This window comes from Podarcis bocagei (genome assembly GCF_964188305.1).
Source record: "Podarcis bocagei genome assembly, chromosome: 5".
NCBI lineage: Eukaryota > Metazoa > Chordata > Lepidosauria > Squamata > Lacertidae > Podarcis > Podarcis bocagei.
In genome coordinates this window covers 69,279,772-69,404,199 of record NC_138129.1, presented here as the reverse complement: position 1 = coordinate 69,404,199, position 124,428 = coordinate 69,279,772, and the positions used below count along the sequence as shown (strand labels likewise).

Here is a 124,428-nt window from a genome sequence, read left to right as displayed (position 1 = left end):
GTGTGCTAGCAGTAGTCTGTTCCACTCAACAGTCTAGCAACAGCATATTGCACCAGCTGGAGCTTCCAGGCCAGACACAAGAGTAGCCCCACACATTGCAGTCATCAGGTGTCAAGGTTACCGATACCTGAATCACCACAGCTAGCCTATTCCTGTCAGAGTTGGCCAGAGTTGGTAAAATGCACTCCCAGCTGCTGAGGCTACCTGAACGTCAACTGATAAAGATGGATCCAGGAGCAACCCCACCTGTTCTTTCAGTGGGATAATATATTTGCCAGGGCAGGGAGACGGTCAGCTTCCCAGACACTGGAATTACACCCCCACGGTGCCTCTGTCTTCTTGGGATTTAAGCTCAGTTTATCAGCCCTCATCCATTCCACAACTGAATCCAGACAAGGTTTCAGACTATGCTTAGCCTCACCTGACTCAGAGGTTATGAAGAAATGGAGCTGGTTATCATCAGCATACTGAACACCCTTCGCCCCCAAACTCCTCTACATGACTCTCAATGGCTTCATGTAGAACATTCACAATGGGATTGTTCCCTGAGGCACACCGCAGCACAAGGAACAGGGAGCCAAGAGACAATCCCCTAATGTTATTCTCTAGACACTGTAAAACTGTATCCCAGTGTAAAACTGTAGAGCCAGTGTGGTGTAGTGGTTAAGAGCGGTAGTCACGTAATCTGGGGAACCGGGTTCGCGTCTCCACTCCTCCACATGCAGCTGCTGGGTGACCTTGGGCCAGTCACACTTCTTTGAAGTCTCTCAGCCCCACTCACCTCACAGAGTGTTTGTTGTGGGGGAGGAAGGGAAAGGAGAATGTTAGCCGCTTTGAGACTCCTTCGGGTAGTGATAAAGCGGGATATCAAATCCAAACTCTTCTTCTTCTTCTTCCCCAGTACCCAGCCTACAACATCGGTTCAGGAGGATACCATGGTCATTGGCACCAACAGACTGAGAAGGTGGTACCCTGTCCCACTCTTGTTACAGGTTATCCATCTTGGTGACCAAGGCTGATTCAGTCCCAAAACTGTACCTGAACCAAGAGTGAAACAAATCCAGATATCCTCCAAGGACTCCTGTGTCTATTCTGTCAGAGTTCAGCTCTGCCTAGTCTTAGAACCTGAGGTCTCCTTGGATAAGGATATGTCTCCCATTCACCCAAGATGTTTCAGTGATGCTTTCAAAGTGTCCAGCTAGTGGCACATGAGACTACTTGGGAGGAGGGTGAAGTGCATGGAAGCACCCATGAAGATCAGGATCTGACTGAGAATCAGAAAGAGGTAGAACCTCAAGTTCCTGCGTAAGGTTCAAGGCTGAGATGCTTCACTGTTGAAGCAGCTTTTTCCCCAAGCTCCAGTCTTCCTGAACTAGGCAAATGGACTGTCAGGACTGAGACAGCTCCAAGTGAAAGGTTGCAGCCTGCTGAAGAACAGAGAGAGGCAGATCACACACAGGCTGAGCTGAGTTCACATCAGACAGGGGTAACTTCACCGCCCCGTGGAATGCAGGTTGCCAAGGGAACAATCTCGAATGAGCAGGATCTCAGACAGGACTCTCATGGGGAGGAAAAAGACATGGGAGAGAAGATTGACAGTCTGTCTTCTCAGGAAGAAGTTGGAGGGTATCCAATGAGCCCACACAGTCGTCGCTGGGGGAGGATGTATGACAGGAAAAAGAATCAGAAACAAAAGGGTCATAGGTTCCGTTTATGTTGGTGGAAGAGGAAGGACTCTTTAGAAGGGTCATCATGATGGATAAGACTGGTGGCATGTTAGAACCATCCAGAGAACTCTGTGTTTTGCAATAAATCTTCCTTTTTAATTAACCATGCTTGCTGTGTTATCAAGTCAGAAACTGGGACTCCTGACATGGACATAGAGTGCTCTTTTCCACATAAACAAACACAGCTCCATTACTGGGTAGTTCATAGATTAGCATTATATGTACAAGCCTTTGCAAAATATGGTCCCCTCACCACCAGCAGCAGGAAATAAATAAATAAATACATACATACATACATACATACATACATACATACATATCCACCCATCTGGCTGGGTTTCCCCAGCCACTCTGGGCGGTTCCCAACTTTTAAAAGACAACTGAAGGCAGCCCTGTTTAGGGAAGTTTTTAATGTCTGATGCTGTATTGTTTTTAATATTCAGTTGGAAGCCGCACAGAGTAGCTGGGGAAACCCAGCCAGATGGGTGGGGTATAAATAAATTATTCTTATTCTTATTCTTATTCTTATTCTTATTCTTATTCTTATTCTTATTCTTATTATTTCAGACATTAAAAACTTCCCTAAACAGGGCTGCCTTCAGATGTCTTCTAAAAGTCAGATAGTTGTTTATTTCCTTGGCATCTGATGGAAGGGCATCCCACAGGGTGGGCGCCACTACTGATCAAAAGCAGTCCCTTCTGTTTTTAGCTACCCACAGTTCGTTGTGTCCAAACTTGGATAAACTGTAGTTAGTTTTAGCTTTTACAAACAGACCGACCTCAAAATGCAATGTAGGACTCTGTTTTGCTCATTCCTGCATTGCAGGGATTTTGGCCAGATGACCTTTGGAGTCCCTTTCAATTCTACAGTTCTACGATTCATATAAACCATACAAACCATAACCAAAACTAACCACAGTTCCCAGTTCAGACGACATGTCAAACTTTGGTTAGCTGTATCTCCTAATGGCCATAATGGAGGAGGAGAGAGGGTAAGCTAGCCTGCACACATAACATTAAATAATGGTTCAGCATTATGCCTGAACCAGACACTGTGCCACTAACTGGTCTTTTTCATTTATAAGACATTCAGTCTTATTTATTACCTGCCAATAGCACATTTTTTCTATTCCAGACAGAACATTTTGCCTTATTTGCTTCTGTTGAGAACATTAAACTTAGAAATGTGCCGTGGGCACTTTACAGAAATCTCTGCTATATATAATTTAAAATATTTGTATGTTATATTTCTATGCCAGCCCAACATTACATTAAGTGGGTGATGAAAGCTTAACGCCATTAGATTTCCTTTTAACACCCACTTGCATTTACAAAAATCATATTTTCCATACCATAAAGTCGCAGTAAGCAGTTCTTTCCTTTTTTTATAATTTTGGTAAACAAGGAAAATCTGTGCTTGCAGCTTTTAGAGGAACTCTGGTCTAATGTATTCATTAAAGGAAAGCTTTTGTCTACCTACAGTACTAATTTAAATTAACATTTCCATGAAAAGTTAGCCCAGCAGGCAGAGGAATCGTAAAGATGGACAAAGGTGGGCTGAAAACCCCAGGGAAGGTCTTTGTGGATGGGGACAAATAATTGCAAGGAAATAGATGTATCCTGAACAAAGAGTGTGAATTTGGGAGCAAGGATTGGGGACTGGGTTTTTTGATCCTAAAATGCAAAAACATAAAACAAACATTAATCCAAGGGGAAAATGTGAGGCTAATTTCTCCAGCTTAAAAAGGACTGAAGAACTGCTCTGCTGCCCTGTTTTGTGAGATGCACTTGTAGTACTGATATATTCAAACTTTTTCTTTCTTTCTTTCTCTTTCTTTCTTTCTTTCTTTCTTTCTTTCTTTCTTTCTTTCTTTCTTTCTAAAAAAACTTCTATCAAATAGTGGGTAATAAATACACAGCAGGGCAAACAGGACAATCCTTTCTATTTAGGGGACCAGGTTGTTTATGTATTTTCAAGATGCCGTACCTAAAAATCAGTCTTTCTCCCAGGTTTACAACAATGCCTTGACCATTATCTCACTCTTCTTCTTCTTCTTCTTCTTCTTCTTCTTCTTCTTCTTCTTCTTCTTCTTCTTCTTCTTCTTCTTCTTCTTCTATATTCTACTTGTAAACTTTTGTGCATTTAAAATTGACTCCAGAATTTATTTTCTTTAAATCAGATGTTCAAATAATTTTGTGTGTGTGTGCATAAGCATGAGCATTGGTGTATGTTAAGCGTGATCATATACTTGTACATATATGACCCAGCAGGGTAATTGTGTTGCGATGGAAAATTACAAATATTTATGGCCCTATCAGACATCATGGATATTTACCTTCCATTTCCTTGTTTTTCCCATTACTTCTCATTGCACATTTTCTATCCCTCAAACTGTGGGGGGATACAGTCTTAGAATGGATTACAATGTGGTGAGAATATAGAGCGAACAGGAATGGTATCGAGCTTCTTGTTCCTTCTCTGACATATATGATGAGAAGTCTGAGGTAAAATACCATTTTAATCACTGTAGCTTCCCCTGATCATTTCCATTCTTCTCAGAACACCCAAGTCACACCAGGACATGTTGAACTTATAGTATACAATTGCCCTTCAGGCATGCTCTGTATGTAGTTCAAAAAACCCCCCAAAAAACACCTAGCTATAGCAAATCCTTTAAAAATGAACTGCTTTTTTCCAACTTAATAGGAAACTGTTAACTATAATATTCACCTAGCCTACTGGAGTATATTCAGAGCAAGCCTTTGAAAGCAGCTTTGAATCTTCTCGTCTCCCCAAAATCTCTCCCACCATCCTCCTGAAGTGGAATTTTCATTCTGATTTACATCCGCTCTAAAATTGCCTCGAGCAGAATCCTACCAGATTGGAAGGAAGACTCAATTTATATGTCCCGTAGTCATTTAAATAGGAAGTGCGACATGCACCCCACCCTTGACATCACAGTACAAATGCCGCTGAAATGCAGCAGTGAAAACAGCATCCTTGTCTCGTCTCCTTCTTGTGGCTTTGACTGCCATGAGTTTGACTCTTTGCTTCCCCTCCTGCCACCTCGAATGGGAAACGCTATCCAGCGAGATGGTTCATTCAAAGGCCAGGCTGGTCCGCTAGGAATGAATGCTACCTGGAGATCTCAGCAGCCGCCAACCGGCTCCGAAAGAGAGGTGAAGCGAGCATGCTGGGAAGAAAGGGAAGTGATGCAGCAGCTGTTTGGTTTTACCTTGGGTAGCACAGAGAGTGGCAGCCATTCATTCATAGTCAAGCAAAGTTCTGTTCCAAAAGCAGCTTCAAAAACTCTGGCAGTGAAGGATGGGGGGGGGGTGCTTTTGTGAAAGGTGGAGGGACCGGCTTTTATTTCTTCTGTTCCATTCAGGACAGAGGTTAGTCAAGTTTCATATTATTTCCATTTTTAAAGAGCCTCTTTCATTTTTGTGTGTGCGTGCATTGGCTATTCTGCGGACGACAATTCACGTTCATTAGTGCCCCCCTACTGAGATGGCTGAGCAACTATCAAAAGACAGAAGAGATACCCACCGATGCTCCTGGCTGTGAAATCCAAACATAATGAAATCTAGTAATGTGCCTTGAACTGGGTGAAGAAAAGAATAAACTCAGATGAAAATCCATCTTCCCCAAAAACTTAAAAACCATATTAATGTTAGAAGTGTCAATACACAGGTGCTCCTTTCCCCAAATATACCACACACAGGCATCGGTTCTATTGAGACACATAGCAGGTGTTCAGACTAAAAAGTCACTGGAAATTATTCTTGATCTGTTTGAAAAAGTTATGCCTAAACTGGGTGTGGGGGGGACTTCAAATGTATATTCCACAGTCTTCAGTACATACAGTACATACATATAAATTGCTGGTTTTGTAGTGTTACTGTAAGGTACATATTGTGCATATTGTATTTTTGGTTTTATCTTGATTTCATAGCAAGGGGAAGCTGAATAACAAATGTAGGCCCCGCCACACAATCTCTTTCCCTTTCACGAGCTATTTTGGATGTGATGGTTAGCAGGATCAGTACTGCAGCACTCCAGCTGGGCCATATTGATAATAGTTGTTTCTGTGAAAATATATCAATGGGACTCTTGCCCTAGGCTAGAAAGCCTACTCACATTAGTCTTAGGAGCAGGCGTAGACTGGATGAAGGATGATCTTGTATAGAAATGCTTTGCGGGGGACCCCACAAACCACTTCGCCACTGCCCCAAGCTCCCATGGTTGGTTGCTTCCTCCCTTCCCACTTTCCAGAAGACAATATAGGAGGGGAATAAGCACAGGAGAAGAAAATGCCCCTTTTCCCTTTCTGATATATGAAAGAAAGGGGGTGATATTCTTTTTCCCCTCACCTTGATCACCACCTTAGCAAGATAGCAAGGGAAGATTCTTTTCTTTCCCATAGCAGAAAGGGAAAGGGAACAATTCTTTCCTCTTCACTCTCCATCACCACAAAAGATTCTAGGAAGAAGCTGGAGAAAGAACAAAAAACTTTTCCCCCTGATGCCTGAAATAAAAAAGGACACCCCTTCTCTTTTCTTCTGCCCCACAACTGCCTGACACGAAAATAACTGGTGGCGGGGAAAAGAATGAGTCTCTTTTTCTTCCATGTATCAAAGAAGGGGGGGACTTGTACTTACCCCTCCCCACAGTTAATAATTGGGAATGTGGGGAAAAGGCATGGGAATGCTTGCTACCACAGAAAGTGGCAAAGAAATCAGGATTATAGCAGTGCCACCCTACAAAAAAGCCGTGAAGGAAAGGTAGCATCAATGGCTGGAATTGCCATCTTTGGTATTCAGTTGGTTCGTTCATACAATGCAGTGAGCTAAACCATGGCTAAGCAAGACTGCATGAATGTGCAGCCTCCTAGAATGGAGATCACAGCCAATCCATTTCTCCCTGGTACAATTTACTGCCATGTCATGCTGAGCTAAGCCAAAACTCTAAACTGGGACTCTCTCGAGTTTGCTGCACTTTGCTTTGCTAACCAGGCCAATGCTTACCCAGACAAAGAAGTTATTTACTCAGGTATTTTCTTCTCTCTCTTTACCTTCAGTATTCTGTGGCTCCTGCAAGTTCACTGTGTGGTTTGGATATTATTATTTTTTATTGCTTTTACTTTTAATTTACAAACTTACATACACCTGCAAATCTAGGAACTCACCTGAGCATGTAGAGCTTTAGTGTTGGATCGCCCTGTTGTGCTTCCAAATTTGCCATAAGAAGGAAAGAGGGAATAATGTATGAAACACAGGACTTTCCTTCACAAGTACAAAAATAAACACATTTGTAGGCATACCTGTAGATTCTTTATATAACCCCCCTTGTGGGTTTTTATTAAATCCTGAACTAGAATTTCAGCCTAATAAAATAGTGTATGAGTATATGCACAGCTCATGCACAGTCCTGTTGGAGAGTTTGCATCCCATTTCTAAAAGACGGAAGAAAAAAATATCATTTAAAACCAAGGATGTGCCTGTTAACTCCTGTTAAGGGGCTGTCTAAAGCAGAAGAGCTGCTTTAGCCCAGAGGGCATTTGGTACCATATTGGCCTGAATATAAGCCTCACTTTTTTTCCAAATTCCGATTGTGAAAAGTTAAAGTGCGGCTTAAATTTACAACCTTACAAAACTTGGCTTTTACGATATCGCTGCTGAAACAGACATACGGTAAAATGGAACGGGTGTGAGTGCCTGCGGCATTTTAAGGGAGCAGCTTATATTTGGGTAGTGTCTTTTTTCTTTTCTTCCCCTTGAATTTTAAAGGTGTGGCTTATATTCAGGTGCAGTTTATATTTGGGCTAATACGGTAGATCTAGAATGCAAATGTGAAAACTAAGAAATTGACTAGGATGTCTCAGAATCTCTGACTTACAGAGCAAGCAAGCATTTTTCCATTATTTTCCCAAACACCCTTACATAAAATAGAAGACTGGGGCTACAACAGAAGTTAGGCACTACAACTCAAAAGTATTTCTCCACACTTTTAAAAAATGCTAAATTATGACCCCTTTCTGCCATCTAGTGGTTTTGTTAGGTCATTATAGTGGTTCAATGTTCTGTTTTGCTGGTTGATTTCCAGGTTTGAAAGCATTTGAGGGAATGTAACACATATTCCCACCCATCTCTTTTCAATTCAGAAGCATGGCATTATAAATGCTGAAGATTTGCAAGCACCAATTTCCCATTATGTCTGTAAGTAAGCAGGCACTCTCTAGGCCCATCTTGTTTTGGTTACAGGATAACTAGAAATATATATCACTACCATTCCTAGCAGGGTTAAGGGCACAATTTTCTTGAAACCTATCCGAGGCTTTTGTGATTCCCACATTAAAAGCAAGCAGGTTTAGAATTTTCTATACATTTCAAAAACTGTTTTTTGTTCAAGGATCCTATTTCCCAAAGAGGTAAGAAGTTCCAGGCAGGATTTCTGGCAAACTCCCTTGTGAAGAAATAGTACTAGAGGCTATTGTGACTATCTCTTTCAAGGACAAATCAGATGTTTCTATCCATTACTGCAATCATTACTCATTTTATCCACAGCAAATGTAGGGTTTATGGAGCAGAACCTGTAAGAAAAATTACTTTGTCTGAACCCCCCTTTTTACTGTGAGCAAGTCTATCTATAGCTGTTAGACTTGTGGCTATATAAAGCACCCACGTTTAGAGACAGTGCAATTGCTGCTGAACAACAATTCCTGGGGAGTAGCAGTGGGGAGAAGCTTTTGCTTTCATGTCCTGTTTGTACATTTAAAACAGGACTGAAGCCCTAACAATTGGACATTCATGGTAGAGAGACATTTGTGGACAAAGAATATCCCTGGATGGTTAAGTCTATAGGGTTGCGGCACTCATCTTGTTTTCAGGCCAAGGGAGCCGGCGTTTGTCCAGAGACAGCTTTCTGGGTCATGTGGCCAGCATGACTATACCACTTCTAATGGAATGGGAACACCATGACAGAAGCCAGAGTGCACAGAAACCCTGTTTACCTTTCTTTCACAGCGGTACCTATTTATCTCCTTGCACTGGTGTGCTTTCACAATTCTAGGTTGGCAGGAGCTGGAGCAGAGCAATGGGAGCTCACTTCGTTGCGCAGATTCGAACCACCGATCTTCCGATCGGCAAGCCCAAGAGGTTCAGTGGTTTAGACCACAGCGCCACCCACATACCAAGTCACAAAGTCATAGCTGGAATGGTGTTCTCGCTAGGAATAAAGAATAAAAACACTTCCTGCAGTAAGGCACAAGGCACAGGCTAAACTCTCAGGAGCTGAGGACTACACATAGCAAAGGGCTGTAGGAAATCACCTCTTTTCCACAAGGCCGTCTCATTATTTCAGCATCAAGCCACTAAATTCAGTATGATTCAGAAGAGCACCTTATCTTTCTTAAATTGTCTATATTGTTCTCCACTAGAGGGCAAACTTGATCAGCATTTAAAAACAAGACCCTGAAGCAAGACAAATACTAATAACAGACTTCGCCTCTAATTGTAATGAACATTTTATAACAGGAAAAAAATCACACACAAAAAATAACGTTTGCAGAAATATTTTTTGTTCAGATTTCAAGTCTATGTTTTCCTCCTAAGTAAGTTAGGATCAAATTGTCTTACATTTGACTAACACCAGGTATTTTGGCAGGGTAAATTATTGTTCAGGAAATACCCCCTCACCCCAGTTATAGAGGAAATGCATGCCTTCTGATGCATTGGCAACAATTCCTACAGTGGCCCCCTCGGCCAATCTGAGAACTTGAGCTGGCTGATATGGGGAAATATATCTAAGTCCCAAGTTGCGCAGGTCTTTATAACTTTACATGTTTACTATGGTGGCATCTCTGGAACATGCACCCAAACACGTTCCTTTAAGTAGCAGATGTAAATGCACATGAAGGCAGCAATTCAGTCCTATATATCAAGGCTCAGCGTAACAATCCTTCGTGGAACGACTGACTGAAGGTTCGTCATCAAAGTCATCAAAGTAGTCTTCAGCTAAACGAAGCATCTGCCTCACTGCCATGAGTATCAGAATATCAACATCATTCCTCAGTTCCAGCTCCGAGGAATAATTTTTAACAGGAACTATATGAGACAGAGGGATGCCAAGTTTTGCTTCCATTAGCCGCATCTGTAAAGGAAATAAAATGTGATTTGTTACCAAGGGAACACTATTTTTATGCCCCTTTGGTTCCACCAGCTGACACAAGGCCACTGCTGGCCATATTAATTAATTACATTTTTATGCCCCGTATCTGTACACTGACCCCAAACAAACAAAAAATTCAGGGCCACTTACAAGAAAGAAGGTCCAGTCGATTTCCAGGTCCAACTGAAAAGTGTTGGTTTTTTGTTTGTTTGTTTAATGATATTTATTGAGAATTTAAAATTACAGAGAGAGAAAAAGAAAAAGGAAAAAAAAGAAAAAAAGGAATCAAACAATACAAGTCAATAAAAAGAAAAAAGAGAACAAAACACACAATACATCAAAACCAAAAACAAAAGCAAACAAAAAATTAAAAACAAATCCAATATTCCCAAATCTTTATCTTTCGTTAACTTGTTTCATAGACCTCACACCTCCCTTTTTTGTATTCTAGTTATTAATTATCACAGCAAATCCTTTCCATCTTTCACTATATTCTGTCATTAAATTGTCTTAATTTATTTTAGCCTTATCTTACCATAAAAAGCCCTAAAACTTAAAACTTATTTGTACATAACTCCTTATAGCATTTCTACTAAAGCCAAATAGTTTCATTCCAACATTTTTTCTAACACTCATTAATTTTACAATAATTCTCTAAATGAATTTTTAAACTTTCTTCCAATCTTCCTCCACCGTCTCTTCTTCCTGGTCTCGGGTTCTGTCAGTCCTTTCTATCCATTCCATATAGTCCATCAACCTGGTGACCTTCTGTCCGAGGCTCTTAACTCTCTTCCATGTCCCTTCTGCAGATCTTCTTCATATTTATACCTGCACTTTGTCTTCTGCTGATCTTATTCTTAATTTCCTTCCTTTATCACTGAGGAGTAGGTCTCGGGGAGACTCCAACCTAACAATGTCTTTATCCCTTCTCGACAGGTCAGCCCATTCTCCATAGTCAGCACTAAGATCCAAAAGGTAATTGGAGGCATGTTTCAAAGCCTCTTCAAAGTTAAAGGCCCCCACAACTCCAGACTCCCCCTGGCCCAAAACCAGATCCCTGAAGCCAAAACATCCCTGCATAGGGGGATCTATCCAACTTCCCATCTTCAAACCAGACGAGACTCCATCTCTCCAAATCTGACTTTCTCCAGATTCAGTCATCAAAAACAACAGCTTATGTTCCTGCTAGGCCGTAGCTCTCTCCACTTTTATTTCTTGATGTTCAACAGCAACCTCCTCCTTTGTCTTCTGCACAACTTGCCCTGTCAAAGCAGATTCCTGGGTCGGTTCCTGAGTGGTTTCTATATAGGTATTCACTGTTTGTCCAAAATCATTAACTGCAACAGTCATCAAATCCATCTTCTCATGTAGCTGTTCCAGTAAAGCGCTTGTTTTGCAAAAAGCGATCACTAAGGTTTCTTCTGCGCACATTCTTGTTCAAGGTCAATGTCTGGTTCTCACGATCTTTAATCTCTACAGCTGTAGAATTCCCCAGATCGACTCCAGCAACAGTTTCACAAGCTCCCTCTAGGGGAAACAATTTCTATTTGTAGCCTTCCTTTTGAAAGCAGATCCAGCAACTTAAAAGTATTGGTTTAATGCCCTATGACCTTTAATGCCCTAGACCAGGGTGAGCCTCTCTTTGACCCTCAGGATTTTCCTCAGGCCACACACCCTCCAAATAACAAACCTCAACAGCCCTGCTTTGCACATCTAGAGTGCAAAGATGTTATGACAGTTTTTCATAAAACAATGCAATAAAAAACAAACTAATCTAAACAGAAAGAGAAAGAAAAATGCAGTGTCATCCCTCAAAGGTAGCTCTTAAACCTAGTCTCACACAGAAAGGGATGGACCTTCCCAGCCTCTCAGCCTGGGACCTCTTCCCTTCCCTGCCTCTTACACAGGGAAGGAATCTACACACATATTAAAAAATGCTGTGAAAATGCTTTTTAAAAAAATGTTTTGAAAAATACAGCTCACTGTCGCCAGCTAGTGTCACATTGGTATATTGCACTTCACAACCCTTTTAAAATGTTTTATTTGCATCTGTGTAGCTGAGTCCAGGGACATTTATCAGCCACCCATTACCTTCAAGTGTATATTCTCATTAGCCCAGAGTAGAGGATATAAAAAACCCAATAAGTATGAGCAGAAGTAGAACAAAACAAGGAAAGAAAAAGTAACAGAAAGATAAAAATATTAAAGAAAAGCCTGACTAGCTTTAAAGATAGCTTTTAATTTAACAGTTTACCTGCTTCTGAACAGCCATGCTTTTGTATACGTATGATATATCTTCCTCAACAATAGGACAAATCTGATCCACTTTAGTCATTATAACAAGCTGTGGAACACCTGTAAGATTAGGTTATAAAAAAGGAGTACAATATATGTTTGTTTTTTTCATTTTGAATTGGGAATAGCCACCACAATTATTATTGTTTTTTTAGCAAAGAGCGAAGAACTATTTGAAGCCATTTTTTAGAATATGAAATAAGACAGCAACTACATTGTTCTTTTGGGGAAGACATTTACAGGTAGGGTGTCTTGTGCTTAAAGAGAAAATTGGTAGAGCTCATCTTTCCTGTGAATAATTCCTCTACATATTTGAAAGCTAATAGTTAAATCTCTAGGAATCAGTCCTTGTCTGGTAAAGCAAGTACAGTCATACCTCAGGTTACAGACGCTTCAGGTTGCGTTTTTACGGGTTACAGACACACCGAAACCCGGAAGTACTGGAACGGGTTATTTCTGGGTTTCGGCAGTTGCACATGCACAGAACCGCTAAATCGCACTTTGTGCATGTGCAGAAGCGCCGAATCGCAACCTGCGCATGCACAGACGCGGCGCTGCGGGTTGCAAACATGCCTCCCTCATGGATCAAGTTCGCAACCAGACTGTCCACTGTACAATGATCTAAGCCCTGGCTTATGAAGTCTCCTTCCAAGGGCCAATGGGCCACTGACAGACATCAAATAGGCAGAAGCGACAATCTGAAAATTCATCCAGTCAGGTATGCACAACTGCCTCCAACATATTCAGATAGCGGGACAATATGGTCTGCTTCTCATTGCTCCATAAAAAAGCTCTAATCATTTATCTTTGAGAAGGTGTGAGCTTTGAAGAGAAGTGTTAAATACTTCTCAGGAAACCATGATAAGAAGTTAATCAACTCACAATCAATGGTCAGTGTTTCCTACATAGCTGAGGGACCATTTCAGCAATCAGCCTGCACGGGCAATGAAACATTGGTATTGAGGTTGATCAAAACATAAATGTAAAATACTGACCAAAACTGTTCGCTTTTCGACGGATGTCTTTCAGTTTTTCTTCCAGCTTCTCAGGAAGGATCTCAACCTTGGACCCATCAATAATGAATGCAACACAATGAATCCGGTCTTTTGGAGAGGGGCACTTGATATAGTTTGGCATATTGGGGCTTATAACACAGGATGGATTGAACTGAAAAGGAAAGGGGTAATAGAAGAAAAAATATAGGATAGCTGCAATGGAATCAGATTCCTATAGGGTTGTGTGAGAGACATAGGGATGGATGAACCTACATACAAAAAGATGACAGTCCCCATGTAGCATGTAGTGCTCATGGAGCAGCCATCTTTGATATGTAAAGTGACAATTTGTGCATACCGAAAATGACATGTAGTCAGTTGCCGCCCCATTTTGAAAAGCATTTTTACCCAGTGTGGTGAGGGTGTAGTACCTGAATTAGTACTCTGGTATTCTCAATCTAGTACTGAGAATACCATTACAACAATCAATTTCCCAAAACTCAACCTTGTTCAGGCTGCTCAGCATGATAAGCTGATCTGTGAGATATTTCCCAAATGGTTTCAATATTTTTCTTACTCAGAAGAAGATGAGTTTTGATGGCATGGGCTGAAACTACCGTGGCTCCAAGGTGAGCCAAATCACATGATCAGCTTTCCCCAAAGACCAGTCTTCTAGCAACTGTGTTTCCAAGCCATGTCATGGATTTGTGGATGTAAATCAGTCCTTAGCCTAGCAAACCACTTGGGAAAATAAAGCTGTGCTTGCTGTGGTAATAATGGCAGACCACAGGAACTGTGATGTTTGCATTATAGAAGTAAATTAGAAATGAAAAGCAGAGGTTACTAAATGATAATCTCTCCATCTAAAATGAACAATAGAGGATGCATCTTACCGAGTAACGATCAGGAATATGGCCCTCCAATATGCTGCGCACGTCCTCAATGTCCAGACCAGCGTTGGGTTGAGCTTCAAGTCCCATGGTATCACAGAAAATGATTGGGAGTGGGGTTCTATCGCTTCCGCTTTTAAGTTGATAAGTCCTATACTGTTTTTTAAAAAATACAAATAACACCATATTGAAATCTATTCCTATCTGCTTTCCTTTCTGTTTTACATATGTAAATGACAAATTGCACCTACTAGTATATATACTAATTTACTGTAATTTTTGTGGCTCTGTATAAAACTACAAACTCCATTACACAAAAACAGGTTACGAAAGACAAGTTAAGTATGGGTTTCCGGTCACGTCACGAGTCAATGGCCGTAGCTCCTCGCTGCCCTCCATGGGCAGTGAGGAGGTTCAGGCAGAGGAAAGCCAGGATTTATGTGGCAAAAATACTAGCAATGTTCCCAGTGGAACATTGTTCCCAGTGGAAACGAAACCGTTCTTGACCTTAAGTGTGCTTTCGCTAATGGGGCTTCCCGCTGCTTCTGCACAATTTCCGTTCTCAGGTAAAGTTTGTAACCTGAGGTACTACTTCCGGGTTAGTGGACTTTGTAACTCAAAGTGTTTGTAATCCAAGGTGTTTGTAACCTGAGGTACCACTGTATCCTTTTTGGAGCTCTTCACTGCCAGCTTAGGATATCACCTCTGAATAATGTATCACCTACAAATTTTACCGTCACAGCAGTTGCCTCTAATGGCACATGGTTTGTTTCAAAATGCAGCCACAATTGCATAAATGCAGTTATTTCCACTCAATAAGCCTTATCTACAGGCTGCAGATTTAAAAGGCTTGTGAGGCATGAATTCTCTTTTCAAAATGGACATTCGTTATAGCTAGGATAAACAATATATTTTGAAACAATACATGCATTTGAAATATTGTTTGAAAAATACTGAATGCATTTTAACTTTTGCTTTAGCAGTGCAGAGCTACAGTGGTGCCTCGCAAGACGAAATTAATTCGTTCCGCAAGTTTTTTCTTCTTGCGAGTTTTTCGTCTTGCGATGCACGGTTTCCCATAGGAATACATTGAAAATCAATTAATGTGTTCCTATGGAAACCGCCTTCAGACCAGGTCCGGGGACAGTCTGTCCCCCGACCTCTTCTGAAGGCTGGGGGGGGGGACAAGGGCTTTTCTTCCCACCCCCAGCATTTTAAAAAACCCCGGGACAGCGGAGGACTTCTCCGCTGTCCGGGGCGATCTTAAAATGCTGGCGAGCCGTCCGCGCTGCCTTTCTCCGCTCTCCCGGGAAGGCAGGCAGGGGGGAGCAAAGACCTTCGCCCCCAGCCCGCCTTCAGAAGAGGTCCTGGACCTCTTCTGAAGGCAGGCGGGGGGCGAAAGTCTTTGCCCCCCCCCCGGCCTGCCTTCCAAAGCCGTCCGGGACAGCGGAGAAACGCGCTGCCTTTCTCCGCTCTCCCGGGAAGGCAGGCAGGGGGGAGCAAAGACTTTCGCCCCCCCGTCCGCCTTCAGAAGAGGTCCAGGACCTCTTCTGAAGGCGGGCGGGGGGCGAAAGTCTTTGCTCCCCCCCCCGCCTTCAAAAGCCGTCCGCGATAGCGGGAAGCGCTTTCCTGCTATCCCGGACTGCTTTTAAAATGCTGGCGGTGGGGAGCAAAGCCTTTCGGCCCCCGCCGGCCTTCCTGGACCTCTTCTGAAGGCCGGAGGGGGGGGAAAGGCTTTGCTCCCCACCACCAGCATTTAAAAGAGGTCCCCGGAGATTTCCCTATGGGCTTTCTTCTTGCGAAGCAAGCCCATAGGGAAATTCGTCTTGCGAAGCGCCTCCAAAACAGAAAACCCTTTCGTCTTGCGGGTTTTCCGTCTTGCGAGGCATTCGTCTTGCGAGGTACCACTGTACCTGCTTTGTCAGACTTGTGGAATCTGATCCTGCTGCAGCTTGACTTGACACGTAGCCTCGGAAAGTTGAATTCACAGAGTTGAAGAAACTGGACTTCCCTGCTCCAACTGGCCCAACGAGCAGAACCCGACACTGGGGCACAGCACCCAAGCAAGGTTTGTAAGTTCTTATTTCTTTCATCAGCGCTTCCCTTTTCCTGCCAAGGTAGCAAAATACATCCGTCTATTAACCATATTAGCTTAATCATATGTACATATATCCTGGTTATACAGTGTTAAAGTTGATAAGCAAAGCAACACTCTATTATGTTGAAGCCTTAGGGTTTTAATTGTGAATCAAATGAAGATAATGTGTACAAACCTTCTGAAATTTAGCACAGAGTACCTACATTTTTAGTGACCTAAACTGGACACATTTCAGACACAGCTGTTGAGAAATTGCTTAAATACCACCTCCGAAAGCATTTCTCTTTGGAGACTAATTTCTGCTGTTTACCACCATTTTTAGCCTACTGCCCAATACAATATCTTTCTTCCCTGCCTGATTCTCCTAAAATAAGAAAATGCAGACATCTTTCTACATTCCTTCATGAAGTGATCAGCTTTTAAACTAATCTCCACTGGTGGGGAGCTGCAGCTTGTGGGCCTCACTGGGCCTGGCAGCCTTCTCCATTTGACCTGCCAGGCCAGGTTAGCAGGAGCTAGGACAAAGCAACAGGAGATCACCCCATCGCACGGATTTGAACTGCTGACCTTACGATCAGCAAGATCATGAGGCTTAGTATAACGGTGTGCCTGAGATGATGGCTAGCCAAGGGAAGGAAATATAAGAAAGTGACACCTGTTAGAAGCAGGGGTTGGGAAACTCAGGCACAGAGGCCAAATGTGGTCCTCCATCTTACCTCTCAGAACTCTCCACAAGCCACACCCCTCACTTGGCCATCACTGGTTAAGTGCTTTAGCCCAGCTGTAATGTGCTCTTGAACTGCGGTAACTTTGAAACCACTTGAAAATTATATGGATTAAATTGTATATAAATGCCTTAAATAAATAAATAAATAAAACAATGCCACTGGCATGCCTAAATGGTGTGTGGGGTGGGGGGGAAATGGGGTGGGAGTGTTTCTCAAGTCAGTAACCTACTTAGCTGTCCATGTCATCTCCCGCCATGGTTTTTCCAAAACGCTACTCAGCCCTAAGGAGAAAATAAAATTTGATATCAGCAAGAGGACAAATCAACGGGTTTCAAAAAGTGAAATGACTTTTAAATGATTGTTTCAGCTCACCTTCAACTCGATATACTTCACATTCCAAAAGGACTTGGTCATTTCCATGTAGGTCTTCTGCACTGAGTGTGTAACTGTTAGTGTTAGCATTTGTGGTAACACTATTCTTGCTTTCTGACAGGAATACAAGTGTCTTAGCTCCAAATGTAGGACCATATGCACTATTGTCAAGGACAGCCTCAACAGCATTCTTGACTGGGAATTTTAGTATGCTGGGCTCCTGCTCTTTCCCTTTCAATCTAAACAGGAAAGCATTGTTATCAAACAGATATCTCCCAGCTGAAGCATAATTTTGTTCAGTAAAGCCTCCAAAGATATAGCCACTTGCATTGTATCCCACAACTACAGTTGGTCCCTGATTGTCGCATTTGTTATGAAATGCATTGACATTGTAGGTATGCAAACTTGCTTTATAGAGAAGGCTTAGATGTTGGCATCCCAAAATATCCAGCAGCGCCTTTCTCTCAGTTTTGGTCAATCGAGATTGGGCCATCTTTAATCTGAAAGAAATGAGATATAGTAGGAATATAAATATTTCTGGAATTAAGAACAGCCAAACCTAGGTAGCAGAAGGTCCCAAGTTCAATTTATAGCATCTCAAGACAGGTGTAGGCGATATCCCTGTCTGAAATTCAGAAACCCACTTCCAGCCAATGTAGGCCAGGACTGTGACGATTTGCTACAAGGTAGGCGAAAAACCAAGTGGCTGGTACCAATTTGCCAGTTGGATAAAAATTGGTCCATAGCAAGGTCAAGCACGAAGCAATGAACTAAAGGGAAAGGTGGGTGGGTGATCCGTTGAAACCCGGCAGCGCAATGAGGGGAGGGAGCTGCCGCAGCTGAATTTGAGCTGCTAAACCCCACCCCTGAGCCTCCCTTTGATTGGTAGGATGCCTGGGAAGCGCAGCGCGGCAGCAGTGACGGCAAGCAGGGGCTGGAACGCCCCTTGCAAAGCGCAGGAACAGCTCCCGATCACAGCTCCACCCCTCCGGGAGGAGGAGAGACTCTTTCAAACACATATGCCACATTTCTCTTCAAACCTCCACAGGGTAAATGTTAAGACTTCAGTCCTACAGCCCCACCCAAGACATGCTAGGAGCTGGGGAACAAGCTTTGACAATAAGAGCCTCATTTGATTCAACCTGCATAGATGTGTGCTGCTGGTCTGTGAACTGCAGCTGCGATACTTAGGGGGCTAGGCCCCATTGAACATGCCTGAGTAAGCATGGGGAGGAGGCTTGCTCTGCGCATGCCTTCAGCTTGCTGTATTAAATAAGCATCAGGTTTCATGGTGATCTGCAAATATAAAGCAGCTTTTCCCCATCTAACGGTTGAAAAACAGAAAGCACCACTAGATGGTGAAGAATAATATTTTTCTTTTCACATGGACAATACCAGCAGAGGCTTTCTGACTCCACCCAAGAGATTAACACGGCGCTTGTAGATAAAGTTAGAAAATTTCGGTGCCCTCCCAAAAGCTTCCCTTTCACTGAAGGATCGGATTCAGAAAATCTCTCACAAGCATACAAAGCAATTGTTAAGCTGAGCTGCTGAATCACCAAAAACCGTATGGAGCATCCAAGCAATCGTTAAAAAATCCCCATTCTATTTTAATAGCTGCATGTGGCAGGAAAATATCATCATGACATGATCTTACCAGTTTAGGGTAATTTTTTTTTCCTGTTTCCAGAGCTCTGTTTTACTTCAGATTGGAAGCCTGGGAGCGTCTGCAAACAAGCCTCTTCCCTCTGAGAAGCAGCTCGTGTCTGCAAGGGAGAAACGAAAGTGAAAGTGCAGAGGTGCTCAGGAAGCAGAAGCACGTGTTCTCAGGTTTCCTGGAGTCCGTGACTATGTAGGGGGAAATGCTCTTAGGGAGGAAGGTAGAACTAAAATAGAAATTTCTTGCAAGATACCTAACAGTAAGACAGAATCCTACATAAAGCTGAAATGACTGTGAGCATATGGGGAGGGGTGCAGGGGGTCTCAGTTTGTGCAAGAGCAAATGGCTCACATCCCTGAATCCAGGCTGCGGAGATCCTGCAAATGGGTGGGGATGAATGGCTGCTCTTGGCTGATAGAGGGCCTGGCTAATGCAGGGAAGAGTCTGCTTTCCTTTACCTTGTGCAAGAGAGCATGTCCTCCCTCAAAGAGGGACCTGGAGACTGGCCCTCTGGTTGTGGGTAGGTACATTGGTCAGCCATAACACCCAACTGGTAGGTCCCTCATTCCTGGGTTTAATCTGGCCAATAGGGTGCTGTCTAAACGGATTGGGGGACCTATAAATTCCTATGCACGTGACCCAGAGCTTCCTCTTTCGGCTCGTGCATCAGAGCACCCGCCCACCTCTCCCTATATTTAGGGTATTTTGCGATTGACCTTGCTATGCCATCATGTGTCGTCTGTCGTTGGGACAGAGGTATGGCAGGAATTTTCCCCACTTGACTGATTGGCTGTTGCCACTTGGGTTTCGCCTGCCACGTAGCAAATCGTCACAACTTGTAAGGTTGCAGATAGGCACTGGTTCAGGTGATAGGGATGGGGGATCAGTCTTGCCATCCGTATGTGAAGGGTATTCTATTAAAGGAATCCAGGTTTGGTCAACCTCCGAGAGGGAGTTGTGCCCGTGCCTGTGTCCAGGGGAACATCTGGGGAGTGGACATAGTCCGTTCCCAGGCTTTCCGCCTACCTCAGGTGTTCACCCTTGGCTGACCTATGTTAGAGCTCAGCAAGGGTTCAGGGAGCTGTTCGAACCAGAGCCTATGCAACCACTCACTTTCTGTAATCAATAATGTTGTGGCCTAAATTCTGCCAAAAACCCAAACTAAAATTTGAGTCAAATATGTTTTTATTTAGGGGGGAGGTCTCTGGGTCTGAACACGCAACAAATGGATGCATACCATATATCCTCAAACCTTACTTACTGCTGAACATGGCCTAGAGGTTGCAATGCTTGTAGTACCAGTACCGGAAAATGAGGCTGGTGTGTGTGAATGCGGGTGGAAAGAGTGTCATTTGTCTCTGAACCCTAATAATGTCTCTTGCTTGCCTGGATTTAGGATGGGGGTGAAACGTAGAAACTAGTCTTCTGTGCAATAGTAACAAGCTCCCTGCAGGTGTTTGATTTCTGGCCTGACTGCAACCAGGCCAGTCTTGCATTACAGATAGGTAGCCGTGTTGGTCTGCCATAGTCATAGATACCTGAAGAAGTGTGCATGCACACGAAAGCTCATACCAAGAACTAACTTAGTTGGTCTTTAAGGTGCTACTGGAAGGAATTTTTTTATTTAGTCTTGCATTAGTGTTCCTTTTGGGAATGAAGGAGTCATTCATCCCAATGAGCAAATAGATGTGTACCATATATCCTCAAACCTTACTTACAACAGGCCAGAGTGACTTCTCTTCATTACCAGGGCTTTTTTTTTTTAAAACCAGAACTCAGTTCTGACACCTCTCAGATGGGCTCCATTGCCATTTTAAGAGAACAAGGGAGTTGTTCATGGTGAGTTCCAGCACCTCTTTTTCTATAAAAATAGCACTGCTCATTAACGAAGTCAAAAAATAAAAAAGTTAAAGTTAAGGACTCCTGGATGGTTACGTCTATGGGGGTCTTGCTTTCAGAGACAGAGCACACAGAAACCTCGTTTACCTTCCTTTTGCAGCAGTACCTATTTCTCTACTTGCACTGGTGTGCTTTCGCAATGCTAGGTTGGCAGGAGCTGGGACAGAGCGATGGGAGCTCACTTCGTTGCGCAGATTCGAACTGCCAATATTCCGATCGGCAAGCCCAAGAGATTCAGTGGTTTAGACCACAGCGCCACCCACATCCCGAGTCACAAAGTCACACCTGGAATGCTGTTCTTGCTAGGAATAAAGAATAAAAACACTTCCTGCAGTAAGGCACAGGGCACAGGCTAAACTCTCAGGAGCTGAAGACTACACATAGCAAAGGGCTGTAGGAAATCCCCTCTTTTCCACAAGGCCATCTCATTATTTCAGCATCAAGCCACTAAATTCAATATGATTCAGAAAAGGGCCTTATCTTTCTTAAATTGTCTGTATTGTTCTCCACTAGAGGGCAAACCTGGTCAACATTTAAAAACAAAACCCTGAATCCAGACAAACACTAATAACAGACTTCACGTCTAATTGAAATGAACATTTTATAACAGAAGAAATCACACATATAAAAATAATGCTTTCAGAAATATTTTTGATCAGATTTCAGGTCTGTTTTCCTCCTAAAGTATGATCAAATTACAGTGGTACCTTGGTTCTCAAAGCACTTGGCTCCCAAAGAAATTGGCTCCCGAAAGCCGCAGACCTGGAAGTGTTCTGGTTTGCAAATGTTTTTCAGAAGCTGAACGTCTGACAGTTTCTGCTTGAGTGCAGGAAGCTCCTGCAGCCTATCTGAAGCCATGCCTTGGTTTTCGTGCAGTTTTGGGAGTCGAACAAATTCCCAGAACACATCAAATTTGAGAACCAAGGTACCACTGTATGTTACATTTGACTAACACCAGGTATTTCAGCAAGGTAAATTATTGTTCAGGAAATACCGCCTCACCCATTATAGAGGAAATGCATTCCTTCTGATGCACTGGCAACAATTCCTACTGTGGCACCCTCGGGCAATCTGATATGGCTGATCTGAGCTGGCTGATATGGGGAAATATATCTAGGTCCCAAACTGCGCAGGTCTTTATAACTTCACACGTTTTCCCTCAGTGTGACTTGGTTTTGCTACTGTGAACATGCCAACAGATGCTAATGGTAAACATCCAAAAGGATGAAATACCATTTCCTCATTGAACAGCTTAAAAAGACAGAGGAGCTCCCAACAAGCAACCATGATAGAAAACATTACTAGATGCTATTAGTGAAAAAAGCATTAAATATATGCTTTGACCATGGGTTATGCCAGCTACACATTCCTGTGCCCAGCCAAGACTACAGTGGCATCTCTGGAACATGGACCCCAAACGAGTTCCTTTAAGTAGCAGATGTGAATGCACTGTTGATATTTTCACCCCCTCCCATTGCAAGAATCTCCTGATCTGATGTTTTGAGAAAGGAGGGGGAGGAAACTGCTCTTCTACTCTTCCGCTTCTGACTGCCTGACTCTGTGTGTGGAGAGAGTCTTATCTATATAGTGACTAGATGGCTGAGTGGGAGATGTAACACTCATGCAAGCCAGTTCGTTAGTTTGTAGTAGCTATTAGAAATAAAAGAAGTTATGCTTCACAGCTCGCTTCCGCGTTATTTATACTTTGCTGAGTCTGGGGCTCACAATGCACAGTTGTGAGTCCAGTCGCCTGAGACCTGCTTTCCAGGATTGGGAGGTCTCTGAAAGTGCTCCAGTTGCCTAGCCCAGTCGGGGCAGAACCAGTTATTGATCCCAGTCGCTGACATCGGTTGAAAGGCGTACTGACATGCACATGAAGGCAGCAATTCAGTCCTAAACATCCCTACAGTTCTGAGACACAAAGGTTATTGAACTTGAACTGCTGCATTGCTGAGATTATTAAAGGTAAAGAGACCCCTGACCATTAGGTCCAGTCTTGGCCGACTCTGGAGTTGTGGCGCTCATCTCGCTTTATTGGCCAAGGGAGCCGGCGTACGGCTTCCGGGTCATGTGGCCAGCATGACTAAGCCGTTTCTGGCAAACCAGAGCAGCACACGGAAATGCCGTTTACCTTCCCGCTGGAGCGGTACCTATTTATCTACTTGCACTTTGACGTGCTTTCGAACTGCTAGGTTGGCAGGAGCAGGGACTGAGCAACGGGAGCTCACCCTGTCGGGGGGATTCGAACCGCCAACCTTCTGATTGGAAAGTTTAACCCACAGCACCACCCGCGTCCCGCTGAGATTATTAGCCAAGCAATTATTAGCATGCCCCCAATATGAGCAACAGTTTCAGAAAAATCTATCCACAGCAGCACTATGTGCTCTTACGGGGATAGTTCTTTTCCTGCGATTTACAGCAACAGGTTAACTGTCTACCCTTCCTTTCCCTTCTTCCTTTCCCCCTTTTCCACGATCCTCCTAGTTGAGTAAGGACTTCAGGGACCAGGGGTGGCATATTTTGCAGCTGGTAACTTCAGAATTCATTCATACACTGAGTTTCACATGCATTTATTTATTTGTTTTAAGGAAGCAGTGACATTAAAAAGATACAAAACACCTAAAATATTTCTCATCAACATGGAAGTCCATTTTATACCTCGTAATTTATTGATCTGGCATATCATGTGAGAATCATCAACCCCTGTATATAAGCCCCCCTCCCTAGTATCACGTCTATAACTTGAGGTTGCACCACTTTCTCAACTTTTCCAAGGCCTCTGGTTAATGGCTTAGTTACCCTCTTGCGCTTGCTCATAGCAAAACTGGTTTTCCTGGCAGCTGGTATTTTTTATTTCTCTTTCCCTTCAGATCACATCTCTAGTGCATACACCGATCTGGTTTGTAGCCTGGAGTCGCAGTGTAATGGACTTCGTGCAAGCTACCTACATAGTATTATTGTCTTAATTATTGTCTTATAATAGAAACAGAATTTTAGGTTTGGAAAGGATGTTGGAGGCCAAAAGAACATAAAAGCCTTGCAGCTCTACAGTTAGCCTGTCCATTAGCCACATACATACAGCAGGAGCAGCAGCGAGATACTGAGATTAGTATGTAAGCATGTTTCAAAACTGGAATGGCATCTCCCTAAATGGAGAATAAACTTGGTCACTTTTATTAAAAAGCTAAAGCATAAACTAGAATTCTAATGGGTTCAGTAAATATATCACGGCTCAGCATAACAATCCTTAATGGAACGATTGACCGGAGGTTCGTCATCACAGTCGTCAAGGTAGTCTTCAGCTAAACGAAGCATCTGCCTCACTGCCATGAGTATCAGGATATCAACATCATTCCTCAGTTCCAGCTCCGAGGAATAATTTTTAACAGGAACTATATGAGACAGAGGGATGCCAAGTTTTGCTTCCATTAGCCGCATCTGTAAAGGAAATAAAATGTGATTTGTTACCAAGGGAACACTATTTTTATGCCCCTTTGGTTCCACCAGCTGACACAAGGCCACTGCTAGCCATATTAATTAATTACATTTTTATGCCCCGTATCTGTACACTGACCCCAAACAAAAAAAAATTCAGGGCCACTTACAAGAAAGAAGGTCCAGTCGATTTCCAGGTCCAACTTAAAAGTGTTGGTTTAATGCCCTATGACCTTTAATGCCCTAGACCAGGGTGAGCCTCTCTTTGACCCTCAGGATTTTCCTCAGGCCACACACTCTCCAAATAACAAACCTCAACAGCCCTGCTTTGCACATCTAGAGTGCAAAGATGTTATGACAGTTTTTCATAATACAATGCAATAAAAAACAAACTAATCTAAACAGAAAGACAAATGCAGTGTCATCCCTCAAAGGTAGCTCTTAAACCTTGTCTCACACAGAAAGGGATGGACCTTCCCAGCCTCTCAGCCTGGGACCTCTTCCCTTCCCTGCCTCTCACACAGGGAAGGAGTCTGCACACATATTTAAAAATGTTGTGAGAATGCTTTTTAAAAAATGTTTTGAAAAATACAGCTCACTGTCGCCAGCTAGTGTCACTTTGGTATATTGCATTTTGCAAACCTTTTAAAATGTTTTATTGGCATCTGTGTAGCTGAGTCCAGGGACATTTATCAGCCAGCCATTACCTTCAAGTGTATATTCTCATTAGCCCAGAGTAGAGAATATAAAAAACCCAAGAAGTATGAGCAGAAGCAAAACAAAACAAGGAAAGAAAAAGTAACAGAAAGATTAAAATATTAAAGAAAAGCCTGACTAGCTTTAAAGATAGCTTTTAATTTAACAGTTTACCTGCTTCTGAACAGCCATGCTTTTGTATACGTATGATATATCTTCTTCAACAATAGGACAAATCTGATCCACTTTAGTCATTATAACAAGCTGTGGAACACCTGTAAGATTAGGTTATAAAAAAGGAGTACAATATATGTTTGTTTTTTTCATTTTGAATTGGGAATAGCCACCACAATTATTATTGTTGGTTTTTTTAGCAATGAGCAAAGAACTATTTGAAGCCATTTTTAAAAATATGAAATAAGATAGCAACTACATTGAGGTTGATCAAAACATAAATGTAAAATAAATTAAAAAGACTGACCAAAACTGTTCGCTTTTCGACGGATGTCTTTCAGTTTTTCTTCCAGCTTCTCAGGGAGGATCTCAACCTTGGACCCATCAATAATGAAAGCAACACAATGAATCCGGTCTTTTGGAGAGGGGCACTTGATATAGTTTGGCATATTGGGGCTCATAACACAGGATGGATTGAACTGAAAAGGAAAAGGGTAATACTAGAAGAAAAAATATAGGATAGCTACAACGGAATCAGATTCCTATAGGGTTGTGTGAGAGACATAGAGATGGATGAACCTGACAGCCCCCACGTAGTACTCATGGAGCAGCCATCTTTGATATGTAAAGTGACCATTTGTGCATACAAGTACACGGAAAATGACATGTAGTCAGTTGCCGCCCCATTTTGAAAAGCATTTTTACCCAGTGTGGTGAGGGTGTAGTACCTGAATTAGTACTCTGGTGTTCTCAGTCTAGTACTGAGGAGACCATTACAACAAGCAATTTCCCAAATTCTCCTCCAAGGGCTTTTCCACATTTCCTTTCTTCCACTGATTCCCCGTACCGCTCTCCCCCGTGGGGGAGGGGGACTGCTCTTTGGTGGTCAGAGAGCGCAAATGGCTATTTGGGTTTTCCCAAAGAGAGAGGTCTAACATGCACATCCAATCAATTGAGGGAAAACTAAAAACACAACCATGTTCAGGCTGCTCAGCATGATAAGCTGATCTGTGAGATATTTCCCAAATGGTTTCAATATTTTTCTTACTCAGAAGAAGATGAGTTTTGAGGGCATGGGCTGAAACTACCATGGCTCCAAGGTGAGCCAAATCACATGATCAGCTTTCCCCAAGGACCAGTCTTCTAGCAACTGTGTTTCCAAGCCATGTCATGGATTTGTGGATGTAAATCAGTCCTTAGCCTGGCAAACCACTTGGGAAAATAAAACTGCGCTTGCTGGGGTTATAATGGTGGACCACAGGAACTGTGATGTTTGCATTATAGAAGTAAATTAGAAATGAAAAGCAGAGGTTCCTAAATGATAATCTCTCCATCTAAAATGAACAATAGAGGATGCATCTTACCGAGTACCGATCAGGAATATGGCCCTCCAATATGCTGCGCACATCCTCAATGTCCAGACCAGCATTGGGTTGAGCTTCAAGTCCCATGGTATCACAGAAGATGATCGGGAGTGGGGTTCTACCGCTTCCGCTTTTAAGATGGTAAGTCCTATACTATTTTTAAAAAAATGCAAATAACACCATATTGAAATCTATTCCTATCTGCTTTCCTTTCTATTTTACATATGTAAATGACAAATTTCACCTACTAGTATATATGCCATCTACTGTATTTCACCTAATAGTATATATAATATCTACTGTAATTTTTGTGGCTCTGTATAAAACCACAAAAGTTCCATTATACAAGAAACAGGTTAGAAAGGCAAGTTAAGTATGGTCACATCACGAGTCAATGGCGGTAGCTCCTCGCTGCCTTCCGTGGGCAGCGAAGAGGTTCAGGCAGAGGAAAGCCAGGATTTATGTGGCAAAAATCCTAGCAATGTTCCCCAGTGGGATCTGGAGAACTCACTGCATCCTGCTGTGCCAAGCAAGCCCGTATCTGGATGTGTGTCCCTGCCATGGACGAGCCTCCGTCTCCGGCGTTATTTGGTTCCTCTATAATTTGGATAATTGTCATTAATCAAGAGGCGCTTCTGTGCCGACATATGCTTATGGGCTACAATCAGTCAGCTGCCAAAAGGACTGGGCTTGGCTCTTTGAAGGTATCTGAATGTTTCCTTTGCAGCTTGAAAACCCTTACAACAGCCGGGAAAGGAAGACAAGGTGTTTTGTGCTTTCTATGGTTTTCAAATGGTCTCCTGGCAAGGGCTGATGGGAGTTGTAGTCTAGTAACCCTAGTTGAAGTACATATTGAATCTCATGTATCATTTTGTTGCCATTAGTTATTGGCCAACGTGTTTGGAAATACAGCGGTACCTCGGTTTACGAACTTAATACGTTCTGGAGGCCCGTCCTTAACTTTTGCTTTATCAGTGCAGAGCTACCTGCTTTGTCAGACTTGTGGAATCTGATCCTGCTGCAGCTTGACTTGACACGTAGCCTCGGAAAGTTGAATTCACAGAGTTGAAGAAACTGGACTTCCCTGCTCCAACTGGCCCAACGAGCAGAACCCGACACTGGGGCACAGCACTCAAGCAAGGTTTGTAAGTTCTTATTTCTTTCATCAGTGCTTCCCTTTTCCTGCCAAGGTAGCAAAATACATCCGTCTATTAACCATATTAGCGTAATCATATATACATATATCCCGGATTATACAGTGTTAAAGTTGATAAGCAAAGCAATACTCTATTATGTTGAAGCCTGAGGGTTTAATTGTAAATCAAATGAAGATAATGTGTACAAACCTTCTGAAATTTAGCACAGAGTACCTACATGTTTAGTGACCTAAACTGGCCACATTTCAGACACAGCTGTTGAGAAATTGCTTAAATACCACCTCCAAAATAATTTCTCTTTGGAGACTCATTTCTGCTGTTTACCACCATTTTTAGCCTACTGCCCCATACAATATCTTCCTTCCCTGCCTGATTCTCCTAAAATAAGAAAATGCAGACATCTTTCTACATCCCTTCACGAAGTGATCAGCTTTTAAACTTATCTCCACTGGTGGGGAGCTGCAGCTTCTGGGCCTCACTGGGCCTGGCAGCCTTCTCCATTTGACCTGCCAGGCCATTAGGTCCATGTTACACCAACCTTCCCATCATCTGACATTATCTGAGGCCAAGGTAAAGCTGTAGCCTCAAATAGCATGGTGCATGCTTCTGTTTATTCCCCAGTGCTCCGTGATAGCCCACAGATGACTTTAGTTTAGCACGGTAGACTCCAGTGCACTGCCAAATCATTTCATACTGGGTCGTGCTTTTGCAATATCAATAGATTCTATTTTGATGTTAATGGAGTCACTTTGAAATCAATCATTAATTTTATTTCTAGCAGAGACTTTTGAAAGGGGCCTGTCGGACCCCAGCAGCATAGTGATAACGTTAAAATAAACGATGTGCAAGGGTTAAGGATGCTATTCTACATCCACAATGAATGAAACGGGATTTCTTTGTACACTGACTTTAAGGCTGCCCTGTAACTCTTCTTTTAGACTGCAACTCTGCTTTTAGACTGAAGGGGGTGTTTCAAAACCACAACTTTAGGTCACCCTGAGATGGTAAGGTAAAGGACCCCTGGATGGTTAAGTCCAGTTGAGTTCAACTATGGGGAGCAGCACTCATCTCCGCTTTCAGGCCAAGGGAGCCAGCATCTGTCCGTAGAGAGTTTTTTTCCAGGTCAGGTGGCCAGTTTCTGGTACACAGGACACCATGACGAGTGCCAGAGTGCACAAAAATGCCATTTACCTTCCCACTGCAATGGTATCTATTTATCTGCTCGTGCTGTTGTGCTTTCAAACTGCTAGGTGGCAGGAGCTGGGACAAAGCAACAGGAGATCACCCCATCGCACAGATTCCAACTACTGACCTTATGATCAGCAAGCCCAAGAGGCTCAGTGGTTTAGACCCTGTACCTGAGAGGATGACCAGCCAAGGGAAGAAAAGATAAGAAAGTGACACCTGTTAGAAGCAGGGGTTGGGAAACTCAGGTGCCAAGGCCAAATGTGGTCCTCCAGGCCTCCATCTTACCCCTCAGAACTCTCCACAAGCCACACCCCTCACTTGGCCCTCACTGGACAAGTGCTTTAGCCCAGCTGTAATGTGCCCTTGAACTGGGGTAACTTTGAAACCACTTGGAAACGATAGGGATTAAGTTGTTACACTGGTACCTCGGATTACAGACACTTCAGGTTACAGACGCTTCAGGTTACAGACTCTGCTAACCCAGAAATAGTATCTCGGGTTAAGAACTTTACGTCAGGATGAAAACAGAAATTAGGTGGCGGCGGCAGCAGGAGGCCCCATTAGCTAAAGTGGTACCTCAGGTTAAGAACAGTTTCAGGTTAAGAACGGACCTCCGGAACAAATTAAGTTCTTAACCCGAGGTACCACTGTAAATGAAACAATGCCACTGGCTTGCCTAAATGGTGTGTGGGGTGGGGGGGAAATGGGGTGGGAGTGTTTCTCGAGTCAGTAACCTACTCAGCTGTCCATGTCATCTCCCGCCATGGTTTTTCCAAAATGCTACTCAGCCCTAAGGAGAAAATAAAATTTGATATCAGCAAGAGGGCAAATCAACAGGTTTCAAAAAGTGAAATGACTTTTAAATGATTGTTTCAGCTCACCTTCAACTCGATATACTTCACATTCCAAAAGGACTTGGTCATTTCCATGGAGGTCTTCTGCACTGAGTGTGTAACTGTTAGTGTTAGCATCTGTGGTAACACTATTCTTGCTTTCTGACAGGAATACAAGTGTGTTAGCTCCAAAAGTAGGACCATATGCACTATTGTCAAGGACAGCCTCAACAGCATTCTTGACTGGGAATTTTAGTATGCTGGGCTCCTGCCCTTTCCCTTTCAATCTAAACAGGAAAGCATTGTTATCAAATAGGTATTTCCCAGCTGAAGCATAACTCTGTTCAGTAAAGCCTCCAAAGATATAGCCACTTGCATTGTATCCCACAACTACAGTTGGGCCCTGACTGTCGCATTTGTAATGAAATGCATTGGCATTGTAGGTATGCAAACTTGCTTTATAGAGAAGGCTTAGATGTTGGCATCCCAAAATATCCAGCAGCGCCTTTCTCTCAGTTTTGGTCAATCGAGATGAGGCCATCTTTAATCTGAAAGAAATGAGATATAGTAGGAATATAAATATTTCTGGAATTGGGAACAGCCAAGCTAGGTGGCCGAAGGTCCCAAGTGCAATTTCAGGCATCTCAAGACATGCTTAGGAGATATCCTTGTCTGAAATTCAGAAACCCACTTCCAGCCAATGTAGGCCAGGACTGGGGAACCTCTTGTCCAGACATGTTCCTCTAAGCCTCCCATGTTGCTCATGAGACCATTTTCATAAAGCAATCCCTACCTGCCCCGTATGACATCAGATGTGGAGCAGAAAAGGCAGCATTTCAGAGGAACAATTGGGAGCATACAGTTTTGATGGAGCAAGTCATGCTTCCACATACCCATCAACGGATGGGCAGCATGCTGGAATCAAGACTTTCAAACACATATGCCACATTTCTCTTTCAAACCTCCACAGCGTAAATGTTAAGAAGACTTCAATCCTACAGCCCCACCCAAGACATGCTAGGAGCTGGAGAACAAGCTTTGACAATAAGAGCCTCATTTGATTCAACCTGCACAGATTTGTGCTGCTGGTCTGTGAACTGCAGCTGTGGTACTTAGGGGGCTAGGCCCCATTGAACACACCTGAGTAAGCATGGGGAGGCGGCTTGTTCTGTGCGTGCCTTCAGCTTGCTGTATTAAATAAGCATCAGGTTTCATGGTGATCTGCAAATATAAAGCAGCTTTCCCCCATCTAACGGTTGAAAAAACAGGAAGCACCACTAGATGGCGAAGAATAATATTTTTCTTTTCACATGGGACAATGCCAGCCGAGGCTTTCTGACTCCACCCAAGAGATTAACACGGCGCTTGTAGATAAAGTTAGCAAATTTCGGTGCCCTCCCGAAAGCTTCCCTTTCACTGAAGGATCAGATTCAGAAAATCTCTCACAAACATACACGCAAAGCAATGAGCTGCTGAATCACAAAAAGCAGTATGGAGCAGCCAAGTCCCCATTCTATTTTAATAGCTGCATGTGGCAGGAAAATATCATCATGACATGATCTTACCAGCTTAGGGGAAATTTTTTTCCTGTGTCCAGAGCTCTGTTTTACCTCAGATTAGAAGCCCGGGAGCAAACAAGCCTCCTCCCTCCGAGAAGCAGCTCGCGTCGGCAATTGGAAAACGAAAGTGGAAGTTCAGTGGTGCTCAAGGTCAGTAACACGTGTTCTCGGGTTTCCTGGAGTCCGTGACAAGGGGGAAATCCTCTTGGGGAGGAAGATAGAACTAGAAAAGAAATTTCATGCAAGATATCTGACAGTAAGACAGAATCCTACACAAAGAGTAAGACAGAATCCTACACAAATGACTGTGAGCATATGCAGTGGGTCTCAGCTTGACCCTGAATGGCTTCGTGTCCCTGAATGCAGGCTGCGGTGATCCTGCAAGGAGAAAGAGCAACTAGGTGTTTGGGCAGCAATGCAAATGGGTGGGGATGAATGGCTGCTCTTGACTGATAGAGGGTCTGGCTAATGCAGGGAAGAGTCTGCTTTCCCTTAGTCTGGGGGAAAGAAGAGTGTTGGAGCAAAGCAGTCCTACAGATGCCACATTCACATGAGAGGCAGAGAGAGGGAAAGGATCACATCAGTTGTATCCAAAACTCCCCCTTTCTTACATGTGTGGGGCACTCCATCCTGGCAGCCCAGTCAGCGGTGGGCCTGTGTGTAGGGACAGGCAAATCTGTCAATTTCAGTTCCATGCAAATGCAGGTTAGAGTTGTTTTCAAATAAATAAATAGATGGAATTTGACTGCATTTTTGATGTTGAAAAAACTATCGATAAAATTAGGGTATGGTGTGTTATGCTTCCTCCTCCACCCTGGAACAGTCAGAACTAAATCCAGTTTAAATTCACCAATTTGTAACTATGAATTAGAGCACTTCTTTTACAGCAGAAGTGGGGGGGGGGTTCATCTTATTAGAGCGTCCCCATGTTAATCTGTAAAACGTTGGGTGGTCTGTTCCTTATGATTTTGGCCCTGCCGTCGCCCTTGCCCGCTGCTGATGTCAGCCCCTGAGATAATGCAGCCTTCAACAGAAAAAAGGTTGCCCACACCAGCTTCCACAGCTGCATGACAGACAGAAAACCAACAGGTGGAGCCCTCCACATTTCTGCAGCTTTACAGTTGGTGGTGACAGTCCAACCATACCAGGGTTAATGTTTTCCATTGGTCATTATTGGGATTCATGCAACTGAAATCAGCACAAGAATAGTATAGTCTAATTCTCTTTTCCTATAGTACTTGGGTGATAAGCGTAGTCAAATATTAGAACCAGACATCAGGGATGATGTGCAACCCTTTTAAAATGAACCACCACCTGGAGGACTTCCGGGTTGGCGCCATCGCCGAATGGCGGACTCCCTCCGAGCTCCGGAGGGAGCCTGCTCGGCAGGGATTGGGTCCTACCGCGCCAGCGACGCGGGGACCCTCAAAAACCACAGGCACGGAGCCCGTGGACATGGTTGACTCGGCGGGCACCGTTAGCGCCCCCCCGACCCGCGAAGGAGCCTTTTTAAAGGCTGCGGAGCGGGGGATGGGGGTGGCGTGGTGCTATGAGTCCTCTGCTTTCCCTGCCGAGCGAAGCCGCATGCCATTCGACGGAGAGCGCTGACTTCTTCTATTGAAAATTTGGACTATAAACAACAACCCGTGAGTAATTTGGAAACTGGACTTAAAAGGAGAATTTATTTTTTTTTCGGATTCGGCACAAGCGGGGGAGATCCAAAAAGGAAGTCAGTCTCCCCCCTATTGTAGACATTTTAAAACAAGGATTTGGCAACTAAGGTCGAGAAAGGAGCTTGCTTCTGTTTATTGATAAAAATTATTAATTCCACGATGGGAAATTATAAGAACTGTGCTGGAGGAGAAGAGTGGATGGTGAGAGTGAAAGTGCAACCCCCCCCGGGAACCGGGGCAATCCGCGAGAGAGCCTGGCAAAGAGAGACAGAGACTTTGACGGCTGTCAAAGTAGCTGTCAAAGTTGGAGAATATAAAGAGGACTTTGCTATGAGGACTTTGCTGGTTAGTTTTGTTACAATTTGGATATAAATTGTCGAAAATAAGGAATAACAATTTGACTTTTGGATTTGAGGAAACAAAGTTACTATAATCCCCCTAGAGGGGTTTTGGGACATTACAAGAACGGTCGTAAGTGGAAAAATACTCTTGGAATCGCACAGGACTTGTTATCTTCTGGGAAAGCTGCAAAAACGAAACAGTATTTTGTCTACAGAGGCGTTTATATTAAAGGAGACAATAGAATCATCTATTGAAGAATGGAAGGGACTGGACGCAAGTTTTTGTTCCTGAACTAACAACAACCCCTGTAGAGGTATCAAATTTTTGAATTAGAATGTTTTTGCAGCGGAACAGGAAAAGAAACCTGAGAAAGTGAGAAAAAAGAACAAAGGACTGATGACGACTTGGAAAGAACAAAGGAGGAGCCATATTATTGTGAAAGACCAAGGAAAACTAAAGGCCTGTCAGGGGCCTCTTTAAGACTGGGCTTCTGAAGTTAAACATTATTAAAAAAAAAACAAAAAAAACGGCAAGGTGGAACTGGGGGGGGGGGGACCGGCTATGGACATGAGATCTCCAGGCTGACAGTAGATGGACTGATGGACATGGGGAATCGAAACTGGGGAAGGGTGGGGGGAGATCTGGAATCCAAAGGGTGTACAACTATTTTTTGAATCTTTTTATATTTTTTACCTTGCTTGGACGTGTTTATCAAAAAAAGGGAATTCGTGGAAGGAAATTGGGGTGGACCTTGGGGGAAAAACTTTCTTTTAATAATGAGGGATGGTGGAATGTAAAGGGAAAGTGGTTATATAACTAAATTGAATAGTGGGTTAAACAAAATAAGTTTTAAATTGGGAGTAAGAACTTGTGGAACCAAATTAATGAAAGGGGAATACAATAGGGAGGGGGAGGGGGGAGTCCTGGAAAGATGTTAATGAAAGTAAGGCTTTAATTGTAAAGGTTTATTTTTTCTTTTTCTTTTGTTTTTTTCTTTTTTGAGTTTTGGAAACTTCAATAAATATGATTTTTTTAAAAAAATGAACCACCACCTGATAAATAGCTGATAAATAGATAAAACAGGAAGTCCAAGTACAAAGCAACGATTGTGTGAAATTCAACAGCATGTGTGCGTTTTAGCTATAGTTCTGTATATATAGCTAAGTTTACAATAAAAGTTTAGAATATTTGAAGGCCAATGCATGCTACACCAATAAAGAGTGTTATGTTGCATTTTGATGTTTTCTTGCTCTCTTACATTTTTTCTTGGGTACAGAACATCATGCATTTCTCAAATCTTCAGCTTTCATTTACTTGTTCAGATGTCTTTGTTTGGAGCTAAGCACTGAGCCATCTCTGCTTCCTCTCCTTATGAAGTTCTCAAGCTTATTCATTATTTTTGAGATTATATATATATACACACACACACACACACACACACACACACACACACACTATAGGTGAGTCAAGGTAAAAGTCATACAAAGCTTCTCCCCACAAAATATAATAAGCAGAGACAGCATGTTCTTGTTCCGTGAACATATATCATCAGAACATTCAGGAATCATAGCCTCTAGTCCATGGATCAGTTAATCATACATCTTTTTCTGGGAGTTATTACTCCTATTACAAAGGAGGCATGCCGAAAGAACAAAAGAGCTATTCTTTGCAGGCTTGTGCAAAACAGTTACACCATTGTTCAGGTGTACTTCAAGCATTGCGAGTTTGCTAGTTATTTTCTCGGCTCTGTGGCAGTAATCAAAACTGAACTTGCATTACCCATTGGAAAGAAATGGTAGGTGCACCAATTTATTCCTCTGTACCTTTTCTCCCTCCTCACATAATCTCTGCTCGATAAATAGTTGTTCTTATGGCAACTGAGTGTGCTCCAGATCACGTATTTCATCATGCATATAACGGGGTATCTACACCACTCGGAAGTAACTAGGAGGAGAGGGAACGCCTGTGAATTTCTTTCAACTCATCGAGAGGCTTTACAACAAAGGGTTTCCTGAATTGTGGTGCCACCGCTAGGAAAGGGACTGGCTCACATGAAAGAGAATGAGAGGACACAGCTCCTCCCTCCACAGCTGATCCAAGTTCTGGTGTTGTTGGCCAGCAGGGTTGCTGGTGGCGGCGGTGGGGAGAGAAGGTGGGGGTCAAGAGCAAAAACCAACATGAGATCACACTGCAAAATCTCATGAGACCCACCTTTTCAAGTCCACTTTGGAGCAGACACAGTATTGTGGCAACAGCCCTTGCTTGCAATCATTCAAAGCCATAATAACAGATTCAGTTGTACTTTGCCCTCTGCAATGCAAGAGGAAGATACCTGGAATAAGTTTCCCGTAACTTCTGAAGAGGTGCCTGGTTATCTGCTTGCTGGGTTGCTAGTGCTTTTGAGGTCCTTAGCAAGTGTCCAATTTCATTTTTTCATTTTGCTATCTCTAAAATGGGAATAAGCTGTGGCTCTTCCTTAAGAGAAAATTTGCTTCAGAATCTGTTCTGTGCTTTGGATAACAGGTTGCTTCAGTGCTGACATCTCACTTTGGTTTATTTTCCAAAATTATGGAGGTCTCCACATTGACTATAACTGGGAAATCAACAAATGAATATGATTTTTAAAAATGATAATGATGGCAAACTCAGATGAAATCTGCAGGAAGCCCCTCTTGAGGTGAGTGAGCTACTTTCAAGTCCTGAATTCAGCTGCCAAGTAACAGCTACAACATGCAGAAGCTGTGCCTTAGAATACAGACCAGCACAAGCTCACTCCAGGTGTGACGACAGAGCTCATGGAGTTGGGGTTGGCAGCAAAAATAAGTCTGCAGTGATTTCGGAGATGGAATGGAGGAACTATGCAGTCGAACCTATAAACAAAGGGACTAAGCTTGTGAACCTACCCATTTTCAATGGCATCCTTAACTCTGATATTGGACCTTGCTTCTCCAGTCACTATACACAATATTTTTATTTGACTGTATGCAACCTTTAATAACATTTTTTTAAAAAAAGTATTGCATTCATTAGGTATGTGTGGGTGAAAATCCCAACACACACACACCACTGCTGCCCCCAAAACGAATTTTAACCAGGTCTTCTGCAGGGAAATTGATAATGATTTCCAGCATGAGTTGTAAAAGCGGCAATTTAAAAAATGTATTCCATTATACATGGATTTGCAATGCCTTAATCCATTGATCTAATTTTCCTGATCATGGCATAGGTGTAGAAGTGTACATACTGAGAATGAAATACTAGAATAAAAAGCAGTCATGCTGTTCAAGTCTATGGGTGTTTAAAAGGTAAAGGTAAAGGGACTCCTAACCATTAGGTCTAGTCGTGGCCGACTCAGGGGTTGTGGCGCTCATCTTGCTTTATTGGCTGAGGGAGCTGGCGTACAGCTTCTGGGTCATGTGGCCTGCATGACTAAGCCACTTCTGGCAAACCAGAGCAGTGCACAGCAACGCCGTTTACCTTCCCACCAGAGCGGTACCTATTTATCTACTTGCACTTTGACGTGCTTTCAAACTGCTAGGTTGGCAGGAGCAGGGACCGAGCAATGGGAGCTCACCTCGTCACGGGGATTCGAACCACCGACCTTCTGATCAGCAAGTCCTAGGCTCTGTGGTTTAACCCACAGCACCACCCGTGTCCCTCCTATGGGTGTTTACTTAGAAGTAAATGCACTAACTTACTCCCTAGGAAAAATGCATAGCATTGCAACCTGCTCAGGTTGATAAAATATAAGCCACTCAACACCTCTCACTGAACTCATGGATCCATACAGAAATACCAAATCCTTAATCTGCAAATCAGGGTGTCTGGCTTTTGGTAATACTTCCATTTGCCACGAGGTGGCCCTCTTAGTATAGTTTTGTACTTCAACACATACTTCCAACATGAATTCCAAGGTAGATTGTATCGTACAGTATACAATGAAATCGATCTGCAATTCTATCCCCAACACATTTCATCTCCCATCTTCTTCTTTTTTTAAAAAAATATTTTTATTGCATTTTTTCCAGATAGATTTGAACAGTACAGAAGAACAAAGAAAACAAGAAAAGAAAAGAAAAAGATAACAGGTTATTAACAAAGCTTGTTTCAATCCATCATCGGACTTCCCCACATCTCCCGAACAATGCATTCTCAAATAATGTATTTATCAGCAAATTATAACCTTGTTTCATATGTTTCTTTTGTACTTTTAGTTGCATATTGAGTTTAAATTACTTATTGTCCAAATTATTCAATAAACACATATGTTATCCTTTTTTACAATTTAAACATTGGTTCTTTCATTATTATTAACTAATTTCATATATATACCGCTCTCATTGCTGGGGCTATCCTTCCAAATCGTACGAAGTCCTATAGTTCATATAACTTATATAATTTTTGCAAATAGTCTTTGAATTTCTTCCAGTCCTCCTCCATTGCTTCTTCTCCCAGATCTCAGATCCTGGCAGTCATCTCGGCCAACTCCATATAGTCAATCAATTGCGTTTGCCACTCTTCCAGTGTGGGTAAATCTTGAGTCTTCCAATATTTAGCAATAAGAATTCTTGCTGCTGTAGTTGCATACATAAAAAACGTTCTGTCCTTCTTTAACACCTTTTGGCCCATAATGCCCAAGAGGAAGGCCTCCGGTTTCTTAGGAAAGGTGTACTTAAACACCTTTTTTAACTCGTTATAAATCATTTCCCAGAAGGCCTTCACTCTTGGACAGGTCCACCAAAGGTGAAAGAATGTTCCTTCAGCCTCCTTACACTTCCAACATTTGTTATCAGACAAATGGTATATCTTAGCAAGCTTGACTGGGGTCATGTACCACCTATATATCATTTTCATAATGTTTTCTTTCAAGGCATTACATGCCGTGAATTTCATATCGGTGGTCCATAACCTTTCCCAGTCTTCAAACATGATGTTGTACCCAATGTCTTGAGCCCACTTTATCATGGCTGATTTAACTGTCTCATCCTGTGTATTCCATTTAAGCAGCAAGTTATACATTCTCGATAATACCTTAGTCTTAGGTTCTAACAACTCTGTCTCAAGTTTCGATTTTTCCACCTGGAATCCTATTTTTTTATCCAACTTAACAACCTCATTAATTTGGGCATAATGGAACCAATCTTGCACCTTGTCCTTTAATTTTTCAAAGCTCTGCAACCTCCAATTATCTCCAATATTTTCTATTATTTCCCAATATTTCGGCCAGCCGGCCTCCATATTGGGTTTTTTACGTGCCTTGGCCTCTATTGGTGATAGCCACCTCGGAGTCTTACTTTCAAGTAAGTCTTTGTATTTCATCCAGACCGTGAAAATTGCTTTCCTGACAATATGGCTTTTAAACATTCCATGTGTTTTTGCCTTGCCGTACCACAAATACGCATGCCATCCTAACGAGTTATTAAACCCTTCCAGGTCTAGGACATCTGTATTCTCTAGTAAAAACCAATCTTTTCAACCAGCAGAAGGCTGCTGCTTCGTAGTATAACCTTAAGTCTGGCAGGGCAAACCCCCCTCTTTCTTTTGCATCAGTTAGTATTTTAAACTTTATTCGGGGCTTTTTGCCCTGCCAGACAAACTTTGAAATATCCCTCTGCCACTTTCTAAAACATTCCACTCTGTCCACGACCTGCAAGGTTTGAAATAAAAACAACATTTTTGGCAAAACGTTCATCTTTACAACAGCAATTCGGCCCAGCAAGGAAAGCTTCAATCTTGACCAGGTTTCTAAGTCTTTCTTAACTTCTGACCAACATTTTTCATAATTGTCTTTGAACAAATTCAAATTTTTAGGCGTCAAGTTTACCCCCAGGTACTTCACTTTCTTAACCACATTTAACTCTGTTTCCTTCTGGAACCCATCTATTTCCGAAAGCGTCATGTTTTTCCCCAAAACTTTAGTTTTTTGTTTATTCAACCTAAATCCTGCCACCCGACCAAATTCATGAATCAGTTCTAAAACTCTTTTTGTACTGGATTCTGGCTCCTGTAGTGTTAGAACTAAGTCATCTGCAAATGCTTTCAGTTTATATTGTATCACTCCGACCGTGATCCCTTGTATTTGCCGGTCCCTCCTAATCATGTACAGCAGCACCTCCAGGACTGATATAAATAATAGGGGGGATAGGGGGCACCCCTGGCGTGTTCCTTTTTGAATATGGAATTCCTCTGTCACCACATTTTTCACTATCAACTTAGCTTTTTGTTCTGAATAAATTGCTTCTATACTATTTTCAAACCCCCGTCCCACTCCCATCCCTTCCAAGTTTCCCTTCATAAATTTCCAAGAAATGTTGTCAAAGGCCTTCTCTGCGTCAATAAAGATTAAAACTGCTTTGGTGCTTTGGTGTTGATATTTGTTTGCAAAAGTTCCAGAATATCTATAATATTCCTAGTATTGTCAAACAAATGCCTACCAGGGAGAAAGCCTGCTTGGTCCTTAATGAATTACTTCATTTAAGACCTTTTTAAATCTACTTGCCAAAATGTCTGCAAATATTTTGTAATCCACATTCAGGAGTGAGATGGGACGGTAGTTCCCAAGTTGAGTCTTTTCAGTTTCCACTTTAGGTATTAATGTGATGAAGGCTTCTTTCCACGTTTCCAGTGCCCTTCCTCCCCCCATAATCTGATTACAAACCTCCAATAGTGGTTGAATCAAGTAGTCTTTCAATGTCTTATAGTATTTGGAGGTAAGCCCATCTGGGCCTGGAGACTTGCCCAGCTGCATATTCTGAATGGCATCCTCAATTTCCTGTTGTGTTATTTTACAGTTCAGGATTGATCTCTTCTCCTGAGATAGTTCTGGTAGGCCGTGGAGTTTCAAAAATCGTTCCATCTCAGACACTTCCTCAGGCCCTTGTGTATACAACTTTTTGAAGTATTTCTGGAAACACTTTCTAATTTCTCCTGGTTTCTGGATGTTTTTCCCTTCCACCTCTAGATTGGTAACATAGTTAACATCTCCCATCTTCTTGCCACCCTTCCCTCTGTATTTTCTCCTTCACCAGGTTCTGGAACATGCTCATGTCAGATGCCTTGTGTAGATAATACCAATTAAATAACTAAGCAAAATTTCATTTCACAGGTGTATAAACGACATCTGTGTTCGTGTTTTCTAGAGATGTCATTATTCACCTGGATTTATTTATTTTTATTTATTTTAAGCATTGGACTCTAGCTTGTTGAAATGCCAAAAGATGTTGAATTACGGTACTTTCAGAAATGCTGAAATATTCCAAAAAAAATGAAATGCTGAGAAAAACATGGTTGATACATTTATGGTTGCCTTAAGATATACAGTGGTACCTCGGGTTAAGTACTTAATTCATTCTGGAGGTCCGTTCTTAACCTGAAACTGTTCTTAACCTGAAGCACCACTTTAGCTAATAGGGCCTGCTGCTGCCGCGCTGCCGAAGCACGATTTCTGTTCTCATCCTGAAGCAAAGTTCTTAACCCGAGGTACTATTTTTGGATTAGCGGAGTCTGTAACCTGAAGCATATGTAACCCGAGGTACCACTGTATTCGGAATATCATTGTATAAAGTGAAACCATCAGGTTGCAGGCAAGTATGCCATTTTATCTCATAATATTCAGATGATCAAATATTGTAATAAAGAAGAATAAAGCTGGACTGCTGGGAGGACAAAAAGCAATAACATTTGGGATTAAAGGCCTTTGAGCTGCACAAAACTGTTCATCTGATGGTGATGCTCTTAAGCAAGGATTTTAGTTCTGTATTCTAATAAAAGGTAAAAGGTGACCAGGTTGACAAAATTCCCAAATCCATACCTAGGGCAAAAAAAGAAAAATTAACCATCCGAAATGTCACAGAATACAAAAGCTTTCAAGTTCTCAAACACTGACAGATCATTTTGCAATATTTTGCTAGACCTACTAAAGGTATTGTCCTAAAATGGATTTTGGATTATTTTCCCTTTCTAATATTTTGTTTGTGATATAGAGAGGAAAGGAGCACATAGGTCTGTTGGCTGCAATACTGTGCCAAGAAATTTACTTCTATTTAAATGGCAATAATCAGTTCTAAATGTGTGCCTATGCAAATATGTTAGCATATGCAAAATTTATGCAATTGCTATCCTCTTTTGCCCTTTTTTTGATGATGCATTTCATCATTGTTGACTTTGCTTAATTGGACAGCTTAAACCAGTCCACCTGAACCTCAAACAAGCTTTGGAGGCAGAAAGTGTGAGATGATGAAGAAGGGAAAAGGGGACACACACCAACTTGCAGCTTCTCACTGCTTTCCCATAGACTTCCAAAACCATTAGATGAAAATCTCTAATAAGTCATCATGTCCAGTACACTTCTTCTTTTGCTCCTTCTTTGACATTTATTTTATTGTTAATATGTTGGGATGTGTACATTGCATAGCATAACTGTCTTCTTACTTGCACTCTTTCTTTCTTTGTCTTGTTTGCCCTGCTGTGGGAGGATGTATATGAATATGTATATCTATATGAAGCTGCTGGGAGAGATCATCAGAGGGTTTGGACTGGGTGTTCATCAGTATGCAGATGACACCCAGCTCTACCTCTCTTTTAAATCAGAACCAGTGAAGGCAGTGAAGGTCCTGTGTGAGTGTCTGGAGGCGGTTGGAGATGGATGGCAGCCAACAGATTGAGGTTGAATCCTGACAAGACAGAAGTACTGTTTTTGGGGGACAGGGGGCGGGCGGGTGTGGGGGACTCCCTGTTCCTGAATAGGGTAACTGTGCCCCTGAAGGACCAGGTGCGCAGCCTGGGAGTCATTTTGGACTCACAGCTGTCCATGGAGGCACAGGTTAATTCTTTGTCCAGGGCGGCTGTCTACCAGCTCCATCTGGTACAAAGGCTGAGACCCTACCTGCCCGTGGACTGTCTTGCCAGAGTGGTGCATGCTCTAGTTATCTCCCGCTTGGACTACTGCAATGCACTCTACGTGGGGCTACCTTTGAAGGTGACCTGGAAACTGCAATTAATCCAGAATGTGGCAGCTAGACTGGTGAGTGGGAGTGGCCGCCAGGACCACATAACACCGGTCCTGAGAGATCTGCATTGGCTCTCAGTATGTTTCTGAGCACAATTCAAAGTGTTGGTGCTGACCTTTGGTGCTCGGCCCTGTATACCTGAAGGAGAGTCTCCACCCCCATCGTTCAGCCCAGACACTGAGATCCAGTGCCGAGGGCCTTCTGGCGGTTCCCTCATTGCAAGAAGTGAGGTTACAGGGAACCAGACAGAGGGTCTTCTTGGTAGTGGCGCCCGCTCTGTGGAACACCCTCCCTTCAGATGTGAAGGAAATAAGTAGCTATCTTTAAAATACATCTGAAGGCAGCCCTGTTTAGGGAAGTTTTTAAATATTTAATGCTGCATTGCTTTTAACACTCTATTGGAAGCCGCCCAGAGTGGCTGAGGAAACTCAGCCAGATGGGCGGGGTATAAATAATAAATTATTATTATTTATTATTATTATTATTTCCAAAATGGCAGCTGCACATTTCCCTGTGAGCATTATTTTTATCCTGTTGATCCTTTATTGCTGGTTATTTAGTGCAAAAGGCTCATCTGGCCTCTAAGAGAGCAAAACGTGTTTGCTGAGTTCGCCAACATATGTCCTTTTTCTAAATGGAACACTTCTGATGAGCAGCCATTAGGGGCACAATTAAAATGGCTCCTACTTCTGTACTTCTATATCCTATTGCTTTCAAGTGTGGAATTGCGTTTTCACAGGGATCAATGAGAGCAAGCACTGGAAAACACTACAGATTATGTCCTGTGAATCATTATTCTCCCTCTCATATTCTCCCTCTCAGGCCCCCAACGAACCTGTTTAGCTCATTTCATCAAGCAGACACTGATTAGACAGAAAACAGTAATTTCTAATCACACAGCCTGATTGTTTTCATGAAGTTCATTGTCAGCTGTTTATACCAGCTTTCAGTTCAGTTTTAAAGAGTGGATGATGGATGAAATTATTTCCCTTCATCCTTTAGCCTTTTTCTTGTGGGATGAAAAAATTACCATTTGTAATTGTGAAATATGGAAGATGTCCACCCATTTCAGGTGAACAAAAGACTCATGAGACATCTTAGCTAAATATGGATGGGGGCATCACTTTTCTTTCTCTCTGTGTATGTCCTCTCTCTCTTTCTTGGTGCCACCCTTTCTCTCACTCTAGCTATCCCCCTTCTCTCATTTTGCAACATCATTTTCTTCTTTCTTTCTCTTGCTTTGTCTTTGAGAGGGCACAACTATTCTAAAATCTCTAGGGTGTTTTAAAAACGGCAGCAACCTGACTTTCTTTCCTTACCCCATCAGTCTTCCAATGGGCTATGTTTATTTTCTTGCAGACAACTCCACATTATTGCCAAGTCTCTCTGTTTGTACTCCATTTGCTGTAATACACTGCTGGGCGAAGGGCTTGAGTGAAGCAGGAAAGATGAAGGTTGAGACCAGACTACAGACAGGATCAGAGGTTTTCCATCCCTGATGTACAGCAGTGGTATAAGACTAACAATCAATGCTGCTCTACTCACCTCCTAAGTGCTTTTTTATTCAGTAGTTGATCGTTAAGAAACAAAGCTGCAATGTGTTTAGAATAATAGGAACATTTTTTAAAAAAACAACAACATGTAAATTGATTCTATTGTGCATAGACATATGGCAATGACTTGGGGAATATTTGCCAATATTTGAGTAGCTTAGACGAAAAGCAACTTCCATCACTTCTATCTCCCTGCCAAAATACGTATTTCCAATCCAAGCCTTTAGGCACTGGGTTATTTCAAAGCAGTTTCCCCATATGATTTGGATCTTTCTTTAAAATGGAAACAAAAGGTGACTTTACTGTAACATGCATGGTCAAATCACAAGAAATTAGAACAAGTTCTAATACTTAGAATAAACGCACAAGGCTCCTATCTACTTCGCTCCTCCCTGTTCATTTCATGGCTGCCATGCACTGAGTAAAGCCATCCTTTGGCACAGCATGTTATCTGAACGCAGGTTCATGGTTTAGCTCTCCTGAGAAACGTTGAACCATAAACCATAGGACAAGCCATGGTTACAACTCATAGAGAGAGAGAGAAAACCTGGGTTCGGATGACATACTAAACCAAACTATGGTGCAGCCGCAAAGCAACCAGGGATAAGCAAAGCAACTGAGATCTCCTCCCATATGCTTGTTTAAGCTATGGTTTGGCTTAGTGTGACATCAATAGTGCCGGATTTATGTATAAGATAAACAAGCTATAGCTTAGGGCCACACTCTCTTGGGGGCCCAAAAAAAATTAAAGGGGGGAAAACTGGATGTACATTTCCAAAATATAAGATAAAAAACAAATAAAATAAAACCTACATACAGCAACAGTGTTTTGTGTTGTGTAGGCTGCTATGATGTAAGTAATGGGCCCCGCCTGCTAGCCTGCTCCCGAAAATATCACTGGTTTGCTCATTTCTATATATAGGGTGCCTATATTCTGCATGTGAAATGGCTTTAGATACCTATTAGGTCCATAAATTACCATATAGCATATATTCAACACAAAAAACAGTGTCAATTTGTTGTTGACAAAGGACAGCTGGACATATAAAGGGCCCCATTACCTTCAGGAGCTTAGGGCCTCATCAAACCTAAATCCAGCCCTGGACATCAAACACGCATGGAAATAAAACAGACCATGCACCATATTTTCATATTGCCCCATGTCAACATAAGTTCAATGCTTATAAATTGCACTAGTTCACAAGATGATGATGATGATGATGATGATGATGATGAAGAAGAAAGTTCCCGACTGTATTTCATGAGCTGCTGATCAGATGAGGCACATCACGCCCATCCTCTGAAGGACCACCCAAATGAGGTGTCATGTGGCATGGCTTCTGACATCTCTTCAGCAGCCCAGGATGGAGTGACACTATAAACTGCCCTCAAAAGTCATGTGAAAAGGACCCCAGTGTTCTTGTAAACATCTTTCAGAAAAGAATACATTACCACCTACTTCTTGTACTTATACATTGTTGAAATATGGACCAGTTAATCCATCCGTAATCTTTGCTTTGCTTAGTGACACCAGAAGTAAACAGAATTGGCTTTGTGCTTGTAGGTCTCCCTGTGGTTTCTTCATTTTTACGTGTCATGTTGTCCCTGTCATTTCACAGCAGACTGCCTATGTTGATTGAAATAATCCCTACCAAGGAATTGGAGCAGACGTCCCTTATTTCTGTTTTGTCCTTAAAATATAATCAGCAATGGATTACACTCTGTGATGCTCTTGAAATGTGCCTGTTATTACTGGGCCTCAGAAACTTTTGCAGAGCAATATTGTTCATCCCGAAGCTAGCATCAACTTGGCAATATTTTAAGCCTTTCTAACGGCTCAGATCCAAATATGTGTCTCACTCCCTTTCCCGTTGCTACATGACAGGAGGCCCTATCTTGTTTTATTTAAGCATGATCCTGTTGACAGAAAATTAAAGGATAGATAGATGAAACCACTCAACCATTGGAACATTTCACCATGTTGAGACATTATCAGGAAATCTTTGTCACAATTGAAATCCATTCATTCAAAGCTCAGGAAACATGCATGCTTGAGGAGAAAACATTTAAACAATTGAAGTTTTCAACAACAACAAAACTGTCTTTCTGTAGCATTCATATCTGCTATGCTGGCATGTTAGCGATTATTTCTCGTGTCCAGAGAAACATATCATCTTAAAGGCACTATATCCCATTTTGGGGGCTTGTTTAATGTCACTGCACATGGGTGGTGTAGTGACAATAAAGGGTTGTTGTTATTATTATTATTATTATTATTATTATTATTATTATTATTATTATTATTATTATGACTTCTGGTGACCCCCTACTCTCCTTCTTATGATATTTCACCTCAAAACTAGAGTATAGGATCAACTACTCATCATCTGATAGGGGGGAGGGGGTTCAGTCCTGCCCAGTTCAGCTGTATGCTCTAGTTCACCACAGAGAATTGGTGCATGGAACTGACCCATGCAGAAAGCAGGATTGACCTCCATACAACTTTTGGAGGTCAATCTTTCCTTGTTTGGGTGCTTGTGCACTTCTGTGCAAGGGATTTTAACAGGTGAACAGGATATCATATAAAACATCACCTGATGTTTTAATGACATCATGTGATAGACGGGTGGCTTGCCCCACTGAGCTTTCAAATTTGGCTTGTGGATCTGGCCCACTGAGTCAAAAATGTTCCCCACCCCTAAAATAGATGGCTTAAAATAGCAGACTCTCATTTGTCAGTCTTCAACTAGAGGACTATCCTCTGTAAAGTAGACCACATGGCCACCCAAACTGAGCACCAGAGAAAAGGACCCAGAGCCAGGCATCAGCGATGTCTCCTGACAATATGCTGAGACCCTGCCACTTACTGAAGATGTCAGTGACTGGTACTTGCCATGCTGTAACTTCTCTGATGAAGGGAGAAGTGGGGACTTTCCCAAATGCTTGAACAAGACAGATCAAAATGGGATATTAGTTTTGGCTGAGATTTGCAGGCAGCTCCTGAAACGAATCTGGTATGTTCTGCAGTGACAACTCATTGCAACCAAACATCTCCTTTGTGATTTTATCCGACTTTCCTGGTACTCGAAGGAAGTCTGTCCCTGAAAAGACCCTGTTTAATGAAGCGACTAACCAAGTTCTGAAAGCAACCATCTTTTAAAGCAAACGCTCAGAAAAACTGGCTGACAATTCTTTGACAATTTTCATTTATGTCTTGGGTGAGAGGTTCTGTACAGAAGTGGCTGTCATAAATATAAATGAGACATTCTGTTTGAATTAAAATTGCAGTTCTGTGGTGTTATTTTTTTATGAAAGCAATTAAATTCTGTTTTAATAAGCAAAACTTAATGGGGGGAATTTTGAGGTTTGATTTTGTTTTTACTTTGTTACTTGCAGACAAACATTTCCAGAATGTATAAGTGTGTGGCATTCCAGTTGCTTAATTGATTTAGACTTATCTATGCTTCTTATCTGAAGGCTCCAGGTGACTAGCTATATTTCCTAATGAGGAACTGACGTGAAAGAGACGGACTTATTCAGACATAAATAAACCCGTGGGCAAGCCAGGATTTGAATTCCACCTATCCACATCCAAGTCAAATGCTTCACATGCTGAGTTATGTGTTGAAGGGTCTGCCAAACAGTTTCCAGAGCAATTGGGTTGGGGATGCAATGCTACTGAAACATAAATGATCTGTATATTGTGTGTGAGAAACAGTGCCCACCAGAACAGAGTACCATCACCTCTTCTTTTTCCTGTTCATGGCAGCCATTTTGTGCTGGCGCTCACAGCACTCTGCTTTCCTTTGGACCACATCAGCGAAGCCAGGGAGGAGGCTTGTCTAAGAAGCCCAGGACCTCCATACACACTGCTCAGGCTTGTGCCCCAGGGTGATCACTTCGGTTCTGCTAACAGCACCCCCGGAGGTACACTCCATTGTCTCTTGAGACAGGCAGATGCCAACAACAACAGTACCATTACCTCATTTCTTACCAAAAAAGAGTTTTGGTAAGAAATTACATCCCACAAACAGGGAGCCACTGCAGAAAAGGTCCGTTCTCATGTTGGACCTCACATGGAGGAGGCACATGAAGAAGGGCCTCAGGTGAGGAACACAGAGTCCGGGTTGGTTTAGATGGGAGAGGTGATCCTTGAGGTATTGTGGTCCAAGATCCATCCCACTGGTGGCTTATCTGTGTTCAGGTAAGCACAGGCTCTGGCTTTCTTGGGTTGAGAAAAGCTTGGGGTGTGCAACATTGGCCCTTGTGAATGGCAAGACATATATTGAAGCCTCTAGAGTGGCTGGCCCTGGGATGAATGCTACCTTATGCTCTGCCTTTGTCTGATCAATAGAATCTGGCCCAAGTCCTGCCTGCTATATTTCAGGCCTTAGTTCCCTCCTTGAGCTGATTATCTCTGGTGCTATTCTTCAAATACCACCCTTTTAAAGAGAGTGTTAATTTTCCTTTTCCCTCAATTTTCCATAGTAATGGAAATTATTTTGTTAAAACTGTGATGAAGAAATTGAGACTGACTGAAGGAAAACAACTGGCAGTAAATAAAAAAAAACTGTTTTATGGAAAGTTTGATTGCACACAATCTTGGGCTAAATATTTGATTTTTGTGAAGAAATCCTTTTTTTTTCTGGAACAAGTCAAAGAGAAAGGACAGTGTTCCAAGGATAGATTACACAAGAGGATCTAATTTGTTCTCCTCTTTTAAACCCCATGTGGTTTACAATCTCTGTCTACCTAAAGGTAGTGCTTTTTTCAGGGGGGTGCAAAGGTACGCATACCCCTAAACATTTCGTGAATCTGAGTTTGAGGGGCAGTATTTCAATATGAGTAGGAAAATGAGAGTACCCCTAAACATTTTTTTTTAAGGGGGGGGGAACACTGCCTAAAGGGATCTGCACAAGTGCTACTAAGTTTTATAGGTTTCTTATTCTTCACTAAGCTGACACTTTTGTCATTAACTTCAAAGCGACAGTTCTGGTAATAAGCCAAGCCGCTAACATCTTATCATTGTTTCCTTTCACTTCCTTGAATGGCTCCCATTTGTGGATATTTTTCCTGGTGTGCTGAAAGGCAATGATCTGTAGTTACTCACCAAATGGAGTGATTTGTGCACCCGCTTCATGCATTCAAGTTATCAAGTACCCCACATTTCATACAAATGTGTGAACTCAACCTCACTGTGATAATTACAACTGGAAAAGAAAACCTGCAGGTGGAACAGCTGGGACAAAAGCCAGATCTGAGTCCAACATAAAAAGCAGCAGAGTCATAAACAACTGAATAGGGGGTTATGTAACAATGCCAAGACTATGGAAAGATAAGTAGCTCTAATTAAGAAGATGACTATACCAGCGAATCCCTTCTTCCCACCAGGGAGAGGAAGCTGGTCACACATTTGGATGGTGATGTTCCTTTCTGGTCGCCACTGCAAATTGTCACACAGCTAATCTCAGGTTGATTCTGCTGTGTGAAGGTGGAAATCTGAAGATCTTCAGCAAACGGGTGGGTAACATGATTAAAGCTAAATGCTTATAAGTATTAGCCTTCCTGAGGAAGAATCAGCATGGCTTCTGCAAAGGGAAGACCCATCTTCTCAAACTTTCAGATTTCTTTGAGAGTTTCAGCAAACACACGCCATACATGCCCACCTGACCGCTTCAATCTGGGGCAAGTTTTCATAATCAATTTAGCAAAGCTCATACAATATTCTAATCAAAGTTCTTGCACTATATTTGGGGTTTCCTGCCTTTTACCAAACTATATACAATGTGATGTTTTTAAATGTTGCATAAGCAACCTTTGTGTGCTTTTAATAAACAATAGCTAAGAACTAAAAATTGGCTAATGATGGATAGAACATTTTCCATTCCCCCTGAACTGGCAGGTGGTTCTAGCAGATTTGGGCTGCTGGTTCTTCCTTTTGCTTTCTTTAAGCAAACTGATAAAGGATAATTAAAAATGTTCTATCCATCATTAGCCAATTTTTGCCACATGAGTCAATAGGATACATGTGGAGCTAAAATCACAGATTTGTGTCAATTGGGGAAGGCCTTATGTAAGATAGCTCCCAGCTATATAACATGAATACAGGATGTAGTAGAAAATACAGAGATGTTATCACCATGGAGATTTCTGCCTGCCTCTTCATGAAATGGCCAGGCTCATCCCACTTTCTGTTATTAAATTGCATTTTCTTTTCTTACAGACTTTGATCTTATTCTCCAGTTTACAACAGAGGGCAGCCCACATGTCCTCAGCCCATGGACACCATTGATGCAATCCTCCCCATGCATCTGCCTTTAGTGAGAGCACGCCAAGGGTTCTTGTGATAACATGCCTTGCCACTCAAGTACCATTATATCACTATGTTATCTTGTCATCTAAGGAAACATAAGAGCTCTCCATGCAGGACGTGGTCTGCCATCTTGATTTCTGATTTTCTGTGCTTTTTCCCAGTTGTGCATTAAACCAAGCCAGCCAAAGAAAAGAATATACAATATAGCGGGAGGCTGACAACACCACACTTTCTCCTGTGTGATCTGTGCAAGGGTAGGAATCTTCACATCTACCATGTGAACCAACCAGACAGGCTTTGTGCAGATCCCAGTTGAATTATAGATAAGAACAAAAGAAAAACCTTCCAGACCCTCCAAGTGTTCCTATTTTTCAGGGACAGTCCCAGATTTACAGAAGCCATCCCAGTTTGATCCTGGAATGTCCCACTTTTCCCTAGGACATCCTTATTTTCATCTGAGAAATTTTGGAGGGTATGGAATAGGATGTTCTTATTTTTGTTGGAGAAATGTTGGAGGGTATGACCTTCTGGATAGAGCCAATGCCTTTTTTTAACCCAGCATCCTATGTCACAGGGGCTGAAGAGATGCTTGTCTAAAGCCCATGAACAGGACCTGAGCACAACAGCCCTCTTACCACTTCTGAAAGCAAACAACTGGTAATAAGAGACATACCATATTTTTTTTCGTGCATAACACACCCTCGTGTATAAGACAACCCCAATCGCACACCTCGCCGAAGCCACCAATCATCTTCCCACTCGCCACCAGCAGCTGCCAATCGCACGCCAAATTGCCGCAGTCACCAATCACCCACCCATTTGCCACAGCAGCAGCCAATTGCCAGCAGGCCTTGCCACAGCAACCAATCACCCGCCCAATTGCCGCAGCAGCAGCCAATTGCCAGCAGGCCTTGCCGCAGCCACTAATCACCCGCCCAATTGCCGCAGCAGCAGCCAATTGCCAGCAAGCCTTGCGGCAGCCACCAATCACATGCCCAATTGCCGCAGCAGCAGCCAATTGCCAGGAAGCCTTGCAGCAGCCACCAATCACACGCCCAATTGCCGCAGCAGCAGCCAATCGCTAGCAGGCCTTGCGGCAGCCACCATTCACCTGCCCAATCACCACTGACAATCTTCTGCTCACGACTGCCACCGATTGCCCGTTCCCCCCTCTGCACTATCCATGTATAAGACGACCCCCAATTTTTAACATTTTTTAATAATAAAACATCATCTTATACACAGAAAAAAATGTGGTACTTTCTCCAATAATGGAGGTAGAACCTTGAAATTGTGGCCAGTAACCATTGATAGACTTATCCTCCACTAGTTTGCCACTAATGCCTATAAGCAGGTAGCAAATATTCCATGTGAGGTGTGAATTGGAGGTAATCATCCTAATAGCTTGAGCTTAGCTCTTCTGTTTGTATTGGGAAGACAGATTTTGAGAGCCTGTCATCTGTTTCTTTTGATGCTTTGGATGTTTCCTAGCATGATATTGGGGAGTGAGATGCAGGGAGAACAAGGTGTTACTTCACCCTGTTACTGTAAAATGGGTTGCATGTTTTGTACTTACCCATGTGCACATAGTAAATAGTTTGCTGTTATTATTTATTCTAGTTATGTTCAGCCTTTCTTCCAATGAACTAAAGGCAGCATACAAGTGATTTCTGTCCAGACACTGAACAGAGCTCTAACCTTCCTTTCAGGGGGATTCTAACCTCACTTGCCTGCAGACCATAATCAAAAAGTGGCGTCATTCCAGGGGGAGAGGGCTATGCATTTGCCAGCTACTCTAAAAGGCACCTTGGCTAGGGGAAAGTGTTATGGAAACATACACATTGCGGTCTGCTTTTGCCTTGTCAGAAACAACTTGCCCTTCATTCCTAGTTAATTGCAGCTGCTAGCAGCGAATGCACTGTATATTATTACAGTAGCACGAAAAGAAAAGCATAAATAACCTGAGACAATGGCCAAGCAATATCTTGCAGTCATATAACTGTGTAATGGAACTGTTGGGTTCATTTTCACTGATTGTGGCCCATGACTCAGCGCGACAGAGATGCGTAGAGCCTGTAATTCTCCTGTGTACAAAGGATAATAGTGTGGCAGCTAAGGTGTCTGGGTTGTAGAAGAGGTGACTGTTAGTAATTTGGGTATAAGTGGTTGATTGTCAGAAATACTGTCTGAAGTAATGAATGGTTGCAGTGGTTGCAGGACTGGATGGTGAGACTGTGTGAGTAATTGTGTAAATAATGTGTTTTTATGCTGGTTGAGCGTTTGTTTCATGCTCCCTACTAATTTTCTCTTATCTTAGCTTTATGGATAAGATGTTGATGTATATGAATAATGTATACTTAGATTTTTCTTAATGTATATCATTTGATATCATGCTTACTATATAGCCATCTATTTTGATTATTTTCTTTTTTATTATTATTGCAAAGCATTTCAAGATCTTTGGCTAATAAGCAGTTTATAAATAGACTAAATAAAGACTTGTCAATTTATTAGGCCTGTATCAGATGGGATTGCTAAGTCTGCAACACAGTATTCTTCATTTTCATCTTTCCTATGCTGAGAAAGTGTCATCTATGCCTGTACATTCGCAGCAAGTCTCCTATTTTACTTCAGAATTTTTAAAAAGGAAATACAGATTTGTTTTTGGTTTTTTGGCATACAGATTCTCCATTTGCCCATGATCAGTAAAACAATTTATTTGCCCAGGAACACACAAAGTGTACTCAACCGGAGGGTAATTTAGATTCTTTCAAAATGACTGCATCATTTAATAGATCTAATGTTTTCCTCAATGAAGGGTGTATGTGTATTTGCCTATGACTGAAGAAGTGATGAAAGTGATGAAGTGATTCTATAAGGGATTAAGCATTGCTTTTGTGGGTTATTTAAAAATGAAAACATAGAACTATATCAAAATCAATCTACCCATCCGTACTGGATGCAAGAACTCTCAATTTTCAGTAAAATAACATCTCCAACAAATTATTTCCAGAAGACGCAGCTAAGACACCTTCTTTCTGATGGATATGCCTTCTGGGCACAAAAAAATCATGGGTAATTTATAAAGGTTGGAACTTGCATAACCATGTCTGCATTCCTTTTTAAATCATGGACTTCACAGAAGCAGCCATGGGAACCAAGTCTGTCTTCTTGTATAATTGTATGTTTAGTTCTTTCAGAGGTCAGAACTCTGAACTCCAGATACTTGAACCAGAAGTGCTTATAACTTTTCAGTACCAAGTTTTCATTTCTATTACCAAATCCAGTTTTCCCCTCATAGGTCATTAGAATTGTTATTTAAAATCCAATAATGTTTTGACTCAAAAACAGAAACTGTGTGTCTGTGTGTGTTGCCAGTTCTTGAATGGTAGTGATATCTCTGCAAAATTACCTATATCAGACAAGCTCTGTTTCAGACAACCATAATGGCGTCTCCTTTTAACATGGGAGAAATGATACAAAAAGGGGATGATGACCCAGCAGCAAGATAAACCAATTTCAGGCTAAAATCTTTCAGGAAGAAATATTACACACTTGGGAACTCAAAGGGACTTCTGAGTTTACATGTGTAGAACTGCATTGTATAGGATTGCTTGCTCCAAAGTAAGTGTGGATAGGATTGTATCTTTTGTGCCTTTCATTCGCGTTGAATTGAATGTGTACCTAATATTCCTGCACATTCACAGTGAATGATGAAGTCAATCAATCTTACAGAATCACACATGGCTGGCCCAAGACATTTTGCTGCCTGAGGCAAAAGATAATGTGGCACCTTCCCATTCCACATTCATGAGCCAGCTGGAATGGCAATTGAATTGTGGTCCTCTAATACAGTGTTTCCCAAACGTTTTTGGGCAACGGCACACCTGTTTACCGGAAAAAAATCTCGCGGCACACCACCATTAAAGCCCCGCCCCGTGACGTCAGCGCGCAGCGTCACGCCGGGAGGGACGCACAAAAGTGAAAGTTTTTTCCCTCCCCCTTGCCGGGGTGGGAGGAGGCAGCAGAGCGAGGGACTGAGGGACGGCGGCAGCTGAGGCGGCGGCGGCTGTTGTGGTGGTGGCGGCGATAGCGGGCGGAGGAGGGGGCGGCGGCGGGAGTTGCTGCTGCTGTTGTTGCTGCTGCTGCCCGGACATGCCGGCCTCCTCCTCCTCCGCTGTCTCGCGCTCCTCCCTTTTGCGCGCGCTGCCCCGCCGCTCGGCACCACCACCGCGGAGCCGCCCCCGGCTCGACGCGGATCCTCACCGCCGCCGCCTCTCACCGCCCGACTCACCCGCCTCCCTCCCACGGCACACCAGCCGATGTCTCACGGCACAGTAGTGTGCCGCGGAACACCGGTTGGGAAACACTGCTCTAATACACATGAGAAGGGACGTGGGTGGCGCTGTGGGTTAAACCACAGAGCCTAGGGCTTACCGATCAGAAGGTTGGCAGTTTGAATCCCCGTGATGGGGTGAGCTCCCACTGCTCGTTCCCTGCTCCTGCCAACCTAGCAGTTTGAAAGCACAAAGTGCAAGTAAATAAATAAGTACCCCTCTGGTGGGAAGGTAAACAGCGTTTCCGTGTGCTGCTCTGGTTCGCCAGAAGCAGCTTAGTCATGCTGGCCAGTAAAGTGAGATGAGCCCCGCAACCCCAGAGTCATCTGTGACTGGACCTGTCAGGGGTCCCTTTACCTTTACCTAATACACATGAGAGTAGCAGGGTACTTATGGGGGTGCATGAAAGGCTGCATGGCACATGCAGCTCTGTCCTCCAACATAAGGTGATGCCTAGGGAGCTCAGGAGGATCAACTGGGTCAGGGGAACCTCCACTGCTGTCCTTCCACATCTGATGCCACTTTGCCTAATGATAGGGCTGGCCATAGACTCACAGGATATAAACTGAACATAATTGTATCAAAAGTACAAAGGTTTAATAGTTGCTTTCTGCCTTTCCACCAACTTAGATTACTCATCTGAAACGCTGATTATTTTTGTGTAACTCATCCAAATAGAATAAGCACAGATAAAGGTTAGAGAGGCTGCTGACAACTTTTAAAGGTGAAGTTATAAAGTGCATTCAGATGTCCAGTTATTGAGTTCATGGCAGTGGTAAAGCATAACAGGAAGACCTGTTCAGACAGAGAGGTGTGAAGTTGAAGAAAAACACTGAGAACTGAATAAAGGAAGCAAGAAAGGACTGATATTCCAGAAGGGGAAAGTGTGGTAAACAGAGGTTAAAATGCCCGAAAAGTACTGGCATTCACAAGGCTACTGGAGAAACGGAAACATTAGCATCTCATAATTTATTTGATCTTTTTACATCCCAGGAAAACATCTGGTACAATAAGTAGGTCTCAACTAAGTGGAAGAAACTAAATAAATACTTATATTATACTAAACAAATAGTTATCTTGCACTAATTTAATTTCCATCAGGTATTTTGATGCAGAAAAATCACACTGCAAAATCCCTTATTGTGTTAGAAATCTAACCGTTTCTTTTTTCAAATGAAATTTTGGCATGCATGCTGGACCAATTGTTATTGCAAAGCTCTTAGGTGTCTGAAGCCTCTGCTTCCAAGCAATGTGTTCCTCCCAAATTTTGTCAGTTTTATTGGCTGAGTATTGGCTAGGCAGAGGGGAGAAATTCAATTCAGTTTGCAGTTAAAAGTGAACCTATCTAAAAATATGCAAACCATAATACAGCCATCCTTCAAAATCTGCACCTGTCTGAATCTTCCAATAAAGTTATTCAGCCACAAAATGTGTCCAAAAATGCTTATTATGGGATAAAGTGTGTATATATTTGTGAAAAGAGCATTTTTAAAAGCCTTATATCTGGCTGCATATAAGTGCAGAAGCGTGCACTTAGACAAAAATGCATACAAAAATGTTGGTATTTAGGAGAAATTTGCACTGAAATGCTGATGAATTTTCAGGTGTGCTATAATAATCATAATGATAATAATGATGGTGGTAATAATAATAGCCACAGCAGTCTGGAAATGTGGAGAACAGACCTTAAGCCTGGAAATACTGAGAAATGGAGAGAAACTAAAACTAACAGATTCACCATTCCCTAGTAACAAAATAATTTTTCGCGGTCACCTACTAAATTTCTTGTTGAGCTGAGGTCATTGTAAGAGAACTGTCAGGGCATGCTCTCTGCTCCATCTTCTAACCAATAACTGGATACTGTGAACACCGTATCAAAACTGTGCAATACTGAAATTCCTGCTGGAATACAAGAAAGCCATATATATATATATATATATATGCTTTCGTAGATTTTCACGACCTACTTGTGAGCTTCGATGTTGTATCTCTCTTCACACAAGTGCCCATTAATGAAGCCTTGACAGCCATTCAAAACAAATACAATCCCCCCGAATACATCCTGGACCTGACCAACCACTGCCTAACCAACACGTACTTCATCCACAATGGACAAAGATACAAACAGATAGAAGGAGCACCTATGGGATCACCCCTCTCACCGGTCATCGCAAATCTGTACATGGAACACTTTGAAACCAATGCTTTAGACAAGTCAGAACACAAACCCAAACTTTGGCTCAGATATGTTGACGACACCTTTGTAATTTGGCCACACGGGAAGGAAAAACTAGATAGCTTCCTCACACATCTCAACAGCCTACACCCCAAAATACAATTCACTATGGAAATAGAAGCCAACAACCAACTTCCCTTCCTTGACGTCCTAATCTACAAAAAAACCTGATGGCTCCCTAGGACACACTATCTACCGGAAAAAAAACACACACCAACCGCTACTTACATGCACAATCACACCACCACCCTGCACAAATAAACTCCGTAGCCAAGACTCTCATCTCCAGAACCAAACGCCTGGCTGACAAAGACCACTTGACAACTGAGTTACAGAATCTCTCAAATGTGTTAATCGCCAACGGATACCAGCAAAACAGGGTTACGAAGCTAATCCAAAAAGAAACACCCCCCAAAAACCAAGACACAGAAGAAAACAATGGCATGGCCCTCCTTCCTTATATCAAGGGCACTACAGATAAAATTAGCAAAATCCTCCATAAACACAATATCAAAACAGCCTTTTGCACCAACCAAAAAATAGCCAATATCCTCAGAAACCCAAAAGATAAAATCCAGTTAGAAAACCAAGGGGTCTATGAAATACCCTGCAAAGTCTGCCCGGCCACGTACATTGGACAAACAAACAGACGAATAAATGCACGTATCGCAGAACACAAGAATGCCGTCAAAAAAGAAGAAAAAAACTTCCTCTCTTTACCAACACATGAAAGAAACAGGACACAAAATTAATTTTGCAGATTCCAAATTGCTCTTTAACATGGAACATCACCACAAGAGAATAATCATGGAAGCCATCGAGATAGAGAAACACCCTCACAACATGAACAAGCGTGACGACACGTCCCGCCTGCCAGACATCTGGAAATTAGCCCTCCCCACAAAAACCGACACCAGAACCAGAGGCACACAGAACGCCATCTCCAATCAACCACACCAGACCCAAACCCAGACCCTCTCCACAGATAAATTACAGACACCATCCAGTAGCCAAACCATAGTGGCACCTCCGGATGCTGCACCCCCCTGCAATCCCAACACAGATCTGGCTGGCACAGGGCACAAAACCACAGCTCGCCCCTATACACGAAGCCAAGCCAGAGCACAACTAAGTGCAGTACAGCCATCTTCTCAGAAAAACTCTTTACAAGCTCAAGAGGTCAAGACACGAAAGCTTTAGCAACTAATCCACACCTAATGACCCTCCTAAGTGGTACTCAGAATATCACTCAAGAAATCACTCAAGATATCCCTCAAGTAATTAATGAACAAAAGAAGAAAAGGCACAATAACCTGGGAACTTCCTCTCTGCCCAGAACGTTGGAGGCTATACACCACACCCCTCAACAGTATTTATAGGAACTCAAACACTGAGATCCTGCTCTGTTCTAGTAACAAGAAGCCGAAAGCACCAGCCTGAAGATGACGAGTGAGACCTCGTCGAAACGTCGCCTAGACACCCCAACTCTTACACGGGAAGATACCCGAAGACACCAAAACCTGCATATATATATTTATATATATTAAATCCCATGCTCATTGCTTTGAAATAAAAACTGTTCACACCACTGGAAGCCATATACTGTGTTTTGATTCACATTAGTCATATGCTTAAAATAAAATGACCATTAGGATTAGGCTGCAATAAGTGCATTGACCAGGGACATTGAACGCAGTTCTTTTGTCAGCAAGCATACTTAGGACCACATTGATGATCTGTTGAAAGTAGGTAATATTTGCAAGTGGCAAGCTGGAAGGATAAAGTATATTCTCTCTCTTTTTAATTCTGGCTCTACACACTTTAATAATCTTTGCAAAACACAAAGATATCTTGCAAGAAAACTGGCTCTCATCACTGCTATTCAGGAATGAACCACAAGACTGGAAATGCTCTCCTGCTCTTAGGAATTCCTCCCACAATGCCATATAAAAATGTTTAATATGATATCTAGTTGAAACCAACAAGGCCAGGGAAAATATCCAGTTTAAGCCAAAGCTTACATCTTCTAATACATTTCCTATTTCAAAAAGCTGTTGTCCAGCTTAACTTTCTGGAAAACTGGGAACTTATTATTTAAAGAGAGTTGAAATCTGGATACTAGCTATATCCATTATGGACACTGGATAACAATGATCTATGTATCCGGAGAATTACAGAAAAATCTGTGTAAACTCTTCTAGCCACTGAAATTTATCATTCTTGTTTCAGACCCAACTTATCCTATTCCCTGTTATGAAGTCTGATCCCAGTGCGAATTACAGCCCAGCCAATTCTGTCTCAGCTGTTCTCATGCTTTTAAAATGTATTTGTTTTAGAATAGGAAGATGTGGATTTTGGTTGTTATGCATGTTTAGGCCTGGCACTGCAAAGACTCACTGATGTTTTGATTCTTGTCTTTTAACTGATGGCCTGGTTACCAGGAACCTATAATTGACCTCCTGTTACTTAACTCTAAACAAAACAATATTAGTGTCGAAACGTCAAGCTTTTTAACAGAATAAATGTCACTGCCTTTTCCAGATGGTGTTCTTGAATTGCCCTTGTGCATGCTTCAGAAGAATCATAAAAGGAAAACATTTGGCACGTGAAGAAAACTTGGAGATTCTTACCACGGAGAACCCACATTCATCTCCCATTTGAGCAACTCAGGCTCCAATCCTGTTGCTTTACAATCTTTTCCCAGTGTAACTACCTGGGAACTGCTTTTGATGTGACAGAACTCTGTGATTTAGCAGTTCTCCATTTCCATTGTGCAGATGTTGAGCTGATCGTTATGATTTGCCCAAGGCTTCCCAAAGAATCTATGGGCATACTGGGTCCCAATACAACCCTATTTACTGAATCCAGTACCTGTTCCAAGCTGTCAGGTGCCCTAAAGGAAGATCAGAAGTGATGTAGGCTCCTGCTAAGACCCACACCAATTCACTGGTGATCCCTGGGTTTTCTTGGCCCTGCTCCTCTTCCTTCTTCTCTTAACTGTTGCTGTTGCTCACTTGTCCTCTGCAACAATGCAAGTAGTGACAAGAGTGAGGAGATGGTGCATTGTCCTTCACCTGCGTTGCCTCCTGTCTATGAGCAGGTGTGAAAATTGGGGCCACAGGGAGAGGACTAGCGCATGGAGAGAAAGAGGATTGGTCATTCAGAGAGTGAGGATCATTGAGAGCATCTTGTCCAAGGGGCTCCAAAAAACCCAGAGTAGGCCCTGGGCAAGACAGCACAGATGGTAGAGCATGAGACTCTCAATCTTGGGGTCATGGGTTTGAGCCCCATGTTGGGTAAAAGATTCCTGCATTGCAGGACATTGGACCCTCATGGTCCTTTCCAACTCTACACTTCTACGATTCTAAGATGCTCTTAGTAGGCCCTGCTCTTGAGTGTGCCCAGCTCTTCCTTGGTACTGTTGCCAGACACTTCATATTCTCTTATCTTTTAGCAATCATTTTCTGACAAGGAACTTCTGACTGCTCCAGCTATTGTGCTGTGTTCTTGTTCTTCCTAGGGAACTAAAATGGAACATTACTGCTGCGCTGAACATCCAAAGTAATTTTCGTGCCATCTGTTTTGTAATAGTCTATAGTGCCATAATTTCTGGCCATTATTTTGTGAGCTTAATTGAACTCTCTCAATCAGATGTTAATTTAAACTGATATTAAATCCTGAACTATTAGTGGGTACCCCAGAACTGGATTAATAAGTACACACAAGACAAAGCAATATGTCCTTGCTCATTGTGACTGAGTGTGCCAACTAATATGATGTTCTAACTTTCAAGGCATGGAAGAAAAGATCAGAGGAGAAGAAAGACAGCTCACTTGTATTGACGTGATCCTAGAACATGCATTATCTGTATGAATTATTGTTTGCTGATTTGTCTTGACTAAGCTCATTGTGGGCAATTGATGCTTTAGTGCTCATAGCCCTTCCCCTTTCCCAACGTGGTTTCATAATCATTCCTTCTTCACAGGGAACTCTGGAAATTGTAGCTCTGTGAGGTAACTATGGGTCTTCTAACAACACTCAGCACCCCAAACAAACTGCAGTTCCAGAATTCTTTGGCGGAAGCTATGACTGTTTAAAGTGGTAACATAGTGCTGAAAAAGTATAGTGTGGATGTGACCAAGGTCTCATTGTTGGCACCCTCTGTTTTGGGAGACAATGGAGAGGTGTGCCTTTGAGAGCATTTGAGAGTTACAGAGCCTGCTGTGGCTGTAGAGACCAGCACAGGATAGTCATGTTTTGTTGCAGTTGGGGCAGATGAAGGCATCCTGTTTTGCTGCTGCAGATGCACCATGGCGTTTCTTCTCATTGATCACTGTATTTAGTCAGGACTTGAAGTTTATTTCCTGTCTTAAGTTCCTTGCTAAGCATATAAAGTCCAGCAGTTCAAAAGACCCACAGCACTGCAAAAGGATTTAACAATTGGTTTTATTTCTGCTTGATTACTTGTATGTTGTTTTGCTTCCAGTGGGCTGTGTTTGATACAGTGAAGCAGAAAAAATGCATGGTTTAACCTTCACAAATGGTTGACTTGGGGATGTTACTGACAGCATCAGTTTCATAGAAAGAAAGCATCTCAGTGCATATCAAGGGAAATATAGCATGTTGTAGTCTACCCCATGTTCTTCATTATATATCCCCATGTAGGAAATTGGTACATGTAGGAAATTGGTACAAATTGGACTAGTGGGATGGAATCAGTTAGAATGGTAAAGGCAAAGCAAATCTGACCTTCCAAGTTATTGTGGTTTCCACAGTACAAGCAATTCAAAATGTCGTAAGAAGGAGTTACATACCATTGTGATTACTTGTTTGTACATCATAGCCTTTGGAGTCATCTTCAAGTTTACAGTAATTCGGGGAAAACAATGCAATCAAATTATTCTTAACAATGCTGAACATGCAACTAAAGATAATTTGTTAAAAGGTTTATGTAACTAATTGTAAATGGAAATATGAGCTGATTTATGAACCAAAGCCAACATGGCTGTCTTCATTTCTTCTTCTTTTATTTCTTTTATTTTAGAGGACAAGGAATGTCAAAGACACGTAAACCCAGGCAAAAGCCTTTTTGTTAACTCTTGGTTTAAATTTTTAATACAAACTCATGTTTGACATGGCTGGTCTGCTTTATTGTTTCTAGTTAATTTATTGCTGCTTTCAATTGTTTGGATATGTTTTATGTCCTCTAAACAGCACTGAGAAGTCTGCTATCAAGGAATATACAAATATAATTAAATAAATGACTAGTGACAATTCAATCACTCAAATAAAACAAAGAAGGGAAGAGAAGCAAAGCGAGGGAATCTTTAAAATGTGTTACTGCAGCCACTAAATCTTAAAACAGTGAATTAAGAGTACCGTAATAATCATTTGAGAATTCAATAAAAGATAAATTGAAAACTATTAATAATGAACCTTCATACTGGTGCACATTTTTGAAACAAATATTGGGTAGATCCAAGCCATACATTTTAGAGCGTATCCAATGCACACTTAAAGCTCATTACTTCTCCCAAAGATTCCCAGGAACTGTAGCCATGCGCATTAAATGTGTGTTGGGAGTCTATCTTCTGTAATAAAGTCTATTGGAGGTCTTACACTTCAGAAGCTGAGCTTAGTGAGACTTATAAGATTGTAGCCTTAAAGTATTTTGATTGGTTTATCTTGGTGCTGATGTCAGTATGAAATGCATAGGCCAACTCATAGGAGGATTCCTGTAGGAACACAGTGATAATTAGATGCTTCATAAGGCAATACAGGACCCAGACAATGTGGGGCATTTTCTCTGGTCCCAGGCACTTCATCCTCCCTATGCGGTTTTGGACCTGAAAGACCAAGGAAAAGTGTGGGTTTGTATAAGCAAGCACAATGTGTGTCATTGCACAACATCATTACTGATTATGGAGCATCAGCATTAGCTTCCAGTTTTCCAGTTTTTGTGCCAAGATGAGAGAGCCAGCATACAAAATGCATTGGGGGAAATCGTTTGCTAAGATGTATCATTAGGCAAACATGCACACACAAAAAATGTGTATATTTGGGGGGGGGATCACTCTGTTCATTTGGGTTTTTAAAAATGGAATTTACAAATTGATGTGAAGAACTGGACTTAAGAAAAATGAGAAACTGATTCACCCATTCCCCACCTCGCCTTTAAACTGAGTGGCTTGAACAAGTAGTTCAGTGAATGCAGAAAATTATGGCCAGTCCTTCTAAAGAGAAGAGAGTTCATAACAGTTCTAAACCACAGAATTCACTTTCCAGTAAAATACCAAAAGCAGGGGAAAGAGAATTTGCAAACAAAAAAGTAGGAGAATGTTAACAGAAACTTATTCTACAAACATGGTTTCCACTGAAAAAAATGCCTGTGGATATATTTTTTAACCACACTGACTCAGTAAGTCCAAGGTCTTTCCAGTATACCATTACAGCAAACCGAAAACTACACTGCAAAGGAAAGTCAGCTGCTGGCCAAATGGCATGCTACTCATTCAACCAAGGCTGCCAATACCAGACTGAATTCATTTTGAATCCTTTTGAAACCAAGTCCCAGGGTGCTTAACACCTTCTCCATCAAAACAGTTTAAAAGCAGCATGCACATCCAATCCCCCTCTTATTTTAGCTCCATATTTAAAAACTTCTTTTTACATATTTTATTAGGCAACAGCTGGTTTGGGAGATGGCAAATATCATTTACAGCAAGACAGTTTCTTTCCAAGACTCCTTAACAATGCAATCCTATGAGTGTCTACTCAGATGTGAGTCCCACTAAGTTCATTGGGACTTACTTACATATAATGTGTATAGCTCAGCATTCTTAATTGCCATTTTAAAGCCTCATGTTACCGGTAACTGCCATCCTGATCCCATATAAAGTAGCCAATGCTTTTTGACCTCATGGCCACATCCACCATTTTTCAGCTTCTGAGGCCTGCATGCCCTCACGTATGAAAATTCCACATGCACAAGCACACAACACAAAAACAGAACTCTGCTCAGTCCAGCACTGAAACAGGAATGCAAGCTGTGCCTTTCCCATTAATAAGATTAAGGAATGATGCAACAACATTTATTCAGCTTATGGGTATGCAAATCACTGCCTTCCAAAGTTCCAATCAGATTCCAAATGGTGAGGGATAATGTGCATCCTCATCAGGGCACAGATGCCTACTTTATTTAATTTTTTTCCCTGCCACTTCAAAAATTAATGCGTCTTGGAGAGCTGAAAAGATTGCTTTGAATTCATAAAGACCAAGCGGGCTTTCTCCCGGGCAGACACTTGTCTGATAATACGAGGAACATAATTAATATCTTAGAAAAACTACAAGTGAACATTAATACTAAAGCAGTTCTGATATTTGTGGACACGGAGAAGGCCTTTGACAATATCTCTTGGAGTTTTATGAAGAAGAATCTACAGGGGATGGGGGTAGGTCAAGGTTTTGGAAATCGTATAGGTGCAATTTGTTCAGAACAAAAGGCTAAATTAATTGTGAATAATGTAGTGACAGAAGAATTTAAGATTGAGAAAGGAACACGACAAGGTTGCCCAATCTCTCCATTGCTTTTTATATTGGTCCTGGAGGTTCTGCTAAATATGATTAGAAGGGACCAAATGGTTAAAGGTATACAAGTGGGAACTAAACAGTACAAATTGAAAGCATTTGCTGATGATTTGGTATTGACTTTACAGGAGCCAGAATCCAGTACTAAAAGAGTACTGGAACTGATTCAAGAATTTGGTCAGGTAGCTGGCTTTAAGTTGAACAAGACAAAAACTAAGGTTTTAGAGAAAAACCTAACTGGGATAGAGAGAGATACCGTAAGTTTCAGAAGGAGACAGGATTAACATTGGTTAAGAAAGTGAAATATTTAGGGGTTAACATGACTGCTAAGAACGTGAATTTATTTAAGGATAATTATGAAAAATGCTGGATTGAAGTGAAAAAAGACTTAGAAATATGGTCAAATTTGAAGTTATCATTGTTAGGCCGAATTGCTGTGATAAAAATGAACGTATTGCCAAGGATGCTGTTTTTGTTCCAAACATTGCAAATCTTGGACAAAATGGACTGTTTCAAGAAGTGGCAGAGAGATGTCTCCAGATTCGTCTGGCAGGGCAAGAAACCTCAAATAAAATTTAAGATATTACCTGATGCTAAAGAAAGAGGTGGATTTGCCCTGCCAGACCTTAAACTTTATTATGAATCAGCCGCTTTTTGCTGGCTGAGAGAGTGGCTGCTTCTTGAAAACAGCCATTGTTTAATGTCTGGATAAGATATAAGGACTTGTTAGAAAATAAAACCCCAAGATGGTTGTCACCAATGGAAGCGAAGGCTCAGAAAAAACTCAATATGGAGGCCAAATGGCCATAATATTGGGAAATTCTGGAACAAGAGGGAGACAGAATAAAACTGCAGAGCTTTGAAAAATTAAAAAACAAAGTGCGAGACTGGCTCCATTATTACCAAATAATGGAGGCATATAATTTGGATAAAAAACTTGGCTTCCAGGTGGAAAAATCAAAATTGGAAACAGAATTGTTAGACCCCAAAATTAAGAATTTATCAAGAATGTATAACTTGCTGTTGAAATGGAACACTCAGGATGAAACGGTGAAATCAGCTATGATTAAATGGGCACAAGATGTTGGACACAACATCATGATGGCTGACTGGGAACAGTTATAGACCACAGGTATGAAGTTTACGGCATGTAATGCCTTAAGAGAGAATTTAATGAAAATGATTTATAGGTGGTACGTGACACCAGTCAAGCTTGCAAAAATTTACCATCTGCCCGATAATAAATGTTGGAAATGTAAAGAGACTGAAGGTACATTCTTTCACCTTTGGTGGACGTGCCCAAGGATTAAGACATTCTGGGAGATGATATTTAATGAAATGAAAAAGGTATTTAAATATACCTTCCTGAAGAAACCAAAGGCCTTTCTCCTGGGCATGGTTGGCCAATTGGTGACAAAGAAGGATAGAACTTTCTTTATGTATGCTACAACAGCAGCAAGAATACTTATCGCAAAGTATTGGAAGACACAAGATTTACCCACCCAGGAAAAATGGCAGATGAAGTTGATGGACTACATGGAACTGGCGGAAATGACTGGCAGAATCCGAGACCAGGGAGAAGAGTCGGTGGAAGAAGATTGGAAAAAATTTAAAGACTATTTACAGAAACATTGTAAAATTAATGAATGTTAGAAGGATGCTGGATTGAAGTTATATGGCGTTAGCAGAAATGTTATAAAGAATTAAGTAAAAACAGACTGTTAATGGGCCAAAGGGGAAAAAATAAGGTTAGATTGTGTTAAGATAAATTATAGGACAAAAACTGAGAAAGATGGAAAGGATCTGCTGAAATAGCTAACTGAACTAGAATACAGTGGTGCCCCGCAAGACGAATGCCTCGCAAGACGAAAAACCCGCTAGACGAAAGGGTTTTCCGTTTTTCGATGCGCTTCGCAAGATGAATTTCCCTATGGGCTTGCTTCGCAAGACGAAAACGTCTTGCGAGTCTTGCGATTTTTTTCGCTTCCCCCCTTTTTCTAAGCCGCTAAGCCGCTAATAGCCTTTTAGCCACTAAGCCGCTAAGCCTTTAATAGCCGCTAAACCGCTAATAGCGCTAATCCGCTAAGCCGCTAATAGGGTTGCTTCACAAGACAAAAAAACCGCTAGACGAAGAGACTCGCGGAATGGATTATTTTCGTCTTGCGAGGCACCACTGTACAAAAAAGGGAGGTGTGAGGAGGTCGTCGAAACAAGTAAATGAAAGACAAGATATGGAAATATTGGATGTGTTTTTAATTGTTTTTGTTTTTGTTTTGTTAAGATAAGCAGTGTTTTTTGTTTTTTATGTATTGTATTGTTTTGTTTTGTTTTGCTTTGTTTAACTCTTTTTCTTCTTTTTGTAACTTTTAAACTCTTAATAAACATTAATTTTTAAAAAAAGAAAGAAAAGAAAAGATTGCTTTGGCCTGACCCAGCTAACTATCCCTGTACGTATTACTCAAAGTCCAGCTATGTTTAATAGAGCCTATTCCTCAATAATATTCTCCGTTGCACAAGATTCATCATAGCAAAAGGCTCCATGTGACATTTAAATGCCAAGAAATAGTCACACTTCCGAAGGGGATTTACAATTGTTTTCTCTATAGCAACTGGGCTAGATTTCATGTCTCCCCTGAGCCATGATATCCTCATGCTTGTCCAAAGGATCTACCAGCTTTCATCAGTGTGCAAGAAGATTTCAGCAGCTTGCATCACAGCCAAGTTAATTACATAGCATATTATCATTAGTGCATTGTCCAATCTCACATCCCTTAGCTTGTTAGTTCAATTTAAAAACATGGCTGTGATGGGAAAACTGATACTATAGACACGCACAGAATCCAATTATAAAATTGTTTGGCTGGCTGTCAGAGTCAAGCACCTAACCATTTTACATTTCCATATAAAGACAATATGCCTCCTTGCTCTCCCTCCCTATGGTTCTTTATCTTTGAATTGGACTTGGACCTGGCAGCTGTTCACATACAGGACACCTTCAGATAGCAGAATCCTCTGTAAAATAGGGTTCATGACCACCCAATCCTCAACTGTATAAAATACCCAAAATATTCTCTTTTGGTGCAGCTAACTGCCAACTGTGTCTCTCTCCTTAGCAAGCCTAACATCGCTCTTGTTGGGAGTCAGCCCCCTGTTTCATTATCTCTCTCGCAGAGGGCTGAGGCCAAGTCAGATACAGTTTTACCTCATACACCATTTCAAGCCCAGGTGTTTTATTATAGCACAATGTGTAACTTACTCATACTATATTCGTCACTCTAAGCTAGTAGTCCTTTTAGCCTTAAGTAAAGACACAGTCAAACCTTGGTTGTCAAACATAATCCATTCCAGTTGCCCATTCAGCTTCCAAAATGTCCAACAACCGAGGCAGGGCTTCCGGTTGGCTGTAGGAGCTTCCTGCACTCAAGTGGCAGCCTCATTGGAGATTCAGCTTCTGAAAAACGTTCGAAAACCGGAACACTTACTTCCAGGTTTTTGCCGTTCGGGAGCCAGAATGTTCCAAAACAGAGGTGTTTAGGAACCGAGGTTTGACTGTATAGTTTCTTCACAGGAAGTTTGGCCAGATTTGAGGGGATATTTCAGCTGAACTCTAGAAATGAAACAAAAGGAAGGGTCAAGTGATTCAGGTAAAGATGAGGGGCTTACTTATGTTGGCAGACAGATTCTTGTGTTACACTTCCTTTCTTCTTTTATTTAAAATGGTTTGGAATTTGGTTTGGTTTTTTTCATTTTAAGACTTTTAAAAGCTGCTGGCTTTGACAATGAATTTGGTGGTGACGCAGCAGCAGCAGCAGCACAGTCCTGGCTGCTGCCATCACCTTTCTTCCAGGAATAGTGCTAGTATGCATGAACACACTAGTATCATTCCCACAGGCACTCTGGGAAAGGATAATGGTAGCAGCAGTCTCAAGCTGCCACTTCCTTCCTTATTAGGAAGGTTTCTCAAGTTCTATTATGATTTGGGATTAGTGTCCTTTTATCATTGGCAAGGTAGTTCAGTATTTTGCATTACATTTTTTCATATTTGGGTAATGCTACTACATTCGGGTAATTGATTTATGGCAAATGATTTCTTGAAACGCTCTAAGCCATTTGGGGTGATTGTTTTTTCAGATAAGTGGCACAGAAAACTAATAAACCACCTCTTCCTTCTTAGCCTTGTAATGACAGAAGAAGGCCATAGCTGCCAAACCTATTTCTGCCACACAGCTTTTGAAAACCCAGGGGTTATTATAAAATGTTAGCCGGCCACTTCTGGAGCCCAGAAATGAATGTATCATTTTGAGTCCTGGTTTCCATTCTGCTTCCTGGAGATTGCCTAGGCACCCAGCACTCCTTTTAAGGTATCCTGATGCTCTGCGGAGAATGTTTTCAGTACATTATCATACGTGGAGAAGCAAATGGGTTATAATCTGTATTACCTGTTTTCTAGAGCTCAAAAGCCAACTTGCATGACATATTTTTGAACTTTGATTTGACATAAATGTGAGCTAGCTGTGATGGTAAATAAAACCAGTGCTTCTGTACTGGTATCTAGTGTGAAGAAAACACCAGGCGATGGGGGTCTGTGAGTTGCAATCCTTCCCAACAATATGCTCCCAAGTTTGTGACCACACAGCTGGCAGAAAGCCTTCAGACATATAACATAGATGAATCAAACACAATCCCATCTGTATCAACTTAATTTTTTTCTTCAAAACTTTCAAAGTGGTGTTGCCCAATTACCCATAACCTGAAGGGCTGGCATACATTCTTCCTTGCCGTCATGTGCTTTGAACATCTTATAAACCAAGCAATTAGATTAGTTGGTGGTTGTTAATAAAGCCTCAAACACCCAAGGTCTGGAAAGATCACCTTCTGCCTCACAAGTCCAACAGTCATCCTTAGCAGTGCATCAGCTCATCATCTGAAGTTAGGCAGGTAATGATAATGGAATGACCTTCTCAGTAGTGATCAGTGCATGAAACGACCTCTTTTGACACTATCTCTGGTGTCAGAAAAAAGCCTTCTCCTCTTTCTCAGGGTTTTTATTATTATTATTATCTGCTGTTCTAGTACTTGTGGGTTTTGTTTTATCTGCTCTGCTGTTTTATATCGCCGCTTCTGACTTGAGCTTTTCGTTTACTATTGTTATATGTTCAAAGTTTCATTCCTTTGTTAAAAACAGCCCTGAAAGTTTGACTGAAGAGTGGCATCAGAATATCTCAATTAATTATATAAACAAAATGTATTGCTTAAACCGGATACATGTGTCCTTTAGCCCACAATGAATCACAGATTTTGAATGACATGAAAGACAGGCAATTATTAGTGTTATTAAATTCTAAAATAGGCTAGCTTCCTTATTCTTCATGCTTAAATGAATAAGCTAAGAATGATTTTTTTAAACAGAGTCCATGCCTTTTGGATTAAATTAATAAACTTCTTGACACTTTGATCCTGCAAATTAACTAATGCAAATTACACTAATATTTATGAAGTGCTATGGTGAAAAAATAACATTGTCTGCTACATTTTTGCCAATCCTATCCTAATTGTGTTTCCTGCAAATGGACTTCTGAGGAAGTCATAGTCGATTGCCATGTTCATTCTATGTCTTTCTATGTATTTTCTACATTCTATGTATTTTCTACATTCAATGTATTTTCAGGGTAACACCCTGCATGGGTTTTCTTACTCTTTCATGAACTCAAATCGCTGTTTTGTGCAAGCTATTACTCAGCTCTTCTCAGGAAAAATTATGGTGATGCATAAAATCCTAGTTTGTATTTAATTAAGTTTGTATTAATCTGATGACTCCCTAAATAGACTCATAACTGGGGATGGGATGGAAAAGGCTATAAAATACATATAACACAGAGCGAGCTTCTCTCCCTTTATGAAAGATGTCTGGCCAGGGTACAACTGAAACAATTTTGTATATCTCAGGAGCCCATGTTCAGATGACAGTTGATTTGAACTGTAATTGCTTATTGTGCCCATGCACATTGTAATTGCATTGTGTAATTGCACATTGTGCCCATGTGTGTGCGCGCGCACACGCGCGCGTGTGTGGTAGGGCTCTAAAATACAGGCTTGCTGAAGGGTTTATTTTTGTTCAAGGGTGATTCCGGGGACTGTGCCTGTTCATTTATTGTGCCTAAATACAACACAAGCATCACACACACTCAGTGAATCCATGAGATAGAATTATGGGAGGGGAGCATAATAGTGTTCAGCCAGAAGATTGGACTGACTTTTCGGGGTTTCAGATCATGTTGAGAAACTCTGTGCACATACAGCTTGTATGTGTGCAGACTCTTTTAAACCTTCAGATGAACACATGGAATTTGGGGAACAGGAGAGCAGCTGCAGTTCTGGTCCCCCACCCACACACAACCTGAAGGAATAAATAAATAAGTGGACTGGCTGAAAATTCTCTTTATGAATTTTGGGTGCTGTGTTTTCTTCAGACAGCTATTTTCTGTTCCTCTGTACAGTGTCTTGAAGCAGATATAAGGGAACACCTCTTGGTCACTAAATGCACTGTGATGAATTGCTGGTTAATTAGTAATTGCTTTCATGACGTCAGTATGAGCAATATTCGATGCCATTTTCCCTCAGAGTGTTTTCATTCCAAGAAACACAGCAGTTACTTAAAATGAGGGAGCCAAAGTAACTTGGCCCAGGCATGCTTCACTTTACAAATGACTCCGTAAAATTAAAAGCAGAAAGATGGCAGTAGGGGGGAAGTGCTTAATGGCATTTGCAAGCGAGTTCCATTGATTTCAGTAAGATCTTACTTCCAAACAAGTGTGTAAAAGATCAGAGCCTAAATGATTGCATATGCCCACAGTCCTAATGAATGTATACTCCGTTGGAATTGCATATCTTTAGTGATAACTGACAGAAAAAAAACATTATCAGCTGGAAAATAAGTTGCAAGATGACCATTTACAAATTCATTTCACTGAAAAGGATTAAAAAGTTAGCACAGATTTTTCATATCATTTGTTTTCTTTCCGAAAGCACCTTGCTTGAGTGATCGTATCACGCATCTGTACTTCATTTCATCATTTAACAGTATTTGCTGTAATGTACATTTCTTTGAACTGAAACTGATCATTTTAAGTGGCATTAAAAGGAAACTGATTGTGCCTTTGGGAGGGGGGAAGCTTTTGAAAAAGACTGCAAAAAGCTAATAATAAACCTATTTATTTGGAATCCCTTGAATGAACTGAATGTGTGTACTTTTTCTTTCAAACGCTGTATTTCATGCTTCCTGAATTCGATTGCTAGATATTAACAGGCTTGAGGGACTCTCTGGATGATGTGCAATGGGTGACAGGGGACCGCTGTAGGATGGGTAAATTAGAAGAATTTGGCAGTGCTGCCTTGCCTTCTACAAGTCATCTCTGAATCTAAGCCAAAGTGTAGTTTTTCCCTGTGGTTTTCTAACGACAAAAGCTATTAAAGAAAGCTCAACAGAGTTGTTTCCAAAGGCTACAATGTACCAACCAATTGCTGACTCTTTACCATCATCCACGATATTAGAGTCCTAATGTCAAGTGTATATAAATGACTAACAAACACTCCAGTTGAGTGCCCTCTGTCAAAGCTTTTTAGATATGCAGAAGCTGATGTAGTGCATCCACAGTCCCTGCAATGTAACTTTCCCCAGTCAAACCAAGCACAGATTGCAGATGTCCAGTTTATGAATGTGAGGGTGTTGTATTGTCAGGGGCTGGACTGAACAGGAAGGCTGGGAAGATTCCCCTCTGTGTCCTCAGCTCCTCTCGGAAGAGGAAGGGGAGTAGGAAGATTTGCCCCCCTCCCTTGTCTCCAGCAGTTTCAAGAGTAGAAGGAGACAGGGTTGAATTACAACTGAATGAAACTGCCAAGTTACGAGATAGTGGAGGAAGAGGGGGAAGTGACAGAGCAAGCAGCAGAGACCTCATTGGAGAGTCTGGGAGGGCCTGTTTCTCCAAGGGCTCCTCAATCACTTTTCATTCAAGAACAGAGAATACAGAGGCGTGTGACTCCTGGGACTTTCCATAGGAACTCAGGATGTTGTTGGGGGCGGAAGAGGAGGGGCTCAGAGTAGGCAACGTCTCCCTTGCATGGAGGCATGGATTCTCTGTCTTGCAACCAGATGACTGAATAAAACCCATAAATATGAACTTGCTTGTTCTTCTTGCCTTTGATGCTATTGGGGGAAGAGAGGATTCTCCACATCTGACATGTATGGAGTTGCATTTTCTATTGTAAGTGCACAGATCTCCGGCAGGACAAAGTAAGCAGGAATGAAAGTTGGTATGCTATGATGGTGAGCACCACAGAATTATGTGATTTGCTGGAAATCACGAGTTCTGTTTGTGGGTTTTCCATAGGCATCTGGCCATTGTGAGAACAGAATGCTGGACTGGATGGGCCTTTGGTCTGATCCAGCACAGCTCCTCTTCTTATATTCTTACTGCATTTAAAAAGAGAAGTGACTGAATGTTTTTTAAAAAAAAAAATATGAAGGGCTCCATCCAGTATTTATTTACCTGGAAATATACCGTATGTCATTGAGTTTGAGTACAAATGTATAGGATTGTACTGTAAAAGCTGTTTTGGCTATTCCAGAAATTTTAATTTGGGGAGCATTTCTATATTTCATTCAAAGGCCCTATACTGGAAAACATTGCTAGTAAAAGAGAAAAGCTATTTCACTTTTTCTCTTCCTATGACTGTTACCCACTTTGCTCTGTTACTCACCAGGAGGTTTTGTGAGTATCAGGAAAATGCCTCTTCGGGAAACAGGCAGTTCCATTGGTAGTTGCATGGCCTGTAGGTTTACCTGGGCTCATAATAGTTTCCTCCTAGTAATGCACTTTTGTGGATCACACCCATATTCTGGGATGAAAAAATAAACGTGGAAAGTTCATTATCCAAATAAAGAGATTTCTGCAGATAGCTTTAAAAAGGGCTGCTAAAAGGCAGCATGAGCTGAACTTCAGAATTTGCGCCATAGGTTTTGAAATGAATAGTGATCACTGGATGATGCCATGGCATCTCAGAAGAAATTCTCACAACCTTCCCACCCAAATTCCACCTCCAGTACTGAAGGTGTGCGCACTTTCTGATCGTGGAATGAACATAGCTATCACCTAAGAATAGCATGCCTTTGTGACAGAGCTGCTTGCCCTCTCCAGCAAGTTGTAAATCCAGGAATGCAATTCAGGGAGGGCAGTGTTTCAGAAAACATGTGACTATTCAGCAGCAGCAGCAGCAGCAAGCTGAATATTTTCCGTAAAGGAAAAGCAAATTGTTGATGGTCACAACCAGCACTGTGAAAATGTGCTGCTTGAATTTTTCAAGGCTTGCACGGGCATAAGATCCACTACTCTTAGCTCCTGTAGGAACCAGGAGGTGGGACTCTGCTGGGAACCTAACCCATTTATCTCAGCAGTCTTGTGTTTGGATTGCTCTCTATGTGTTGTGCCAGTGTTGGATCAGACCAGCTGCTTACCTTACCCTTTAGTGTGTGCCTCAGGGTATTTATTTGCCTGAGTCATCTGAAATTATTTGCTCTTCAAACACTGTGGCCTGCCGTGCTTGTTTATTCCAACTCCCTGTCTGCAATGCATCTGTGGCCAGGGTCAAGCGGGTTAAACTGTTGGTGTGTAGGAAGCTTGGGCCTACATTGAGATAAGCAAATAAATGTGATAACCTTCTGGTAACTTTAAGCACTGGGATTCCATTATTCTAATCCTTGGTGTGTGAGAACCTTCATAAAGCTTCAATAAATTACACGGCACTGAATTATGCATTGATGTCATATTTATATGGCCTCAGAACTGGGAGTCTTGTGTTCTCAGTAAATTTACTAAATCGGGGGTGGATCTCCTTGGAACTAGCCAGCTTCTAACCAAGTTGTTTCCAAAGCTATTAAAATTTGTAAGTGCTTTTTAGCCATATTTTCTTTCGATTCCTTGTTTTGCCTACATCAGTTCAGTCCTTAAATTTTATTTTATTATTTTATTGATTTTTACAAAATATAAACAATAAACAACTGTGGAGGATCATAATGCAAAGATACAAATAAATTTCAGCATATTACAGAATTAGAGGAAGGTAAGTTCTACCAATCACCCTCAGAGCCTTCCTTCGAAACCAGAACCCCAAATAAAAATATAATATTTTAAGAAATAGAAAACTAGCAGTTTTCTCCTATTAGTTTCCAAAGAGTAGCATGTGTCACTGGAGGTTTCTTTTCTTTTCTTTTCTTTTCCTTGTTGAAAGCTCTTCAGGCAAATTATATAATTTATTCACTTCATTTTTGTAGCAGATATAGGGTTCTAATCAACTGGGTTTTACTCAGAGTAGATCCAATGAAATTAATGGACTGACGTTTGTTATAGTCATTAATTTCAGGGTAAAAGTTAGTTGACTACAACCTTAAGCACTGTTGTGTCATATTACTTTCATTTCATTGTGGGAAACAGATATTAACTGAGTGTATGGGCTCCTGAGTTACCATTCATTTTATATTAATAGTCTAGGATGGCCGTTTAATGCTTTCTAAATGGAAGCTAATTAGGACATAGTTAGAAATTCCTCTCCATTGGAAAGCCATCAGAGCTTGGAGAAAGCAACACAATTGGAGCATGATGAAAGGTGTGTGCAGGAAGAAACAGGAAATTGACAGGTTGCACAAAGTCAGACAGGGGGAGAAAGTCTCTCTCTCGCATAAAGAGAGAGAATGGAGACAGTTACATCCCTATTTTTATTTTTAATCTACACTTATGAATTAATTCTAAAGCAATAAAATAAGCATAAGAGTATTACAGAACGCCACTAAAAGAGCAGAAAATCAGTAAAAGGCAAAATAATATTGCAGCAATGAAACAATACAACAGTAAATTTCAGCAGAGGCAATAAAAATCATTATCACTGTTCATTAAAAGCATGAGCAAATGAAACTGTTTACATTTGCCACCTACAAGGCAATGAGGCTGATGCCAGGGAAATCACTGTGTTGTTGTGTTGTGTTGTGTTGTGTTGTGTTGTTTTGTGTTGTGTTGTGTTGTGTTGTTTTCAGACTGACCATGGACTCTTTAAAGAAAACAGAACCAATCTGTCTAACAGGAGAAGTGAAAGAAATAATAAAAAAAATTATGAAGCTAGCTCAAAGCTATGCAAACATTAGTGGCTTAAAATGCAGCGAGGTCGTCCCTCTACCTTCGCCCCCACTGGGTTTCAGGTCATGTCCCTGTACACACCAAAGGAGGGATGTCTTCACCCATTACCTGTTTGGTTTCCATGCACATGCAGCATCCCCAACTGTGATTCATGATGCTGTCATCTGTCCATGAGCAATGGTTGTGTCAAACGTGCACAGTTGTGGTTCACAGGGACATTTAGAAGCAAGATCTGCAAAATTATCGAGCATATTCCAACACACAAATGAGAAATAATTGGGTAACCTGAGTAAATTTCCTTTGAGAGATTATAGCAAAAGCCTTCATCTGATTCATATTGGGAGTATAGCAACATTCCCTATAATTCACAACATTATATTTGCGGAGGAGGTAATTAATCTGCTGTGATTTCCTACCCTTGCTGTACACCAAGATAAATAAAGGCTGGGAGCTTTGTCTTGACCCCAAACATGGTAGCTGAGCTGTGTACAGTGCAAAAACTAGAGCAATCCACCAAGTGCACATTTTTTTGAACTTCTGTCACCTTTCCAACCCACAGAGAGACCATCACCACTTGAAACCATTCCTAAAAGAAATAAATGAAATCTACCACAATGGAGACATTGGGTAAAACACATTATATGATTCCCCCGTTAATAAATTAAGCAATTCCGCTTCCTTTTTTAAAACTGAGGCTCATTGTTCCCAGAAACTGCCCTGGTGATTTCACCACCTTCTGATATTCAGGTCATGTGGTTGTGTTTTTAAAAAGCCAGTTGTGAATGGTCACTGGGGCTTACTGTAAAAGTTAACTTTGTGTAGTTGTATGAATGATATCTTCCCTGGAATGCTATTAGATCAGTTATGAGAATGGGACTACTGGGAAATTTGAAAACTTCTAAAGGTCCAGTACACTGAATGAAGGATTGTACCAAGCACAATCTTTCTTGAGTCTTCCTTGTTTGGAAACGTGACAAAGGTAGATGTACACAGGGGGAAGGAAGAGCAGAAATGATGATTAGGTGTTCCAGTAAAATAATTCAAGGATGGCTAAGTACTTAAAATCAGCTGTTCTTGTTACTATTATCTTTTTTCTTTATTGATTAACCTGATCGTGTTCTAATGCAGATAATAGTATTATGATTACCTTACAGATTTCTTATGTCACCAAGGACAATCTGAGCCTCATCAGTGTGATTTGTCTCCAACCATGGAATCAGTCAAATTATCTTTTTAAATCCATAAAGAATACAATCGTTGGCTCTCTACCATTTCCCCATCTGGTTTCACTCCACACGGAAAATATGTAGATGAGATTTGTCAGAGAGAAGAGCTTTTGCTATTAGCCAGTTTTCATCAAATCCAGCTGCCCTCCCCTCCCCCCACCCAGATGTTTTGTGATATTGGTTTCAAGAACTTCTCTCATATGCAGTCATGCCAGACATTCTGTATTATCATTGTTAAGTTCGACGTCCATGAGGGGAACCTCAGCTGTTGAAGCATCTTGGTTGCAACAACAAAATGTTGAGGTAAACAGTTAGGCAGGCAGGCACATTAAGCACGTGTGTGAGTTCAGCAACAGAGCAAGAAATAAGTTCAGCAACTGTGAAACTTCCTACCCTTGGTCTTCATAACTTAGCTTTGCAAGTAAAGATTTCTGAATAATAAAACTGTTATGAAGGTAGGAAGTCAGCAAAGATGTGAGGCTTAGCCAGTGTATTCTACTGTCCTATGTATGTATATCTGCCAGCCAGACAAAATCATAGATGAGTATTCAGTTAAATGGGTTCCTGACTCTCAGGTAATCTTAACACCAAGGACTTGGAGAAGCTGAGAGGTTTCTTACAAGGCCTTCAAGCTGTCATAGCAACATCCTACTCCCAGGGTGATGGGTCTTCTGCCATGAAGAATGAGGATCTCAGGAAAAGACAGCATCCCTCTAAGGAAAAGAATACTTCATGAGAAAAAACCTCTTGAGGGACAACATGGTGTTGTCTACCAAGGTGTACACCTCCGGTAGGGAGATCTAAGGAGTGGGTGATTCAGTCACAAGAAACACAACAAGAAGTGGGATATGGTTCTCTCTGAATACACACTGAATATGCAGGTTGGGCTCCTTGCAGGGAGGTAGAGTTTCCCTCTGCAGTGGTACTGATCCATACTGGGCTTCCTATTTGCATCAGAAAAAGGTCCATAGGAATGAATGGGAAATTTTCTTCCAATCGCAAACCAAGTATAGGGGTCCAGATACAGATCTGGGTCCTGCCAGGGTCCCAATCTGGAGCAGGCCCCCATACACTTGCTGTTACTTTCAAAAAGCCTCTTGCACAATAGCTAATTCTGTCGATGGCATCTCAGCTAATTTGGCCCTGAGTGATATACAGAAAGGAAGTGTATATAAAACACTTGATTATATTTACTCAATCTTTCATGGAACTACTACAGAGAATATTTTTTAACACATGTGTTTTCTGACTTTCTTTCTTTTGATGAGATTTATAGCAGATTCACTGGTTGTTTTTGGATGTAGACAAATCACCATGAAATGATTACACATCAGTTTCATATGGCAAACATGAGTCTCGACTAGAGTTTGTTATGCAAAGAGCTATCATTCACTGTGCTAAAATGAAGCAAGCTGTTTCGCTTTCAACTAGTGACCTTTTTCTTTAGCTTGATGTGCACCTGTAGTTTAGCATTGTCCTGTCACAGTACATATCCATGCAGACAGTCCCAGGTTTAAGCACTAGTATTTCCAGTTAAAAGCATCAGTTGGCTGGTGATAGGAAAGAACTCTGCCAGAGAAATGCTTCTAGTCATTCTGCAGCTATTGAAATAGGCCCTAATCAATGACAGGTTAAGTCATAATGCATTCATGCATCTTTAAAGTGCTTGTTGGTTTTGCTGCAATAGGCTAACAGAGTTGCCTCTCTGACAGAAAGATGACAAACACATACATACTGCTTGCACAAAATGCACATGAAATAGTGGCAGTGGAGTCAATGGGAGAATCTAAACCAGTCTCACACTGATTTAAATTTAGGGAGGTGGGTGTACAGTGAGGAGAGCCCAAGACCCACTGAATCCAAACTTTTTCATAGATCTTGAGCTTTGATTGTGCTGCAAAGCTGTAGCTTCAGAAAACCTGCATGTCATTTCATTTGACCCATAAACTGAAAGCACATCACTTGGGAAGGCAGGTGAACTAATGTCAGTGTACTGGAAGAAGCAAAGATCACCAGTGTCGAAGCAATGAATCTTCAACATCAACTCCATTGGACTGGTAATGTTGCTCAGATGCCTGATTATCGTCTTCCAAAGCAACTATTCTATTCCCAACTCAAGAATGGAAATACCAGTGGACAACAAAAGAGGTTTAAAGATGCTCTCAAGGCAAATCTTTAAAAATGTAACATAAGCACTGATAACTGATAAACATTGGCCTGAGAGTACACCAGCTGGAGAATAGCCTTTACAAAAGGCATCAATGGACTTTGAAGAAGCAGAACTCAGGGCGAAAAGGAGAAACGAGCTAAGAGGAAGGCATGTGTGGCAAACCCTCTCTGTGATCTACTCCCACCCAGAAACCTATGTCCCCACTGTGGAAGGATGTGTGGATTCAGTATTGGCCTCCACAGTCACTTACAGACTCACCGTTAAGACCATGTTCATGGAAGACAATCTTACTCGGCTACAAGTGATTGCCAAAGAAGAAGAAACTTAAAGCAAGAGAGGTTACTGTGCATAACTATGCCAAATTCCCACTAAAGCAAGTGGTGCTTCAGAGCATCAAATTGTCCTCCATATGAAATAAATTCCTGTGCACAGGAAACTAGTAAATCAAGGGAAAAAGACTCTCCTCCCTGAAAGAGAGGGGAGTGGTTGTGGGTGGGAGCCCGAGCACCGCCCAGCAGGGGCCGTGGCCCCCTGCCTCCAGCTCACCTGGCTGGCGCTCACGCCCCCCCCCAGTGGCCACCCAACCAGGTGCCGCGGAGGGGGCGTGTTCAGCAGCCTTTTGCTGCAGCGCCAGCCTCTCCCTGGCCTCATTCCTCGTCGTCGTCCCCTCGCGAGTCACCCACCCTCCACTCCCTTTTGGTTAGGGCTTAGGTCATTGGCCTTGCTATGGACCTTAGGTTGGTCGCCCTGGTTGCCCGGGGGGCCTGGTAGGAGTTTTTCCATTTGGCATTAGGCTTTTTGGTTTTTTTGCCTACCTCGTAGCAATCGTCACAACTTTTGTGGTATTGGTGGGTAGGTTAGGCATTGGATTCATGTGTTGTGGTGTGTCGAAGTGCTAGGTGTGGCCATCGCCTATGCCTTCAATTTTTAGGGGTATTCCGTTAAAGGAATCTGGGGGTCGTGTATTCCGTCCGATGCCTGCTTGGCGGGAGGTGACAGCAGGGGTGAGCCTATAGTTGGATTAGTTGGATTAGCATCAACAGGCTCCACCTACTGGTGAATAAACCCACTTGTTTCGATCCAATGCCTAAGCCAATACCTTTTCATTGCTGTAATCAATAAAGTTGTGGCCTTTTCTAGCCCATCAACCTTATATCACGTGTCCTTGTGTCTTCATTTCACTTCGCGGGGGTCGGGTCCTCGAACCACAATGCTAGGCTCTAGTATGTGAAGTTTCCTATATGAGAATTATTTGCATAAAGGAGCATTGTAAGATTCCACAAGTGGTCTGAGGTGATATATTCCAAACACGGTATTTCCTATCAATGCCCACGAAGACAAATTTCTTCAGAATACAGGATTGTATACATAGACTAGGAAGATACAGAAACAAATTTCAGTGACAGATGAGATAGCATTCTACCTAGATACATAGGAACACACAGGAAAATGGTGTGTTTAAATGCATTTAGTTACATTACTGAAAATGTAAAATGGTGGTGGTGGCTGGTAGTAGTATGGTTTTGAATGTGAAAGCTGTATTGTATTTCTTATAGTGATTTTGTAGAATGCTTAGAGAGTTCTCTTGAAATGTGAAACGGTACATAAATTAAATACTACTCTCTCTTTTTTTGTCTAAGACAAAGCTTCAAAAGAAGCAAACTTTATTTACAAGCACATAGTGAACAACTTTAAATCTGTAAACCATACAAGCTACCCAGACTGTTTCTAATACTTATGACTTTCACAGCACAGACTTTTCTCAGCACTTGAGAACCACTCCAAAAGAATCACTGCTCTAGTCACATGGCAATAAGTTTAAATGAGGCACTGCATCTTACATTCATTCTGTATCAATACATAGAAGAAAACAAATATACATACATTTTTTTAAAAAACCATTAGCCACAAAGAAAAATATCTACATAACATTTATTCACATGACAAAATAATGCTCCTTTTTTTGTTGTTAGTCAAGCATTTCTACAATTGTATGGTTGAACATCAGTCTGCTGTCATTGAAGCAAACTTTTTGCCCAGAAGGATGAAAAACTGAAGGAAGTTATTAAATGCCGACATTGTGACCTGTACAAAAAAATGTCCAATTTTACATTTGACTCACCGAGTTATTTCAGTGGCACCATACAGAGTGCTAGCATTGATTTGGTATTAAGGCCCTATTGTAATCTATCAAAAAATAAAGCCTAGTGTGTCCCAGGGCCTGTGATAGAAGTGCTAATGACCCTTTCATATGACAATTCAATGGGTGTGTTTTTTTTACAAAATGCTATTTTCTCCACCTTCTATTAACCCTGTCACTCCATCTTTACTATGCCTGCACAACTTGTAGGAGCCACCAAGGCAGGTGTCTAACCAGAGCAAATACAACCCACCAACATTCAGAGATAAAAGGTAATTAAAGCTCCTGGTCACATCAGTTATGCTGCCTGTTTGGATACAAAAACAGGAAGTCACCTGACAAGGACACAATAAATGGTTGGTGGGCTCCATTTGATATTACAAGTCTTAAATTGTTTGGCCCTAAGCTCTGCAAAACTCGTTTCGTTTGTCTAGTGTAGTCTATAAGCCTTTTGCAGGATGCTATTTCTGTACAGCACTGTGCAAGGTTCAAGAGCAGGAGGAGTAATAGTGATAGCAGCAGTAGCATCAAGTGGTACTATTTCAGGCATATTTTCTTTTTCTTTTACAAAAAAGGAGAGAGAGAGAGAAGCTATGACAGGCCTGGCTTGTGACTTCTGTAGGAATACCCACAAATGTTTCTGAGTATTCTACTCACAAATTACTTTTGCTTACAGACAAATGGTGGGAACAGATTTAACATCTCTGCTTTACCCATCACTACTCTTTTTCCATTAAAAAACAAACAAAACTGTGAAAGCATATACAAGGCAGGAAAAAACCTAGGCACTTAGTTGCCTGAGATCCTAGGAATGTTATGGGGCTTGAAATATTTATGCAGTACTGCATGGGCCTGGTATCTTAAACAATATGATACTAGATCTCAGAAATTTAAGGCTGATTATTAAGCAGACAGGTTATTACATTCTTAATAAAGCCCTTCCCAAGTCTCTGTAAAATGTTTTGCTTATGGAATGGAAACCACACTCCCTTCATCCTATCTAGTTTCTCTTCCAACCTCTTGCTGAAACATTGGCTAATCAAAGAATTTGCCAAGCTCAGTATGCTCTGCACCACTATTTTCTTTTAAATTCAATCTGCATAATTCTGTGCTACAATTATTACTATTTTAGCTCAACCCAAGTGTGTTGCAATTCTCATATTTGTATCAACCACTTTTTGTTTTTTTAAGAAACATCAACCCACACCTGAATATTGCTACATACTTGATTCTGACCTCAGTTTGAATGATCAAAATTAACATTTGGCACATATGTCACAAGTGGTGTTTTTTTAATATGTAAATACATTTTTGAAGTTTCACCATACTTAAGAAGTTGTTTTCATAATCACGTGGTTATAATTGAAAGGTAAATGTGCTGTAATATCTGGTGAATTATTAGCCTTTAACGTAGCAGGGTAGATTTCCTGGATTGTAACAGTTAAATAAGTGTATCGACTCTTGTAGGTTTGTTTCTAGCTCTTTTTATCTGTGGACTTCTTTTTTTAAGTTGTGAGAAGTTCAGCTTGCAAGGTCTTGAGTCCCTTCCTGAAGAAATTGACCTTCTACAACGCATGTGTTTCAGATTTGAGTGCTACATTTTCAAGAAAATGTGGAACAGTTATACTTGCAAGGCAAGGTGCATCTTCAGAGTTACGCTTAACAAACAAATTCATTGCCACTTTCAACAATAAGGTGTTTGTTTGCTTCTTTTCTTTTTTCTAAGAACATTGAACAATATTCTTTCATTCAAAAGTATTTCCAAAGCTGCCAGCATCATCTTATATGCTTAACGTTCTGTTATGTTATAGAGTCACAAGTCTTCAGCCCCAGGTTTGATGGGCCGGTCACATAAATAGCAGTCTTTGGAAGGTAACCAGCAGCTCCATATTGTTACATTTCCAGAAATGGGCCAGCTTTCCTGTTTTGAAGAGGTGAAAAAACCCCAGCCCATTCACACTGTACCAATTTTTGAGCAGCTTAACTACCATTGCCCATTCATTTCATCGTTCTACGTGCTTCATTTTATTGCACTGCTGAACTGAGTAGCTGCTGATTCGTTTTCTTGGAACTGCTTGGTGAATCAGAAACTGCAGCAACTTTCAAAGAATTTTTAATGGAGCTAAGTTCCCATGTATGCAAGTTAATAAAATGCACACCACAAAATCTCCTGGCAATCTTGTAGAGTTTTTTAAGAACAGCTTTTCTCAGGAGAATGTATACCCATGGATCTAAAATTTGATTCCACGTCGCCATTCGGAGAGCGAATAGGATTGTTTCACAGGATTCCTGGGAATGATTTTCATTTATTCCAATATTGGCCATGGTCACCTGCAAATGGAAATAAATTCTATTAGATATCAGAACACATCATCTAATATAGCCGTATTAGTCATCTTTCATTCTAAAGACTTTGTTATAATTTGCTTTCAGAATAATGAAAACTGCTGAATATCTGAAAACTAATGAGTTAGGTGGAATACAAACAGGTCGAAACAAAATAAATAAACTCACTAGATCTTCCTGGAAGTTGGTGGAGGGATGGAAAAGCATGATGTTAAAGGAGTGAACAATCACATACCAATGAGTTTTGGATGCAAACAGAAATAGGCCAGAGAATTAGGCAGAATGGGAGGAGGTTGGCTGGGTACTGGCATTAGAGAAAGGACCAAGCTGTGTGCTAGCATAAACAGCTTTCCCAGTTTCCCCAAACCTGCTTTTCTCCAAACCTGCATCTACTAGGTACCTTCTTTGACCCACCTAAAATTCACTAACTCCTTTGATTTCTGCATGCTACCTTTCTTAGTGGAGCATTTCCCATTTTATTTACTCAAAATTCCATGCTACAAACCTCATTTTACCAATTAGTACTTAATCATGCAAAACCTAATTACTCTTACTAAGAGTTAAAATTAGTATACAATTCAAAAATGATATCATTTGAAATGATATCCTGAACAGATATTGCCAACGTAATATAGGAATGGCTAGGCATTCCATTCTATGTATAACCATCTGTGTACATGAGAATCTGTTACATCCTAATATGGCTCCAGATGAAGATTTGTGATTTGAGATGTCACATAAAGAAGCAGAAGCTGATTTATTTATTGCATAAAGATTTATAACCTTCCCGTGAACCACTCAACTCCTTGTTTAGTCAACTAATCTTAAAATTCATCTGTTTCCATTAAAGTGAGGAATCTTATGTGTTCAACCATTTAGAATTAATTGGAATTCAATATATCATGTTTAATGCTTCTCTTGGACATGGGTTCAGGTATGTTCTGATTATCTTAAAAAGCAACATGCTTTTTGCCCTGAAATCCAAGAATTTTAAATTAAAATTACACCAGTAATAATAGTCTCTTTTAATTGAATTATGTTTCCATTCCATTAGTGCTGAAGAAAATAGATTTGTACTAATTTGCATCCTATGATTATTAGGAAAGGCATATTAATATATGCCGTAAACGGCCTCGGCCCAGTATAGCTGAGGGAGCGGCTCCACCCCCATCGTTCTGCACAGACACTGAGGTCCAGCACCAAGGGCCTTCTGGTGGTTCCCTCATTGCGAGAAGCAAAGCTACAGGGAACCAGGCAGAGGGCCTTCTCGGTAGTGGCGCCCGCCCTGTGGAATGCCCTCCCATCAGATGTCAAAGAGATAAACAACTACCTGACATTTAGAAGACATCTGAAGGCAGCCCTGTTCAGGGAAGTTTTTAATGTGTGACATTTTAATGTATTTTTAATCTTTGTTGGAAGCTGTCCAGAGTGGCTGGGGAAACCCAGCCAGATGGGAGGGTACAAATAATAAATTTATTATTATTATTATTATTATTATTATTATTATTATTATTATTATTATTATTACTATTATTATGTTTGGCTCTTCTCAAATGATGAGCTCCATTGCCATGGTCTTATCTGACAAGAATTGTGGGTAGTGCCAAGTGGCCACATTAAAGTCCCCTCAGTGACACCTACATTGGGTGTTCTGTGTTTGTCACTGAGCACAGATGTGCCAAGACACCTATCAATTCCAGGGGACCTTGCCATGGTGCCAGGTGTTGATGCCACATCTTTCAAAAAAATAAATTAGTTGCTGAGGACCAATGCATTTAAGTGGGAACAGAAAATGGGTTGATGTACTATTACTACAATCAATAAATTCATAGCATTAGAAAGCAATTCCCAAAGTAAATTACAAAAGTGATGATTTTTTTTCTAGCCATTGACAAATGCAAAACTCTCTTAAATCAACTCTTCTCATGTGGTGAAGCCATTTAATATTCTCTCCTACCAATGTAAGAATGTTCAAGAAGGTGCTTAGAGAGAAAGGAAAACAAGGCTATGTTTGCAAAGTCCCCCATCAGCAATATATTTTCCCATAACCAATGCCTGCAGTGGCACAAAAAGATAATGAGTCAGAACACATTTATAGTTCATGGCTGAGTAACTCAAATCCTTGGAACACAATGAAGTGATGTAGAGATCTATCCAGGTGGATTTCAAAAGAATAAGGAGATGGGATTCAAATTAAAATCCATATAACTATTTGAAAATTGAAAGCCTGCTTTGAATAACTTTTCTGGGCACTTAAATTAGCCCAATCCATCTAGAATCCCATTAATCATGATTAGCTTATTCCATTAGTTTTAAAAGCAGCTCATCATGACTAACTTCAGCTACAGTCCATGCAGAACAGTTAGATTAGGCACACACCAGCTTTGATCACATCAGATCAAAATCAGTTTGAAAAAAAGACAAACAGATAAACACAGGCTATTGGCTTTGAAATCCCATTACTTCTACTAAATGCAACGAAATAGCAGGGCCTTTAGAGTTAAGAGTTATAATTTCATTAGGGTATAACTGCTTAAATCATTGAAGCATTGCATCTGAGAAAAATATTTATGTTTAGTCTTAGGCAATAAGGACTGATTGAGACCAAGGGAAAATAGCTGGCAAATCTGTGTGCAAGTTTCATCAAGATGCTAGCGCAGTGAATCAGTTTGACGTGATGGCTCTGAGCTGACTGCCAGATTTGTGAGAGTGCAAAGTTGAGATTTCCAAAAAGACTGCAAGGCAAACTACAAATCATTCCTTAGAGTATGCACACGTCTATGTCCACATCCTGTTTAGTCATGAAAGTTCAGAAGTCAGTGCATAAAACACCCCGAATGTGTTGCCCCATACTTGAGAGTAGCTTTGAATAGGCATCACATCCAAACCATGATTCCATATGCATGTTCTTATGGATCAGCTCATGTTTTCTGGCACTGCCATACAGATAGTATGTAATTATCTAAGTCCACTCCTGCCAGCTGTGAAACTCTGTGTCTGGGAGCATTTTTCTGGATGGAGAGACTATCGTCTGGGGGCGGGGATCATTGGCTTTATAAGCTTTGACCAGGCCCCTAAATTGCCTCTTTGGGACATTTGTCTTACCCAACGCATCCTCTTTTTTAATATAGGATAACCAGTGCTTTATTTTCAGCCAGAACCTCTCAGGTGGGCGCCATTGCCATTCTAAGAGAACAAAGGAGGTGTTCATGGTGAGTTCCAGCACCTCTTTTTCTAGAAAAATAGCACTGAAGATAGCCAGTCACTTTGTAGCTGAGTAGGAGTGTTTTGCAACCCTCCACAGGTAAGCAGGTTTTTTCACCTAGTCTGTATTAGGTTCAGAGGGGGTTGGTGTTTAGGTTGAATTATTATTGTTGTTGTTTTTGTTGTTGTTTTAAAAAATTAATCCAACCTATCTAAGTTTCTCCAGCCACTCTGGGTAGCTTACAGCATATATAAAAACGTAATAAAACATCAAACATTAAAAAACAGAATATCTTATACAGATTATAAATAAACCAATAAATTAATAGAGGAGAAGAAGAAGGAGAAGAAGAAGAAGACATTCACAGTTATACCCAAATTAAAATAACCACCAACACCAACTAAACATTTAACCAAACCAAACCCAACAAAAACAAAACAGAGGGACCAAAATTACAACCATTTAAAACATGTTAAAATATGATAGCCAGTTGCCCCAACCCAATAGGTTGGTTTGGTTAAGTTGGTTTCATGGTTAAGTTGGTCACATGGTTGGCAGGCAGATGCAGGAAAGGCTGTGGTGAGGTGTGGCATGTGAGCACCCTTATGCACCTTTGAAAGTGAAGGGCATTTTCAGAGACAAGTTGCTTTGGGTTTTGAGGCCCTTAGCCTGGAAATGGAATGTTATTGAGACTAATCTGGCACACCTGCCCAGAGTTGTGGGATCCAGGAGGGGGTGGGACAGGAAAGGCTCCCTATTCACCATAAGGTTTTGGGTCTATGATATAGCATATGCCTTAGAAGGGCACAGCTTGGCTCACCAAGGTTGAAATTAAGTTAGGTTCCCAATCTTCTCTTTGTTTATTTATTAAATCTGTATACTGCCCTTCATTTGAAGATCACAACATAAAAATACAAAATGAGAACATAAAAAGACAAAAACCAAACCAATAGCTCCCACACCCTCTCACAAACACATTTAAAATGACATTGAATGTTAATCAGATAAGACCTGGTTATACAGAAACATTTTCGCCTGCACCTGAAGACATATAATGAAGACACCAACCAAACCTCTCTGGGAAGAGCATACCACAGATGGGGAGCCACTGTAGAAAAGGCCCAATCTCATGTTGCCACCCGCCGGACCTCTCATTTCTGCTGTAGATGTAGTTTAAATAAAATGTGGTCCTACCTATTCATTGTACAGTTGTACCTTGGATCTCAAATGCCTTGGCTCCTGATGATCGAAACCTGGAAGTGAGTGTTCTGGTTTTCGAACAATTTCGAACCATTTATGAATGTCCAATGTGACTTCCGCAGCTTCTGATTGGCTGCAGGACGCTCCTGCAACCAATCAGAAGCTGCACCTTGGTTTTCAAACAGTTCCTGGAGTAAAACAGACTCCCGTAATACGTTCTGTTCGAGAACCAAGGTATGGCTGGATTTATATCACGCCTTTTTCTCCAAAGAGCTCAAGGTGGAATACAGTACATGGTTCTCCCAAATCCCATTTAATTCCCACAACAACTCTGTAGGGATAAAACTCTCAGATTAGTTTGAGGGGCAGTGAGCTTCATGGCTGAGTGCATATTTGAACCCTAGTCTCCCAAGTTCTAATTGGACACTAACTCCTACACCATACAGTGGTGCCTTGTGTTATGTACCATCCCCCTTACGAATGCTTCGGATTATGCGCTCCACTAACCCAAAAGTAGATGCCCCTTGTTGCGAACTTTGCCCTGGGATGCGAGTGGAAGTCACACTCCAGCAGCATAGCAGCAGCGGGAGGCACCATTAGTGAAAGCACGCCTCATGTTATGAGCGGTTTCCAGTTACGAACGGACCTCCGGAACAGATTAAGTACGTAACACAAGGTACCACTGCATTTCAAACTCATTCCTTGTGTCTTACTTCTTTACTCCTGTGTCCAGTAGCTTATTACAGTGTAGCTTAGTGGCACAAGAATAGACTCAAATTGTACAGAAAAACACTAAGTAGCCTTAGTGTTTTTCTACACTATTTGATACTAAGTAGTATCATCCAAAATATGAGCAACCTTGTGCCTGCATACACACAGCCCCTTCCCTCTTCCCTTCAGATAACACTATAACAAAGCCTGGAAGCCTTCAATTAACCAGGAAGGTTAATTATAAGAAAGCACAACTGGAACAGTAAAGCAAAATCCGACTACCCTAGTCTTCATAATTTAAAGTCATTTTGGTGAGCACATGAACGAACAAACAAAATAATCTGGAAGCTCTCAACCTGGAAGGAAAAGCTAACAAGAGATAAGAGTCCTTACAACCCTTTCGGCTAATGGCTAATTTGCAATGCCCAGAACTAAGGCTACAATATTGTCCAAAACTGGACTTCTCGTTTCCCACTATCCCAAATATAGATGCTCCAAATATTCATAGATAGGAATAAGTCATGTGTCTTCCCACCAGAGGCATGCCTTAGTGCAACAAATACACATAACTCGTATAAACAGTATGTTACTCATGTTTCTTCCATTCAGTTTTTACTTCCTAGTGCAGGGAGAGCTAACTAGCAATGACAAGAAATTACAGTAATAATATATTTCTACTGGTAAACTTTCAGTTGTATATAGGCCAGCTGTAGCATGCTGGTAAATTTATAACTGGGAAGTGCAAAAAATAATGTGCAATTTTATTTATTCCTCATGTAGGCACTCGCAGTAAAATCAACTATTTTGCTCCATTGGCTATCTAAAATTACTGGTGGGAATATAGTTAGCATTTTAATTGTCTCATTAAAAATAGCATAATTTAACATTTCTACTCTCTGAGGAGAAATAGTATAAAATATCCAATTTACATTCTTTCAGATTACACAAGCTGGTGAAAGAAAGTTTGGTCTAGGAAAAAAATTAAACCTACTCAGACAACATCTTAACCTTCATTTCAGAGACTGAGACATCCCATGAGCCAGGGCATGAATTCTTTGGCACTAGTGGAATATCTATGCCCATCAGGTAACACTTATTTAGGGTGCAATCCTACCTAGCAGAGCAATAAACTAGCAGAGCAAAAATTATGGCAGTGGGGTCGAGCTCAGGATCCAATGAACCCCAGCTCAGCTCAGCCAATCCCCCCACCCAGAATGTGTTGTGTTAGGTCTTTCCACTGACTGGCACATTAGGCATCCCAGCAGCAGCATTTCTGCCCACCCACATGTTCAGTGAACATAATGTGGGTGGGTGTGGTGTTTCGCATCAGTAGAATAATGCCAACTTCACTTTGCAGGCAGGGACCAGCAAGGTTGGGCAGAGGGATACCTCCAAATCCAGCACAGAGGGGTTTGAACCACACCCCTAGGATACCAGCTAAAGTTAAGCACATTTAAATCTCATAGGTTTCAGTGGGATATATTGGGTGATGTCCAACTAAATTCTACTCACAGCTGATCTATTGAAAATAATAAAATAATGAACTAAGTTAGGTCCATAAATTTCAATTAAGCCCATGAATTCCCAAGTATTCTTCATTGCGCAATTTTATTCTACCCAAAAAACAAAATTTTGGAAGGAAATTGCATATAAATAGGACTACAAAGGTCATTAGTCCACAACTGTTGGAGCTGTCTACCTATCCACAGTCATTTGTAGTTTAAGAAGAGGAGGAGGGGTGAACTAGTAAGTCACCTGATTTACAATTATTACTAGTCCAAAGCCATCAGATATTGACAAGACAGGACCATACAAAAAATAAAATAATATTCCATAACTAATGCCAAATTATCCATTATTAAGAATTGTAAAGAAATTCTCCTTCTGTTAGGAAATGTATTCAAGTACAATTTATCTTCACTTTCCAGTGAGACTAGGAATTATTAATAACAACAAATGGGACCATTTCTCTTTTTCTAAAAAGTTGGGAAGAAACAAGGCGTGAAAAAGTAATAAGAGAACATGAGTGATAGTAATCTTTGAAAACCACAAGTAGAAAGTGTCAGACCCTGCAGAGTTTTGACATAAAAGATTCCCTCCTTTGGTCAGAAATAAAGTTCACTTCCTAATAGGCAGCACATAATTAGGATTTTGTTAGAAATATTAATCTAAACCACATAGTAGAAATGATAGTAGTAATTACTTTTGGGGTTTTCTCATCTCAAATTAATGGGTTTTTCCCTTTTTAAAAATAGGTCCTCTCACAAAAGAGCAATGTTGAATAGTTGAATAAGATCTTTCCTCAAATGCATTCTTTTCCATTCCACCACCATATTATTCTGTCTCTCTCTCTCTCTTTCTCTCTCTGCAATCCCAACTAAATAACTGCTGATGCACAAGAGCTCTTGGGACACTTCAAAATAACAAAGTAAGAAAAGACTTGTAATGAGAAGGTTTCTTCTTCTTCTTCTGATTATATTTTCTACACAGAATTCAAAAGAAATAGAAATCTCCATTTCTTGTGACTTCAGGGCATTTTCATTCTCTTAACTTTGTTACAGGAATATCTCCCATGAAAAAACACCAAAACACTAAAGTATTAGTCAACGAGCTCTCCAGTCTTCCTACAAATGGAGGTATTAGTTCCCCCAAAAAATGAGTCAGATGGAACCATATCGTGAAATAAAACTGCTTTTAACAGATCAGTGGGAAAGAGAAATAAAATAGGAACAGGGCTGTTTAGATAACAAAACAGTACTATTATAAACATTATGGAATTCTGCATGTGACATTTCAAAATAACACAAGGAAATAAATCAGCTCATATAAGAAATCTGGAAGAGAACCTTTCAGGATTACATGACAAGATATGAAGTCCAGTTCCAAGCACTAAGCCACCAAACACATGCACAAATCCCAATTAATGGACCTCTTTGAGTGGGTATGTCACTACATTTCCTTCAACTGATGGCCAGCAGTGATTGCAGGATGGTTTACATGGACAAATACAACAATCCCATAACTGGAAATGAATCAACATAAAATATACCTAACACACATTTACTGGGGAGACCTTCTGATTTCAACAAAACATCCATATAAGACTTGCTTAGGACCTCTACTTTAAATGAATCCTTCAGCTGAAACCCCATTTTACTCTTATCCTACACAGATAGCATATTAAAAACAAATGTCATTCCCAATGACTTCACAGTCAAAAGAAAGAATACCGAAATATTAAATAAGAGTAACAACATTTGACAATTAGCTCATATAACATTGTTTGCAAATTCATTTCTGTTTTGTTTTAAAACCTAGATGCGCAGATTTGAAGTTGCCAGACAACATGATGGTATACAAAGCATTTTTAAAAAATATCTTAGCCGGAAGACATCTGTTTGGAGTTCATTGAACTTTGCTTTTAATTTGAAAATCATAATGAATGTCTAATACCCTTGTAGTTAAGGAGAAAGTATTGAAAACATCACTGCTGTGCTCATTCTAAGCAGCTGAAGACTACTGCTAGGTACATTTTCAATTCTGCTATGCACCCCTAATAAACTGGCCAGCGGCAGAAGACCCCAAAAGTAAGCAAATTTAGACTTTCAGCTTTAAATCTTGATTCCCCTTTCAAAAAAAAAAAGTTTTATCAGCATTGACATTATTGTCACATTAGCATGTCAACATTAACAGAAAAGCAAAAACAAATATAGAACCCAGATCTTTCTGGCTTGTCTAATATTGTAATGTGCAAGCTTCACCAGGTTCTATTTCTTATCATTGGAGATTACATTATTTATTATAGACGTTAGTTTGATTCAATAACCTTCATTGTACAAAACCACCAACCAATGTGTGCTAAAGGCAAGATTGCAATCCTGCTTGGCCTTGCCGCACCCATTCTCCCAGGGTAGGAAAAAGGCTATGTTCATGAGTTCAACCCATGTGTGTCATGTTGTCAAGAAAAGGTACCTATATAAGGAAGGTGAGAGAAAATAAGTAGAACAAACCAGGTTCCAAGGGGGTAAAAAATAAAAATAAACCTATCATTTAATACAAGTCCCTTTTGTATATCAACAGACTCAGGGCTGCCAAAGAGGTTCCTGTTCCTTTTAAGTGGTTTGGTTAATGGTACAATTCCTTTTTATAGATAGCTCTTAAGTGACCCTATTTCTATCTTAGCTTAGTAAACTCTGTGAAGCCTGAAGAACTGCTGCCTGTCAGTGTTAACAGCACTGAGCTAGTGCTAGCATCTTGTGTTCCTATGTGAAGCCTCTAAGGGTTTGTCTACACCTGGGTTTACTGTGTATTTGTGTTTCCCTTTTAAGTAGTGTCGTCCATGTGACATCCCCCTCAAACAGCTCCTATCAAGCTTTAAATTCAACTTCCCCAATCCAGGGATAATCCTATAACTTCAGAAAAATATGGCCCCAAACCAATCCACTTAAGACAGCAGGTGCATGGACTGCTTTTTAAAGAGAGTGGATCAAGCACTACTAATTTCACTTCTCCCCTTTCCACACACACTACATCCCACCAACTGTGCTGATGCTGATTTCCAATGAGCTCCACAGACATGTTAAAAAAGTGCAATACAGGAAAACTGAATAATGATTATTTCTGCAGATCTCCCTGCACCTAGACTCAGTAACTGTATCAGCTACTTTGCTCATGAACCCATCAAGAAAAGTCAGCAAATCCCGCCCTAGGAGGAGCAACTTGCAAAGTAACTGCGTACTTAGAAGTAGGAAAAAACCTAAACGAACCTTGTTACTCAAGTAATTTGCATATCACCAAAATATTCCTGCATGCAGTTATACCCATAGAGAAAACTAACAATGGTGCACGGTTGGAATTGTAAAAAGACTTAGAGGACATTCTTTCCTCTTGGGTTCCTTTGTTCTTGCTTCCTAAACACTGAATTATTTGCCTCTCACCAATTCTATTTTCCTGACAGAAGATTATTTGAAGTTATGGTGTGTTATCATCCAGCATAAAAGTTCCTATTTCTGATATGGTCTAGTCTCCTTCAGTTCAGTAATGCTGAATTCTCAATAACTTTTGACAGTATTTTTATTTTCATTGTCTACACACACCTCATTACTCTCCAACTAAAGTTAAAGTAATACAGCAATGGGAAATGGTGTGGTGCCTTTTGAGTTGTTTGAAATAAAGCAAATGTGACTCACAATTCAAGATAATAACTTCCAAAAGAAAAATACAAATAGGATCACAATCCTCTATAGATTTATGCAGGTGTGTGTGAGTCTGCATTCACAAGTATTCCCACTCACTTCTGTGAAAATAATTATGGGCATAAATCTAGATTATCATTTTCATGTGCTCAAAATAAGCCTGTCATAGCCATCCATGGAGGATACAGACTATGAATTTCAAACTGCTTAAAATGAGAATTTGTCCTTAATAGGTTTAATCCCCTTTGAAATCAATAGAATGAAACCAGTTGATGTGATTTGTAGTTTGTAGCTGCAGTGATTTGTAGTTTGTAGCCATAAATAAGTAAAGACGACAGCTGCCACCCTAGCCCAAATGTTAAGCATTCTAGCATTAAATAGAAAGCTGCTTAGGTGCATGCATTACTAAAGTCCATCACCATCACAATAAATTGAACTGAAATTAAGAACCAGTTCACACAATAAGCCTTGCAGACTGAAGAGTCATCATCACCATGACTCCATGCACAGTAAATATAATTTGTTAATTGTGAATACATGAGGACAGGCCTTGAAAAATAACCAGCCCAATTTCATAGCAAGGCAGATCTGCCAGTTCTTCTAATTTAAAATATATACAGAAAGGACTATTTGCAAAACGGGATATATGAACAGCTTCCAAAAGAAAAACTGCAACTGCTTAAGATGTACATAATTCCACAACTTCTAGCACCATAGGTCACTGAAATTTGGTTCCTAGCTCTCTTGGTTCTCTTTGACCCTGGAGAATCAAATTGTTTGGGTGATTTCATACCTGGGTTGGAAGAATCCCATGCCTGTCGTGACCCTAAGCAGTTGTGGCATTGAGAAGCTTTTGCGGCCGCTCAGGAAATGAAGGGGACTGGCAAGTAGCTTCAGCATACGGATTAATGCTGCAGCAATGCTGGGGAGGGGGCAGGATTGATGTGAGGGCTATTTAACCCCTGCCCTCCAGTTCAGCAGACCGCTCACCCTACCACCCAACAGGCAGTGCTTGCTTTTGCTGGTCACCTTTTGTAGAACCAAGCAGGATTTTCTTTGCTCATCAGCTGATTGGCTGAGCTGGTGGGCTTCTTTTCATCTACTCTGTACTGATGTGGTGGGTGTACTTAGTGGCGGGCAGAGGGAGTCATTAAATAAGTTAATTGGCCACACTGGCAGGTAGATGCAGGAAATTATGATGTAGTTAAGGTTTGGTGAGCACTCTTAGGCACTATTACAGAGGAAGGCTGTGGTCTCAAGGACCACATTCTGAGCTGTGGGACCTGCTGCCATGGTTATGGAGCACATTTGTATAAACCTGTAATCCATGCTTGGAGTTGAGGGACCTCACCTGAAAGGGGGGAGGCAATAGAGGAAGAACTACCCTTGGGCCTAGGCAAGGTTTTGTTATTAGTTAAACCCCACATCTTGGTTTCTCTGCCTACATCTATTTTCAGTTTAATATATGAACAAACATAGCCCAGTTCATTTAAACTTTTTGAGTCTTGCCTCTTTGGTTGTGACACACAGGGAACTAAAATATTATGGTAATTTCTTTTGGGAAAGGAAGAATGCAGTTGCCAGTTGTCTTCACTTTTGGGGTGAGTAGAAGGGAAAGATAAACAATACTGAACTGTATACAACAGGTTTCATAGCTTTCATCTCATTTACTTGGAAATCCAGTTAAATTTAATAGAAGCTTTTAAAGCTTTGTGCCAGTTATGTATGGCAGACAGTCAGAGTATTGGACACATCCATTCTGTAGAGGTTCCAGAATCCCTCTTGGGCCCATTGTATTTCAATTTAACAGTGTCATAAATTTTAATCTCCAGCTTGTCTTTTTAAAGCAAGGTGTTTTTCCAGATTCCTCAATCTATAGCATCCCATTTAAGTCTGTCTAAAACAGTTTGACATTGTAAATATAATGTAATTATTAATTCTTACCCTAAATATTTGTACAGTGGTACCTCGGGTTAAGTACTTAATTTGTTCCGGAGGTCCATACTTAACCTGAAACTGTTCTTAACCTGAAGCACCACTTTAGCTAATGGGGCCTCCTGCTGCCGCCGCGCCGCCAGAGCACGATTTCTGTTCTCATCCTGAAGCAAAGTTCTTAACCCGAGGTAATATTTCTGGGTTAGCGGAGTCTGTAACCTGAAGCGTATGTAACCCGAGGTACCACTGTAATCTTTGTATCTCTCTTTATAAAATCGAATAAAACTTTTTTTAAAAAAAAGAAACAAGTCCATTAAATTAGGCTAGCTGCTTTATTTTTGTATAACCTGTGTGATATATTACAGCTATTCACATTTTGCGTATAAAAGGAGGCACAGAGGCCTTACTCAAAGCCAGTGTGTAAGAAGTTGCTTGAACAGACTCCATCCTATTATGCTAAATTGCACTTTAATTAAAAAAAAGTCTCATATAATGGTTAAACTCTAATCCTTAAGAGAATCTACTGTCTCTTTTCAGAATCAGTTCAGAAAAATTGGAATCAGTTCAAGAAAAAAAAGAGACAAAGAAGAGGTGACTAGTGCATATTAACTCAGACCATAGCATTCCAGGAGAAATACGCATAGCTAAATGAAAAACAGGCTTCTGTTACATCACATTCATTGTTTTGTTCTCAGCTTTAGCTTCATTTTGATTTCTTGTTGAATGTACACTGTAATTAATGAAATGTTTCTGCTTTGAACTATAATAAGAGGGGGCCTTTTTCATATCAGTTTAATTTTCGCGTCCATGTTGATCCTGCTTATATCATTCCCAAGCCAGGTACACAACATGAATATTTGTAAGTTAGATTTGACTATGGTTGTCTTGCTCTTGTTGACACGCCAGCACTGTAAAGCACAGCTAAATGTGATATGAATTAGTAAACACTGAATTTCTGCAACAACCAAAAAGCACTAAAGTATTGCAAATTTCACACATATAAAAAAGAGTAAAATGTAACCTATATCTGTCTATCACTCATACGTATACAAAGAAAAAGTAAATGAAGGCACTCTATAAATAAACATTGTAACCAGTCCCATTATGCATTCTTACAGCATTCTGCTTTAGTCATAGTGATATGAATTACCAAACTATTCACACAACTTTAACTTACTGCATTGCTGCAATATCAGTCTTTATGTTTTCGTGCATTCCGCAGCTACTTTTGTTTCTTGGATCCCTTTAAATACAGTATTTTCATCTGAAAAAAATATTGCTGATCTGATGCTAGTCTACCCAATGATGTAGTCCTATAACCAAGTTGTTGAATTTAATGTGCACTGACTGTTTCTGTTGTACCTATGTATTTTACCAGTTTTCCTTCTGCCAAAAACCTCAGCGGTAATAAATAAAGCAGGCATGCAATCCACAGACTTGTGCAGCTGTTTAACATTTAGTCTTTAACACCCTTTTGAGACATTGCCTGCTTTGAGAGAACACACTGCAGTGGGATGAGACTGTGGCAGCAGAACCCACACCCGACCTATATTCCTTTGAAGTTCGTAGTACAGCCTCTTGGAATACAACTGAAAAAGCAAGGTGAAGGGAAGCCTAACACAAGTACAGCTGCATGAGGATGGCTTCTCCCACTATTCAAATGAGCATGAGTAGGTTTGGCCAGAGACAATGTGTGCAATCCCATTCCATTCCCCTGAACCCCATTATACATGTTTATTCACCATAGACACCATAAGTTAGGGTTGCCATATGTCTGGAATTTCCCAGGCATACCCGGAATACTGCAGTCGGAAGAAGTGTCCAGGCATAAATCAGCAAAAATGTATGGGAAAATCTGGAAATCCGTACATATGGCAATCCATGTCTGCAATGTCGTTTTTGATAATTTTCCTTTAAAACAGCTCAAAATCACCAATTTCTTGCGATTTTGCCAAAATAGATCAACAACTTTTGTATCCTGATTTTCACTTTTTGAAATACAGTGGTACCCCGCAAGACGAATGCCTCGCAAGACGGAAAACCCGCAAGACGAAAGGGTTTTCTGTTTTGGAGGCGCTTCGCAAGACGAATTTCCCTATGGGCTTGCATCGCAAGACGAAAGCCCATAGGGAAATGCTGGCGGTCGGGAGCAAAGACTTTCGCCCACAGCCGGCCTTCAGAAGAGGACCTCTTCTGAAGGCCGGCGAAGGGCAAAAGTCTTTGCCCCCCCCCCGCCTGCCTTCCCCCCGCCTGCCCTGGGCGATTTTAAAATGCTGGCGGGCGGGAGCGAAGCGTTCGCTGCCGACCCCCAGCATTTTAAAATCTCCCCGTGTCCCGGGGAGATTTAAAAATGCTGGGGGTCGGGAGCGAAGCGTTCGCTGCCGACCCCCAGCATTTTAAAATCTCCCCGTGTCCCGGGGAGATTTAAAAATGCTGGGGGTCGGGAGCGAAGCGTTCGCTGCCGACCCCCAGCATTTTAAAATCTCCCCGGGACACGGGGAGCGCTCCCGCTGCCCCCGGACCTCTTTTGAAGCAAGGGGCGGTGGGGAGAAGCGATCTCCCCGTGCTCCAAAGCCGGGCGGGGGGGTGGGAACACCTGCCCCAGCCCCCCCGCTTCGGAACGCTGCTCCGAAGCGGGGTGGGGGGGCGGGAGCACCTGCCCCAGCCGCCGGGCTTCGTAGCGCTGCTGCGAAGCCGGGCGGGGGGTGGGAACACCTGCCCCAGCCACCCCGCTTCGGAACGCTGCTCCGAAGCGGGGTGGGGGGGCGGGAGCACCTGCCCCAGCCGCCGGGCTTCGTAGCGCTGCTGCGAAGCCGGGCGGGGGGTGGGAACACCTGCCCCAGCCACCCCGCTTCGGAACGCTGCTCCGAAGCGGGGTGGGGGGGCGGGAGCACCTGCCCCAGCCGCCGGGCTTCGTAGCGCTGCTGCAAAGTCGGGCGGGGGGGTGGGAACACCTTCTGAAGGCGGGCGGGGGGCGAAAGTCTTTGTCCCCCCCTGCCTGCCTTCCCAGGGGCTTTTAAATCGCCCCGGACAGTGGAGAAGTCCTCCGCTGTCCGGGGCGATTTTAAAATGCCGCCCGCCAGCATTTTAAGATCGCCCGGACAGCGGAGAAGTCCTCCGCTGTCCCAGGGTTTTTTAAAATGCTGGAGAAGAAAAGCCCTTGTCCCCCCCCCCCCAGCCTTCAGAAGAGGTCCGGGGACAGACTGTCCCCGGACCTGGTCTGAAGGCGGTTTCCCTAGGAACGCATTAATTGATTTTCAATGCATTCCTATGGGAAACCGTGCATCGCAAGACGAAAAAACCGCAAGACGAAGAGACTTGCGGAATGAATTAATTTCGTCTTGCGAGGCACCACTGTATGGCAACCCTACCATAAGTGGAAAAGGACATTATCAAAGATCCTAAGGCAGGCATAGGCAAACTCCGGCCCTCCAGATGTTTTGAGACTACAATTCCCATCATCCCTGACCACTGGTCCTGTTACCTACGGATGATAGGAATTGTAGTTCCAAAACATCTGGAGGGCCAGAGTTTGCCTATGCCTGTCCTAAGGCATTGCACAAACTGATCTCGAAGACATATATAGCAAATGCAATCTAGTCAAAGAATACCACATACAATGGGATCTAAATTTGGGCTAGATCAGATTCATAGTGAAAACTATATGGTATTTATAAATACAAAGACCTGCGTTCCACTAGGACTATGCTACTGAAAACAATAATGTGAGTTCTAATATCAGGAGCATCCATTTCTGTTGTCCATTATGCATTTTAATAAAACATGTGGCTAAAAATGAGGAACACCATACATTAAACATGCAGTTAAAAAACTGGCAAAATAATTAACCTCTTACCAGGAATGGACTCCAGCAAATGCAAGAGACACACATTATAGCCAAGAGCTGAATGATCATTTCAAAATGGTGAGATCTGCCTTGTCTATGTTGACTTTTAAATTTGACTCTTAGAAGTGTAATCCCCGTGACAGCATTGCACAAAAATGAAATACCAAGGGCCAGTAAACCCAAGCATGAAAAAAGTAAGAGGTAAAATCTGTCTTCCCAGTCTTCAATTTGCTCAGTTTTATAGAAACACCAGGTCCTTGACGCCTGGATTTGATAAGGTCTTAGCTGAAGTATAGGCAGTAAAGCTATGAAAATGGCAAAGAGACATACCATAGTCAACATAATCTTTACATGTTTAGAAGTCATTTTTGTTGAATGAAATATCGGCTTGGTGACTCCAATGCAGCGTTCAACAGCCATCACACTGCCCAGAAAAAGGGGACATAGTCCAAAGAACACCATGCAGATGCCAAAAATGCTGCAGAGAACATTTGACTGGTTAAATCGAATCCAGTCTTTGTCAGAGGCATATACAAATACTGCAATGGTTCCGTTGATGAGGTGGCCCAACAGGTCTGTGATAACCAAGCCACTAGCAAGAAGCAAAAAAGATGCTTTTGATTTCTGTCTGAACCTCTGGTACGCCTTCATGAGAATTGCTATTGCAAGGCTGTTGGATAAAATCCCCACTGTCATGAAGATGACGGAAAAAAATACAGAGATCTTCTTTTCCGTGGGACAGGTAGTATTGGAGAATACACCAGTTCCAAGCAACGCTGATGGTTTTGAACTATTCATTGTTAGAAAGGCAAACTCAGCATTCAAAACATATCAGGAAAACACCAGGCATCTGTAAGACATTAAATTTAAAAAAAAACTATTTAAAATGTAGGAAATGGCAATATATTGCTCAACTCAGCTGACATACACTGCAGAAACTCCAACATTTATGTAATAGTCATTGCATCTGCACAACTCTTTTGAGGTGTGATGTGGCACAGTATTTCAGAGCAGCTAACTAACTAATTATGGCTGCAAGCCCATGCATACTTACCTTGAAGTAAATCCCACTGTTCAGACAGTCGGGGGGTGGGGGATGCACAAAAAGGAAAGTCAAATTGTATTCACTAGCCCTGTCCTCTACATATTCACTTGGTCATTTGCAGTGGAGCCTGTGCATAATTTGGAATTACATGGGTCACACATATGGAGTATTATATACGTTTAGGTGTTCACACATAGATAGGCTCTAGTGCCAATGAAACAGTGGGAAAAAAGACAGGACTGAGCAAGGGTGGAGGCAGCAACTGAGACACATGTAAACAAAGCATGTGTCACATTTGAAATCTTGAAACCAAAGTTGAGAAATACTTAAGTAGGAACAGAATTTACTACTAAAGGGCATTTCTTTTTTCCCCAAAAAGTATACAGCAATATATCTGAAAGCTCTCATCTTTCAACTAAAGAATTTAGCTGAAATTGATATTCAAGCTGTGGTTGATGTTGCTTGTGTGGCCAAAAGGGCCCTATCCACATACACAATAAAGAACTACTCAAAGTTTGATAATCATCATCGTTGTTGTCATCTTCATCCTCTCTAAGGTAAAAATCTATAGTGGAACTTCCTAAAACCAATTCACTGATAACCAAGTGTGGACAGTGACCATGAAATGCTTACTTTTGGAAGGGAAAACAAAAAACCAGAGGCAGGTGGAATAGAGTGGAGTGGCTAGAATCCTGGACAGCGGCAGTCCACCCTGCTGCAGCATTTTGTTGCAGGTCCCACTTGCATGCTAGCTAATGTAAATTTCATTTCCCCCAAAATTCACACTTCACTAATGCAGAGAGTCTGATTATACAAGTAAACCTTTAGCTTGCTTTAAAAAGAAAAAAGAAAAAACTATCCTGAACCTAATCTGTGACATTTTTTAAAAAAACAACTCACAAAACACTATTTAAATGAGCAATCAGGTAATAGAAGTCAAAATCGAGAACATATGGAGAAGATAGATACATAACTGTATCTTACTTTTCCATATGTTTAACTGTCTCGTTGTGAATACATCTGTCTGATGGTTTTGTCTCACAAGATTGGTCACACATCAGTCAGGCACAAATGAGAAGTTTCGTGGCTGGAATTTGTTTCCAGTCTTGGGAATCCTTCCAAATTTGGAAAGTGACAGGGAGGCCAATAGGAGTCTTTGCTGTATGACTCTGAATGCAAAGGAAGATATGCGAGGTTTATAACTGTGAGCTTAGCTGGACTAGCAGTAGTTTTTGAGGGAAGCGGGGAAGTGGGCAAAACACTGCTGCCTTTGGGATTCTGATGCAAGATCAGTAGCTGAATGATTTTATTTACTTTTACTATGACCTGTTCACCTTTGTAAATAAAATAAGTAATACAAAGATAACCTAAGTCTACAGTGTTCTCTTTCATCCAGGCAAAACTAAACTCTGTAGCATTATCCTTGGACTTACTACTAGTCGGGGAACTGGTTAGCAATATTATCATACTTAGACTTTGGGTTTAATCCCCAACCCACAAGACACTACTTGTTAGAGGAAGCAGGGAGGTCATGTTCTAGTTCTTCCTCCTCTTTGCATCCCCTGAAATTCCCAAAAATCTGTTCCGGAAGTTTGGGGGCAGGGTGGGAAGTGATGAGCAGAGCTGCAGGTGGAAAGTTGCCAAAATTGACATAAACCTCTCCTTCATCCACCAGGAGCTTGAGCATCCTTTCCAATGAACAGAAGAAGCCCTTGCACTCAAAGGGCAAGTCTGGATCCATCCCTGCGTTTGCAAGTTTATGTTAAGTAAATCATAAGGGGTTGAAAATGTAAATTGAAAACAATCTGAAATACTTTAAAGGTGGGATACAATTCTTCTACATAATTAGAAGAATTTCACCACACTTTTCATCTTGCAAAAAATTACCATGAGCCTCAAAACTATACTTGAATTATTCATAGTGATGGTTGAACCCAGCTTGTATTATGACTAAATGGGTTCAACAGTTAATGTGTGTCTTCAACAAGACTGTGTCTTCATGGAAATTAGCTGGATGAGACTTTTTTTAGAAAAATAAATCTATTATTAGTTGGCAGAAATCAGTATTTGGGAAACTTTGGGCTGCTCATGCTGCTCAAACACCTACATATATTGAGAACATAGAGACAGGGGAAATAGAATAAAAAACAATTTTCATATAAATAATGGTGTGCTGATATATTGGAGTGACCAAATCAATGCATTCTACTGCATTTGTAGTACACATCTTGAATAGCCAAGGGTTCCTTGAAGAGTCAGCGTATGTGAGCATGTTCTGCTTTGATTGATTGGCTCCCAAGAAACTGATGTATTTCTTGTTTATATGTATGATCTCTCGGGGTATAAAACTAGGACTTAATCTTACCTTAAACAATACATTGAAATACTATCATACATCGGCTGAGGCATAAGTGGATTGTTTAATATATGCAGTAAAATTGCAGGTCTAAATAATTCAGCTAATCTAGGAGCTGAAACTAGACCATAATGGCAACCCTATTGGCTGAGTAAATGTTTTGAAATACTGAACACATTTTTTTATTGAATCTTTCAGAATAATTCACATTGTTCAAAACTCCTAAAAATTAATTAACCTGCTTACCCATGGCAAAAACATATATAACATATCAATTGAGTAGAGGTATTCTAATCATCCGGTTTCCTGTGGATGCAACTGAACAAAATGTGCCATGCTGTCTCTCCCACCACACAGATCAATCAATGAGTCTTGTAGCTCCTTAAAGACTAACATATTTATTATGGCATAAGTTGTTGTGGACCTAAGCCCACTTCATCAGATGCACGAGGTGGGCTTAAGTCCATGAAAGCTTATGCTACAATAAGTTTGTTAGTCTTTTGCAGCAAAACATTCAACTAGCCTCAGGGCACCTTAAACGTTAGCACAACCTCGGGAGACACTTAACATGGTTTATGCAGTGCTTAGTGTACATCCAACACATGAGGGTGTGAACAAATGAGAGAATATACATGATTTGCATTTATGCATGTGCATTACCTTTCCAGTAGACTACATAACATACATACAGTTGTATTTACACAGTCCCTTCATAGGATGCTCTTAGAGCCTCCATTCACCAAATGACCATGCAAGAGGTATCATACTATATTGTTACACATCACCCCAATCTCCACGAGTGGTGTGAGATTCCAGGGGTTGCAGGCACACTTTATCCAGGGTTTGTGTTTCCTTTTGGACTATGGGGCACAGTGGAGACTGTGGTGTCTTTATGATACATGGTTTATTTACACATATATACAACCTGAGTTTAGAAGGAGGGAGTGCACAGCATTCACATTCCAGGAGGGTCTCTTCCTTCCCCCATAGGCACAGCAGGCTTGGGTCCAAGAACAGGGAAATCAGCCATGCTCTCTCTCTCTCTCTTAGTTAAAGCCTGTCCTTGTCAGTCCACATGGTGCTCTTTGCCCTCCTTCCTCTTCCTTGTTGCAGCTATCAGACTGAAAGGATTTCTCCCCAGCCTACATCAAGCAAACTGAAATCCTAAAACCTTTCTTTTCTCTGCCTGCTAACATAAAGTTGAAGAAAGGTTTCCACCCCTCTTTGGCAGAGAGTAACTGCTTTGTTAATCACCCATTATCTTCCTTCTATTTTACATGATGGCTCTACTGCCAAGTTATCTCCTGATCAGAAAAAAAAACTCATTTAGCCTGTCTTTTAGCACTGCTATATCAAACATCTGTGACCTTCTCTTGTTAAATTCTAACTAAATCTAGGGAGCATGGGTGCCTTGCACCCACAAACTCTGGCACCCAATACCTATAACATTATACACTGCCTTGAGAGATGAAGGGGATTAGAGCACTATTCACAGCAACCATTCCCACAGGAAAAGAATTTGCTTAAAAAAGAAGCCATCCACCACAACACCCTGCTCCTCATTCATCAATAAAACTTCAGGGAAAGTGAGGTAAAAGCACAGTAGACCAAATTTATCTCCTAGAGCCTATTTAGGGGTCTGAGTAGGTACTGCAAAATATACATTTTCAAAAGCATATATAAATGCAGGAGAAACACCATGCTTTACAGTTGTAGGAAAACGGTGAGAATGATGCCAAATTTATTTACTTATTTATTTATAAAACTTGCTTCTCAAATTCCCCTTGAGGTAACTGTACTATATGGAATATTCTTGATTGATTGATTTTTTAAAAAAATGAAATCAGCGGTAAGATATACACACACACATATCAATTTTAGTATTTACTGTATTATTATTTTTAAAAAATACACAATGAAAACACAGAAACCTGAGCTTTGTCATGCGTTTCTCCAAACAAGGGTAAGTGACCTAGGAGAATCTCATTGATGAGTTGACTGGCCATTTGCACAATCATTCCTTCCTCATTTCTCAGCCTACATATTCAATGCACTCCCTGATAATTCCTTGCAAAATACAGTAATATTATTCAACTTTCTGAATTTTAAGCTATAAATTGCTGGTGAAGAGCTGATACTTTCTGTATTTAAATAATAAGATCAATCAGCTGAGTAGATTCTGACTAATTAGCTCCCCTTCTGGCCCATAATGATTGCAATATACATGATTCCGCTTTGATTAGGTCAGTTTAAGAGTAGGACTTCCAGGAGATAATCACTATAATATGCAAGCCTCAACATGCTTTGATTAGGAGTGCAACATCAATGGAAATTATATAATTCAGGTGCAAGTTTGCCAATTCAGTAGTGGGAGAGTTCTGATACAAATACACTTAGTACTAAGCATTTATTTCTCTCCAGGAACATATCAGGCACTGTCCTGAATGCAGTGGTGCACTTCCTAGCACAGAGAACTTACAGCCCACAGTTGACTGATAAGGAGAGAAAAAAATGTTTTGTTTCTAGCATTTCAACTTACGGGGGAGCATAAGTTGAAGTATGCAAGCATGCAACCTTAAACAATTAAAGGCAAGTAAAGCAGCAACATAAAAATAGTCATTATGCAGGGATTGCTTCTGTATAAAACATATCACTTGTGAAGTCTGTGGATGAGTTACATAGGTTACCTTTCTTGAAATGTAGGTTGTTTCTCATTTGATCTGGCTATATAGGAGCTTCAAAAGCTTTTCCTATTATCATTTTCAAAGACACCCTTTGTTTTGTGTCATTTGCCATACACATACACAATCAGGTTGCAAGACACCCATTATATTAAGAAGTTCCATGGTATGCCATTCAACAGACATTCTTATTTCTGGACATAGCACCACTGAATTGCACATAACCAGTGCTTTAAAGTAAAGTATGTGCCAGTACTCACCATGAAGTTGCCACACTTTTAACGTTTGCAGGAGGTGGGGAAATGTGCCAGTACTGCGTACCCTTGAATGTCCCCAGAAAACAATCACTGCACATAGCATATGCTAGCAATATTCTTAGCAATATTCTAAGCTGCTATTCCACCAACATGACAGGTTACCTAGAAGGTATGCACCAATCCCAGCCAAACTGATGTGGCCAGAAAAGAGCAATCATGTGAAAGTTTTCTCAAAAGTAAATCCCAGTGTAATCAATGGAGCTTACTCCCAGGTAAGGGGGCTCAAGATTGCAGCCTCAAGAAAGAAATCTGATGCGGATGGATGGATGACATGCTTCAGTACAAACGCAATTTACAGGTCTCAGAATATTTCAAAAACTAATACATACCACAAGATAATAGGTATAACTGGAGGCTAAAGCGATGGGCAGTTACTGATGAGGGAGTGAAAGATCAATAGGAATCATTTAGTATGGAGAGGGGAAAGGGAGGATAAAAAGAAAGGGGAAAGAAGGAAAGGGGGGCATAATTCTGAGGAGATGGGGGAAATGAGTAAGGAATTCGGAATCCACTAGCTGAATCGTATTGCGGCAATCCTGTGGCTGCGTCGTGCTAAGAAAGGTGTAACTATACAAAAGTTAAGGAGAACTTGGGGAAAAGGCTAAGTAATGGAGAAGTGAGATGAACAGTGGGGAAGGAATAGGGCTGATGAGAAAGCGATTAACCATGGAAAGATCATGATGTTGAGAAACGTAGGAGGTTGTCGAAGAACAGATGGCAATAAGTTATGGGGAAAGGAAGCTGGAGGGCGCAGAGAGAAATTAACTGGGTTTGCGGGTGGGAAATGGGGACGAGAAACAGGAGGAGTGGCCAACACTAATGTGCAGAGACAGTGTTCCGCATCTCTCACAAAGCAGCCTTTACCGAGCCGGACCATTGATCCATCTAGTGTTGCCTGCACTGACTGGCAAGCTCTCCATGCATGCAAAGCAGATCACAGAATGGCAGAGCTGGAAAGGACCCCGAGGGTCATCCAGCCCAGCCCTCTGCAATGCAGGGATCCTGCCCGCAGCTTTTCCCAGGGCGCGCTCGCTCTGCCACTGAGCTAACTCTCAGCACTACTGGAGCTTAGTGTCAGATAAGAGGCTGCAATCCGGTGGCCACCTCCATTCATCCGGGAATGTTTTAAATTCACACGCGCGCTCGGGCAAAGTTGAGCGTCATAGAATCATCGCGTTGGAAGGGACCCCGAGGATCATCCAGCCCAACCCCCTGCAATGCAGGAACACGCAGCTGCCCCACACCGGGATGGAACTGGCCACCTCGGCATTCTCAGCGCCCCGCTCTAACCGAGGGAGCTATCCGGGCTGCAGTCAAGCCAGGCTGGGTCCCGCTACCTGTGAGCAAGAGGAGCCAAGCCGTGTGCTCACCTGCAGCCCTCAAAGACCGGGGCGGGAAGCGTCCCCTTAACACACTGACTCGGGAACAAGCCCCCCAAGGAACGCGGGAGGACTTCCAAGTAACACGGCTAGAGCTCCTTCCCGACTGTGGGCTTCTTCCCGCCCGGACCACTCGGCTGCTGCCGCCCTTGAAACCGAAGTTTGCCGGGCGCGGGGAGGCTGTTTACCTCAGCTCCTTCCTCCGCTCCCGTCCGCCGTGTCTCGCCTGGTCCGTTCATGGCAGCCGCCGCCGCCCCCAGGCTGCTCCGCCAGCTGCTTCCCGCTCATCCCGCGAAGCGGGCGGACTGAGGCGGCAGCTCCGGCTGCCTTGACCCCTAGGCTCGCCCACATTCCCGCCCCTTTCAGCTAGCGCGAGCGTCACGCTTCTTGTCGGCTCGCTCCCGCGCGCCCTCGACGAGCCCTCCAACTCTCCTGTGAGGCGGGGGAGAGTTCTCTCCGCTGTCTCTTTTCCAGTCAGGCAGGCGCTGCCAGAGGCCAAGCAACATACACCTGGCGGGAAGGAGCGGGCCAGGGAGACGGGAGAGACAGTTTTTCCACCACACAAGTGACAATAAACAGACCCACTCCCCGCGCTTTCCAAAGATTTAACGAGATGGGCTTCGGTCTCCGCGGAACGGCGCAGATGTGCTTCTCTTGGAAGCGCTTTAACCCCAAATATCCTCAGAGCTAAGGAGCGGATTGTTCCCTCGGTCTGGCACTCGCTCTGAGGTTTCCATATAAAAATGCTTAGCCCCTGACATCTTCACGAGGCTGAGCTACGTCAAGCCACGGGGGATGAGACAGATCTCACTTGGGAGAGATCTGGTGTCACCTTCACGGTGGGGGGAGTCCAAGAGAAGGGGAGACACTAAGGCTGAAAACCTCAAACACTTAGGTGGGCTTTTTCCAGAGGAAGTGGTTGAAAAGAGCAGCAGACGGAGCTGGCCCTACCAGTGGGCAAGGTGAGGCAATAGCCTCAGATGATAGATGGACAGGAACCATCTGTCTATTCTTTGTAAGCACTCCAGCCATTTCCCACTGTTGGAGGACAGGGCTGGGTTGTTTCGTTTTTTGATACATAGCCTTCAACCCACCACCCACCACCCAAAAAACCCATTGCCTACTGCCCTCAGGTACCATAGAAGATGCTCTCCCATCACCAGTGTTTAAGTACCATTTATCTGACAGCAAACAAGTGCATTGGACCAGTTGGTTACTGCTAGTGTAAGCCTGCCTTCCACTTGACACCCACACTGATCTACCAGAAGATATTGCCTCATGTGCTTGGGCTATGGGATATTCATGGAAGCAGAGAGTTGGAAGGGACACTGAGGATCATCCAGTCCAACCCCTTGAAATGCAGAAATTTGCAGCTGTCCCATGCAAGGATGTAACTGATTTAATCCAGTACAGGGCACAAGATGTAGTGGCATAGCTTTTATGACAGTGGGCTATGGACAGTATGCTTTCCAAAATGCTTTCCAACAAAAACTTCTGTGTAAAAACAAACCAATGGCTCCTTCCAACTTCTGAGAAATTGAGAGCGGGAATATACACAAATGTATAATGGGAATTGAGTGGGTTTGCATTAGTGAGCAAATACTGGTAAGGATAAAACTGATTTATGGTTCAAATTCCAAAGATACCTGACACATATAGTAATGGCTCGGCAGAAGGACTTCTGTGCTTTTTTATCTAACATGTGCCTGGTTTGAGCTTTGACTTTAAGAAGTGCATTGTAAGATAAGGTCCAGCTCTTGACTCACACTCTCTCTGCTCTAGAGTTGTCAACTATTCAGCTGGCCTCTATAGCTAAATAGAAGCTTGGTATACAATTTTGGAAGATGTCTATCCCTGTGCTGTGCAAAGCTTCACCTGCTGATTCCAAACATCAAACTGTTATTTAAAGGCACAGAAGCAAACTAGATTCTCCGCCCCACCCAGTCAGTTGGCAACTCTACTTTGCTTGCAATGGTTAAGTGCTTCCTGTGGCAGCTCAGTAGTTAAATTGAATAAGTCTATCCTTTTCAGTGGAGGCTGGTCAATGGGCCACTGTCCCACCAACCACAATCTGTCCTCAGCTAGTTCCTGCCTACCTGCCTTGTTACAACTAACCCAGGAGTAAGTGCTGGCTGTCAGCTTCTTCTGCCTTTGCCTTCTTTGTGCCCTCAAAGACCTCAAGAGGGAAAATAGGATAGGGACAAAACGAAAATTAGTTTACTCCACCCCTACCATTGCCTTCCCTGCCCTCTGCCCCATCAGTCCCGATTTGCACCAGCATGATTCTTCCACTACAAACTGAACCTGCAGTTTTGTAGGCTACCGCAAACTTCATTAATGTGATTAACTCTCACAACAAAGGATTAAGGCTTCCCTAGTGGCTATTCAAGAAGATTTGTTTAAACTCACAGTTTAATCCCTACTGAAACAGAATATCCATTCCTTAAGGAATTCACATTCATAGAATTGTAGCGTTGGAAGGATCATCTAGTCCAACCCCCTGCAATACGGGAATATATGCATGAAACAATTATATTCAGTGCAATGCATTAGAAGAAAGCCTAGCAAAGCCCATTCCAAATATCTATGTGCCCACCATATTTAGGACGCAGAATTTTTGGAATTCAACATTAACACATGAACTATTTTAATAAAAGAAAGAATTTAAACACAAGGTAACAGAAATAAATTATTGATCTTAATTAGCTCAAGGAAACCACACAAAAGCTAATGAAATAAGCTGTTATGTTTGTAGACATAGATTGCTCCTGTAAGGACAGACGAATGAAGATACATGGAATTTTGTTTCACCTGCAGTTCTGGAGTAGTTAAGGGAGTTGAGGGATTATTATTATTTTTAATCCAAGTGCTTGAATGCAAAGTAGGCATGTGAGAATCATTTAGAAATCATTAGATCATGTGTGTAGCTCATATAAATTGCCATTTAATTCAGTGGAATCATAGGTGTTTCCAGACAGGTGTTTATTATGAGATTGGTGAAGTTCATGCATGCAGATTTTTTAATAGCATCCATACAATATTGTCTGCATCAAAATGCCAGCTCATATTTTTCCCATTTATTCCAGATCCACCTTTTTGGCAGGAAATAATATTAGTATATACCTACTGCTAATTATGATGTTTGCCTTTTTTTTAATGACATCTTTGCAGTATTAAGCCCGCCTCTAGAAGCACTCTAATTCATTTTCTGCCTTTCAAGCTTGTGTTCAACCTTGTAGACAAACTGTGGCTTTCTGGTCTGAAGAGTTATAAAACTAGGTGTGCTGCTTTGCTTTGTAAGGGTCATTCAACTTCTTTGTTTGTCCTTGACAAATACTACTTATACTTTTAGAGATACACGAGGATGTACAGGTATTTCTTTAGCTACAATATAAACTGAATGTGACTTTTTGTGGCACATTTCTGGTCTGATCTGGTGGGTCATTTCCTCACACACACACAAGCTACTTCTATACGCTTTATCACCTTTTCTGTATGATTCTCAACCCATTTGGGTCCACATCATTACATAATCCATTGCATCCTACCTTTTCCTTATGACTTGGCATTCACATGTTATTACCTCTAGCTCCCTTGATCTCAGTCTATGGGGGGGGGGGGAGACGAGCAGGCCAGATGGAAGTGGTCCTGAGAGCTGCCAGATGAGCTAAGCTTCGTTTATTTAGATTTATAATCCACCTCACCAAAACCTTGAGACAAATGAAAGCCAGTTCTCATTTATATTTTTCAGGCTGTGAGCTAAACAAAATGAATACCTTCTTACACTTACAAAGATTTATGGCATAATAAATGTGTTAATCATTAAAGTGACATCTCTTCTAAGAAAGTGGACACACTATTGAAGATGAAATCTAAATCAACTGTTTTGAAAAGATTGGCTAAGCACCTTCTCAAGGTTTGCACAACCTTGAAGCTTACACCCCCAGCTATCTTGCGATGGACAACAATATATGATCTCTCAACCCTGATGAATTTCTGGCTACATCTCAGTGCCAAGCCACACTCCCTTGCCACTAGTGTCAGTTGCCTTACTAATCAGCCTTTGCCCACCTGCTCCAGTAGAAGAAGAAGAGGAGGAGTTTGGATTTGCTATCCCGCTTTATCACTACCTGAAGGAGTCTCAAAGTGGCTAACATTCTCCTTTCCCTTCCTCCCCCACAACAAACACTCTGTGAGGTGAGTGGGGCTGAGAGACTTCAAAGAATTGTGACTAGCCCAAGGTCACCCAGCAGCTGCATGTGGAAGAGCGGAGACGCGAACCCGGTTCACCAGATTATGAGTCTACCGCTCTTAACCACTACACCACACTGGCTCTCAACTATCACCCATACCAGCAGAGTGTCTCCTCCACTTTCTTTGATGGGAGTCTCCTCTGCCAGACCTCCTCATCCAACCCTCCGCACCAATGGAGCAACTGGGAGCCAAGCCCAAGAGGGGCCATTACTCGTGGTTCCACAAATGGACTGACACCCACACCTACAATGACTGCAGCAAGAACTATACCAAGAACTCCCACCCGAAGGCACATCTGTGGATCCACACATAGTGAAAAAGAAGTCAAGATTAAAAACCATGAAAGATCTTGCTGCCTGGGAATGTGCTGCCTGTTGCGCTGAGGGAAGAAGATGACCCTTCCCAGAGAGAGGATACTATCCAGCCCAGGGCTCAGTAGCTCTTTCTGATATTTTGAGTTACTATGACTTTATTGAATCGTATCAATTGTTTTTGTAAAATTGTTGTCATTGTTTACTTTATACATTACTGTGTTTCATATTTTAGTGATTGCTACTATTGTTTTTAATGGTATTGTGATTATTGTGAGCTGCTTTGTGCTCAATGCATGGGACGCGGGTGGCGCTGTGGGTTAAACCACAGAGCCTAGGGCTTGCCGATCAGAAGGTCGGCGGTTCAAATCTCCGCGACAGGGTGAGCTCCCGTTGCTTGGTCCCTGCTCCTGCCAACCTAGCAGTTCGAAAGCACGTCAAAGTGCAAGTAGATAAATAGGTACCGCTCCGGCAGGAATGTAAACGGCATTTCCGTGCACTGCTCTGGTTCACCAGAAGCAACTTAGTCATGCTGGCCACATGACCCAGAAGCTGTACGCCGGCTCCCTCGGCCATTAAAGCGAGATGAGCACCACAACCCCAGAGTCGGCCATGACTGGACCTAATGGTCAGGGGTCCCTTTACTTTTACCTTTTCGTGCTCAGCATTTGTTGGAAAAGCGGTGTGCAAATATCAAATCAAATAATCAATTTCTTTGCTTTCCCTCCCATGCACAGGCACCTTATTCCATGCTGTAAAGATGCCTTCCTGCTATTTATTGATAGCAGCATAGCACAGAAATGTCATCCACACATTCTTCACACACACCATGCAGTATCAGATAGTATACTCGAGGCTGCTCCTAAGTGAAGTTACATAACTGGGACTTGAGTTAACATAGCCTTTTTACCTCAAATATTAGTTCATGTGAATAGTTCTGTCATTTACTGGTCCAGGGAGTGGGTGGAGCTGTGGTGTAAACCCATGAGCATCTTGGGCTTGCTGATCGGAAGGTCAGCAGTTCAATCCGTGCAACAGGGTGATCTCCTGTTGCTCTGTCCCAACTTCTGCCAACCAGGCAGTTTGAAAGCATACCACTGCAAGTTGATAAATAGGTACTGCTGCAGCGGGAAGGTAAACAGTGTTTCTGTGTGCTCTGGTTTCTGTCATAGTGTCCCATCGCACCAGAAGCGGTTTAGTCATGCTGGCCACATGACCCGGAAAGCTGTCTGTGGACAGATACTGGCTCCTTCAGCCTGAAGCGAGATGAGCACTGCAGCCCATAGTCACCTTTGACTGCACTTAACCATCCAGATGTCCTTTACCTTTTACCTTTGGCAGCGCTATTTTTCTAGAAAAAGATGTGCCGGAACTCACCATAAACCCCTCCCTCATTCTCTTAGAATAGCAATGTTGCCCACCTGTGACGTGCCAGACTGAGTTCCGGCAAGTTCCGGCTAAGAAAAGCCCTGCTCCTTGGGTTATATCATAATATTCCTTACAATACACACAAAGCAAGCCTGTTTCCAGTCCAACTGACAATACTATGATGCAGTCTTGGCTTAAACAAAGACATCTCTCTTTAAGGATGGGGTTGAGAAGAGGAGGGATTAACAATTAAAGAACCATTTTTCACATTCAGCTAATGATGTTGTGATATAAGAGAGCAGATTAAACTAATTGCATCTACTAGAGAAAAATAATGTTATTGCCTTTATGGAAAGATTAAGAGGCCTTCTTAAGGATGCTTCCCACACAAATAAACTAAATACCTTGCTCTGATGTCAAATACAGTTTATATACAATGATGACTTGACAACAAAAGGCGACAAGTAATAAAATTAGTTCTAAAGAGTCAGTGAAGCAAAGACAAATGCAAGCCCAAATTAATTAAATTCCAACACAAATCTTGATGACTTAATGTGTATAAATATGCACATGCTAAACCAGGCTTCCTCATACTCAGCCGTTCAAGATATTTTTTGGCCTACAACTCCCATGATCCCTAGCTAGCAGGACCAGTGGTCAGGGATGATGGGAACTGTAGTCTCAAAACATCTGGAGGGCCAAGTTTGAGGAAGCCTGTGCTAAACCATAGAATAGGGTCTTTCTCTGTGTTTTTGTGTTTTTTATATGCCTCTCTATACCCGGAGGTCTAAGGGCAGTCCACAGAACAAATGTATAACTTATTCATTTATTCATTGTGGAATATCCAAGTATCTTCACCTAAGGCAGCACTTATGTTGCAGAGATATCACATTATCCTAGCATTAAGAGAGCCAATACAGATGCTGTGAAATGAATTTGTTCCCCCAGATAGTGCTGCAATTTCAAATGTGATTGCCATGAAGATTGTATCTCTGCAAATGTCCCTGGATAATGGCTGTGATGACACTAATGACAAGTATCAGAAACTAACCTACCACTGCACAGCAATTTGCATAGCTTTTCAAGTATCCCTTTTTTCCTTTACAAATCTTTGCTGGACAAGTGTCCCATATTTACAGATAGCTGCAGAAAGAAAAGTTAATCTAGATGCTTGTTTAAAAGGGATCTGCTTAGCTGAACCAAGCGGGTGGGGTGCACGTCAGAAGGGAAAATGGAGCAGGGCTGACATTACTATTTCCCTAAAGCAAGACTTTCACCGCTTACAAACTTTCCCATGGTGACTGGATGTAGCATAAAGAAATGCCTGAAGATTCCATACAAAGAAAAATACACTGGAAGTGCACTTTGCCTACTTGTATAGATGACCCTGTATATTTTAATATTGATTTATGCTCAATTTACTTATTTAGGCCTGGATTCAACAAATCCATTAAGCATACTAAAGGAGGGGGGATATGTCCAAATTATTGTCAAATGCACAAAATAAATGGAAGAAAATAGGAGACTACTAGACGAAACAAATGACTATAAATACACAGTATGTGATCCAACAAAATTTTAAGCACTTTAATTCCTATTCGTAGAGTTTAACGGTAGAGTTAAACTCATGTGTATATCTCTATAAACCACATTAATGTGTGGGTTTTTTTGGCTGGATTGTATTCTTTAAACTTACATAACACTTCTTTAAAATATAGATGTTTTGTACCAACCACAGAATGCCATGGCATAGTTCTGAAAAGCCATGGACAGAAGGATAAAAAGCATCACTGCTGTTCAATGTACCCTTATGCAAGGGCTAGAAGAAAACTCACACTATCCTACACACTTCAGTATGTTGTTGTTTGAATTTATATACCGCTCTATACCCACAGGTCTCAAGACGGTTCACAGAAATTTGGCTGTTTGTAGTGTTACAATAAGAGAAATGTGGTGAATAAGGAAGATATAGGCTGAAGCACAGAAACTCTACAGAAGAGCTTTGAACAGAGCTGGGGAAATCAGAACTTCTCTGGATTTGAGATCACTTTTCTCAGAACAGATGCATAACAAAGGCATCCAGCTTATATCCAATGTAACACCAAGTAAAGTCCCATTGGTCCAGGGATTTCCTTTTGTGGAAAAGGACCTTGCCCCTTTCTCCTTCCTGTGTACACCCCCAGAATGTCCCCTGGGGTTTTCTCCAATGCTCCAGAGCAGGTCTGGGGAGGGTGTGAATGTGCGTATTAGGAGGAGAGTGAGGAAAGTTTTGTTGTGCAAAAAGAAATCCTTACACAGATGGCACAAGTAAGTGGATACTGCTCTTAAGTCTTTAAGGTGCCATAAGGTTGTTGTTTTTGTGGCAAAAGTCTAACATAGCTACTCAGTGCTTATTTTTATAGAAAAATATGTGCCAGAACTCACCACGAACACCTCCCTTGTTCTCTTATAATGACAATGGCACCTACCTGAGAGGTGCTGGAACTGAGTTCTGGTGAGTTCCAGCTGGAAAAAAGCCCTGAAGCTACTCCTCTGAAAAGTTCCCTCCCCCAATCCAATAGAAAAAATGTATTCTAAATCATCAAGCTGATTATGTTGGAGTATAGAGCATGAATGTGTAAATATGACAGCTAATATTGTGAAAGTTTCATCAGTCAGTGCCAAGGTTTTCTATTTATCAGTGCATCATCTCTCAGACACCTAAGCATCTGTGGATGAAGAGGGATGTATTACTTAAAAAACCAATTCTCTCTAGATCCTTAACCATAGCTTCCTATCAGCTTCCCAGCTTGAATGGCCCAAAAAAGCTTTAATCAGAATTGATCCATGATGGCAAAGTAGCGCCTTAGCTTCACAGCAAAGACACTGAGACTGCTGCCTTAACAAGTTTAGGCTGAAGCTCAAGAGGGGAAAGGCTAACAGAAATTCAATGAGAAAATAATATGTCCAGGTTCCACTTGTTCTGATTATTACCCCTTCACTGCCAATTTAGAAATCACAATCTTCAAGTGTTGGATGTGGCACATTATGTAGAAAAAAAAGAATGCAAATTTGTTTTCTGCACAGCGTAGCTGCAGATAACCAGTGCAATTTGAGCTATTCATATGTGCAGGAGGGAGAAAGAGAGAGGCAATCTTGCCCAGCTCATATTTACACTGCTTCCTCCTAGCCTATTATTGCATACTTTCCCCAGGGTTTCCATGAAGCATAAAATTTGTTCCTACCCCTTTTTATGATTCACCGCAGTTTGGATAGGAGAAACAAACTGGACAAGGAGTTCTGCCTTCTCTTTACATTCCCAATGCTTCCTCTGCAAAAATAGAATGGGCAGCCTCAGTGGAGATGAAATTAGAATTAAACAGAGTCTGCTTCCAATATACTTCCACAATTCTATAAATCTGTCTTCACCTATAACCCAAAAGTTGGGTGGGTAGTGAAATGAGAGGTGTCCCACTGAATGTCCATATCTACTTTTTATTGCAAATATAATGGCAAATGGTTTCTACTAATTAAATATTTGCCTTCTGGTGGTTTCACAGGCACTGATTATTTATCTCATTCATGTTGTAATCACCTCTTTTCTTTAGTAAAGTTTTACATTCCCCATTCTACCTTTAGGGCAGTTTAATTTGCATACATTCTTTAAGTCAAGAGACTGTTGCATCAGACAGACTCAATTATGTCCAGATCTGTTGATATACGTACTTCAACAGTCTCACTGCAAACCTTGGCTTTCAATGACTCAGAATATTGTCAGATCCACTAATCTCCTTTTGCTTACTAGCACAAAAATAATAGAATAGCCACATCTGAAACAGATGGAAAGTGTTGTCTCAGTAGGAACAATTGCTGCTCCTGCTACCAGCCATGCTGAGATGCTTGAATCCATCTTGTGTTTTCTATGAACGTATCATTTGAGCATGGAATGGCACCATTAAGAGATCTACTGCATAATGAATGGTGCATAGTAAATACGACCTTCCAATCTCTTTCAGAGTGTCTTCTAACAAACACACATCCTCGATAAATCAAAAGTATAGGAGTTCATTATCTAACTTGTTTGTTGCTCCTCCTTATAATATATTTTATCCCTAATGCTTCTAATTGCTTATAATTACAGACTTCGTTGGTTTGTACCTTCTGATCCCTTTTGGAGCTATTAATACTACATCCAGCAATGCACTTTGATCCACAAGTATTGACAGTCATAGTTTAATATGTTTAATAGTTTCATAGTCTAATTACTACAAAAACTAATGGCATGAAATCAAGGTGATATTTAATAAGGCTTCTAATTTTTTACAGCCTCTTATTATGAACAGAACCATGAGTTCTAAGAAATGAAAGCTAGTGGTCTTTAGAACATTTAATACTTTCTTTTAATAAGAGATTATTGTGTAGTTGCTGGAGTTGCTTAATACAGGGGGGAGGGAATCTCTAAGCAGTTTGGATTTTTACAGTTTTTATGCAAACAGCAACATTCAATAAAAAGCCTTAAAACTAGATAAAAGCAAACCACAGCTATATCTCAAAAATAAAACTGAGGATTGTATAAAAAAAGTAAAAATAAGATTCAGAATCTAGGAAACCTGCCGCTGTGATACTAGCTGCTTCAAATAAATGTTCATGGGAAATATTAAAATGTAAAGTACAAAAAGTGCCTGACAAACTACATGTGATAAATTTCCCTATGCAATATCCTTCTATGCATGTTAATGCAGAAGTAACAGTATGTCCACCTGTGTTCAATGGAACTAACTCTTAATGAACACTTGGGAGAAATTACTTCATGGTCTTCCCATAAATCAGCCTCCCCACAATTTTAAGTTTAGCAACAGAAGCCCTTCTCAGCTATAAGAACAGTTAGATTGTTGAGGGGCCCCACACATTTGGACTGCATTGCCATTTGGGGTCTATCAAGCCACATTATTACAGGTCCTAATACCAATTCTAAAAAGCAGAGACATCACCTTGCCAACAAAAGTCCGTATAGTGAAAGCTATGGTTTTCCCAGTAGTGATGAATGGAAGTGAGAGCTGGACCATAAAGAAAGCTGATCACCGAAGAATTGATGCTTTTGAATTATGGTGCTGGAGGAGACTCTTGAGAGTCCCATAGACTGCAAGAAGATCAAACCTATCCATTTTTAAGGAAATCAGCCCTGAGTGCTCACTGGAAGGACAGATCCTGAAGCTAAGACTCCAATACTGTGGCCACCTCATGAGAAGAGAAGACTCCCTGGAAAAGACCCTAATGTTGGGAAAGATTGAGGGCACCAGGAGAAGGGGATGACAGAGGATGAGATGGTTGGACAGTGTTCTCGAAGCTACAAACATGAGTTTGACCAAACTGCGGGAGGCAGTGGAAGACAGGAGTGCCTGGCGTGCTCTGGTCCATGGAGTCATGAAGAGTCGGACAACAATACCAATTCTTTGTGGCCTCCACCTTCTACCTCCCTCTATCCAGAGAGCTGTCAATTTATTTCTACTCCATGCTTCCTGCAACTTAATAAATTCCTGATCCACCACAGGACTTTTATTGTAAAGCTGGCCTGCAAATAGGCAATAAGAACCTTACTAACACACCAAATATATCATCAGGCTTACAGTCAATGTGGTTTTGAGAGTCTGGCATCAGCCCTTGTTCCCGAAGAAGAGTTTGGATTTGATATCCCGCTTTATCACTACACTAAGGAGTCTCAAAGAGGCTAACATTCTCCTTTCCCTTCCTCCCCCACAACAAACAAGAGGAGAATAATTCTGTACTGTGGGCTATTGAAATAAAGCTTGCGCTATGTTGGGAGCTGGAGGAGGCAGCTGTGGATTATTGACTTATCTGCTGGTGCTTCATAAGATTTTTTTATGTACACCACAGGACCACAGAATAACAAGGGTGCTTGATCAATGCTCTTGCACCAGCACCCAATGCAGAACCTGCTCAGGCTGCCAGGAATCAAGGCCGCAACTTTTGGCATTTCTAGTATAGAATACTTTATATGGTTGCGCCAGTCCTTGGCAGTCTGATAGCATATCTGCAATTAATACAAGTTAGCGAATATTTCAAAATCTTCAATATATACATTTTAATGAATGAAAAGTTAATACCATAATTGCCCTGCAATCAGTTTACTAAAATGGAAAATGACATTTCTGGCAAAGGAGCACACGCTACTAAGAACTTCCTGAATATTTCCAGATTGTATTAGATCCTAATAAAACCCTGAGCTAAGCTATCTTATTTTGAAACTCATTGACCAAAAGGAGTAAACAGTATAGTTCAGTGGACAAGGAAATATTTATACTCATCAGCTGGGATGTGTCAGATTTATTGAGAGTAACTAGTTATAAATCACAGATAAATCTTATTTATAGTGTGTGTGTATCCCTGATCCCATATCTCAACATATTGCCTGTCATACATCTTGATGCTGTTGACAGTTTACCATATAAGATCTCACAGTATTAGAGTAAATTGAAATATGCTGTGCACAATGAAAATCAAACATGACACTGCCAGATCCTTAAATGTCATTTGCTACCATGGATAATTATTAGTCATGAACAATTATGTGTCAATATTTGAAATTGAAAATCACTTTATTTGACTGTACTTGAATCTCAATTTCTCAAATCATTAAATGAAAGAGAAAGGCCAATTAAAGGGCTAATCTTTTTTAAAGAAAGGCCAAGGGCGATAAAAGAAAGCTCTCTTTGATACTTAGTCATTTCAGTTCACAGTCCTTAGAAGTTACTTTCATTATAAACTTCATTTTAAAAAAATTGGCTGAAGAATAAAAAGAAAACGCATACATTTTGGGGTTACTATTTATTTTGGAAAGTGGTCTGTCTGTCTGCCTCTCAAGATATCATTGCCAAACTCAAGCATGGTGATTCCTGAGATGGGGTGGCAGTCTTAAATTATTATGCACTATTGCATATGAAAAATTGTGTGTTGGGAGAAATTACAATGCTGATGAATTTTCATGAGAATTTTATGAAGAATAAAAAATTGCAAACTGGCATAGAGAAGTGAAGTTCGGAAAAATGAGAAATGGAGAGAAACAATTACCGACAAGATTGGCCATCCCTAACAATTATGCAAGGGCAGAATAAATTGTACTTGGCAGTCGCCACCACAGCTCAACATCTACCACCTCAGACCTAAAAGACCACCCAAACCAGAGTTTTTCCAATGAGTAAAAAGCATGACATCATGTAAAGTTCTCTGCCTACTTCTTTACTACTTTGAATCTAGTCCCCTTCCTTATACTTTGGAATTCGTTCCGGACACTTCATCTAAATATTAGGTTCAAATTTCATAATCCCATTGCTAGTGCCACTCCCAACCACCAGGTTACCCAAACCAAGCACCCATTTAGGATGGACAATAGACAATGCAAGCCAAAAGTTATTAAAAAAAAAGAAAGATTTAAAATTTGAACATAGGCAAAGCAGAACGATCTCATGCACATCAACTGAGAAGCAAGTCTTACTTGGTTGAATCACATTAACTCTTAGGTAAGTGTGCATTGGATGAAAGGCAGCAACCTTGAATGTCCAACTCCGCTTTAAAATATGGCAATTAAATGGTAAAAGAGCTAATATGAATCCCCCTGCCCCACCCCCAATAAACTTTCTATCTGAATACAATATCAATCCACTGGTACTAGAATGCTAGGCATTTGGAGACTGTAGCTCTGTTTAGGCATTCAGAAACAAGTGGCGATAATCACATAAGGGCACTGATGTGATTATTCTGATGGCACTTGTTACACACCCACCCACCCACACAAACACACACACCCAAAAAAACCAACCCTACCACCTTGCCCAGCACTGTCCCCCTCCCAGCCCTATCCATGGGCAAGGTAGTCTACTGAATAAGCATAGGCTGGGGCCTTCTAGTGAAGGCTGGGCAAGAATTTTTATAAGTAAAATATATTTCCTCTTAGAATCAACCATGACAGCTTCGTGGAAGATATGAGCCCACCATACAGATACTGCCCAGTAACTCTGATGCCTCATGAACACAGTTCCACTCCCTAAATAATAAAGGCTGATATCATGCAAATCCTGCACAACTGTGTGTCTGCATGGAGTACATAAATGATGGGAAACAGGGAACTGTGTGCGCAATAGACACCTGATAGCAATTTGTTCTTAAGCACAGTTTTAAACTGTCTTTGAACAATTTTTCCTCCTACTCTTCTCAGATGCTTTTCACTTCTGGAGTCTTTCAAAGGACCTGACCAAATGCATGAAAGTGTAGACTGGTGATATATATCATTTAAGAGAGATCTGGGAGTTTTGAAACACCTCATCCATCTTATGATGGGGTGTGTGTGTGTGCACGCGCGCGCACACACACACTCACACACACACACACACACACACACACACACACACACACACACACACACTTGTATTTTAAAATATAAGCCTCTCACAGAAAAGCTTTTTTGTGAACAAAGTCCTTTTATGGAGGCTAAGCATGGCACCCAGATGACATGAAATCCATCATGCAACTTATGGAAGGATGACAATTGCTATAAATCTTTCTAGCATCTCCAGATCACTGCCCACAAAATAACAATTCTGTTATTTTAAGGGCTGATATATTAAGGCATTTTCAGAATTAGGAATTAAGCTGGAAACCAAATTTTACAGTTGTATCTGTTGTACGTAGGGTTAAGAGATAATTAATATCACGTTGCAATCCTATATGTATTCTCATGTGAATCCTATATGTATTTTCATTTCTGAGTAGACATGCATTGGATTGCACTGCCAGTGCCCCAGTTCACACAACTCCCAAAACATGCTTAAATGTGAACATCCCAGTGGAGTGAAAATAATCTTAATAAATCAAATGTATTTAATCCGTTATAAATGGGAAATTGATCAGTCTGGAACTCTGGAAACCCTGTATAAGAATTACATGAATCTGGAGTGGAAATCAGGTATCATTGAAGTCTGACTTCATTTTCACATAACACTAAGTGAAACCATGGCTGGAATTACACACAGAAAACAAAACGCTATTCATAAATCGCTGTAAGAAAAAAACTCCTAATGTAAAATCTCATAGGCGATTTTTGGCTGCTCTACAGTGCCATCTGGTGTCACATGTTTATAACGCAGTTATAACGTTATAAAATGACAAGTGTAGCCGAGTCCCATGACTAGCATGGAAAAGTGAGTGTGCAAATGCAAGTATGAACAGGACTTTTCTATGATTCTCTGTCTCTAAACTCAAAACTGTCAATGCCTTCCTGACACACCCCTAAAGAACTATAACCCCATAACCACACCCACTGCTTGAAGCTCCGTTTACAACAACAGTTATGTTTTCAAAACACTTTATCATCCCTACTAAAATATACCCTGAATAACATTTCCTCTACATCCCAAAAGGGTGAGGAAATTCCAGCCTTATTCTGTTTCATTAGTTCATCAAAGGTTACATTTATCTCTGAATGTGGACTGGGACAGATGATTCACTGAAGCATTTAATGCTTTAAGAAAATGAGCCATGCTTGGATGCACAAACCAATTAGTACACCCAAACCATTGTACATTTGTAGGGGAACTTGATAGGGCCGCTGTTTTATAGCTTGCTGTGTTACTTAAAATGCACCTTTGCTTTTATAATACCTCATTTAAAAAATCAATTTCATGCGACATGAATTTTTCTTTGGTATCTTCTGACAAAGCTTTAAAACAGTCAATCAAACATTTAAGCAAATAATTTCTTTGAGAACGACCATTTTTGTCAATAGCATTATTGCAGCAATATAAATTTGACTGCTGTGCCATTGGCTAGCCTTGAAAAAAGTTTCTTTCCACATACAAGTCAGATTTGAATACTAACAATCAGAAATAAACCCTGTGGAACTAGTACTTAAAAGCTGCTCAAGTGCCCTATCTGCACCATTGATCTCTTCTTGCAATTTTTTCTTTGGTGGTCTTAAAAGCGTTGACACTGAGGATGCTTTAGAGATGTAAAAGGCTTCAAGTACCTCTAGCATAAAAATAGGGCACTTGCCTTAAAGAGCAATGGGCTTCCTTATCTCTTGGAGGCTGAAGATTGCAATTTGGGTTATCTATAAAAGTAGCGTGTTCATGTACAGTTAACTTCTCCAGCTTTTGCTCTCCCTATGCCAGTGTTTCTGAATTTTCATTTTCTTTGCCTATTTTATTTGTTGCCTTTGTGTGTTGTGTCACTCCGTGTAAAGGAAACTTGCATTTAATCTCCAGCCTATTCCTCTCTGGTGTTTGACTAAGTACAGTGGTACCTCGGGTTACATACGCCTCGGGTTACATACGCTTAAGGTTATAGACTCCGCTAACCCAGAAATAGTGCTTCAGGTTAAGAACTTTGCTTCAGGTTGAGAACAGAAATTGTGCTCCGGCGGCGCAGCAGCAGCAGGAGGCCCCATTAGCTAAAGTGGTGCTTGAGGTTAAGAACAGTTTCAGGTTAAGTATGGACCTCCAGAATGAATTAAGTACTTAACCCGAGGTACCACTGCATTACCATAATTCAGTGTTTCCCAACCTTTTTTGGGCAAAGGCACACTTGTTTCATGAAAAAAATCTCGAGGCACACCACCATTAGAAAATGTTAAAAAAATTAACTCTGTGCCTATATTGACTATATATAAAGTAGTTCTCTTTAATAGGAATCAAATAAACACAAAGAAAGTATTTTACATTGTCTGGTTTTGTTTTTAACAGAAATGATTGTGCGTGTTTTTGGTACTCAGATACCTGTTGGAGCACCCCTCCTGCTATGTGCCAGGCTGGCAGCTAAGATTTATGGAGGGGTCCCTCCTCCTGGTCCCACTCCTGTGCAGTGTGTGTGTGTGTGTGTGTGTGTGTGTGTGTGAGAGAGAGAGAGAGAGAGAGAGAGAGAGAGAGAGAGAGAGAGAGAGATTTTTATTTCTCTGCATTTTATTTTATATATTTTGTTATTAAGAAGATAATAAAAACTGAGGTATAAAAATGTCAGAATAAATAAATAAATACAAATCTTGAAGCTTGTCATTCTAAAACTTAAAATGGTCACTTTTTCCAATAGAACAATTCTTTCCACTCTTACTATTTACTAGGTACCTTTGCCATTGCACTGAGGATCATAAGAGACTGAGTCAGAACGAGGAGTGATGTGACAAGAATGAAGCAAAGGATATTTACCATATTGGCACCAGCACCGCACAATACCTGCCAGGCTCAACGCCGGTCTCGCGCTGCCGCTTCCCGCGCTCTCAAGGC

At 41.4% G+C, this 124,428-nt stretch overlaps 3 protein-coding genes across 6 annotated transcripts; all 3 read right to left on the bottom strand.

Annotated features, from left to right (window-relative positions):
* Positions 1 to 9,285: 9,285 nt before the first annotated feature.
* LOC308586782 (interferon-induced protein 44-like) lies at positions 9,286 to 31,352 on the bottom strand. Of its 3 annotated transcripts, none has more exons than XM_081193845.1 (8): positions 31,247 to 31,352; positions 17,276 to 17,775; positions 17,133 to 17,184; positions 15,991 to 16,186; positions 14,081 to 14,233; positions 13,188 to 13,359; positions 12,152 to 12,252; positions 9,286 to 9,879 (listed from the first exon to the last, which is right to left on the bottom strand). In XM_081193845.1, the coding sequence occupies exons 2-8, from the start codon at positions 17,766 to 17,768 to the stop codon at positions 9,667 to 9,669; spliced, it is 1,380 nt and encodes a 459-aa protein (XP_081049971.1). In that variant the 5' UTR covers positions 17,769 to 17,775; positions 31,247 to 31,352; the 3' UTR covers positions 9,286 to 9,666. The 3 variants fall into 3 exon arrangements, with proteins under 3 accessions (XP_081049971.1, XP_081049972.1, XP_081049970.1); XM_081193846.1 differs by lacking the exon at positions 31,247 to 31,352 and adding an exon at positions 30,822 to 30,966; XM_081193844.1 differs by lacking the exon at positions 31,247 to 31,352 and adding an exon at positions 18,933 to 19,015.
* Positions 23,389 to 73,116, bottom strand: LOC308586768 (interferon-induced protein 44-like). The gene is made up of 9 exons (XM_081193812.1): positions 73,047 to 73,116; positions 31,292 to 31,463; positions 29,730 to 30,229; positions 29,587 to 29,638; positions 27,490 to 27,685; positions 26,504 to 26,656; positions 25,447 to 25,618; positions 25,140 to 25,240; positions 23,389 to 24,272 (listed from the first exon to the last, which is right to left on the bottom strand). The coding sequence occupies exons 1-9, from the start codon at positions 73,111 to 73,113 to the stop codon at positions 24,060 to 24,062; spliced, it is 1,626 nt and encodes a 541-aa protein (XP_081049938.1). The 5' UTR covers positions 73,114 to 73,116; the 3' UTR covers positions 23,389 to 24,059.
* A 7,371-nt stretch (positions 73,117 to 80,487) lies between these two features.
* PTGFR (prostaglandin F receptor) lies at positions 80,488 to 107,911 on the bottom strand. 2 transcript variants are annotated; one of them, XM_081193860.1, is made up of 3 exons: positions 107,217 to 107,374; positions 99,457 to 100,297; positions 80,488 to 83,339 (listed from the first exon to the last, which is right to left on the bottom strand). In XM_081193860.1, exons 2-3 carry the CDS (start codon positions 100,243 to 100,245, stop codon positions 83,034 to 83,036), a joined length of 1,095 nt encoding a protein of 364 aa, XP_081049986.1. In that variant the 5' UTR covers positions 100,246 to 100,297; positions 107,217 to 107,374; the 3' UTR covers positions 80,488 to 83,033. The 2 variants fall into 2 exon arrangements, with proteins under 2 accessions (XP_081049986.1, XP_081049985.1); XM_081193859.1 differs by lacking the exon at positions 107,217 to 107,374 and adding an exon at positions 107,414 to 107,911 and having other exon boundaries at positions 80,489 to 83,339.
* Between the last annotated feature and the right edge of the window lie 16,517 nt (positions 107,912 to 124,428).

Coding starts and splice junctions, on each gene's coding strand:
- PTGFR (XM_081193859.1), bottom strand. CDS start 100,245: ATGAATAGTTCAAAACCATCAGCGTTGCTTGGAACTGGTGTATTCTCC. Junction 83,340..99,456: donor TTTGCTGGAGTCCATTCCTG/GTAAGAGGTTAA, acceptor TTCCATTTGCAG/GTGACCATGGCCAATATTGG.
- LOC308586768 (XM_081193812.1), bottom strand. CDS start 73,113: ATGCAACTACCAATGGAACTGCCTGTTTCCCGAAGAGGCATTTTCCTG. Junction 27,686..29,586: donor GAGATGACATGGACAGCTGA/GTAGGTTACTGA, acceptor CTACCTTGGCAG/GAAAAGGGAAGCACTGATGA. Junction 25,619..26,503: donor ATATTCCTGATCGGTACTCG/GTAAGATGCATC, acceptor TTTCCTTTTCAG/TTCAATCCATCCTGTGTTAT.
- LOC308586782 (XM_081193845.1), bottom strand. CDS start 17,768: ATGGCCCAATCTCGATTGACCAAAACTGAGAGAAAGGCGCTGCTGGAT. Junction 17,185..17,275: donor TGAAGTATATCGAGTTGAAG/GTGAGCTGAAAC, acceptor TTTTCTCCTTAG/GGCTGAGTAGCGTTTTGGAA. Junction 9,880..12,151: donor GCATGGCTGTTCAGAAGCAG/GTAAACTGTTAA, acceptor TTTCCTTTACAG/ATGCGGCTAATGGAAGCAAA.